The sequence below is a fragment of the Palaemon carinicauda genome, chromosome 37 (assembly GCF_036898095.1).
Source record: "Palaemon carinicauda isolate YSFRI2023 chromosome 37, ASM3689809v2, whole genome shotgun sequence".
Taxonomy (NCBI): Eukaryota; Metazoa; Arthropoda; class Malacostraca; order Decapoda; family Palaemonidae; genus Palaemon; species Palaemon carinicauda.
This window is the reverse complement of record NC_090761.1, coordinates 56,628,178-56,753,809: the sequence shown is the minus strand read 5'-3', so window position 1 is coordinate 56,753,809 and position 125,632 is coordinate 56,628,178. Positions and strand designations below refer to the sequence as shown.

The 125,632-nt window shown below is 41.7% G+C and overlaps 1 long non-coding RNA gene and 2 pseudogenes across 1 annotated transcript; all 3 read left to right on the top strand.

The window, feature by feature from the left end:
• The first annotated feature begins 18,169 nt into the window (after positions 1-18,169).
• LOC137629118 (uncharacterized) lies at positions 18,170-69,408 on the top strand. Its single transcript, XR_011041450.1, has 4 exons — positions 18,170-18,312; positions 39,306-39,526; positions 68,858-69,078; positions 69,360-69,408. It is a non-coding gene; the product is annotated as an uncharacterized lncRNA (long non-coding RNA).
• On the top strand, positions 25,315-25,433 carry LOC137629880 (5S ribosomal RNA; annotated as a pseudogene).
• On the top strand, positions 34,923-35,041 carry LOC137629879 (5S ribosomal RNA; annotated as a pseudogene).
• Positions 69,409-125,632: the final 56,224 nt, after the last annotated feature.

Here is a 125,632-nt window from a genome sequence, read left to right as displayed (position 1 = left end):
GCTAAAATCTATGTCATAGGTTGCAAAAAAACAACAGTCAAGTCATGGTGGATCCAATATACTACGAATCATTTACAGCAGGGAAAATTACTATGATTATGACGGTAGGATGAGATATTTTCTGTATATAATTTTTCCCACTCGTAAATCAGGGGTTATATACTGTGAGACTCCGAAGTTGACTGACTATACTCCATTTCTTTTAATGAGGCGTATTTGCACGGACTCACAGCGGTGCCTTTTTAGCTCGGAAAAGCTTCCTGCTCTCTGATTGGTTACAATTATCTTGTCCAACCAATCAGCGATCAGGAAACTTTTCCGAGCTAAAAGGGCACCGCTGCGAGTCGGTGCAAATCTGCCTCTCTAAAAATAAATGACTATAGTATTCGGAAATATTTCAGATGTTATAGATACTTCTAGTTTAAATATTTTCAGTTGCTAGATAAGAAACATTACGGTAAGTTTTTTTTATCTAAGAAATTAAATAAAAAATGCTTGACAGAAAAAGCAGTGATAGGTATAGTGGATGAAACCAAGCTAAGAGAGAATCGTCTAGTACCTGATGGTGTGACAAACGCACTAACAAATTTGTATTATTATTATTATTATTATTATTATTATTATTATTATTATTATTAGCTAAGCTACAACCCTAGTTGGAAAACTAAGATGCTAGAAGCCCAAGGGCTCCAAAGAAAATAGCCCAGTGAGGAAAGGAAATAAACTACAAGAGAAGTAATAAACAATTAGAATAAAATATTCTAAGAATAGTAACAACATTAAAATAGACCTTTCATATTCAAACTATATAAACATGAAAGAAAGCAAGAGGAAGAGAAATAAGATAGAATAGGGTAGCTGAGTGTGCCCTCAAGCAAGAGAACTCTACTCCTAGACAGAGGAAGACCATAATACAGAGGCTATAGTAATACCCAAGACTAGAGAACAATGGTGTGATTTTGGTGTGTCCTCTTGGAAGAGCTGATTATCATGGTGAAAGAGTCTCTTCTACCCTTACCAAGAGGAAAGTAGCCACTGCACAATTACAGTGCAGTAGTTAACCCCTTGAGCAAAGAAATATTGTAAGCAAATTTCAGTGCTGTTGGGTATATGATGACAGAAGAAAATGTGGAATGAACAGGCCAGACTATTCGGTGTATATATAGACAAAGGAAAAATCAACCGTAACCAGGGATTGGGAACCAATGTAGTACTGTCTGGCCAGTCAAAGGAATGATCTTCTTAATCGGGTACTTGAATCAGTAGAACTTCAAAAGTTCAAACTTGCAGGAAATGTTATTATGTTGAACAGGCTTACATAAGTCCTTTTATAGTTTATATATGAAATGTCTGTTTTAATGTTGTTGATGTTTTTAAAATATTTTATTTTTATTGTTCTTTACGTATATCATTTATTCATTTCCTTATTTCCTTTCCTCACTGGGATATTTTTCCTTGTTGGAACTCTTGGGCTTATAGCATCTTGCTTTTCCAACTAGGGATGTAGATTAGACAATAATAATAATAATAATAATAATAATAATAATAATAATAATAATAATAATAACAGCTCTATAGCGGTAGTATCTCAAAGGGTGGCTGGTGCCCTGGCCAACCTACTATCTGTGTGCGTGCGTGCGCGTGTGAGTATGTGTGTGTGTGTGGTAAAAGTCTTGTCATTTGAGGAACTTCAAAAGCATTTTTGCCCGCATCAATGAGCACAAGGTTTTGAAAAGGGCGTTTGTCTTATCGGTGTGACACTAGACCCATTTCCTCTTCCTAGTATTAAATTGAATGGCGTTTAATTAAAATACCTTTGCTTGTTAACATTTTCCTCTTTCAAGTGCTGTATAATCAAAATTACTTTCCAAAATTATGAGTTATTTTATAGATTACTTCTTTATGAAAAGTGTTTGACAATCGTTCAAGGTATTTCAAAGCCGTTTTCAGGGCACGTAAAGTATATCATATTCTACGAGTGTTGTTTGAGGTAGTTCATATGGAATCAAATTAAATGAGTTGTTGACAAACGAGGTCTAAATATTGGTGACAACATTGCACTGGAAATTACGGGAAAAATTTGTCGATGGCAAAAAAAAAAAAAAAAAAAAAAACTGATGCTGTAGTATTATTTCCGTAATGAAGAAGTGAAAATAGAGTCCATGAACTGATGAGGACTTGTAGTATATATATATATATATATATATATATATATATATATATATATATATATGTATATGTATATATGTATATATATATATATATATGTATATGTATGTATATGTATATATGTATATATATATATATATATATATATGTATATGTATATATATATATATATATATATGTATATATATATATATATATATATATCCTTTTTTTTAATATACAAACTGGAATAAGACAGAACTTCCTCGATGCCGACAAAGGTCAACAAGAGCTTACGACCAGCTGACCTTATTTCCGTTTAATAGTTCGATTGACATTTTTAGAGTGAAAATCTTCATGTTCTCCAGAGGAAACACTTAATTTCATAAATATATAAGATGCATATACTCTATAATTTAGAAAAATACATTATTTTAGTAATACATTTTCGATAAATGTCTCGGAAATCCTCAGAAATGAGTGTTCCATTTAGTGGCGAAGATACGCAAAGAAATTTATACTAAGCGTTATCGAATTTATTATTTAGATTAATTATTTGGTCTGCTGTTATGATGCCAGATAATTATGTCATTAATCCAGTGTTAACTTGTTTAGTATGTGCAAATTATTACATGAAAATAATTGCATACTCAAGTTTCTGAATTTAGTTCTTTACTTGTTCAGGATCTGCAGAATATTACATAGATACTCTTGTATATTCAAATTTCTGGATTAATTACACACTCATAGAGACTTCAAATCATAAAAGTGCACATGTATATAATCAGACCTTTCTCTATTGCACTAATTAACTTTTGCATTGCGTATGTAAATCCCACAAAGAGTGAGCGATGAATTATCTTACGATAATAAAAGCGTAGATGGATGTGAAAGTTATGTTATGAAATCAAATCATTGGATTTTTAAGACTATGAAGTATCTTGACATGAAACCGGAAAACGCTCATAGAATATTTTAGAAGACCATGATTTTGATTTATGAGTGACTATGGTTCCAATAATGTTGCGGTCAGGATGTTGTAAAGAATGCAAAGTGAATGGAAACTAAGGATTTTGTAAATTTCTAGACCATATATCATTATTTAAATAAAAGAGAGTTGGTTGAAATAATGGATAACTTTTGGATCATGAATCATTATTTAAACAGAAAAGTGTTCACTGAAATATGTTATCATATGGCTTCATAAAACAGCCTGTTCCAAAATGGAGGGATTAATTCTATACTGGTCAGTTTTTTGTGTAGACCATAATAGGATAATTATAGGAGCTAAAACGAATGTAAGGCTCCAAACATGGCATATCTAACTAAATAGTATGGTTAATGATAGTTCATCTTTCCAGGTAAAGAAACAAGATAAATGTTGCTATATTGAGATAAAGGAAGGATCAGCTTCATTATAATCATAATCATTATTTGCTTAAATTGCATGGCAAACAGTTTCTAAAATAATATAATTTTAATCACAATGTAAGCTGCAAAGTAATTGAAATGGCAAATCAAATAAAAATGAAATAGCACATGAATATACCACTAAAACTAGGGGAAAATAGGTAATTTTGTCGTATTACCAATAATAGGCTTCGAGACTGCTAAAATTCTGTCTTTTCCTAATGGTCTTCCACTGAAGCGCGCTATAATTCCCACTGTGAAACGCATATTGAAACTACACTTTTTCACGCAAGAGAACATTCAGACTACCCAAAGTCATTGACAATTCACGGATGTTTTTTAAAGTTTTGCTATATTCTTTGACACTTCATTTATGAATGATAAAGAGAAACTAACTTGATATAGTATAGCAACTGTTTGACAACCGTTTTATATTCATCCTACTAATTGATAAACCACATTTTAAAAGAATAGTGAGACAATAACGATCGATATAACGATTGACAATTTCATATATTTAACATACAATATAACAAAACTAAAAATATTGAAATTTTACATATGTAGTTATAAGGACTGTACAAAAACATAAATGGTGTCCTAATTGTATCCATAATTACTTAAAATTTAAATAACAATTGCATAAGAAGGACATATAAATTACAATTCTTGAAAAACAAATGAGTTTCATCCCTAGATTTCTTCACCGATAATGCCCCTTCTTAGACAGGTATCGAAATGATGGTAGTTCGTGGAACAAAGATAGACATCAATAAGAGGGATTGATGCTTCAATTATATGTTGAGGAAGTTGTTTTCTGTATGCCCTCAGGGTAACTCCTTGTCTTCGTGCATCATCACAGCGTTAAACTATGTTGTTAAGGTATTGCTTCGAGAACTGAGAAGCAATACTCGATTAGATTCGGAATAGGCGAATGAGGTGGAATCCTTTTGATAATGCGACGGTCCAGAGACAAGTTTTCATTGCACCTGACCTCACTTTCAGGGAAAGGGAAAAAGAAAGGAAGTTGCTAGAGGAATTAAGAGAGAAAAAAGAAAATGGAGAACAGGGGTGGTACATAAAGAGAGGAGAACTAGTAAGAAACGACAATTTTCGTCAAGAAGCAAACGCAAGCAGAGCGAATTAGGAAAGGTATAAATTTAGACAAAAAAGTTAACCAATGTATAAGAATATGCCTGTTAAATATCCAAGCACTAACCAAGCAGAAATTAATAGAAATAGAAAACGAGATGAACACAAATAAAGTTCATATATTTTGTTTGACAGAAACGCACCAAAAAATAGATAAAATACAGCTGAGTAAAGGTCTGTTAAAGTTAGAAAAAAGAAGGGATTTTAAAGACAAAAAGGGTGGAGGGTTAATGTTAATTTTTAAAAACAATAACATCACTGAAGTAGAGGAAATAGAAACCAAACATAGCGATATAATAATGGTACAGTGCAAAATCCACAGCTTAGTATTCCTGATAATACTGGTATATTTCGCAGCAGGAAATACAGAAGAAGATAGAAAAAGAGATCAAGAATTGAAAGTGGAATGTGAAAATTTAATACAAAAAGCAGGAGAAACAACACCTTTGCTAGTCATGGGGGATTTTAACGGCCACGTTGGATTTCTTGGGCACCAACAAGTAGACAGAAATGGGGAAATGGTGCTAGATTGGATGGGTAACCACAACCTAACACTATTAAATGGAGATGAAAGGTGCTCAGGACTATACACGTGGAATAGACAAGATCAGCATAGTGCTATTGATTTTGTACTTGCAAATAATATGTTATATAAAAAATTTAAATGTATGGAAATAGATGAAGATAAAACAATATTAGATATATCAGATCACAACTTAATAACAGTAGAATTGGAAGCAAAAACAAATAGCGAAAATAATTACAATAAAGGGAAGTGGGAAGAAATTACATATTATAGCAGTGACGCAAAAGATATAGACGAATATGTGAAATCTATAGAGAGAAAACTTGTCAGCAAGGATGTAAAAAACATTGAAGAGCTAAACATAATAATGGCAGAAATGAAACAAGAACATTTGGCTAAAACATATAGGAGAAGGGTAACAAATGAAGGGAAGACCAAAGAACAACCTTGGGTAACCGAGGAAATAAGAAGAAAGATTAAGGAAAGAAAGGAACTTAATAGAAAAAAGAGAAATGAAAAAGATATTAGGATAAAAAGAGAATTAGAAGAAAAATACAATCATAAGAAGAAAGAAGTACAAATACTGGTGAAAGAGAGCATAACGTTATATGAGAAAAAGAAGACCAGGGAGATAAGAGATGATAAAAACAATAAACTATGGGAAAACATAAACAAATTAAGAAATAGCAAAGAAATAAAAAGCGAGGCAATACAATTATATGGAGAGAGAGGAAATAAACTATCAGATGAAGAGGCTAAAGAAGAATTAGTAAAATTTTGGAAAACAGTCTACAACACACATGAAAATAGAATAACTGAGATCTGGAATGAGGAGGAGGAGAGTGAATACCTGGATAATTTGAGAAGAGAAAACAACATTATAACTGTAAATGAATATAGTATACCTGAACATCTAAGGGAGCATTACGATGCTGTACTTAATGTCGAAGGAATAATTAAACCCATGCCCGCCGCTGAAATGAGTAAAGGTAAATTAGAAAAATGCTTAAAACGTCTAAAGAAAGGTAAAGCAGCTGGGCCAGATGGACTAAAGCCAGACTACTACAAAGCAATGATGATGAGTGATATATGCAAGAATACACTAGTGAACTGCTACAAAGAGGAACTAGCCAGCAAAGAAAAACCCAAAAGCTGGAAAGAATCCAGAACAAAAATGTTAAAAAAGAAAAACAAGCCAACAGCAAAGGAATTGAGACCTATAGCTCTCACAAATGTATCATATAAAATATACATGGCTTTTATCAAGGATGAAATAGAAAGGCATTTAAAAAGTAATAATGCCATAGAGGATAGTCAAGCAGGATTTACAGAAGGAGGAAGGATTGAGGATAATATATTCATCTTACAATACATGGTCGAAGAAACTTTCAAAAATAAGAAAAAACTCATAGTGGCCTCTTTAGATTTCAAAAAAGCTTTCGATTCCATAAAAAGGGAAGCACTGATAGAAACATTAAAGCAATACAAAGTACATACTAGTATAATTAACTCTATAGCTGAAGTGTATGTGGGAGACTCGACTACGTTAGACATAGGGGAAAGAGTAGAACAAAAATTGAGCGTAAGTAGTGGAATAAAGCAAGGCTGTACTGCCTCTACAACATTATTCAAATTAATTACTTATCAGATTATAAAACAAGTAGAAAAGGAAGGTAATGGTTTTAAAAATGATATTATAAAGCTAGTAGTATTATTTTTTGCTGATGATGTCCTAGTGCTTGCTGAGAATATAGAGGATGCTGAATTAAACATAAGGAAAGTGATAGATATAGGAAAGCAGTGTGGTTTAGACATAAATAGAGACAAAAGTAGCGTACTTATATATAATATGAAGGAGAAACCAGATAATATAGAGGGAATAAGAGTAGTAAGCAATATTAAATACCTAGGTATCAAGGTAGATGATGGTAGGAATATGTTCAAAACACAGAAAAGTGAAATGATAGTTAAGGCGCAAAAGCTAGCCAATCTTACATATTCGATCATAGAAAAAAGTTGTAATAAGATACTGATAGGGAAAACATACTGGAAAAGTGTAGCACTACCTTCTATATTATATGGAACAAATGTGATTAACTTAACAGAAACGGAAATAGAAAAGTTGCAGAGAATAGAGAATGGAGTGTATAGAAGGATGTTAGGGGCTGTAAAGAATACAGCAATTGTAGCCTTGAGAGGGGATGTAGGAGCATCTGCTATGAAAACAAGGGTAATGGATGGTAAGCTGAGGTACCTTAATAGCATTTTTAAGGGAGAAAAGGACCTACTTACAGCGATAGTCAATGATATGGAAGAAAAAGAGAGGAAGTGGTGGATGCATGTGAAGAAGTATGCTGAAGAATGTGGGATGGCGATGAGAGAAGTCAAGAGATGTACGAAAGAGGACATAAAGAAGAGAACAAGAGAATGGGACACAAGCAAATGGAAGAGTGAAATGGAGTGTAAGGAGAGTTTAATTTTGTATAAAAACTGGAAAAGTGAAATCAAGGAGGAGGAAGTGTATGACAATACATTTTCGTCAATTTTATTATTTAGAGCAAGGACAAACTCATTGGGCTTGAATATAAGAAACAGACACCAAGATGGAAATATAAACTGTGTATTTTGTGATGTAGAAGAAAATGCTAACCACTTTATATTATATTGTCCACAGTTTAGTGATATAAGAATAAAAGCAATTGAGCTTCAACAACCATACGAAGAAGATAGTGCACAAACAGTTGGAAAATTCCTTTTTTGTGAAGAGAATATTGAAAATAAGAAAAGTATACTACAACAAATGTGGATGAAAAGAGAAAAACTAGTGAAAATAAGGAACACACAAAACTAAAAGACACAGAGGCGCCGTTGTAAAGGCTATGCCTCACCCCAGAACCTGAACCTGAACCTGAACTTGCTCGAGACCCAATACATCATCAAGAGAGATTATAGAATAACTGTACACCTTTTTTAGTTACGAGTGAGGCGTGGACACCTCTCAAGTCAAAAAGGTTGCATTGAGTTAATAGTAAGAGACTTATGTTTGATATGGCAGTTTTATGTGTATTACAACATCCTGTCACCGTGGAGTTTCATCCATATGCCCTGTTTGTGCATAGACAGACTGTTTTATCCAAATAGATACGATGACAATGAATACCTTCTTCGTACATAAACTGTGCATATGTTTCACAGGTGGCCTTGGAGTAATCAGAGTTGCAGTTAATGGGAAAATTATGCACTTGCTTCAAGGTTAAAAGTTAGTCATCCAAAGACCTTGATATAGCCATATTCGATACTCTGTGCTTGTCTGGAAAGGTTTCGTACAAACATAGCTTCGACCAGCACCACCAAGCAAAGATGGTGGTCCACTTTTGTTCTACCAGACACTCCTTTCGTCTGTCCGATTGAAGCCTCTAAAGGTTTCGAAGGCGGTTGTCCTTGGAATTCTTAGTTCTACAGCAGTTAGGCTACCACAAATCTTCTCCTGCTTCATGTTGGGTAATATTGCGATCCCGGACTTCAGAAACTCGGGGATAAGCTACTGTTTAAGTGGTATGGCTAAAAAAATAAAATAGCTTGGGTAAAGACATCCAAACAGATATTTCTGAAGTGGAATGTGGCTGAAAGAATGTAATGAACTAGGTTACTAGGACATCCATATGCAAAGTCAGCGCGCGCTCTCTCTCTCTCTCTCTCTCTCTCTCTCTCTCTCTCTCTCTCTCTCTCTCTCTCTCTCTCTCTCTCTCTCTCTCTCTCTCGTTGTTACTTGTTTGTTAAAACTTTATGGTCCTTTTCTAATTTACCGATGTGACAATGTTGAATAATTTAAGGTTTGTAAATTACTTATTAAACTTTTGAATGCTACATTAGTTACTGAATTCTGTTGAAGTGTTGAGCCATATGCGTTTTGCATTAATTTCATGTAGAATTTGTCATTTACTTTCGAACAGGGATGTGATATTAGTCCCATGTCAATTATGAAACGATATATATATAGGAAAAATTAATCTGCAAACATTACTCCAATACAGTTAACATTGTTTTCTGATCCTAGAAAATATGATCATATAAAAAATCAGTATGTATCTTTATATCTATTACAGTATATAATTCTGCAATCCATAAATTCCCTTAGCCAAGGATACGAATATGCTACTGTCTAGCCAGTGGTTAATCTCCGTCACCTGTAACATATATCCCTTTTTACGGTGTTTGTTTGCTTCCATGACTTCAGAAAATACGACACATTAATAAATATTATTGAGAAGACGCCATGAATGAACTAGTCTTGGAATTATGAAAGCTTATTCTGTAGGATATTTGAATTGTAATGACCTGAAAGTTTGTATTAGATAGTTTTAATAGTCTCATTAACAAAGTTAGAGTGAACATAATCATGTACCTTAGCCAAGGATATGTGGATTAAGTGTCGTGAATCAGTTTTAGCGTTTAAAATAAGAAAAGTTTCACCTGTTACTTTAAAGGAAAATATTTTTAGAGTATATATAATTAACAAATAATTTTGATGCTGAAAAGGCCTTAAATCCTTTTGTAATTCCATTAACAAAACGTCTGCTATGTCAAAAATTTTGAATCTGCATCTGATATTATTCAGCCTAAATAAAATCCATCTAGTTTGTGATATTCAGTTTCCACTAATTTATTATTTCTGTTTTCTTCTGGAATTAATTATCACTATCATTTTGAATTACCCCCCGTTTCTCACTTCATCTATTTATGAATTGAAACTTGAATCGATAACAACTTTTCTTATGGTATAGTGATTTGACGGTTTTCCACTAAATCAATAATAGTTTATGCTAATATGTTGTCGAGGGAATGTTATCGGTTTTATTTAATCTGACTGGTATGTGCATGCAACAAAATGATTATAGTAAGCAATGGAATAGATCACTTCCTATGAAATAGTATACCATAAAATTTGTTTTCTTTGATGATCTTCTTGTTATAGAAAATGAAATCTATGGTTAACTATATTTTTCCTTCCTAAAAGATTTTATGGTACCGATTTTATTTTTGGAGAAAAATGCATAAATTCAAATGCATGCTAGTTAATTATTACACATTCTTTACTACTTTAGAGTTTATATGATTTCCAATGAATTTTCTATAAATTTGAAAATAATTTTTCTCAACAACTCAATAAACAGTTACACAGTACCATGTGGAAAAGAAATTCTTTAACGAATAGTTCTAAATCCTAGCCTATGTCATTGGGATATTCGTCCGATTTTTTGATATATTATTACCAATTTCGTTTAAAGCTATGGAATAGCAATTTCTAAGCTATTTGATATCCATAGTTTCGGGTCTTCAAATCTCAATCTATTTACAAACAAAGAAAATTCATAAACAATCTTCCCTTTTTCTATAACCATCATAAGTCAAAAACCATTTGCCATTCATATATATAAGGCGTGGACACATATCTAGTCAAAAAGGTTGCCTTGAGTTTATAGTAAGAGACCTATGTTTGTTATGGCAGTTTTTATCTTGGTATTATGTCCACTGTGTATTGCAACATCCCGTTAACCCCTTGTCACCATGGAGTTCATCCATATGCCCTGTTTGTGCATATACAGCCAGTTTTATCCAAATAGATACGATGACAATGAATACGTTCTTCGTACATAAACTGTGCACATGTTTCACAGGTGGCCTTGGAGTAATCAGAGTTGCAGTTAATGGGAAAATTATGCACTTGCTTCAAGGTTAAAAGTTAGTCATCCAAAGACCGTGTTGAAATGTTGAGCCATATGCGTTTTGCATTGATTTCCTGTAGAATTTGTCATTTACTTTCGAATAGGGATGCGATATTAGTCCCATGTAAATTATGAAAAGATGCATATAGGAAAAATGAATCTGCAAACATTACTCCAATAACATTATTTTCTGATCCTAGAACATATGATCATATAAAAAATCAGTATGTATCTTTATATCTATTACAGTATATAATTCTGCAATCCATAAGTTCCCTTAGCCAAGGATACGAATATGCTACTGTCTAGCCAGTGGTTAATCTCCGTCACCTGTAACATATATCCCTTTTTACGGTGTGTGTTTGTTTCCATGACTTCAGAAAATAAGACACATTAATAAATATTATTGAGAGGATGCCATGAATGAACTAGTCTTGGAATTATGAAAGCTTATTCTGTAGGATATTTGAATTGTAATGAGCTGAAGGTTTGTATTAGATAGTTTTAATAGTTTCAATAACAAAATTACAGCGTGAACACAATCATGTATCTTAGCCAAGGATGTGATGATTAAGTGTCGTGAATCAGTTTTAGCATTTAAAACAAGAAAAATGTTACCTGTTTATTCTAAAGGAAAATATTCTGAGAGTACATATAATTGACAAACAATTTTGATGCTGGAAAGGCCTTATATCCTTTTGTAATTCCCTTAACAAAACGTATGCTGTGTCAAAAATTTTGAATCTGCATCTGATATTATTTAGCCAAAATAAAATCCATCTGGTTTGTGATGTTCATTTTTCACTAATTTATTATTCATATTTTCGTCAAGAATTAATTATCACTGTCATTTTGAATTACCTTCCGTTTCTCACTTCATCTGTTTATGAATTGAAACTTGAACCGATAACTTAACTTTTCATATGGCGTAGTGATTTGACGATTTTCCATTAAATCAATAAAAGTTTATGCTAATATGTTGTCAAATGAATGTTATCAACATCATCAATACGCTAAATTCACATATTTTAATAACAGCAAATCTGACTGGTATCCGCATGCAACAAAATTATTATAGTAAGCAATGGAATAGATCAGTTCATATAAAATAGTATACCATAGAAGTCGTTTTCTTTGATGATCTTCTTGTTATAGAAAATGAAATCTATGGTTAAATATAGTTTTCCTCCCTAAAAGATTTGATTTGGGGGGGGGGGGGGGGAAATGGATAAATTCAAATGCATGCTAGTTAATTATTACAAATTCTTTACTATTTTAGAGTTTATATGATTTCTAATGTATCTTCTATAAATTTGAAAGTAATTTTTCTCAACAACTCAATAAACAGTTACACAGTGCCATGTGGAAAAGAAATTCTTAAACGCATAGTTCTAAATCCTAGTCTATTTCATAAAACTAATAAGGTACCCACTAACTGTTTCTATCTAGTCCTGACTTTAACGCGAAATAGTAAAGCATTAGACTTTCTCGTATAAGAAAGTAATTCTTTTACATTTGGATTAAGATGTTGGATTTAGGCTATTTTGTACTCTATCGATGCATACGCTTTAGTTAAATCAGTCTCTGGCAGTGGTAGTTAACAAAAGTCATTGGGATATTCGTCCGATTTCAGGCTAGATTATTACCAATTTCGTTTTCAACTATGGAATAGCAATTTCTAAGCTATTTGTGATCCATGGTTTCGGGTCTTCATATCTCAATCTATTTACAAACAAATGAAATTTATAAACAATCTTCCCGTTTTCTATAACCATCATAAGTCAAGAACCATTCGCCCTTCATATATATCGTTGTCCGTTTCTTAATAAAGATATATTACAAATAAAAAAGGGGAGCATTATGTTATCATTTTTTACTCCCATGTCTCAAGTAAAAGGTTGATAAAACATAAGATATATACAAAAATGTGAATCCTAGAATTATGAAGAATGATTCTTTTTCAATAGTGAAATTGTTAAAAGTTAACGACTTGGAGTTCCCTGATACTCTCAACAATGAGATCTTAGTGCTAACTTGTCTAAAGACTGTGTAAAAAGGACATTGTTCTAGGTAAGACATTTTTATTGCATTTTATATGCATGCAGTATTTGAAAACAGAACTAATACTGCTGTTACTTTTTTTTAATGTTGTATTTCATACCATTACCGGTTGATACTAGTTACTTTCATGGTCTTGTGTTTTATGAAAATAATAAGGCTAGCCTACCATTAAGTATCTTAATAATAAATGAAGTTTTATAGGTATTACCGAATCTGATGAAAGTACTTGTGTTAAACAAGCTCTGCATGATCAATTATAAAGATTAGATTTATCTTTGAATCGTCTAGTTATAAAAATATCTCTTGTACTTTAGTTGGCACTACTTTATATTTACTCACTTTTGTTTACATACATGGTCCATAGAAGTGAAATCTACCATAAATCATCTATATTAAATGTTTTATTTTCAAAATGGAAGTCCAATCTTCTTGTTTCATTTCTTATATCTTGTTATCCAACCTTTTTCACACTAGCTTCATTTATCCAAGTTAACAGTAGTCCACCATCGACCATGTACCCTCGAATGATGCGCTTGGCTTGAGTCCTCAAAAGTGGACTACGCTGAAATCATTTACATAATAGTATATCAAAAATTAACCAAAGCTGCATGTGATTACATTGTTTGTTTAATGGTATGTTTTAGTAAATTTCTTATTTGCATTGGCATTATAAAACTTGTAGAATTGAACAACGATGCACATTGCCTTGTCATTGATCGAACTTGAACGATGTCACTTTTTCCTGATTTGAGCATGATTGTAGAACAATGTCACATTTTTTACTGATTTGAGCATGATTGTAGAACAATGTCACATTTTTTACTGATTTGAGCATGATTGTAGAACAATGTCACATTTTTTACTGATTTGAGCATGATTGTAGAACAATGTCACATTTTTTACTGATTTGAGCATGATTGTAGAATAATGTCACATTTTTTGAGATTTGAGCATGATTGTAGAACAATGTCAAATTTTTTACTTATTTGAGCATGATTGTAGAACAATGTCACATTTTTTTTCAGATTTGAGCATGATTGTAGAACAATGTCACCTTTTCTTGAAATTTGAGCATGATTGCAGAACAATGTCACATATTTTTTTTCAGATTTGAGCATGATTGTAGAACTATGTCACCTTTTTTTCAGATTTGAGCATGATTGTAGAACAATGTCATAATTTTTTTTCTGATTTGAGCATGATTGTAGAACAATGTCACATTTTTTCCTGGTTTGAGTATGATTGTAGAACAATGTCATATTTTTTTCTGATTTGAGGATGATTTTAACTTTGAAAGAAACAGGTGAACAGTCATATGAAAGATGCCAATAAACAGGGTGTCAAATCAAGAAAAACAGGGCACACCGTGAGGTGGGGATCAAATCCCTGTGGCTGGACATGCCCATCACCTGTTCCATTCCTCAGGCTAATTATTATTTTCAATTCATAATTATGTTATCATTTAACTAAAATAGTTTTTAATTCAAGGGTTGTTGCATCTGTGAGAATGGATATTCTAAGATTGGAATAAAGTGATGAATTCTAGTTTTTTTTTTTCTTTTTCTAATGGCTACCATAATGCTATTCATTTAAGTTACCAAGATATTGAAGGGCTACGAGAATAAATATCATAATTTCTTAAATTTCCTAAGATTAATCATACTTTGAATTTTAACTAGTCATTTTCTGAACAGTTAACGTACCATGTACTAATTCTAATCTTATTTACTTAGTCTTTTTTTTCTTTACATCCTTACTCTAAAGACATTAGTTTATCTTGAGATCCCTTGTATACATTTGTGAACTTGGTGGAATCTATATTTCTCTGGTCTGATTTTATAAAGCAGTACCTCTCACGTGTCAGCATACTCTCCATATAATTTTGTTAATATATGTCAGACTATGTAAATAGAGAGTAGAGAGTAGAGGTCCCCTTTTTGTTTTGTTTCATTGTTGATGTCGGCTACCCCCCAAAATTGGGGGAGGTGCCTTTGGTATATGTATGTATGTATGTAAATACCAACCACAGTGGCAGTTAATATCGGATTCTACCTTTGGGAATGTATATCCACTGGAAATTCATTTATGACAAATGCTTCTTTTTACATTGGTTAAAATCACGAGTGTTAGTGATTGGCCTATATATTCATATCAGACTATATTTGAATAAGACAGTTAAACGTTGAAAACTAACTCGTATGAAATTTAAAGATATTTCCCATTTCAGAACTATATAATGATGATAACAAATTAATATTTATCGCTTCGACAATTGATCATTATTCATAAAAGAATGGAGAGGTAACCTTCTTTAGATTCGAACTCCAACCAAAGGTAGGGCAGTTCCTGGGTGGGCACTTTGATATTGGCAGATACTGCATTGTCACAAGATTGCATATGTAAGGTGAAACAAGTATAAAAACTAATATCTATATTTACTAGCCTTATTCATCAATAATTCCGTGGTTAAAGAAGTTTCAATCATTACTAATCATCTTTGGAAATAAGCTGCGTAAGCGCTCATTAGTTCATCAATAGCCAGTCCCGATTCTTAATAATTATTTTTTTTTTACTGGAATTTCATCTTCAACATTTACTTTTATGAAACGTTCCGAATATAGTCCATCTGCCTAAATACAATCAATCATATGAAGGGGAACTTCAAGGGAAATTATGGAAATGAAAATTAAACATTATAATCACATCATGTGAGGAAAGATTGGTGATTTGTGACCAGTCTCATTTCTCGTGAGTCACCCTTGAAAATATATTTGAGAATTTGGTAACCGAAAAACAATTGACTTCTACGTGCCATAGCCTCTGTAACATGGTCTTCCACAGTCTTGGGCTAGAGTTCTCTAGCTTGAGTGTACACTCTGGCACACTATTCTATCTAATTTCTCTTTCTCTTGTTTTGTTAAAATTTCTGGTACAACTCAAGAACATAAATGATGGTCTATCCTTATATTTGCACTCTTTGGTGTTGATGCAACAGTTCCTCCTTTACTTAAACCAGATGGCTCAGTCACTCACTGTCCAAAGGAAAAGGCAACCCTTTTGGCTGATGTTTTTGACAGTAAACGGAGTAATGAAAAACTTGAACTTCCTCATTCCTGTTTTTCTGAGGCTAAACTAACTAGTTTAGCTTTTCGATCTCGTGAAATTAAAGCTCTGTTGATGGACCTTGATGCTTATGGAGGTGTAGACCAAAATGGTATTTTTCCTTTAATTTTTATAAATACAGCATATTTCTTAGCTCCAAAATTATTTGTTATTTTGCGCTAGTTAGCAAGAAGAGGAGCTTTTAGCACTTGTTGGAGAATTGGTAATGTTACTCCTCTATGTAAATGTGTTTGTGGTAGCTCAAGTCCCACGTATTACCGCCCAATTTCCATAACTCCCATATCATCTAAAGTTTTTGAACGTCTTCTGGCAAAACGTCTTAATAGGTTTGCTGAAGGTAATCATCTATTCCCTAGTTTGCAATTTGGTTTTCGTAAAGGCCTTGGAGCATGTGATGCCCTTCTTACAATCTCCAATGCTGTACAGAAATCCCTTGATTGTGGTCAGGAAGTTCGTATGTTTGGCCTTGATTTTAGTGCTGCCTTTGACCGTGTTAATCATGAGGCCCTTCTTTCAAACTGAAACAGTTGGGAGTGGGTGGGTCGTTTCTTAGCATTATTATTGGTTTTTTAAGTAATAGATCTCAAATAGTTGCTGTTGGTGGGCACCATAGTGAGTATAGGATTGTGATATCCGGTGTTCCACAGGGTAGTGTTCTTGGCCCATTACTTTTCATACTATATACACATGATATGTGGTTTGGCCTAGAAAACAAGCTTGCTGCATATGCAGATGATGCTACTCTCTTTGCATCAATTCATCCCCTGAATGTAGATCTAGGGTTGGTGAATCCCTTAATAGAGATTTAGCTAAAATTAGTACATGGTGCAAATTATGGGGTATGAAGTTGAATCCTAACAAAACTCAAAGTATGATTGTAAGTAGGTCAAGGACGGTGGCTCCTCAACATCTGGATCTCAGTATTGATAATGTTTCTTTAAATTTGTATGACTTAACGTTTTAGGTGTGATTCTCGACAGCAAATTTACTTTTGAGAAACACATTAGGTCTGTGTCTTCTTCAATTGCACGAAAAATTGGCTTATTGAGACTTTTAAGATTTTCGGTGATCAATCTTTTCTGAAGAAGTGTTTTAATTCTTTCATTCTACCTTGTTTTGAGTATTGTTCTCCTGTCTGGTCTTCAGCTGCTGATTCTCATCTTAATTTGTTGGACAGATACTTACGGTCTATTAAATTTCTTATTCCTGATCTAGATATTAATCTTTGGCACCGTCGTTCAATTAGTTCATTATGCATGTTGCATAAGATTTTTCATAACTCTGACCATCCTTTACAATCAGATCTCCCTGGACAATTTTGTCCTGTTCGTAATACTAGGCAGGCAGTCAATTCTAATAGCCAGGCCTTCTCCACCATGAGGCTCAATACTACACAGTATTCTAGAAGTTTTATTCCAGCTGTTACCAAGTTGTGGAATGATCTTCCAAATCGGGTAGTTGAATCAGTAGAACTTCAAAAAAATTCAAAGTTGGAGCAAATTTTTTCATGCTGACCAGGCTGACATGAGTCTTTTTATAGTTTATATATGACATATCTGTTTTCGACGTTGTTTATAGTTTATATATGACATATCTATTTTGACGTTATTACTGTTTTTAGAATGATTTATTGTTATTCTGTTACCATCATTTATTTATTTCCTTGTTTCCTTTCCTCACCGGGCTATTTTTCCTTATTGGAGCCCTTGGGCTTATAGCATCTTGCTTTTCCAACTAGGGTTGTAGCTTGGCTAATAATAATAATAATAATAATAATAATAGGAAATATTTATTCTAATGTTACTATTCTTAGAATATTTTATTTTTCCTTGTTTCCTTTCCTCACTGGGCTATTTTCCTTGTTGGAGCCCCTGGGCTTATAGCATCCTGCTTTTCTAACTAGGGTTGTAGCTTAGCAATTAAGAAGAAGAAGAAGAAGAAGAAGAAGAAGAAAAAGAAGAAGAAGAAGAATTGTTGTTGGTAAATCATAAGTGCTCGCTTGGTTACAGTTGTTGTAGCTTGAAGTTGAACTATTGACTCTATTATTAATAATAGAGTCCATGGCGACCTTGAGCCAGCAGCCACACAGCAGATGTTTCCAAATTTAGAGAGTAGTTTACAAGTATCTGTTGTCACAACAATTATGTCAACAATAGCTCATCTATGGTAAGGAATTGAAAATGACGATTATCTTTTTAGGAATTTAGAAAATGTGTCAGGGTACAGGGAAGTAGTTGTTTGATAAAGTCAAATAGGTTTTATTTTAGTTACAGACTGGGAAAATTTTCCTACTAAAAAGTAACTTTTTCCTATAGAGAAACACGTTTCCTTCGCATATCCATAGTGATGTTGAGCCTGGGCTATGCCAAAATCAAGTTAAGCCATTATGGATAAATCATTTCAACCTGGGAATTGATTTGAAAGGTTAAAGGTGACAGGTTCCAGTTATAATTTCAGTAAAATTATAGTTTCAACCAATACCTTATTCCGGTATGAAAATCTATTTTTCGTAGCCTATATAGTGGATTTTGATTAAAAATCACCTTTATTTCTAACGGAATAAGTAGTTGAGAGATACAGGAAACCCTAAAGTTGATAAGGGGGTTCCACAGTTGGAAGTTAGGGTGTTTTGGGTGAGGACTACAAAAAGTAAGGCAAATAAGGTTAGCATTTAACCTAACCACACCCCCCTAACTTAACCTAGGGGTCGGGTCTTCCTTACTTACTGGGGCTCTCCCTTCCCAGACCTCTCATACAATGACGCAAGACTTTTAGTGGAGGGCAAACACAGAACGATTAAATTTAGTGAAAGTGTCTAGCATATCCATACCCACCTAACCTAACTTACGGGCCATGTCGTCCTTACGTATTTACCAAGGCCTACATCTCGCCTTCCTTCCCTAACCTCACTTACGACTCATGAAAACTCTTAAACCAAGGTTACATATTTCAGTCAGGCACTTCACTTAAATCTACCCCTACATATGTATATGTTGAGAAACTTACAGCAAGCAAATATATTGAAAAATTTAGACCAAGCTTTACAATGGTACCTTGTAGAACAAGTAACTTTGAATATGAGCATACAAATTTTAATTGGGTTGCAAGTATTGTATTGGTTTGCGAGCAGAAATTCTGTGCTGTGTCGACATTTTCTTGTGGACAATTATTAACAAGACTTGGCTAGTAATTACTATTATAATAATAATAATGATACTAATGATATAATGTAATATAGTATATAATATGATATATAATATATAATATAATATAAAAATAATAATAATAATAATAATAATAATAACAAGAAATGAATTAATAACAGCTGTTTGGGAAACAGAAACCTTTAAAGTTAGTGTTGAATTGCTTCATGGATCAGCATTAAGCCTGTTTTTATTTCTGCTAGTCTAGGATGTGTTAAATGAAGAGATCGGGAATAAAGAGTTGTGGGAGTTGGTATATACAGATGACTTGGCGATTAATGCTGAAAATGAGGAAGACTTGCAGAGAAGAGTGACAGGAGTCTTTGGAGAGTAGTGGCTTGAGGGTAGATATGGATGAGACTGAGGTTTTGATGAACAGTAAGGAATGTAGGGACAGAGTAGCCATACATGAAAGTAGAGGCTAGAACAACTTGGGGTAGATACTTGGGATCTACTACATGTCAGGAGGGAGGATGTGAGGCTGAAGTTGAGAATAGGAAAAAATTAGACGGGTTGGGGATAGCGGAGGGAGGTAGCCGGAGTTGTATGTGATAGTAAAAGGCCAATCAAGCACAGTAGCAAGGTCATCATTGATAAATGGGAATTGCGGGCTCCAAGACAAAAAGAGCGATCAAAGCTTGAGAGAAAAGTGAGAATGTTGATCGGGATTATGGGAGCATCGGTGCTTGAAAGATTGGAAAATGATGAAATAAGGAAAATAGCAGGCATAGTAAAGATTACAGAGGTTATAAGAATGTCACATCTGAGATGGTATGGCCACTGGTTCTTTGTGTAAATAATGTTATTGTAAAATAAAAGACTACCAAGTGTTAATAAAGGGAGAATTAAGTGATTCAGTTTGTGATAGAGAACTTTGTTCAAAAGAGAAAACTCACCATATTTTGTCAGATCTACTCATGGATGGAGAATCATATTCTAAACAGTAACCCTCACCTCTTCCTCCTCCTTACACGAGCTTTCTCCCATAACTAAAAAACTTGTAAGCCAAGGTACTACTGTACCTAAATGGTCATAGGCCATAAGTTTATTAACCTTAATATATGAAAAAATTTATTTTGTGTAAGTGTTTATCCCAATATTCATGTTTTATAGAATACAGGGATGGACAATAATATAAAATGTATGATTAATGCTAGAAAACTAGTTTCTGAGTCAGTGGGATGACTACCCAGCCTAGTTTAATATGAAATTGCTCCGTAACCGAAATACAAACCACGCTATTTACATTGGGTTTACCTTTTAGCGCAGCTGAAATGGCGAGCCATTAGAATTTAACGAGGGTGTATTAACCCCGCGCTAGTTAGCGGGGGGGGGGGGTAGGGGAGTGGTAGCTAGCTACCCCTCCCCCCCCTCACACAGATGAATGCTCACTTTCAATTTTGGCTCAGACTGTGACAGACGTCTCTGTCTTGGTCCTCTCTTGGCAGCCATTGTTTGTTTTGTCTTTACTTAATCGCTTACTTTTCTTTTACTCAATATATATGTAAACATGTTTTCATTTTTGTATATATATTTGAGTATAGAAATCAGTAAGTTTCCTTTTCAGAGTTGTGTGTGTAGTGCACGATATCTACGTGGAGTCCTCGGCAGTTAGGCCACCACGGCGTAATTTTATGGGTGGCGATCGAGTTTGACTTCGGTCTTTCTCTCTCTCTCTCTCTCTTGAGGTCGTTCACCCTTTTACTACGTGTTACTACGCCCTTGTAGCTTCCTTTCCGTGTGGGGGGGTTGCTACGCCATACGTTTGTCTCAATTAGTTTATGAATCTAATTGTAGTTGTTAATTTTTCAGCTTGTAGAACGATTCCTTTCGGGGTTTTCGTTCTTTCTTTAGTGTTCATTCATTTTTTTTTTTAATTACATAATTACATAGTTTCATAATTATAATTGTTATAATTCTGTTTTGGTTACAGCTCTCCTTCCGTGAGTGTAAGTGGTTGTGAGGGCACGTGCCTGTTGTGTAATTCTTGTTTCCTTTCCCTTGGGATTCCTCTTCGGAGCCTTCCCGGGGGAATGAATGTGTACTAATGATTTTTGTTTTATTTTTTTACAGTTACCGATCTAGTTCGTTTCTGTAATATGGCAACGGTGTGAGCTGTCTTGTTGAGGCCTGGGGATTCGGCTGTTGCTGCCTCCCCCCTTGTATTTTCGTCAGGGGCATGTCTCCTTCTACTGGAAGTACTCCCGTGACGACGGACAGCTCTCCAGTTCATTTTAGAACTCTCAGGAGGCTTGCCTCCTTGGGCGGGTAACTTTCCTTCCGAGGGAAGGTTTTCCTGTCCAGGCTTGAGTTTTTCCCCTCTTTGGGGGTTCTTCTCTTGCCTTTTTTTCGTGCGACTATGCTCTTGGTGCTGAGCGGTCACACCTGCAGATTCGCTCAAGGGGCTGGGCAACTGCAGGAGCCCCTCTTCGGAGTATTGCTCCTTTTAGGTCACTGGCTGACCAGTCTCTTCTACGAAGTGTTTCTCTTTCGTTTGCGAGAGAGTACACTCATAGAGACTCCTCTTCAGAGGATTCTTCTGCTGCTGTTGCTGTTGGCCTCCTTCGCCGTAAGGCCCACCGTCCACTTCGTCGTAAGGGCCTCTCATCTCCCTATAAGGGTGCTAAGAGGCGCCTTTTTGAATCTCCGTTTGCAGCCTTCAACTCCTTCTTCTTGATCTTCCACCTTGGTGCAGATGGACAGCAGTCTGATCTCGTCTTCCGACGGGCAACGGTCTTCCCGACGGACAACGGTCTTCCAACGGACATCAGTCTCCCGGCGGACAGGCAACTGTCTTCTGATGGACATCTGTCTCCCGACGGACAACGTTCCCTTCGGGGCAAAGGGTTGCCTCTCACGGGGGTTCTTCCCTTGCGTCTCAGGGTTCCCCTGCGGGCCTTCTGCTGTGTTCTCTCCTTCTCCTGCTCATCAGCGCTTCCTGATCCCTAGCGCTCTCCTGTTCGCCAGCGCTCTCCTGTTCGTCAGCGCTCTCATGATGATCATCCCTGCTGTTCCTTTTGGTTCCTGTTACGCGCCCACGTTCGCCCTCGCGATCTAGAACTTCGGTTCAGGTCTGGGTCAAGGACTCTTCTTCTATGCGCAGGCTTCCACGCTTTGCCTTCTGCTCGTCAGCGATCATCAGCTCGCCAGCGATCACCTGCTCGCCAGCGCGCACAGGCGATTTTAGTATAGCCTATTCAACAGCGTTCTACACGTCAGCGATCACCTGTCTCTCGGCGATCTCCGGATCGCCCGCATGTGTTACAGCCGGCGCGCCAACGTTCTCCAACGCTTCTGAAGGAACATGGTTCGCCAGCTACTAGCTCACCATTGCGCGATTGCCCACCTGCGCATGCTGCTCGCCATCGCGCGATCGCCCACCTGCGCATGCTGCTCGCCATCGCGCGATCGCCCACCTGCGCATGCTGCTGCTCGCCATCGCGCGATCGCCCACCTGTGCATGCTGCTCGTCATCGCTTGCCATCGCGCGATCGCTCACCTGCGCATGCTGCTCGCCATCGCGCGATCGCTCACCTGCGCATGCTGCTCGCCATTGCGCTATCGCTCACCTGCGCATGCTGCTCGCCATCGCGCGATCGCTCACCTGCGCATGCTGCTCGCCATCGCGCGATCGCTCACCTGCGCATGCTGCTCGCCATCGCTCGCCAACGCGTCGACATGCCACAACGCGCCATCGCCAACCTGTGCGTCAGCGTTCCCCACCGATCGCCTGTTGATCCACTTCGCCAGCGGTCTTCCTCGCCCACGCGTTTCCTCGCCATCGCGCTAACGCTTGCGTTCGCCGCCTCGGACTCGCGCTCATTCACCTGCCCACTCTCGCGACCGCTCGCCTGCGCGCCCGCACGACCATTCGCCCGCGCCACTGTTCGCCTGCGCGCCCGCGCGCCCGCTCGCCTGCGCGCCCACGCGATCATTCGCCTGCGCGCCCACACGCCCACGTGCCTGCACGTCTACGCTCATGCGCGTCCGCGCACATGCTCTCCAATGTTCGCCCGCGCGCAAACCAACGGTATTCCATCGCTCGGACGGACGGTGTTCTGTCGCGTGAACCTACGGTGTTCCGTCGCGCGAACCGACGGTGTTTCGTCGTGCGAACCGACGGTGTTCCGTCGTGCGAACCGACGGTGTTCCGTCGTGCGAACCGACGGTGTTCCGTCGTGCGAACCAACGGTGTTCCATCGCTCGAACCTACAGTGTTTCTTCGCACGAACGTCGGCTTAATTCTTGCAGTATCCATTGCTCGTCTATGGGTTATCGCTCGCCGACCACCAGCTCTCGCCCTTCCTACCACGCTCACCCTCCTTCTGCGCTCCTTCGCTCACCTTCGTTTGCGTTCCTGCGTGACCGCGCATGGGCGCTTCCACGTTCGCCCACGCGCAAATCTTTGAATTACCATTGCGCGAGCTCCAGGGCGATTGCGACCACGATTCCCATTGGGGTTTTCGCAGCATGGCCAGCCTGGCGAGTTCTTCTGGAGCGTATTTCCAGAACACGGCCTCACCCCGTAAACGCAGAGCATGGCACTTGCAAGAATAGGAAGAAACTTCAGGGTGGTTTGAGCAACACTCCTCTTTCCAGAACCTGGGTTAGCCCTTCCCTGTCATTCCCTGGAAGGATTTTTGGCGGGGGGCTTTTCGTTCGAGATTTCTCCATCGGCCAAGGGCTGACTGCTTACCCCTTCCTCTGGGGGCTTACCAGGTCCTTTCCCTCCTCGGTTACGGCCCGAGGTTTGGTTCAAGGAAGCTACAGGAAGATCATGGGTACTTTCCTCCTCTCGGGCTCAGGCACCTTGGCCTTTCGTCGTTAAGTATCTAACTTGCGGACAAGCTCGATGTTGTACCATCTGGACGCGCTGACTGAGGGCTTCCTTCGGGTGTCTCATCTGTGGAGGTCGACAACCTCAGACACCCTTCTATCCTTGAGAAGAGTTTGTTTGTGCCCAAGGACAGAGACTTAGACAGCGGCTGTGCGGAGGAAATCGACTTCCGTTCTCACTCCTCCAAGGCGCTTTCTTCCAGTCTCTGCAGGGCTCCAGCGCCTTTTTCTTTCAACCACGTCGGCCTAAGTTATCGGCTACGACAACCGAGACAAGGTGTCCAATTGCAGTTTCCTCCTGTCAGGAACAGATGGCACGGGAGGCTCCCCCGGGGGGGCATAGTCCTAAAAGGAGCGGCGGAGTTCTCGAACTCTAGGATTGCAGGTTTTTCGCTGGAAGGATGCTTAAGGTTACTCATCCGGATGACAGCTTCCCGATGCCCATTCCCGCACGATCTCTGTGATCATCCAAGGATATCGCGCCTGCCGTCTCTGTCAGCGAATTCAGTGTCTCTGAACCTCTATGCCATAGCCTCGGCAAGAGTTGCCCGGTAGGGCAGAATGATCCATACCTTAGGCGAAGGTCCTCCATAGGATCATCGACGGCTTCACCCCCGGCCTCTTCAGTCGATCCTTTCTTGTAAGGAAGGATCTGAGAGGGGAGTTCCGTAGTCGACCTCTCAGCTCTGATCAAGTTTGTCGAACAAACTTCGGCCAGCGTAGAACAGCAGAATCGATCAGACTGGTAACGAGGCGACAGGACTCCTTAAACCCTGGATCGGAAGGACGGGTACTTTCAGTTTCCATTCCATCCATCTTCCAGGGAGCTCGTGGAATTCAGCCTAGACTGCAAGTATTCCTGCTATGATGCAGTATGGCTATCCCACCGTGGCATAGCAGGTTTTTTTCCCCAGAGAACTCTCCCTGCTTTCCTCATGGCCGCTCAGGTGCAGGCTTCCGCCTCCTTTGCTTTTTGGAGGGCTAGTCAACTCCGGTAGGCTCGGGTTCGACCTTCTTCAGCGCCGGGACTAGCTTCCGGATGCTTACCATGAGTGTGGGTTCATGGTATTTTGCTTGGAGCCTTCTCTTCTTCTGCCTCAACATCCGGAGTATCTGGCCATGATATTGAGTCAATGGCCTTACCACGTTGGAAATCCCGCTTCTCGTCCGTCCAGCGAGGTTAAGCAACGTCGGTTCTGGTCGGTACTTGGATGGGTGACCACCTGGGGACGCCAGATTCTGTTGCCACATCCTCCGAGCCTTCCGTTCAGTTGACTATGGCAAGACTGAGGAGAGTTGCAGTACCTGTTCTCAGCCAAGCAGAGCTTTCAGCCCTACCTTGGAACGTTTCCTAGTTCTTCTTTCCTCATTGACCCGTCTATAGTCCGAACGGTCGCCTCAGGATAAGTTCCATGTGGGGCGGTCCAAGTTCTTGTGGTTTCAGGCAACGTTTAACTGGACTTCTTGGCCCCTATGGGACCAGTTGAACGATTAGACCTGCAATGGGTGTTGACCTATGGAACCTCTTGATGGTAGTGGATATTCTCGTCCTTTCCCCATATTTTTTATGCTGTTCTCGGACTCATCAAAGGAAAGGGGGGGGGGGGGGGGATGTTCCGGTCCAGACCTATGGTCAAGACCTGAAGGATACCTCTCCATCACTCAGGCAGGCTTAGGGGCCGTAATCTGGCCCCTCTACAGATCCTACAGCTCCTGCCAAGTTGCTCCGTGCGCGTCGACTTCATGATTCTGGCGTGTTCTAACCAGCAGGGGACGCATTTTCACACCTTCACATATTGCAGTAGAGATACCGGGATGATTGAGATACTCTCAATACCACCATCGGCTCTCTCATTCCAGGCAGAGGAATGTTCTCTCCGACTATCCGAGCAGAGCCTCGTAGAGAGAGTGTACCTGGGGGTCTTTGACCTTGAGTAACCAGCAAGTCCTGGTCTGGGGGACCTGATCGCGACAGCTTGGAACCTCAAGCTTCCGCTGTTCTTCCCCCCAGTCTCAGACCCCGAGACTCTGGCAAGATGCATTCCGGTGATGGTGGGACAACTTCGACGCCTGCGTCTTCCCTCCTTTTTGTCTGTGGACAATGGGTCTCAACAAGACCAGGTTGTCTGTCAACCTTTCAATGGGAGAGCTCCACTGGGACTATGCGCAGAACGGTTTCTGGACCCTCTGCTTCCCCTGACTGAATTCCCGGGAGAGCTTCTCCCACGTCGCAGACTACTCAAACAACAACACTGCAACATCACTTCCGAACCGGGGCGTCGCTTCAGCTTCATGCCTGGAGACACTACGCCTCCTCCTCAAGAAGAGACAACCCGCTACAGTCGCGGTATAGAGGTCGCGTCATCTGCGATAGTCATCCGCAGGGGTCTTCCAGGCAAAGTAAAGAGTCTTCGGTGGTTGGTGCCGTGGGAGATATACCTCTTCCCTTGAGGCCTCTTCTCCAGCAATAACGGTCTTATTGCCTTTCGGCGGGAGGAAACTCCTTTCCGCTCTCGGCAATGAAGCCTATCGCTCAGCCTTTCCCTGACCTTCAGGCTTAAAGGAATAACTTTTTCCTGCCCGCTGGATCTTTCCTCCCTCATGCGAAGCTACGATTGTCTCTGCCCTAGTCGGAGGAAGACCTCCAACTTGGAGCATGGCTCAGACTTTTTAGTCCCTTAAGAGATCTTCTCAAGACCCTTTACGACAGGCCACGGATTGTATTCCGCCTTGGGTCTTCTGCTCACTCTGGCCACGGCCAGTGTGTAAGCAATCTTCTTGGTCTCGTACGACTCTGCCCTTTCTAAGGAAGAGGGGAAGGCAACATCCAGGTTCGCTCCTGAGTTGTTGGCTAGACTCAGAATCTGGGGGTCCCGGCCCTTCGGTCCAATTCCTTCAAGATTTCGAGTCTCCATTCTGTATCTGATGTCCCAAGACCTTCTCTTTCTTGCCAGTAAAGGAATCGAGAGGTTAGCTTTGGGAACAGCTGCAGTTTTTCCTCAGTTGCAGCCGATTTGGGAGCACAAGGAGGACACGGGGAAGAGTCACCAGTATACCTCTTCAGCCCGGACTCAAGGACATTCATATCGACCTGTGTCCAGACCCTCCCCCGTCACGTCGCCCTACAGCACGATGTTGGATACATCGCAACGTCCCTCGCCTTCGAGTAATACTACTCTGTGACGCAGGTGCTACAAGCTGGAGTCTGGAAGCGTCTAATGACCTTCGCAGCCCGCTTCCTGCAGGGCGTGACCCACAGGAGTCTCGATACGTTTTCTATCGCTCTGTGGTGGCTACACAACAGCTGGTCTAACCTCAGGCTCCTTTTTGGACAGGTAGCAGAAGGTTGAGGGCATTGTTATCAGGTTTTAGTCTGCATGAACGAAAGAAGTATGTCTGGCCCTTATTTCTTTCTTCATCGTCCCCTCTACGGGGAAGCAGCATCCTGGTCTCTGCATAGCTGACCTCGAACCTCTGCAGGTAAACCATGCTTCCTTGTGTTCCGAGTATTGAGTCAATACTGTCGCGTCCCCCATACCCTGACGAGGTGGTATTGGGAACGTCCTAACCCAGAGTTCCTTCTGGAACTCCAGGTCAACTGCCTAGGATGGGTCACACCTCTTCCTTCACACACAAGCTTATATAGGCCACACGGCTCCTTGCGGAGCAAGGAACTTGTTAGGTGCAGGGACTCCTTTTCTCGAGTGCGACTCACTCGGATTCTGAGTCCCCGGGTAAAGCCAAAGCCAGTATGGCTGGGGACTTTCCACCCTACCTAATGGGTAAGTCACCCAATGTAAATAGCGTGGTTTGTATTTCGGTTACGGAACAAATGACAAATTCGAAGATAATTTGTATTTTTCCTAACCATACAAACTTTAGCTATTTACACATATTTGCCCGCCAGCCCTGTCCCCCAAGACAAGTCCTACCTCTAAGTGAAAGTGAGCATTTATCTGTGTGTGAGGGGGGGAGGGGTAGCTAGCTACCACTCCCCTACCCCCCCCCCCCCCCGCTAACTAGCGCGGGGGTAATACACCCTCGTTAAATTCTAATGGCTCGCCATTTCAGCTGCGCTAAAAGGTAAACCCAATGTAAATAGCTAAGGTTTGTATGGTTAGGAAAAATACAAATTATCTTCGAATTTGTCATTTTATACAAATATAAATACAAACCACCTAAAAAAGCAAAAATACCTCCATAAAAACTCCAAATTATCCCTTCCTACAGTTACTTTAAGGACTCTCTGTCTGGTGCTGTACAGCAGGAAACCCTTCTCTCTATAAGACCTTTATAGACATTTTATCATGTTTGTTCCAAAGCATCACTATGGTAAAGTAATAGAAAAAATTTTATGATTGCAGGGGATATTGCTAGATATATTGAGAAACTGAATTTAGTGCTATGTTTTCAAAGTTTATTTTTGAATGGTAATAAGGCCTACAGGGTTGTATACTAGCCTAACCTTCCTTTTCATCTAGTTTTGTTAACCTAACCTGACGTAACCGATAGTTCCGTGGTATATACCTGTCTCTGGAGGCCATGAATTATAAGAGCAGTGTCCTCCTAAGCCTCGCACAAAAACCTAAATCACTCAGTGCCAGTCCTCCCTTACCTGTGACAGGTGATTGTGTACATAGCTCATCATAAATGGGTAGGCTACGGAACATAGGTTAAACATGTGAGATAATCGTCAATATTTTCTCAACTTTAGTCCCTTTGACAATTGTATAAGCCACAGTGCTTTATTAAACAATTTTCTCATTATTTCCAAAACATGAACATTGTTTACGTATAAATTTAGTATGAGATGATGCCTTGTAGGAGAAGACAGATGATTGCAGGGATGAAGAAATAACATTGGCATAGGTTGTTTTATTCCATATAGCAACAAGGTTATATACAGGAGTGATTTTGGGCATACACATAGTGCATACAGTGCAACTCATGCGCATGTGTTTGTAGCAGACAATATTCAGGAAATATAAAGGATGCATATACAGTTTATGCAATAATCTATATAGTAAACCACAGCCTTCAGTACCATTGTTGTTTATTTGCTTTATAAAAGAATTCATTAGTGGTATCATTATTACATTCAAATAAATCTTCCCAGAGTAGACCATCAACCATACATTAATACATGTGCTGTAATTCTTAAGAATCTTGCCTTTCCTTTTGTGAATCTCAATACAACAATTTTCTAGAAGTTTTATTCCAGCTCAGACCAAATTATAGAATAAGCTATATGGTAATATTTCAGAATCTTGAGCTAAAACAGTTAAGTGGGTGCACAATAGTTTTGGATGTTTTTTTATTTTTTCAGTTTTGAGATACTGTTTATTTTTAATATTCTTCCTCTCATATATTGTAACAAAGTTCTTTATTGATATTGCCATCTTGTTTTGTAGAATGTCTATCATCGCCATCTACATTTGGGGGAACCCCTGTGGCTTACATTTGAATAGAATATGAAGCTTTGGTAGACCACTGAATTGCATTGCCTTATCCCTTGATTTTTTGAATGATTCTGGTTTGATGGCCTCTTGAACACATTCAACTGTTGTGGTTATGCAATTATAATTTTTTGGTGGTCTCTTAAAACCATCGAAGCTTTTAAGTTTATGCAATTACACTCTTGTTTTGTTTTCCCATATTGTCATTATCCTTTGATGCTGCAGCAAGACCAAATTCACCCTCCATCAGGAATGTTTCTGCTAAATGTTTCCATACTTGGGTGGCAGGCATCATATGTTACTAGACTATCTTCTATCTTACATGTTTTATCTGAATTCCTTAAAATTTTGGTTTGTTCCGTAACCGAAATACAAACCACGCTATTTACAGAGGGGGGGGGGGGGGGGTTTACCTTTTAGCGCAGCTGAAATGGCGAGCCATTAGAATTTAACGAGGGTGTATTACCCCCGCGCTAGTTAGCGGGGGGGTTAGGGGAGTGGTAGCTAGCTATCCCTCCCCCCACTCACACACAGATGAATGCTCACTTTCACTTTTGGCTCGGACTGTGACAGACGTCTCTGTCTTGGTCCTCTCTTGGCAGCCATTGTTTGTTTTGTCTTTACTTAATCGCTTACTTTTCATTTACTCAATATATATGTAAACATGTTTTCATGTTTGTATATATATTTGAGTATAGAAATCAGTAAGTTTCCTTTTCAGAGTTGTGTGTGTAGTGTACGATATCTACGTGGAGTCCTCGGCAGTTAGGCCACCACGGCGTAATTTTATGGGTGGCGATCGAATTTGACTTATGTCTTTCTCTCTCTCTCTCTCTCTCGAGGTCGTTCACCCTTTTACTACGTGTTACTACGCCCTTGTAGCTTCCTTTCCGCGTGGGGGGTTGCTACGCCGTACGTTTGTCTCAATTAGTTTATGAATCTAATTGTAGTTTTTTTTTTTTTTTTTAAATTACATAATTACATAGTTACATAATTATAATTGTTATAATTCTGTTTTGGTTACAGCTCTCCTTCCGTGAGTGTAAGTGGTTGTGAGGGCACGTGCCTGTTGTGTAATTCTTGTTTCCTTTCCCTCGGGATTCCTCTTCGGAGCCTTCCCGGGGGAATGAATGTGTACTAATGTTATTTGTTTTATTCTTTTACAGTTACCGATCTAGTTCGTTTCGATGGCAACGGTGTGAGCTGTCTTGTTAAGTCCTGGGGATTCGGCTGTTGCTGTCTCTCCCCTTGTATTTTCGTCAGGGGTGTGTCTCCTTCTACTGGAAGTACTCCCGTGATGACGGACAGCTCTCCAGTTCATTTTAGAACTCTCAGGAGGCTTGCCTCCTTGGGCGGGTAACTTTCCTTCCGAGGGAAGTTTTTCCTGTCCAGGCTTGAGTTTTTCCCCTTTTGGGGGGTTCTTCTCTTTCCTTTTTTTCGTGCGACTATGCTCTTGGTGCTGAGCGATCACACCTGCAGTTTCGCTCAAGGGGCTGGGCAACTGCAGGAGCTCCTCTTCGGAGGATTGCTCCTTTTAGGTCACTGGCTGACCAGTCTCTTCTACGAAGTGTTTCTCTTTCATTCGCGAGAGAGTACACTCATAGAGACTCCTCTTCGGAGGATTCTTCTGTTGCTGTTGGCCTCCCTCGCCGTAAGGCCCACCGTCCGACAACGGTCTTCCGACGGACATCAGTCTCCCGGCGGACAACGATCCCCTCGGGGCAAAGGGTTGCCTGCCACGGGGGTTCTTCCCTTGCGTGTCAGGGTTCCCCTGCGCGCCCTTCTGCTGTGTTCTCTCCTGCTCCTGCTCAGTGTTAGCGCACAGGCGCTCTCCTGCTCATCAGCGCTCTCATGATGATCATCCCTGCTGTTCCTGTTGGTTCCTGTTACGCGCCCTGTGCGCCCACGTTCGCCCTCGCGATCTAGAACTTCGGTTCAGGTCGGGGTCAAGAACTCTTTTTCTATGAGCAGGCTTCCACGCGTTGCCTTCTGCTCATCAGCGATCATCAGCTCGCCAGCGATTACCTGTCTCTCGGCGATCTCCGGATCGCCCGCGTGTGTTATAGCCGGCACGCCAACGTTCTCCAACACTTCTGAAGGAACATGGTTCGCCAGCTACTAGCTCACCTGCGCATGCTGCTCACCATCGCGCGATCGCCTACCTGCGGATGCTGCTCGCCATCGCGCGACCCTCAACTGCGGATGCTGCTCGCCATCGCGCGACCCTCAACTGCGGATGCTGCTCGCCATCGCGCGATCGCCTACCTGCGGATGCTGCTCGCCATCGCGCGACCGCCTACCTGTGGATGCTGATCGCCATCGCGCGACCGCACACCTGCGAATGCTGATCGCCATCGCGCGACCGCACACCTGCGAATGCTGATCGCCATCGCGCGACCGCACACCTGCGAATGCTGATCGCCATCGCGCGACCGCACACCTGCGAATGCTGATCGCCATCGCGTGACCGCCCACCTGCGCATGCTGATCGCCATTGCGCGACCCTGCGCATGCTGATCGCCATTGCGCGATCGCCTACCTGCGGATGCTGCTCGCCATCGCGCGACCCTCAACTGCGGATGCTGCTCGCCATCGCGCAACCCTCAACTGCGGATGCTGCTCGCCATCGCGCGATCGGCCACCTGCGGATGCTGCTCGCCATCGCGTGACCGCCCACCTGCGCATGCTGATCGCCATCGCGCGACCCTGGCATGCTGATCACTATCGCGCGACCCTGCGCATGCTGATCACCATCGCGCGATCGCCCACCTGCGCGCGATCGCCCACCTGCGCATGCTGCTCGCGATCGCTCACCTTCGTATGCTGCTCGCCATCGCACGGTCGCTCACCTGCGCATGCTGCTCGCCATCGCGTCGGCATGCCACAACGCGCCATCGCCAACCTGCGCATTAGCGCTCACCAGCTCACCACCTCACCACCGATCGCCTGTTGATCCATATCGCCAGCGGTCTTCCTCGCCCACACGGCAGCGCGTTTCCTCGCCATCGCGCTAACGCTTGCGTTCGCCGCCTCGGACTCGCGCTCATTCACCTGCCCACCCTCGCGACCGCTCGCCCACGCGACCGTTCGCCTGCGCGACCGCGACCGTTCGCCCGCGCGACCGTTCGCCTGCGCGCCCCGCGCGACCGTTCGCCTGCGCGACCGTTCGCCTGCGCGCCCGCGCGACCGTTCGCCTGCGCGCCCGCGCGACCGTTCGCCTGCGCGCCCGCGCGACCGCTCACCTGCGCGACCGCTTGCCTGTGCGCCCCGCGCGATCATTCGCCTGCGCGCCCACACGCCCACGTGCCTGCACGTCTACGCTCATGCGCGTCCGCGCCCATGCTCTCCAATGTTCGCCCGCGCGCGAACCGACGGTTTTCCATCGCGCGGACGGACGGTTTTCCATCGCGCGGACGGACGGTTTTCCGCCGCGTGGACGGACGGTGTTCTGTCGCGCGAACCGACGGTATTCCGTCGCGCGAACCGACGGTGTTCCGTCGCTCGAACCTACAGTGTTTCTTCGCACAAACGTCGGCTTATTTCTTGCAGTATCCATTGCTCGTCTATGGGTTATCGCTCGCCGACCACCAGCTTTCGCCCTTCCTACCACGCTCGCCCTTCCTACCACGCTCGCCCTCCTTCTGCGCTCCTTCGCTCACCTTCGTTTGCGTTCCTGCGTTACCGCGCATGGGCGCTTCCACGTTCGCCCACGCGCAAATCTTTGAATTACCGTCGCGCGAGCTCCAGGGCGATTGCGACCACGATTCCCAATGGGGTTTTCGCAGCATGGCCAGCCTGGCGAGTTCTTCTGGAGCTTATTTCCAGAACACGGCCTCACCCCGTAAACGCAGAGCATGGCACTTGCAAGAATAGGAGAAACTTCAGGGAGATCTGAGCAACACTCCTCTTTCCTGAACCTGGGTTAGCCCTTCCCCGTCATTCCCTGGAAGGATTTTTGGCGGGGGGGCTTTCCGTTCGAGATTTCTCCATCGGACAAGGGGTGACTGCTTACCCCTTCCTCTGGGAGTTTACCAGGTCCTTTCCCTCCTCGGTTACGGCCCGAGGTTTGGTTCAAGGAAGCTACAGGAAGATCATGGGTACTTTCCTCCTCTCGAGCTCAGGCACCTTGGCCTTTCGTCGTTAAGTATCTAACTTGCGGACAAGCTCGATGTTGTACCATCTGGACGCGCTGACTGAGGGCTTCCTTCGGGTGTCTCATCTGTGGAGGTCGACGACCTCAGACACCCTTCCATCCTTGAGAAGAGTTTGTTTGTGCCCAAGGACAGAGACTTAGACAGCGGCTGTGCGGAGGAAATCGACTTCCGTTTTCACTCCTCCAAGGCGCTTTCTTCCAGACTCTGCAGGGCTCCAGCGCCCTTTTCTTTCAACCACGTCGGCCTAAGTTATCGGCTACGACAACTGGGACAAGGTGTCCAATTGCAGTTTCCTCCTGTCAGGAACAGATGGCACGGGAGGCTCCCCCGGGGGGGCATAGTCCTAAAAGGAGCGGCAGAGTTCACGAACTCTAGGATTGCAGGTTTTTCGCTGGGAGGATGCTTAAGGTTACTCATCCGAATGACAGCTTCCCGATGCCCATTCCTGCACAATCTCTGTGATCAGCCAAGGATATCGCGCCTGCCGTCTCTGTCAGCGAATTCAGTGTCTCTGAACCTCTATGCCATAGCGTCAGCAAGAGTTGCCCGGTTGGGCAGAATGATCCATACCTTAGGCGAAGGTCTTCCTTAGGATCATCGACGGCTTCACCCCCGGCCTCTTCAGTCGTTCCTTTCTTGTAAGGAAGGATCTGAGAGGGGATGTCCGTAGTCGACCTCTCAGCCCTGATCAAGTTTGTCAAACAAACTTCGGCCAGCGTAGACCAGCAGAATCGATCAGACTGGTAACGAGGCGACAGGACTCCTTAAACCCTGGATCGGAAGGACGGGTACTTTCAGTTTCCATTCCATCCATCTTCCAGGGAGCTCGTGGAATTCAGCCTAGACTGCAAGTATTCCTGCTATGATGCAGTATGGCTATCCCGCCGTGGCATAGCAGGTTTGTTTCCCCAGAGAATTCTCCCTGCCTTCCTCTTGGCCGCTCAGGTGCAGGCTAACACCTCCTCTGCTGTTTGGAGGGCTGGTCAACTCCGGTAGGCTCGGGTTCGACCTTCTTCAGCGCCGGGACAAGCTTCCGGATGCTTACCATGAGTGTGGGCTCATGGTATTTTTCTTGGAGCCTTCTCTTCCTCTGCCTCAACATCTGGAGTATCTGGCCATGATATTGAGTCAACGGCCTTACCACGTTGGAAACCCCGCTTCTCGTCCGTCCAGCGAGGTTAAGCAACGTCGGTTCTGGTCGGTACTTGGATGGGTGACCACCTGGGGACGCCAGATTCTGTTACCACATCCTCCGAGCCTTCCTTTCAGTTGACTGTGGCAAGACTGAGGAGAGTCGCAGTACCTGTTCTCAGTCAAGCAGAGCTTTCAGCACTACCTTGGAACGTTTCCTAGTTCTCCTTTCCTCATTGACCCGTCTATAGTCCGAACGGTCGCCTCAGGATAAGTTCCATGTGGGGCGGTCCAAGTTCCGGTGGCTTCAGGCAATGTTTAACCGGACTTCCTGGCCCCTATGGGACCAGCGGAACTATTAGACCTGCAATGGGTGTTGACCTATGGAACCTCTTGATGGTAGTGGATATTCTCGTCCTTTCCCCACATTCTTGATGCTGTTCTCGGACTCGTCAAAGGAAAGGGGGGGCATGTTCCGGTCCAGGCCTATGGTCAAGACCTGAAGGATACCTCTCCATCAGTCAGGCAGGCTTAGGGGCCTTAGTCTGGCCCCTCTACAGATCCTACAGCTCCTGCCGAGTCGCTCCGTGCGCGTCGACTTCATGATTCTGGCATATTCTAACCAGCAGGGGACGCATTTTCACACCTTCACATCTTGCAGTAGAGATACTGGGATGATTGAGATTCTCTCAATACCACCATCGGCTCTCTCATTCCAGGCAGGGGAATGTTCTCTCCGACTATCCGAGCAGAGCCTCGTAGAGAGAGTGTACCTGGGGGTCTTTGACCTTGGGTAACCAGCAAGTACTGGTCTGGGGGACCTGATCGCGACAGCTTGGAACCTCAAGCTTCCGCTGTTCTTCCTCCCAGTCTCAGACCCCGAGACTCTGGCAAGATGCATTCCGGTGATGGTGGGACAACTTCGACGCCTGCGTCTTCCCTCCTTTTTGTCTGTGGACAATGGGTCTCAACAAGACCAGGTTGTCTGTCAACCTTTCAATGGGAGAGCTCCACTGGGACTATGCGCAGAACGGTTTCTGGACCCTCTGCTTCCCCTGACGGAACTCCCGGGAGAGCTTCTCCCACAGCGCAGACTACTCAAGCAACCACACTGCGACATCTCTCCCGAACCGGGGCGTCGCTTCGGCTTCATGCCTGGAGACACTACGCCTCCTCTTCAAGAAGAGACAACCCGCTACAGTCGCGTCATCTGCGATAGTCATCCGCAGGGGTCTTCCAGGCAAAGTGAAGAGTCTAAGGTGGTTGGTGCCGTGGGAGATATACCTCTTCCTTTGAGGCCTCTTCTCCAGCAATAACGGTCTTATTGCCTTTCGGCGGGAGGAAACTCCTTTCCGCTCTCGGCAATGAAGCCTGTCGCTCAGCCTTTCCCTGACCTTCAGGCTTAAAGGAATAACTTTTTCCTGCCCGTTGGATCTATCCTCGCTCATGCGAAGCTACGATTGTCCCTGCCCTAGTCGGAGGAAGACCTCCAACTTGGAGCATGGCTCGGACTTTTAGTCCTTTAAGAGATCTTCGCAAGACCCTTTACGACAGGCCTCGGATTGTATTCCGCCTTGGGTCTCCTGCTCACTCTGGCCACGGCCAGTGTGTAAGCAATCTTCTTGGTCTCTTACGACTCCCCCCTTTCTAAGGAAGAGGGGAAGGCAACATTCAGGTTCGCTCCTGAGTTGTTGGCTAGACTCAGAATCTGGGGGTCCCGGCCCTTCGGTCCAATTTATTCAAGATTTCGAGTCTCCATTCTGTATCTGATGTCCCAAGACCTTCTCTTTCTTGCCAGTAAAGGAATCGAGAGGTTAGCTTTGGGAACAGCTGCAGTTTGTCCTCAGTTGCAGCCGATTTGGGAGCACAAGGAGGACACGGGGGAGAGTCACCAGTATACCTCTTCAGCCCGGACTCAAGGACATTCATCTCGACCTGTCTCCAGACCCTCCCCCGTTACGTCGCCCTACAGCACGATGTTGGATACATCGCAACGTCCCTCGCCTTCGAGTAATACTACTCTGTGACGCAGGTGCTACAAGCTGGAGTCTGGAAGCGTCTAATGACCTTCGCAGCCCGCTTCCTGCAGGGCGTGACCCACAGGAGTCTCGATACGTTTTCTATCGCTCTGTGGTGGCTACACAACAGCTGGTCTAACCTCAGGCTCCTTTTTGGACAGGTAGCAGAAGGTTGAGGGCATTGTTATCAGGTTTTAGTCTGCATGAACGAAAGAAGTATGTCTGGCTCTTACTTCTTTCTTCATTATCCCCTCTACGGGGAAGCAGCATCCTGGTCTTTGCATAGCTGACCTCGAACCTCTGCAGGTAAACCATGCTTCCTTGTGTTCCGAGTATTGAGTCAATACTGTCGCGTCCCCCATACCCTGACGAGGGGGTATTGGGAACGTCCTAACCCAGAGTTCCTTCTGGAACTCCAGGTCAACTGCCTAGGACGGGTCACACTTCTTCCTTCACACACAAGCTTACGTAGGCCACATGGTTCCTTGCGGAGCAAGGAACTTGTGAGGTGCAGGGACTCCTTTTCTCGAGTGCAACTCACTCGGATTCTGAGTCCCCGGGTAAAGCCAAAGCCAGTATGGGTGGGGACTTTGCACCCTACCTAAGGGGTAAGTCACCCTCTGTAAATAGCGTGGTTTGTATTTCGGTTACGGAACAAATGACAAATTCGAAGATAATTTGTATTTTTCCTAACCATACAAACCTTAGCTGTTTACACATATTTGCCCGCCAGCCCTGTCCCCCAAGACAAGTCCTACATCTAAGTGAAAGTGAGCATTCATCTGTGTGTGAGGGGGGGGGAGGGGTACCTAGCTACCACTCCCTTACCCTCCCGCTAACTAGCGCGGGGGTAATACACCCTCGTTAAATTCTAATGGCTCGCCATTTCAGCTGCGCTAAAAGGTAAACCCCCCCCCCCCCTCTGTAAATAGCTAAGGTTTGTATGGTTAGGAAAAATACAAATTATCTTCGAATTTGTCATTTTTAATACTGTAAAAACACTAATTTTTCATATCTTGAAGTACTTTAACTAGACAGAATTCATATAGCAACTAGAAGGGCTGGCCCAATAAATTTCCTCATATAAATGAGGCTAAAATTGCAAAGGGTGTTGTTAGGGAAGCTAGAAACACGTCAAAGGGAACTGATGGCAATTTAAAAACTCTTAACTGGAGTGCAGCTATAAGGTAATGGGATTCTACTAAGATCCTCTAGTACCATCCCCTGTGTACACACACTAGGTAACAGTCATCCCCTTGCTGGGTTCTTTCCTTTAAGAAACTTTAGTTAGACACTGTTGTATGAGAGTTTTGCATTGATCTTTGGCAGTTTTATGTCACCCAGTGTTTATTGAGGGAAACCTATCCTTATGTTTTTAATATATTTTCTTATGTTTATGATGCAAATATTAATACAGTCAGGGTACAGACTTCTTCAAGGTTTCCTTTCTAATTTCCCTTTGTGCCGTTTTGGACTTATCCATGATTATTGTTTTTAATTGTGTCTTATAATAGAGGTACAGTATAATCACAATGAAATACTGTATAGCCAAATACATTTGAACCATTCAATATACCTAAGCTAACCGTTAACACCTCTAAATTAAGTTGTTATTACAACTTAATGTAACAATAAATGGAAAATAATACAATACATACAGTACAATACTGTACATATACAAAATGTACAGTACCATATGTACTGTACCATTATAGTTACCCGATATAGACTACAGCTACATGTTCTATTGTCTAAACTCATTTTCTTCAACTTCAACTCTTTTTGTTGGCCTACAATTTTATTCTCGTCCTGGCTGGCAAATCTCTTTTCTCAAAATGAAACAGTTTTCGCAGAGTGAGTCATAAAAATATTCGCAAGCAGATTCTTTCGTGAAGAGAGGTATGATTAATATATGAAAGTGAGTTAAATATTTGTATAGGTAAGCTCAGTTTTACCCCAATCTTAGCTTATTACAGCCTATTTGCTGCTTCAGAATAAATATTGATTTCATGCTAGAAATAGATCCTCAGCAATTGTAAAGTAGAAATTAAACATCATTCAGGTAATATTTATGATTTACGTAATAAAGAATAGTCCCATATATTTAACATCAATTTTCTAATAATGCTGTGTACTCCAACAATATTGAAGTAACCTCTGCTTGTAAGGGGGATGTCAGAAAGAAAGATATTCTGTTATAATTTGTTCCTATTTTAGAGTACTTGACACCATGTTAGGTAGTATTGATTTTAAAGTGCTTACTAAAACACTACCTGTTTCTTTTTTAAGTTTCAAATGCTTACAATAAAAGTAGTTCCTATGTTTGTATATTAATTTAAGCCCGGATGTTTGTTTTTACAGATGTGAGTATGCCCTTGGTAATGAGCCTAAGAACGGAACAATTGAAAGAGGGTAGTTAACAAGAACTGGACCAGCGACAGGCCATATGGCTCAAATCCCATAAATCCAATCCATAATGGACTAACTTGGAGGAATATCTTGTGGAAGTAGACACTAGGATATACAAGAGTGAGCTCAAGGACTAATCAGAAGAGCAAGAGAATGGCATTTTATGGCAGCAGGTGAGAAAGCTGAAAAGGTTCATTTATGCTTCATGTTTTTATGGTTACTGTACCTTCATTTATGCTCTTTATTTTTGGAGTTTTGATTTTATCTACATATTTCTGAAGTTTGTTTTATTTAAGCTCCCAATTTTTGTTGTTTTCTTTGTTTAAGCTTCCTGTTTTTGGAGTTTCATTCATTTATGATCCCTATTTGTGTGGTTTCCTCCATTCTTGTCTCTGTTTTGTAGCTTTCTTCCTTTATGCTCTATGTTATTGTAGTTTCCTTTATTTCTACTCCTAATTTTTGTAGTTTCCTTTATTTCTACTCCTAATTTTTGTAGTTTCCTTTATTTCTACTCCTAATTTTTGTAGTTTACTCCCTTTTTATCCCCATTGGTGTAATTTCCATCATTTGCGCTCCATATTTTTTAGTTTTTCATTCATGTTCCATTTGTTATAGTTTTCTTCATACTCCTATTTAGAGGATTGTCTATTCATATCTGTTGTACATGTTATAATTATTGTATGATCCTATTTCATTTATGTACATTATAGGATCCTATTTCATTTATGTGCACTATAGGATCTTATTTCATTTATGTGCATTGCGGCGTCTATACATTGGCGCTCATTTGTGAGAATGTAAACAAATGGTGTTTCAGTTTGGTAGCTCATTTACTCGCTGCGTTGGGAAGATGCGATGCAGTTACAGTGATAACAGTTCATACGTGTGTCTTGGAGATTTTTAGAAATGCCGGGCCAAAATACAGACGAATCTGCTCGTGCTGTCATCAAGGTGATTCCCTGGTGAGTCGCATGAAGGGCTTGGAGTACTTGTTTACGAAGGGCGGGGAGATCACAATTCTGTCCTTGTAGATGACTACACTGTCTACAGTATACAATTTGTGGTGGAACTTATGGTATTCGTGGAGATGCGGTGGTACGTCATTCTTAGCCTCGGAGATGCCATTTTCGATCAGTGAGATCAGATGTTGAAAGTCCGGGCAGCTGTTAGTTGCAGTTTGAACATTGTCCCACGTCACTGAGCCAAGGGTTTGCAGGGATGTAGCATGTGCACACTGCAGGGCAGAGTCGATATCATCCTTTATCTCATCACTGCAGGAATGCATGGATGCTATGTCGTCCTGCAAACGTATTTTCATTGGGGGACCATTGCCCGTGGGATGCCGTGAGAGCGTGTAGGCTGCTTTGTGTTTCGCGCCAGGAACATGGACCATTTCGAAGCGGTATCGAAGTGTCTTTTCTTTCAAGTTTCGAAGGCGAGCGTTGGAGATGTCTTCAAAAGATCGATCATCAAAAATTTTAAGTAGGGGCTTGTGGTCCACCGCGATGAACAAGCTAGGGCATCCAAGGACGAAGAATCTGGTTTTGTTGAGGGCTTCCACTACAGCCAAGGCCTCTCCTTCAATGGGTGCATAGCGGGACTCTGCTGGGTGCGTGAATCTACTCCCAATTAAGGTGGTTTTCCTGCCAGATTTGCAGCAAAATGGCCGGGTTGGTGTGCACAGGCAGTGTTTTTAGGTGAGCCAGAACCCAATGCCTGATTTGGACCAGTCGGTAGCAAGGCATGTTGGTTTTTCTTTATCGTGGATCTGGACGCCCCTCTTGATTTCGTCGATTATGTGATCTTTAGATTCCTCAAAAAGGGTGTCCATGTGTCTGTCCCAACAGAAAGGGTTGCCAGGGCGCAAAAAGTTACGAAACGGGGTCATGCGTTTGGTCATAGAGAAGGCATAAGAGACTTGATTGATGAGGCCAAACCAGGAGCGCACGTCGGTTATGTTTTTTGGTGTGGGGAAATCGCGTATTGCAGACAAATATTTCTCACATGGCCGGACGCAATCCGGTGTGATTTCAAACCCCGCAAACTGGACAGTGTTAGCTGAAAAAAAAAAACTTGTCAGGATTTAGAATGATACCATTATGACCACAAATATCTAACCATTGTACTGTCTGGAAGAAACTCTCCTCTATGTTGTCTGCCCAGAGCAACGTGTCATCGATGCACTTGGTTTTGTTCGGGATATGACCAATCAGTTCGTCGTATCGTCTAGAATAGCTGTCACCAGAAGCTATGTATCCTTGTGGGGCCGTGCAATACCTCTAGCGGCCCCATGGTGTGATGAATGTTGTTAGGTGACGGTCTTCAGGCCGTAGGGGTACGCTGTGGTATCCATTTCAGGCATCTATGACAGTTTTACGTTTACCTGCTGGCACTGCACGAGCTTGATGGAAAGGGGATGGTGTGTGGTGTGTTTCTCAAGTGGCATGGAGGTTGAGGGCTTGCAGATCTACTGTGCGACGTGGTTTACCATTCTTCTTGGCGCAAACTACCATACAGCTCATCCATGTGACAAGCTCGCCTATGGGCACCTGTTCGAGGACTCCTAGGTTCACATCTTGGTCCAGTCCTTGTTTTACCTCATCCTGCCAGTGAAGGGGAACTGGTATAGGGGTATGTACTGCTACTGGTTCAGCATGTGGATCAATCATTAATTTTAACGTGGGACCTGACATCATGGGTAGCTTTTGGTGTTCACATGTATTAAAAGTGCTGGATGCGTAGTGCTCTAGGAGGAACTTCTGCAAATTCTCTCTATTAGCCTCCGTTGCAGCGAATGGTAGCTTTTGGGGTGGTGGTGGGGGGAGTTGTCTCTTGGGGCACGAGCATTCCTCTGTCTGAATATTAGTCGATGATGTTTCCTGTGTCGCTTCGCCAATGCAGGGGAAGGTGGAAGAGATTATACCTAAGGCGATGCATCCCTCTTTGCTCAAGTAAATCTTGTCAGAGTTGTCGGTGACATAGGTGATTTGTCTGGTTTCAACCAATTTACCCCTGTTGTTGGTACCTGTAAAGCGAAGGATAACGGCTCCTAGAATATTTATGCCTTTACTGTTGGCAGCTTTCATGGAGATATTAACTGGAATCAGATCAGAATGCTTGATGTGAAGTTTATTCAGAGCATGGATACCTGCCAGACAACTCTGACAGCCTGTGTCTGCCATTACTCGAGCCTCTGCTGCTTTCGGTGGAGCGTGAAGTTTGAAGCCGAAGTGGGAAGAGTCTTCTGTGGAAGTGGATATTTTGAGGTTAATGAATGGTTGGGGCCCAGAGTGCCTTTTAATCCATGATTTTGACATAGCGTCATACTGATGGCGATCAAGTGTAATGGACGAGTTGTTATGATATGTGGTGACAGAACAAAGTTCATTAAACACAGCATTATCTTCAGGTTGGATTGCAGCATATGATTGTATTCCACTTGCTTGAGGTGATTTCTTCCTGCAAACTGAACCAAAATGGTGTAATTTATTGCAAGAAAGGCATGTTTTATCAAATGCAGGGCATTCTGATTTTCTGAAACTTGCAGGGGCCCTTTTGCCATGCCTATTTTTACAACAATAAGAGCATCTCACATCAGAAGCAGGTTTATTTAAGTCATGTTTCACAATCCTGGTTCGGTTAAATTTTTTGTACGAACTTAAGGCATCGGTGCTCGCGGATTCCGTGAATAAAGACGCTGAGCGTTTACCGGCTTCTTTTCTTTCTACAAATCTAAAAACTTCTTCTAGTGTCATGTTTTGATTTGTGTTACCTAACAGGTCGAGTTGTATCTCCTGGTCATTTCTTTCAAGCTCCCCCAAGTTCCCTTCCAGATCGTCCTCAGAGGCTGAGCAAGAAGCCTGCCTACTTGGCTGACTACGATTGTAATACGTATTGATTCGTTTTTGCAGACCAATACTTTTCTACCTCTTATTTATCTTAATGATATTATATTTTTCATTCAGCTATGCTCCATAGCCACATAGTTAATATGCTTTTATAAAGTAGTTTTCATATATTGCTTTAACATGTTCAGTTTTGTTTATGAGTTTCCTTATTAGTACTCCCCCCAAAAGAACTTGGGAGGAGGTAGAGGATTGTCTATTCATATCTGTTGTACATGTTATAATTATCATATGATCCTATTTCATTTATGTACATTATAGGATCCTATTTCATTTATGTGCACTATAGGATCCTATTTCATTTATGTGCACTATAGGATCTTATTTCATTTATGTGCATTGCGTCGTCTATACATTGGCGCTCATTTGTGAGAATGTAAACAAATGGTGTTTCAGTTTGGTAGCTCATTTGCTTGCCGCGTATATGGTACAGTATTATTCTCTATAGACTTTAGCTAAACTTTATTATCTAGTACATGCTAGCAGCAAATGGTTCATTAGCTAGCTGTGTATATTGTGAATTTATTAACTGACTCATATATGCTATTAGGAGTCAGTGTAATTTCATATTGAATTTATTTTGACTGCCCATGCAAAGGCCATTTTATTTCTCATCGTGCTATCTTTCATTGCAGATATTATCATTGTCATGTGATACCTTCCAAGTGATAATAAACATTGCATAGACAAAAAGTGATTCTTATTTATGATAATATCATATACGCAGATATGAATAGACAATCCTCTACTATTTATATAGCTTTCTCCATTTATACTTAAATTTGATAGTTTCCCTCATTTATGGTTCCTATTTTTATAGTATCCGTGACTTGTGCCCCAAGTTTTTGTAGTTTTCTAAAAATGTGCTCTCATATTTTGTATTTGTTCCGTAACTGAAATACAAACCACGCTATTTGATAGGGGGTATTACTTTTGGGCGTAGCTGAAATGACAAGCCATTAAAATTTAACGAGGGTTTACTACCCACACCGCTAGTTAGCAGGGGGTAGGGGAGGGTAGCTTGCTACCCCCCCCCCCCACACACCTGTACTTGAACTCACTTTGCTCTCGGCTCGGATGGTAGTCGGGCATGTCCGCTGTCATCCTCGCTGCTCTTGGCAGCCATTAATGCTTTTTTTGCTTTCTCTTTTTGACAGTTTTGTGTGTGAAGTTGGCCTATGCTATTATGCGCACCTACCCTGGATTACCCGACCGCCCCTGTGGAACATTCATGTCGGTGGTCGGACAGACCCTCACGCCCTTTGCCCTGCCTGTAGAGGTCAACGGTGTGATAGTGATAGTAAGTGTAGTGAGTGCAGGGAGAGGTCTACCTCCCAGTAGGAGAGGTTTTCACGGTGACGGAAGAAGTCCAAACGGGATATTTCTCCTTCGAAGGTTTCTTTGAAAGGAGAAAAACCCAAGGCCTCTTCTTCTGTTGCTCAAACCTCCTCCGAAGCTCCCACTCGGTCGGTCTCTTTCGAGACACTGTCGAGTGGTAGCGTAAACCGTGGTTCTGTTTCCCGAACTCGGGTTTCGAGAGATGGGGTTGCTTCCCCTAGCGAGGCAGCTCCACCTCTCCCCCTGGGGGAGGATTTGCCTCTAACCCATCTTTTTCAGCTTTGGTCTTCCTTGGGGCTCGAGGGTTTGCCCTCCAAGGAAGCATTACTTGACTACATCCGATTGGGTGCCGCTGTCAAGCAATCGCCGCCGCCCACAGAGGTTGATCCTTTGTCGATTGTCGACTTTGTGGTGTCAGAGATATCCAATGTGGTATCTCCCACTACCTCTACCTCTTCTCACTGCACAGTAGCTAAAGACTTAGTTGTTCCGTAACCGAAATACAAACCACGCTATTTACAAAGGGTATTACTTTTAGCGTAGCTGAAATGGCGAGCCATTAGAATTTAACGAGGGTGTATTACCCCCGCGCTAGTTAGCGGGGGGGGTAGGGGAGTGGTAGCTAGCTACCCCTCCTCCCCCTCACACACAGGTGAATACTCACTTTCACTTTTGGCTCGGACTGTGACAGACGTCTCTGTCTTGGTCCTCGCTTGGCAGCCATTGTCTGTTTTGTCTTTACTTAATCGCTTACTTTTCTTTTACTCAATATATATGTAAACATGTTTTCATGTTTGTATATATATTTGAGTATAGAAATAAGTAAGTTTCCTTTTCAGATGTGTGTGTGTAGTGTACGATATCTACGTGGAGGCCTCGGCAGTTAGGCCACCACGGCCTAATTTTATGGGTTGCGATCGAGTTTGACTTCGGTCTTTCTCTCTCTCTCTCTCTTGAGGTCGTTCACCCTTTTACTATGTTTTACTACGCCCTTGTAGCTTCCTTCCCGTGTGGGTGGGGTTGCTACGCCGTACATTTTGTCTCAATTAGTTTATGAATCTAATTGTAGTTGTTAATTTTTCAGCTTGTAGAACGATTCCTTTCGGGGTTTTCGTTTTTTTCTTTAGTGTTCATTCATTTTTAAATTACATAATTACATAGTTACATAATTATAATTGTTATAATTCTGTTTTGGTTACAGCTCTCCTTCCGCGAGTGTAAGTGGTTGTGAGGGCACGTGCCTATTGTGTAATTCTTGTTCCTTTTCCTCGGGATTCCTCTTCGGAGCCTTCCCGGGGGAATGAATGTGTACTAATATTATTTGTTTTATTTTTTTACAGTTACCGATCTAGTTCGTTTCTGTAATATAGCAACGGTGTGAGCTGTCTGGTTGAGTCCTGGGGATTCGGCTGTTGCTGCCTCCCCCTTGTATTGTCGTCAGGGGCGTGTCTCCTTCTACTGGTAGTACTCCCGTGTCGACGGACAGCTCTCCAGTTCATTTTAGAACAGTCAGGAGGCTTGCCTCCTTGGGCGGATAACTTTCCTTCCGAGGGAAGTTTTTTCCTGTCCAGGCTTGAGCTTTTCCTCTTTTGGGGGGTTCTTCTCTTGCCTTTTTTTCGTGCGACTATGCTCTTGGTGCTGAGCGGTCGCACCTGCAGTTTCGCTCAAGGGGCTGGGCAACTGCAGGATCTCCTCTTCGGAGGATTGCCCCTTTTAGGTCACTGGCTGACCAGTCTCTTCCACGAAGTGTTTCTCTTTCGTTCGCGAGAGAGTACACTCATAGAGACTCCTCTTCGGAGGTTTCTTCTGTTGCTGTTGCTGTTGGCCTCCCTCGCCGTAAGGCCCTCCGTCCGCCTCGTCGTAAGGGCCTCTCATCTCCCTATAAGGGTGTTTGAGGCGCCTTTTTGAATCTCCGTTTGCAGCCTACAACTTCTTTTTCTCGATCTTCCGTCTTGGTGCAGATGGACAGCAGTCTAATCTCGTCTTCCGACGGGCAACGGTCTTCCCGACGGACAACGGTCTTCCCGACGGACAGCGGTCTTCCGACGGACATCAGTCTCCCGGCGGACAACGATCCCTTCGGGGCAAAGGGTTGCCCCCACGGGGGTTCTTCCCTTGCGTGTCAGGGTTTCCCTGCGCGCCCTTCTGTTCGTCAGCGCTCTCCTGTTCGTCAGCGCTTTCAAGATGATCTTCCCTGCAGTTCCTGTTACGTGCCCTGTGCGCCCACGTTCGCCCTCGCGATCTAGAACTTAGGTTCAGGTCGGGGTCAAGGACTCTTCTTCTTTGCGCGGGCTTCCACGCGTAGCCTTCTGCTCGTCAGCGATCATCAGCTCGTCAGCGATCATCAGCTCGTCAGCGATCATCAGCTCGTCAGCGATCGTCAGCTCGTCAGCGATCATCAGCTCGCCAGCGATCTCCGGATCGCCCACGTGTGTTACAGCTGGCACGCCAACGTTCTCCAACACTTCTGAAGGAACATGGTTCGCCAGCTACTAGCTCAACTGCGGATGCTGATCGCCATCGCGCGACCCTCAACTGCAGATGCTGATCGCCATCGCGCGACCCTCAACTGCGGATGCTGATCGCCATCGCGCGACCCTCAACTGCGGATGCTGATCGCCATCGCGCGACCCTCAACTGCGGATGCTGATCGCCATCGCGCGACCCTCAACTGCGGATGCTGATCGCCATCGCGCGACCCTCAACTGCGGATGCTGATCGCCATCGCGCGACCCTCAACTGCGGATGCTGATCGCCATCGCACAACCCTGAACGATTGCCCGCTTCGCATGCTGCTCCTCATCGCACAACCCTGAACGATCGCCCTCTTGCGGATGCTGATCACCATCGCACCCTTTCACGCGATCATTCACCTGCGCATGCTGCTCGCCATCGCACAACCCTGAACGATTGCCCGCTTCGCATGCTGCTCCTCATCGCACAACCCTGAACGATCGCCCTCTTGCGGATGCTGATCACCATCGCACCCTTTCACGCGATCATTCACCTGCGCATGCTGCTCGCCATCGCACAACCCTGAACGATTGCCCGCTTCGCATGCTGCTCCTCATCGCACAACCCTGAACGATCGCCCTCTTGCGGATGCTGATCACCATCGCACCCTTTCACGCGATCATTCACCTGCGCATGCTGCTCGCCATCGCACAACCCTGAACGATTGCCCGCTTCGCATGCTGCTCCTCATCGCACAACCCTGAACGATCGCCCTCTTGCGGATGCTGATCACCATCGCACCCTTTCACGCGATCATTCACCTGCGCATGCTGCTCGCCATCGCACAACCCTGAACGATTGCCCGCTTCGCATGCTGCTCCTCATCGCACAACCCTGAACGATCGCCCTCTTGCGGATGCTGATCACCATCGCACCCTATCACGCGATCATTCACCTACACATGCTGCTCGCCATCGCTTACCGCCAGCGATCTTCTTCACCTACGCGGCAGCACGATCCCTCGCCGTCACGCCCATTCGCCTGCGCGCCCGCGCGATCGCTCGCCTGCGCGCCCGCGCGATCGCTCGCCCGCGCGATCGCTCGCCTGCGCGCCCGCGCGATCGCTCGCCTGCGCGCCCTCGCGACCGCTCGCCTGCGCGCCCTCACGACCGCTCGCCTGCGCGCCTGCGCGCCCGCGCGACCACTCGCCTGTGCGCCCGCGCGACCATTCGCCTTTGCGCGACCGTTCGCCCTCGCGCGACCATAGTTCGCGGCGAATTCCACAGCCGGTGGTAGCAGCAGGGACGCGTGCTCCTAGGCGGCACTCGGGATCACCTCCATCCAAGCACAGGTTGGTAGTGCAGGACGAAGACAGGTCAGTACAGCATTCTTCCCACCTTCTTTTCAGGCAGGAACCGTCGTGTCCTCTCCAAAGGATCGCCCGATCCCTTTCACCTTAGCGAGGATTTCGGACTCTGTGTCCTTGGAGCAGCAGACATGGTTTGATCCGCTGGCACGGGCGTTAATGAGGTTTATGAAACCAGCACTCACCGGCCAGGGTAACAAACCAGCGGCTGTCTCTCCTACGCTGAAGAGAAAGAGAGGAGTGGACTTCGTGGTGACTTCCCCCAGGGCGAAGTTGGTTCCCAAGAGGTCGGTCTCGAGGGTCCCCTCTCCTGCACGAGTACTCTCTCCTTCTCCCGCCCTGGAAGGATTTTTGGCGGGGGGGCTTTCCGTTGAAGATTTCTCCATCGGACAAGGGGTGACTGCTTACCTCTTCCTCTGGGAGCTTACCAGGTTCTTTCCCTCCTCGGTTACGGCCCGAGGTTTGGTTCAAGGAAGCTACAGGAAGATCAAGGGTACTTTCCTCCTCTCGAGCTCAGGCACCTTGGCCTTTCGTCGTTAAGTATCTACTTGCGGACAAGCTCGATGTTGTACCATCTGGACGCACTGACTGAAGGCTTCCTTCGGGTGTCTCATCTGTGGAGGTCAACGACCTCAGACACCCTTCCATCCTTGAGAAGAGTTTTGTCTTTGCCCAAGGACAGAGACTTAAACATCTGCTGTGCGGAGTAAATCGACTTCCGGTTTCACTCCTCCAAGGCGCTTTCTTCCAGACTCTGCAGGGCTCCAGCTCCCTTTTCTTTCAACCACGTCGGCCTAAGTTATCGGCTACGACAACTGGGACAAGGTGTCCAATTGCAGTTTCCTCCTGTCAGGAACAGATGGCACGGGAGACTCCCCCGGGGGGGCATAGTCCTAAAAGGAGTTCACGAACTCTAGGATTGCAGGTTTTTTCGCTGGGAGGATGCTTAAGGTTACTCATCCGAATGACAGCTTCCCGATGCCCATTCCCGCACAATCTCTGTGAGTAGCCAAGGATATCGCGCCTGCCGTCTCTGTCAGCGAATTCAGTGTCTCTGAACCTCTATGCCATAGCATCAGCAGAGTTGCCCGGTTGGGCAGAATGATCCATACCTTAGGCGAAGGTCTTCCTTAGGATCATCGACGGCTTCACCCCCGGCCCCCTCAGTCGATCCTTTCTTGTAAGGAAGGATCTGAGAGGGGACGTCCATAGTCGACCTCTCAGCCCTGATCAAGTTTGTCGAACAAACTTCGGCCAGCGTAGACCAGCAGAATCGATCAGACTGGTAACGAGGCGACAGGACTCCTTTAACCCTGGATCGGAAGGACGGGTACTTTCAGTTTCCATTCCATCCATCTTCCAGGGTGCTCGTCGAATTCAGCCTAAACTGCAAGTATTCCTGCTTATGATGCAGTGTGGCTATCCCGCCGTGGCATAGCAGGTTTGTTTCCCCAGAGAACTCTCCCTGCCTTCCTCTTGGCCGCTCAGGTGCAGACTTCCGCCTCCTCTGCTGTTTGGAGGGCTGGTCAACTCCGGTAGGCTCGGGTTTCGACCTGATTCAGCGCCGGGAAAAGCTTCCGAATGCTGACCATGAGTGTGGGCTCATGGTATTTTGCTTGGAGCCTTCTCTTCCTCTGCCTCAACATCTGGAGTATCTGGCCATGATATTGAGTCAACCGCCTTACCACGTTGGAAACCCCGCTTCTCGTCCGTCCAGCGAGGTTAAGCAACGTCGGTACTTGGATGGGTGACCACCTGGGGACGCCAGATTCTGTTACCACATCCTCCGAGCCTTCCTTTCGGTTCACCGTGGCAAGACTGAGGAGAGTCGCAGTACCTGTTCTCAGTCAAGCAGAGTTTTCAGCCCTACCTTGGAACGTTTCCTAGTTCTTCTTTCCTCATTGACCCGTTTATAGTCCGAACGGTCGCCTCAGGATAAGTTCCATGTGGGGCGATCCAAGTTCCGGTGGCTTCAGGCAATGTTTAACCGGACTCCCTGGCCCTATGGGACCAGCGGAACTATTAAACCTGCAATGGGTGTTGACCTATGGAGCCTCTTGATGGTAGTGGATATTCTCGTCCTTTCCCCACATTCTTGATGCGGTTCTCGGACTCGTCAAAGGAAAGGGGGGGGGCATGTTCCGGTCCAGGCCTATGGTCAAGACCTGAAGGATACCTCTCCATCATTCAGGCAGGCTTAAGGGCCTTAGTCTGGCCCCTCTTCAGATCCTACCGCTCCTGCCAAGTCGCCCCGTTGCGTGTCGACTTCATGCTAACCAGCAGGGGACGCATTTTCACACCTTCACATCTTGCAGTAGAGATATCGGGATGATTGAGATTCTCTCAATTCCACCATCGGCTCTCTCATTCCAGGCAGGGGAATGTTTCTCTCAGACTATCCGAGCAGAGCCTCATAGAGAGAGTGTACCTAGGGGTCTTTGACCTTGGGTAACCAGCAAGTGCTGGTCTGGGGGACCTGATCGCGACAGCTTGGAACCTCAAGCTTCCGCTAGTTTTCCCCCCAGTCTCAGACCCCGAGACTCTGGCAAGATGCATTCCGGTGATGGTGGGACAACTTCGACGCCTGCGTCTTCCCTCCTTTTTGTCTGCGGACAATGGGTCTCAACAAAACCAGGTTGTCTGTCAACCTTTCAATGGGAGAGCTCCACTGGGACTATGTGCAGAACGGTTTCTGGACCCTCTGCTTCCCCTGACGGAACTCCCGGGAGAGCTTCTCCCACGGCGCAGACTACTCAAGCAACCACACTGCGACATCTCTCCCGAACCGGGGCGTCGCTTCGGCTTCATGCCTGGAGACACTACGCTTCCTCCTCTAGAAGAGACAACCCGCTACAGTCGCGGTACGGAGGTCGCGTCATCTGCGATAGTCATCCACAGGGGTCTCCCAGGCAAAGTGAAGAGTCTAAGGTGGTTGGTGCCGTGGGAGATATACTTCTTCCCGTGAGGCCTCTTCTCCAGCAATAACGGTCTTATTGCCTTTCGGCGGGAGGAAACTCCTTTCCGCTCTTGGCAATGAAGCCTGTCGCTCAGCCTTTCCCTGACCTTCAGGCTTAAAGGAATAACTTTTTCCTGCCCGCTGGATCTATCCTCGCTCATGCGAAGCTACGATCGTCCCTGCCCTAGTCGGAGGAAGACCTCCAACTTGGAGCATGGCTCGGACTTTTAGTCCTTTAAGAGATCTTCTCAAGACCCTTTTACGACAGGCCTCGGATTGTATTCCGCCCTGGGTCTTCTGCTCACTCTGGCCACGGCCAGTGTGTGAGCAATCTTCTTGGTCTCTTACTACTCCCCCCCTTTCTAAGGAAGAGGGGAAGGCAACATTCAGGCTCGCTCCTGAGTTGTTGGCTAGACTCAGAATCTGAGGGTCCCGACCCTTCGGTCCGATTCATTCAAGATTTTGAGTCTCCATTCTGTGTCTGATGTCCCAAGACCTTCTCTTTCTTGCCAGTACAGGAATCGAGAGGTTAGCGCTGGGAACAGCTGCAGTTTGGCCTCAGTTGCAGCCGATTTGGGAACACAAGGAGGACATGGGGGGAGAGTCACCAGTATACCTCTTCAGCCCGGACTCAAGGACATTCATCTCGACCTGTCTTCAGACCCTCCCCCGTCACGTCGCCCTACAGCACGATGTTGGATACATCGCAACGTCCCTCGCCTTCGAGTAATACTACTCTGTGACGCAGGTGCTACAAGCTGGAGTCTGGAAGCGTCTGATGACCTTCGCAGCCCGCTTCCTGCAGGGCGTGACCCACAGGAGTCTCGATACGTTTTCTATCGCTCTGTGGTGGCTACACAACAGCTGGTCTAACCTCAGGCTCCTTTTTGGACAGGTAGCAGAAGGTTGAGGGCATTGTTATCAGGTTTTAGTCTGCATGAACGAAAGAAGTATGTCTGGCCCTTACTTCTTTCTTCATCATCCCCTCTACGGGGAAGCAGCATCCTGGTCTCTGCATAGCTGACCTCGAACCTCTGCAGGTAAACCATGCTTCCTTGTGTTCCGAGTATTGAGTCAATACTGTCGCGTCCCCCATACCCTGACGAGGTGGTATTGGGAACGTCTTAACCCAGAGTTCCTTCTGGAACTCCAGGTCAACTGCCTAAGACGGGTCACACTTCTTCCTTCACACACAAGCTTACGTAGGCCACATGGTTCCTTGCGGTGCAAGGAACTTGTGAGGTGCAGGGACTCCTTTTCTCGAGTGCGACTCACTCGGATTCTGAGTCCCCGGGTAAAGCCAAAGCCAGTATGGCTGGGGACTTTCCACCCTTCCTAAGGGATAAGTCACCCTTTGTAAATAGCGTGGTTTGTATTTCGGTTACGGAACAAATGACAAATTCGAAGATAATTTGTATTTTTCCTAACCATACAAACCTTAGCTATTTACACATATTTGCCCGCCAGCCCTGTCCCCCAAGACAAGTCCTACCTCTAAGTGAAAGTGAGTATTCACCTGTGTGTGAGGGGGAGGAGGGGTAGCTAGCTACCACTCCCCTACCCCCCCCGCTAACTAGCGCGGGGGTAATACACCCTCGTTAAATTCTAATGGCTCGCCATTTCAGCTACGCTAAAAGTAATACCCTTTGTAAATAGCTAAGGTTTGTATGGTTAGGAAAAATACAAATTATCTTCGAATTTGTCATTTTCTCCAGTTCCTGTTCAACCAACGAGGGAGGAAGTAAGTCCAACAGTCTCTCCTGCTGGTGTTTCTCCCCCTCGGGGGAGTTCACTTACAGAGACTCCTCTTCGGAGGACTGCAGAAGGTCAGCTTGCTGATCCCACGTCCCCTAGAGGGCGTATTCGTCGCAAGGCTCGCCTTTCTCTTCGCCAGAGAGGCCTTCCTTCACCTGCGGTGAGGAGGCGCCTCTTTGGTTCTACATCTTCGTTGCAGTCCCCTGCAGAGGAGCCTCGCCAGCGATCACCGACTGTTCCTGCTTTGGTCCTGGACCTCTCAGCGGATCATTCGCGATCCCCTTCGGTGGAAGGTCGTCCGTTATAATGGACACGTTGACCTTCCACCCGTCAGACCTGCCGACCTGCTCTCACCATTCCTGAGTGCTGATGCGCGCTACGCGCCGACGGAACCTGGTACTGTGCTTCACCAGAGCAGCTGCCAATGTGCCTCATCACAGCACCTGGCACTGTGCCTCATCACAGCACCAGGCACTGTGCTTCATCACAGCACCTGGCACTGTGCTTCATCACAGCACCTGGCACTGTGCCTCATCACAGCACCTGGGATTGTGCTTCATCACAGCACCTGGCACTGTGCCTCAACACAGCACCTGGCACTGTGCTTCATCACAGCACCTGGCACTGTGCTTCATCACAGCACCTGGCACTGTGCCTCATCACAGCACCAGGCACTGTGCTTTATCACAGCACCTGGCACTGTGCTTCATCACAGCACCAGGCACTGTGCCTCATCACAGCACCTGGCACTGTGCCTCATCACAGCACCTGGCACTGTGCTCCATCACAGCACCTGGCACTGTGCTCCATCACAGCACCTGGCACTGTGCTCCATCACAGCACCTGGCACTGTGCTTCATCACAGCACCTGGCACTGTGTCTCATCACAGCACCTGGCACTCTGCTTCATCACAGCAACTGGCACTGTGCCTCATCATAACACCTGGCGATTTGCCTCATCACAGCACCTGGCACTGTGCCTCATCGCAACACCTGGCACTGTGCTTCATCACAGCAACTGGCACTGTGCTTTATCAAACTACTGGTACTGTGCTTCATCAAAGCAACTAGCACTGTGCCTTATCACAGCACCAGGCACTGTGTTTCATCACCGCACCTGGCACTGTGCCTCATCATAGCACCTGGCACTGTGCCTCATCACAACACCTGGCACTGTGCCTCATCATACCACCTGGCACTGTGCCTCATCACAACACCTGGCACTGTGCTTCATCACAGCACCTGGCACTGTGCCTCATCACAGCACCTGGAACTGTGCCTCATCACAGTACCTGGCACTGTGCTTCATCACAGTCACTGGCACTGTGCTTCATCACAGCACCTGGCACTGTGCCTCATCACAGCACCTGGAACTATGCCTCATCACAGCAACTGGCACTGTGCTTCATCACAGCACCTGGCACTGTGCCTCATCACAGCACCTGGCACTGTGCCTCATCACAGCACCTGGCACTATGCTTCATCACAGCACCTGTTACTGTGCTTCATCACAGCACCTGTTACTGTGCTTCATCACAGCACCTGACACTGTGCATCATCACAGCACCTGGCACTGTGCCTCATCACAGCACCTGGCACTGTGCTTCATCACAGCACCTGGCACTGTTCCTCATCACAGCACCAGGCACTGTGCTTCATCACAGCACCTGGCACTGTGCCTCATCACAGCACCTGGCAGTGTGCTTCATCACAGCAACCGGCACTGTGCCTCATCACAGCACCTGGCACTGTGCCTCATAACAACACCTGGCACTGTGCCTCATCACAGCAACTGGCACTGTGCTTCATCACAGCACCTGGCACTGTGCTTCATCACAGCACCAGGCACTCTGCTTCATCACAGCACCTGGCACTGTGCCTCATCACAGCACCAGGCACTGTGCCTCATCACAGCACCTGGCAAGGTGCTTCATCACAGCACCTGGCAAGGTGCTTCATCACAGCACCTGGCACTGTGCTTCATCACAGCACCTGGCACTGTGCCTCATCACAGCACCTGGCACTGTGCTTCATCACAGCACCTGGCACTGTGCTTCATCACAGCACCAGGCACTCTGCTTCATCACAGCACCTAGAACTGTGCCTCATCACAGCACCTGGCACTGTGCCTCATCACAGCACCTGGCACTGTGCTTCATCACAGCACCTGGCACTGTGCTTCATCACAGCACCTGGCATTGTGCCTCATCACAGCACCTGGCACTGTGCCTCATCACAGCACCTGGCACTCTGCTTCATCACAGAACCTAGCACTGTGCCTCATCACAGCACCTAGCACTCTGCTTCATCACAGCACCTGGCACTGTGCCTCATCACAGCACCAGGCACTGTGCCTCATCACAGCACCTGGCACTGTGCCTCATCACAGCAACAGGCACTGTGCCTCATCACAGCACCTGGCACTGTGCTTCATCACAGCACCTGGCAGTGTGCCTCATCACAGCACCTGGCAAGGTGCTTCATCACAGCACCTGGCACTGTGCTTCATCACAGCACCTGGCACTGTGCCTCATCACAGCACATGGCACTGTGCTTCATCACAGCAACTGGCACTGTGCCTCATCACAGCACCTGGCACTGTGCCTCATCACAGCACCTGGCACTGTGCCTCATCACAGCACCTGGCACTGTGCCTCATCACAGCACCTGTCACTGTGGCTCATCACAGCACCTGGTACTGTGCTTCACCAGAGCAGCTGTCACTATGCCTCACCAGAGCAGCTGCCACTGTGCCTCATCACAGCACCTTGCATTGTGCTTCATCACAGCACCTGGCAGTGTGCCTCATCACAGCACCTGGCACTGTGCTTCATCACAGCACCTGGTACTGTGCCTCATCACAGCACTTGGCACTGTGCCTCATCACAGCACCTGGCACTGTGCTTCATCACAGCACCTGGCACTGTGCCTCATCACAGCACCTGGCACTGTGCTTCATCACAGCACCAGGCACTGTGCCTCATCAGCACCTGACACTGTGCCTCATCACAGCACCTGGCACTGTGCCTCATCACAGCAACAGGCACTGTGCCTCATCACAGCACCTGGCACTCTGCCCAGCACCTGGCACTCTGCCTCATCACAGCACCTGGCAGTGTGCCTCATCACAGCACCTGGCAAGGTGCTTCATCACAGCACCTGGCACTGTGCCTCATCACAGTACCTGGCACTGTGCTTCATCACAGCACCTGGCACTGTGCTTCATCACAACACATGGCACTGTGCTTCATCACAACACCTGGCACTGTGCCTATTCACATCACCTGGTACTGTGCCTCATCACAGCACCTGGCACTGTGCTTCATCACAGCACCTGGCACTGTGCCTCATCACAGCACCTGTCACTGTGGCTCATCACAGCACCTGGTACTGTGCTTCACCAGAGCAGCTGCCACTGTGCCTCATCACAGCACCTGTCACTGTGCCTCATCACATCACCTGGCACTGTGCTTCATCACAGCACCTGGCACTGTGATTCATCACAGCACCAGGCACTGTGCTTCATCACAGCACCAGGCACTGTGCTTCATCACAGCACCTGGCACTGTGCTTCATCACAGCACCTGGTACTGTGCTTCACCAGAGCAGCTGCCACTGTGCCTCATCACAGCACCTGGCACTGTGCTTCATCACAGAACCTGGCACTGTGCTTCATCAAAGCACCTGGCACTGTGCCTCATCACAGCACCAGGCACTGTGCTTCATCAAAGCACCTGGCACTGTGCCTCATCACAGCACCAGGCACTGTGCTTCATCACAGTCACTGGCACTGTGCTTCATCACAGCACCTGGCACTGTGCCTCATCACAGCACCTGGCAAGGTGCCTCATCACAGCAACTGGCACTGTGCTTCATCACAGCACCTGGCACGGTGCCTCATCACAGCACCTGGCACTGTGCCTCATCACAGCACCTGGCACTATGCTTCGTCACAGCACCTGTTACTGTGCTTCATCACAGCACCTGTTACTGTGCTTCATCACAGCACCTGACACTGTGCATCATCACAGCACCTGGCACTGTGCCTCATCACAGCACCTGGCACTGTGCTTCATCACAACACCTGGCACTGTGCCTCATCACAGCACCAGGCACTGTGCTTCATCACAGTCACTGGCACTGTGCTTCATCACAGCACCTGGCACTGTGCCTCATCACAGCACCTGGCAAGGTGCCTCATCACAGCAACTGGCACTGTGCTTCATCACAGCACCTGGCACGGTGCCTCATCACAGCACCTGGCACTGTGCCTCATCACAGCACCTGGCACTATGCTTCGTCACAGCACCTGTTACTGTGCTTCATCACAGCACCTGTTACTGTGCTTCATCACAGCACCTGACACTGTGCATCATCACAGCACCTGGCACTGTGCCTCATCACAGCACCTGGCACTGTGCTTCATCACAGCACCTGGCACTGTGCCTCATCACAGCACCAGGCACTGTGCTTCATCACAGCACCTGGCACTGTGCCTCATCACAGCACCTGGCACTGTGTTTCATCACAGCAACCGGCACTGTGCCTCATCACAGCAACTGGCACTGTGCTTCATCACAGCACCTGGCACTGTGCTTCATCACAGCACCAGGCACTCTGCTTCATCACAGCACCTGGCACTGTGCCTCATCACAGCACCAGGCACTGTGCCTCATCACAGCACCTGGCAAGGTGCTTCATCACAGCACCTGGCACTGTGCTTCATCACAGCACCTGGCACTGTGCCTCATCACAGCACCTGGCACTGTGCTTCATCACAGCACCTGGCACTGTGCTTCATCACAGCACCAGGCACTCTGCTTCATCACAGCACCTAGAACTGTGCCTCATCACAGCACCTGGCACTGTGCCTCATCACAGCACCTGGCACTGTGCTTCATCACAGCACCTGGCACTGTGCCTCATCACAGCACCTGGCACTGTGCCTCATCACAGCACCTGGCACTCTGCTTCATCACAGAACCTAGCACTGTGCCTCATCACAGCACCTGGCACTCTGCTTCATCACAGCACCTGGCACTGTGCCTCATCACAGCACCAGGCACTGTGCCTCATCACAGCACCTGGCACTCTGCTTCATCACAGCAACAGGCACTGTGCCTCATCACAGCACCTGGCACTCTGCCTCATCACAGCACCTGGCACTGTGCCTCATCACAGCACCTGGCACTGTGCTTCATTACAGCACCTGGCAGTGTGCCTCATCACAGCACCTGGCAAGGTGCTTCATCACAGCACCTGGCACTGTGCTTCATCACAGCACCTGGCACTGTGCTTCATCACAGCACCTGGCACTGTGCCTCATCACAGCACATGGCACTGTGCTTCATCACAGCAACTGGCATTGTGCCTCATCACAGCACCTGGCACTTTGCCTCATCACAGCACCTGGCACTGTGCCTCATCACAGCACCTGGCACTGTGCCTCATCACAGCACCTGTCACTGTGGCTCATCACAGCACCTGGTACTGTGCTTCACCAGAGCAGCTGCCACTATGCCTCACCAGAGCAGCTGCCACTGTGCCTCATCACAGCACCTTGCATTGTGCTTCATCACAGCACCTGGCAGTGTGCCTCATCACAGCACCTGGCACTGTGCTTCATCACAGCACATGGTACTGTGCCTCATCACAGCACTTGGCACTGTGCCTCATCACAGCACCTGGCACTGTGCTTCATCACAGCACCAGGCACTGTGCCTCATCACAGCACCTGGCACTGTGCCTCATCACAGCACCTGACACTGTGCCTCATCACAGGACCTGGCACTGTGCCTCATCACAGCAACAGGCACTGTGCCTCATCACAGCACCTGGCACTGTGCCTCATCACAGCACCTGGCACTGTGCCTCATCACAGCACCTGGCACTGTGCCTCATCACAGCACCTGGCACTGTGCCTCATCACAGTACCTGGCACTGTGCTTCATCACAGCACCTGGCACTGTGCTTCATCACAACACATGGCACTGTGCCTATTCACATCACCTGGTACTGTGCCTCATCACAGCACCTGGCACTGTGCTTCCTCACAGCACCTGGCACTGTGCCTCATCACAGCACCTGTCACTGTGGCTCATCACAGCACCTGGTACTGTGCTTCACCAGAGCAGCTGCCACTGTGCCTCATCACAGCACCTGGCACTGTGCCTTATCACATCACCTGGCACTGCGCTTCATCACAGCACCAGGCACTGTGATTCATCACAGCACCAGGCACTGTGCTTCATCACAGCACCAGGCCCTGTGCTTCATCACAGCACCTGGCACTGTGCTTCATCACAGCACCTGGTACTGTGCTTCACCAGAGCAGCTGCCACTGTGCCTCATCACAGCACCTGGCACTGTGCTTCATCACAGAACCTGGCACTGTGCTTCATCAAAGCACCTGGCACTGTGCCTCATCACAGCACCAGGCACTGTGCTTCATCTCAGCACCTGGCACTGTGATTCATTACAGCACCTGGCAGTGTGCCTCATCACAGCACCTGGCAAGGTGCTTCATCACAGAACCTGGCACTGTGCTTCATTACAGCACCTGGCACTGTGCTTCATCACAGCACCGGCACTGTGCCTCATCACAGCACCTGGCACTGTGCCTCATCACAGCACCTGGCACTGTGCTTCATTACAGCACCTGGCACTGTGCCTCATCACAATACTTGACACTGCTTCATCACAACACCTTGCACTGTGCTTCATTACAGCACCTGGCACTGTGCCTCATCACAGCACCTGGCACTGTGCCTCATCACAGCACCTGACACTGTGCTTCATCACAGCACCTGGCACTGTGCTTCATCACAGCACCTGGCACTGTGCCTCATCACAGCACCAGGCACTGTGCTTCATCACAGCACCTGGCACTGTGCCTCATCACAGCACCTGGCACTGTGCTTCATCACAGCACTAGGCACTGTGCCTCATCAGAACACTTGGCACTGTGCTTCATCACAACACCTGGCACTGTGCTTCATCACAGCAACTGGCACTGTGCCTCATCACAGCACCTGTCACTGTGCTTCATCACAGCACCTGGCACTGTGCCTCATTACAGCACCTGGCACTGTGCCTCATCACAGCACCTGGCACTGTGCTTCATAACAGCACCTGGCACTGTGCCTCATCACAGCACCTGGCACTGTGCCTCATCACAGCACCTGGTACTGTGCCTCATCACAACACCTAGTACTGTGCTTCACCAGAGCAGCTGCCACTGTGCCTCATCACAGCACCTGGAACTGTGCCTCATCACAGCACCTGGCACTGTACCTCATCACAGCACCTGGCACTGTGCTTCATCACAGCACCTGGCAGTGTGCCTCATCACAGCACCTGGCACTGTGCTTCATCACAGCACCTGGCACTGTGCCTCATCACAGCACCAGGCACCGGGCTTCATCACAGCACCTGGCATTGTGCCTCATCACAGCACCTGGCACTGTGCCTCATCACAGCACCTGGTACTGTGCCTCATCACAACACCTAGTACTGTGCTTCACCAGAGCAGCTGCCACTGTGCCTCATCACAGCACCTGGAACTGTGCCTCATCACAGCACCTGGCACTGTACCTCATCACAGCACCTGGCACTGTGCTTCATCACAGCACCTGGCAGTGGGCCTCATCACAGCACCTGGCACTGTGCTTCATCACAGCACATGGCACTGTGCTTCATCACAGCACCTGGCACTGTGCCTCATCACAGCACCAGGCACCGTGCTTCATCACAGCACCTGGCACTGTGCCTCATCACAGCACCTGGCACTGTGCCTCATCACAGCACCTGACACTGTGCTTCATCACAGCACCTGGCACTCTGCTTCATCACAGCACCTGGCACTGCCTCATCACAGCACCAGGCACTGTGCTTCATCACAGCACCTGGCACTGCCTCATCACAGCACCAGGCACTGTGCTTCATCACAGCACCTGGCACTGTTTTTTATCACAGCACCTGGACTGTGCCTCATCACAGCACCTGGCAAGGTGCTTCATCACAGCACTTGGCAAGGTGCTTCATCACAGCACTTGGCACTGTGCTTCATCACAGCACGTGGCACTGTGCCTCATCACAGCACCTGGCACTGTGCCTTATCACAGCACCTGTCACTGTGCCTAATCACAGCACCAGGCACTGTGCTCCATCACAGCACCTGACACTGTGCTTCATCACAGCATCTGGCACTGTGCCTCATCACAGCACCTGGCACTGTGCCTCATCACAGCACCTGGCACTCTGCTCCATCACAGCACCTGGCACTGTGCTTCATCACAACACCTGGCACTGTGTATCATCACAACACCTGGCACTGTGCTTCATCACAGCAACTGGCACTGTGCTTCATCACAGCAACTGGCACTGTGCCTCATCATAACACCTGGCGATTTGCCTCATCACCACTTGGCACTGTGCCTCATCACAGCACCTGTCACTGTGCCTCATCACAGCACCTGGCACTCTGCTTCATCACAGCACCTGGCACTGTGCTTCATCACAGCAACTGGCACTGTGCCTCATCACAGCACCTGGCACTGTGCCTCATCACAGCACCTGGCACTTACTTCATCACTGCACCTGGCACTGTGCATCATCACAGCACCTGGCATTGTGCTTCATCACAGCACCTGGCACTGTGCTTCATCACAGCACTTGGCACTGTGCCTCATCACAGCACCTGGCACTGTCATCACAGCACCAGGCACTGTGCTTCATCACAGCACCAGGCACTGTGCTTCATCACAGCACCTGGCACTGTGCCTCATCACAGCACCTGGCACTGTGCTTCATCACAGCAACTGGCAGTGTGCTTCATCACAACACCTGGCAGTGTGCCTCATCACAGCACCTGGCACTGTGCCTCATCACAGCACCTGGCACTGTGGCTCATCACGGCACAGTGCCACAGCACCTGGCACTGTGCCTCATCACAGCACCTGGCACTGTGCCTCATCACAGCACCTGGCACTGTGCCTCATCACAGCACCTGACACTGTGCTTCATCACAGCACCTGGCACTGTGCCTCATCACAGCACCTGGCACTGTGGCTCATCACAGCACCAGGCACTGTGCTTCATCACAGCACCTGGCACTGTGCTTCATCACAGCACCTGGCAGTGTGCCTCATCACAGCACCTGGCACTGTGCCTCATCACAGCACCTGGCACTGTGCTTCATCACAGCACCTGGCACTGTGCCTCATCACAACACTTGGGACTCTGCCTCATCACAACACTTGGCACTCTGCTTCATCACAGCAACTGGCACTGTGCCTCATCACAGCACCTGGCACTGTGCTTCATCACAGCACATGGCACTGTGTTTCATCACAGCACCTGGCACTGTGCCTCATCACAGCGCCTGGCACTTTGCCTCATCACAGCGCCTGGCACTGTGCCTCATCACAGCACCTGGCACTGTGCCTCATCACAGCACCTGGTACTGTGCCTCATCACAGCACCTAGTACTGTGCTTCACCAGAGCAGCTGCCACTGTGCCTCATCACAGCACCTGGCACTGTGCCTCATCACAGCACCAGGCACTGTGCTTCATCACAGCACCTTGCACTTTGCTTCATCACAGCACCTGGCAGTGTGCCTCATATCAGCACCTGGCACTGTGCTTCATCACAGCACCTGGCACTGTGCCTCATCACAGCACCAGGCACTGTGCTTCATCACAGCACCTGGCACTGTGCCTCATCACAGCACCTGGCAGTGTGCCTCATCACAGCACCTGGCACTGTGCTTCATCACAGCACCTGGCACTCTGCCTCATCACAGCACTTGGCACTGTGCTTCAACACAGCACCTGGCACTGTGCTTCATCACAGCACCTAACACATGCTTTACTACCTTTGTAGAAACTTTTCACTGCTTGCTTACCACCAACTCCATATAACCTCCTCACATTCCACATTGCTTCCCTATCAACTCTATCATACGCTTTCTCCAGATCCATAAACTCAACATACACCTCCTTACCTTTTGCTAAATATTTCTCGCATATCTGCCTTACTGTAAAAATCTGATTCATACAACCCCTACCTCTTCTAAAACCACCCTGTATTTCTAAGATTGCATTCTCTGTTTTATCTTTGATCCTATTAATCATTACTCTACCATACACTTTTCCAACTACGCTTAACAAACTAATACCTCTTGAATTACAACACTCATGCACATCTCCCTTACCCTTATATAGTGGTACAATACATGCACAAACCCAATCTACTGGTACCATTGACAACACAAAACACATATTAAACAATCTCACCAACCTTTCAAGTACAGTCACACCCCCTTCCTTCAACATCTCAGCTCTCACACCATCCATACCAGACGCTTTTCCTACTCTCGTTTCATCTAGTGCTCTCCTCTCTTCATCTATTGTAATCTCTCTCATTCTCATCTCCCATCACTGGCACCTCAACACCTGCAACAGCAATTATATCTGCCTCCCTATTATCCTCAACATTCAGTAAACTTTCAAAATATTCCGCCCATCTTTTCCTTGCCTCCTCTCCTTTTAACAACCTCCCATTTCCATCTTTCACTGTCCCTTCAATTCTTGAGCCAGCCTTCCTTACTCTCTTCACTTCTTTCCCCCACTCTTTTGCTACAACTAATTTTCCTTCCACCAAAAAATTATCAGACATACCATTAGCCATACCCCTAAACACGTGCACGTCTTTCAATCTTCCAAACATTCTTTTAGTTATCAACACATAATCCATTAATGCCCTTTCTACTACTCTTCCATTTGCCACTCTTACCCATGTATACTTATTTTTATCTTTCTTTTTGAAAAAGCTATTACTTAGCACCATCTTTTGCTCAACACACATATCCACCAGTCTCTCACCACTCATTTTCACCTGGTACGCCATACTTCCCAATGACACCTTCTACCTCTCCAGCGCCCACTTTAGCATTTAAATCACCCATGACAACTACATAATTCCTTCTACTCAGTCCTTCTACACACCTAGTTAATTCATTCCAGAACTCATTCCGCTCTTCTTCACTTTTCTCACTACCTGGCCCATACGCACTGACAAACGCCCAACATTCCCTTGCCAACCTAACCCTTACCCATATTAACCTAGATGATATCTCCTTCCATTCCACTACTTTACCTGTCATCCATTCACTCAGCAACAAAGCCACACTCTCTCTCGCTCTTCCCCTTTCAATCCCAGACACTCTACCAGATATTTCACCAAACATCACTTCACCCTTTCCTTTTATCTTCGTCTCACACAAGTCCAATACATCCATCCTTCTATTCCTAAACATACTTCCAATTTCACATCTTTTACTCTCTATCGTACTACATCCACGCACATTCAAACACCCCAAGTCTACCAGGCAAAGTGGAAAGTCTTCTGTGGTTGGTGTCGTGGAAGGGGTATCTCCCCACTCGATGCCACTATTCCAGCAATAGCGGAGTTTCTTGTGTATTTGCGGGAAGAAATGCGCCTTTCAGTCTCGGCAGTGAAAGGCTATCGCTCAGCCTTAATTCTAGCTTTCAGGCTGAAAGGAATGGACATTTCTTCATCGCTAGAACTTTCTCTACTCATACGTAGTTATGAACTTACCTGCCCTCAGTCGGAAGGAGACCTCCTCCATGGAATGTGGTTCGAGTCCTCAGGTCTCTTAAGAGACCTCCCTATGAACCATTACGCCAGGGATCAGATCGCCACCTTACCTGGAAGACGGTATTCCTGTTAGCTTTGGCTTCCGCCAAGCGTGTTAGCGAACTTCATGGTCTCTCATATGACATCGCCCATTCAAGGGGATGGGGGAGGTAACGTTCAACTTCGTCCCTGAGTTTATTGCTAAGACTTAGAATCCTGGAGTAGCGGACCCTTGGTTCAATTCCTTCCGGATTTCTAGTCTCCGCTCTGTAACAGATGACCCAGACCATCTATTACTATGCCCAGTAGGGAGCTTGGGGCTATAACTCAAAAGAACAGCTACAGTCCGTCCTCATGTGCCAGCATTATTCGTCAGCACAGGGAGGACTAAGAGGAGGGTCGCCAAGAATACCATCTCTGCATGGATTCGTAGGGTGATTCATCTGGCCTTGAATCCAGATCCTCCTCCGCCACGTCGCCCTAGAGCACATGATGTCGGGCATAGCTACGTCCCTGGCCTTCAAAAGAAATTTCTCTGTGAAGCAGGTCCTTCAAGCGGGGGTGTGGACGCGTCGGACAACGTTCACAGCCCACTACCTGCAAGACGTGACCCACAGGAGGCTCGATACGTTGTGGTGGCTGCACAACAGCTGGTTTAAAACCTCAAGCTCCTTATTGGACAAGTAGCAGAAGGTTAAGGGCATTGTTACCCGGTTTTTAGTCTGCATGAATGAAAATGTTTGACTGGTCCTTATTCTTTTCTTCATCATCCCCTCTCTTGGGGAAAGCAGCATCCTGGGTTCTCTGCATAGCTGACCTCAAACCACTGCAGGTAAACCTAGTCTACAAATTTCCATCTAAAGAACTTCAGAGCAACTTCCTAGGATGAATCACACTTCTTCATACCTTCACACACAGCTTGAGTAGGCCGCGATCCTTGCGTAGCAAGGTTCTAGCGAGTGTTATTTCTTGGGTGCTTACACACTCAAATATTGAGCCCCCGGGCAAAGCCAAAAGCCAGTACTGGCTGGGACGTCCACCCTTCCTAATGGGTGAGTCACCCCTATTAAATAGTGTGGTTTGTATTTTAATTACGGAACAAATGACAAATTCGTTGATAATTTGTATTTTTCCTAACTATACAAACCTTAGCTATTTAACCAAACTTGCCCGCCAGCCCTTTCCCCCTTGAAGTCCTACCTCCAAGCAAAGTGAGTTCAAGCACAGGTGTGTTTGAGGGCGGGGGGTTAGCAAGCTACCCTCCCCTACCCCCGCTAACTAGCGGTGTGGGTAGTAAACCCTCGTTAAATTTTAATGGCTCGTCATTTCAGCTACGCTGAAAGTAATACCCCCTATTAAATAGCTAAGGTTTGTATAGTTAGGAAAAATACAAATTATCTACAAATTTGTCATTTTTCTTAATTTCTACTTCCTATTTTGGTATTTTTTTTCTTTTATGCTTCCTGTCTATGTATATTTCTTCATCTATGTTTTCATAGTTTCCTTCAATTATGGTCTCTAGTATTGTAATTCCCTTCAATTGTGTTCCCATTTTATTTTTATTTTATTCCATTATGCTCTCATTCTTTTAGTTACTTTTACTTGAGCATCGTTCATTTGTAAAGCTTCGTCTATTGATGAACTCTATTTTAGAATAATATTACTAATCTATATACCATATTCTGGTGTATTGTAAAGTAATGAGCTTTGGAACTGCTTCAACCTAGGGGATCAAGCTTGCCTAGGTGCCGTATGATGAGCATATTTAATAAACTACTCTTTTGTAGCGAACCACAAAGATATAGCTATTTTAATGGCTTCTACATACAATTGAAAGACTTTCTCATTTATTTGTATTTCAAAATTTTAGATAATCCCCTCAAAATTGTATTAATTGAGTTTCTCAAGTTTAGCATAAAGCTCCCATATCCCTTTACTGCTTATGGTTTACTTTTCAAATATTTTGGGACATTGTTTCTGGCAATTACATTTTCTGAGCCAGATTCAAGTGAATTAGTCCTACATAGGAAGCTGAAATGAAAGGATTCAGATAATAGTCATCATATCTCATCGCGCCAATGTTGAACCCACAGGAGGGCATTGTCATTTACCTCTCTCAGCTCTTGATCTTAGCAGTGGGCATCCTCGTAGGTTGTGTTCCATTGTTTGAAATGTTGCCCCACATAAGCATTCTATTTTGGTGGCTAATCCCCATTGGCAGTTATCTCCAGTTATGCCCACTTTTATCTTTGCTCTATTTAGGGTTACTCAGTCTATTATGGTGAGAGTTATTCCTCTGGGTAGGCCTTCGTTTGGGCTAGGCAGCACCTGATTGGATGGACATTGGTTACTTTCCCACCAGTTATTTAGCCTGTGAGCAGCTGCCTGGATTGGTTCTAGTTCTGCCCCTATTACGAAGGTTTTGCGGAATTTCAGTCTTTGCCTTGCTTCGTGGTGATTGCGGAGTGGATGCCTACGGTCATTAATTTGTTTATTCTTTTCAAGTTTTGCTATCGTTTCTCGTCGCATATCGGGTAGTGGCATACTGGCTACTTTGTATAAAGATGGTAGAGGTGTTGAATTTAGGTTGCCAGTGATAACCCGATAGGACTTATTTAGCTCTGGGTCTACCTTATGTGCATGGCATGAAGGGCCTATCCAAGTTCTGGAGTACTTTCAGCAAAGGGATCTTTATCGTATGCCTGGATGTTCTTTGTGTTCGGCTCTTTTGATTGTTCATTAAGACTTAGGATATAGGTCTTCCTATAGTCTTTAGGGATGATTTTCTTTAAGCTTCCAAAACCAATGATTGGAAGTCATTGTAGTGCTTTAGGACTGTGCTGATATTGGATATCTCAGTCTTCAGGTCTGACTCAAAGCTTTTCCAATTTGTCTTGCACAAGTTGAATCTGGGTTTGGGTTTAGTTTCTCATGGTCTAATAAGTTTTGTGTCAATTATTAATGGTCAGTGTTGCAATTTTGTTATAGGGTCACTAATCGATTTTCAACGTTTTGGGGTAATGTCTAGATGGAGTAAATACCAAGTTGAGTTATATCCCTTTCTCCAGTGTGCTCTCTGAAAGGATGCTTTATCCTTTGCCTCATACAGGAGTGTTAGGTTATGGGTTGCTGTCCAGTTCTCGATGCCTTCACCATCACTGTTTGTATGGCTGTAGACACAGGTGGTGCTGCGGCTAAAAAAGTTACCAATAACAAAACATGCATTGTTTCCTGGTTGGTGAGTTTGTAGCCATGTGAAGTTTGCTGTTGATGGTTTATACATATTTGTGATGGTAATGTATTCAGTGTTCATCTGGAGGATTTCCAGCCCGCCAACCGGGATTCCTTTGCTGTTCAGCATGATGGATTTATCTTGGACAAAGATTTCACTTTCATAAACAGGAATTGAGTGGGATATAAACAAGGTGCTTTCCAGGTATTCTTGGCAGAACCAGAGCCTTATGTACCTCCTGTAGACAGAGTATTTTGGCTCCTAAGTTAGTAAGAAATTTTGATTTGATCGTAGATATTCCTTCAGCATTGAAGCTTATGAGTATAAATTTGGTTGTTATCTTGTTCAGGAGTTGACTGGTTATCCTTTTACCACCCTTTTAGAGGCTGGGCATTATGCGTGTTGTAGTAGTTGTTCTCCTTGCAGATTAACAGGGGCACTAGATGAAGGTTTTCTTCTTCCCCTCAGAATACTAATAATTTAGTACTGTATCTTGGCACGAAATTTCATCTTAAAAGACTGAGAATTCAGTGTTTTCATTAGATTTTGATTTGCTAAAGTTCCCTAAGGTCCACTCTTTCCTTTTACAACATCACTAATGAATTTTTCATAGCCTATTTGCATTACCATTTTTTTAACCTTAGCCTTTGACCATTAAAAGCTTGTCATCCTTTCTTGGTTTCCTCCTTATATCTATCCCTAGACTTTTTTTCTTTCTGTTGGGTTAGAGATATTGTCTGGATATGTTTTCTTGTAAATGCCCCAGTTGAGAGATTTGATTTGTTTATCATTTTTTTCAGAGTATTTTAATTGTTAATCATAAAATTTTCTCTTCCAGATGTACAGAGCAAATTATGTGATAACATCTATACATTATACATCATCTAACCAATAGAGGACAGCATAAATATTTCTGGAAGGATAAAATACTGTTGTAAAATCAGACAGAATGAAGGCACACGAGCTATGCTACTGGCTGATGAAGGGACACTATCATATAATCTAATACAATTGGGACGGATTTTGAGGAATGTATATGGCACCGGATTAAAACCTAAGGTGATATTTTTTTTGCCTGTCATTTTTCTTGGAAACTATAGTGCCTGGTAGTTAAAAATACATATGATATATTTTTATGTGAATAGCTTGTTTGAGCTTGGCTTGCAATGTTATATATGTATCTCTTTCATATGGTGTGCATTGTTTACATTTTAGCAGGTAGCAACTTGATATATATCAATCCAGTAATGCTATAAAAAGGATTATATATTTGATATCTCTATTTTGGCAGATTGTTGGTTATAGAGCCTGGTTTAATTGTGAACTAATTTCTCTTGCAGATGTCATAGTTACTTCTGCATACAAGATCTTGTGGAGTGAGGACGTGCTGAAGAAGTGCTCTGTTGAAATTTAACAACAATAGTGGCAAGTTAAAAGTGAAAATCGTTAAGTTAATAATTTCCAACATCATTAAGTTATGTTAATTGGAATACTAAATAGTGCAAAATTGCAAATTAATAATTGATTACAACTGGGTCACAGGTAAGAGTTACCAATTATGGTTTTCCTGACTCATTTGGACTTAAATACAGTGTAAACTACAAAAATGTTAGGAGCCATTAAGAAAATTAGAAGGAAACCTCATGAAAAGACTGAAACAGGAAAATCAGTTGAAGAAGAAACAAATGAATTTCTACAGGTAATGAAGAATACATCAGTATATGATAGTGACAACATGGAGGAAGGTGCCTGTGGAAGAAATGATGAATCAGCGAATGGATCGTTGGTCACCGTGGAATCTGATGACACTGAATTATGTGACTACTGCAAGACTGTCATTGCCAATGATGCAATTTGTTGTGATAGATGTCAAAAATGGTATAATTTTGAAAACGCATGTTCTGGATTAATAGAAAATTTATCACCAGCCCACAGAAGGCTATTGTGTAATGAACATATTTATTATATGTGTAGGAATTGCACTGATAAGTTCAATGAGGATGCAACAAACATACAAAGAAAATTATTGGATGAAGAAGTCTTAATGTCCCATCATTTGGTTCAGGTCTTGATGAATAAAATAGAAGAAAGGAAGGATAGCATGACAGCAATGAGAAATAAAGTGCAAGAAACAAGAGATGAGATGCAAGAATTAAGAAATGAAATGAAAGAATTAAAAAATGAAAAGAAAAGGAATGAAGATGACATAGATAGGAAGCATCTAACTGGTACATATGCTGAAAAGCTGAAATCAAAGAAAACATTGATTGTAAAATCAGCTGATGAGGTTTCAGCAGTTAATAGTAAGAAAACTATTATGACCAAATTAAAAGCCCATGTTGAAAGCACTGCTGAAACAAAAGATGGCCACCTGATCATAAAATTTGCAGATAAACAGAACCTGGAGCAGGCAAAATCAGAATTGGAACAAGGTAATGTAAACAAGATCACTGTTACTGAAAAAGGAAAACTTAAACTGAAGATAAAACTTTCAAATGTACCAGAAGATGATGATGATATTATTCAAAGTCTGAAGCTTAAGAACCAGTGGCTAAATAGACACATTGTAGAAAATGATGATCTGACTATCATAATGCAAGAGAATTCAAGAATGGATAAACATAAACACTATATTATAAAATGTACACCTAAGATACGTAAAGCAATATATGAAAATGGAGATAAACTTAGTACCACATATAGAATATGTAATGTTTACGACCATTACATGCCCTACCAGTGTTACAAATGCCAGGAATTTGGGCATAGTGCAGCAAATTGGAAGAATAAACAGTCGTGCCCCAAGTGGGCGGGAGAACATAAAGCGGGTCATTGCAGTGTTGTTCTTTCTCACACAATTTATGCATTTAAATGCATAAATTGTGTGAGAAAGAACTATGATGACACAAAACATAAATCCTATGATAGAGTAAACTGTGAAGTTTATAAACAAGAAATAACAAGAGCCAGAAACAATACTGACCATGGCTTCGATTAAGAAAATATCAAGTAATCTAATAAATATACAATCCATTGGCAATAAAACTCATATCATTAAGGAAGTCGTAAGTGATCAAGATGTGGATATTTGCTTATTAACTGAAACTTGGTTGAGTGGTAATGTGAGTGACAGATCGAAAATAAATGAAATGACACCTAAATCTTATAACTTTTATCATGAACCAAGAGAAAACAAAAGAGGTGGTGGCATTGGAATCTTAATTAAGAAATCATACAAAGTTACAGTACGAAATCATCTCATAGTTAATTCATTTGAATATTTGAATATTAAAATTTTATCTCGAAATGTAAATCTACAAATAGTTATACTCTATAGACCACTGAGCAAAGCAAAAGAATGTTTCTAGATGAATTTAATAACTTACTAGATACATTGAATGACAATCGAAATATAGTTATATGTGGGGATTTCAACCTACATCTTGATAGCAGAGTAGACCCATGTGTCAATGAATTTAGAGAATTGATTGACAACCATGACCTTGAAAACATAGTGTCTGAACCAACAGCTCAGTCTAATCATATACTAGATCTAGTTATAGTAAACAAAAACAACAACATCATACTAAATATGGAGATTGAACTTGACTGCTCTATATCCCCAATGCATAAGTTAATGTCTTTTGAAATAGACGTTAGAAAAAATAATGCAATACAGAAGGAAATCACATACAGACTTAAGACTAAACTTTGATCCAAAAGAGTTCATTGAACAAAGCCTAGAGGATATAAAAGGGATAGCACCAGTCTGTAACTGTGAAGAGAATCACACCCTCGTAGAGAGACAATCCTGTATAAACTGCATTACCGATAGAATTAAAACTATACTTGCAACTAATTATAATAATAGGTGCCCGGAAATAACAAAAGCAATCACAATTAAAGAAAAATCGAACTGGTTTGATAATGAATTACATGAAGAGAAAAAAAGAAAAAGAAAAATGGAGGATAAATGGAAAAGAAATAAAAGTAATGAAAACTGGCAACATTACAAAGCAGCTAGAAATCGCTACAATTACCTTATCTTGGTTAAAAAAAAAAAGGCCTATTATAAAAAAGTGTGCAATGAAAATGACCCACAGAAAGTACATAAGAACCTAAAGAAACTATTAGGTCTAAAGACAGAAATAGTATTGCCTGACATAACTAATGATCCTAAATGCCTAGCAAATGATTTTATTGATTATTTTGAAGAAAAAATAAATCAAATCTGCTCCAGTTTTCACAACATCGGCACAACAGAGTGAAGGAATACATCAGCAACAGGTGTAAGTAAGCTAAGGGTATTCAAAGAGTTAAATCAAAGTGATTATATGAGAATAATAAAGAAAGTAAAAAAAAACTACTGCGGAAATGACCCATTTCCAATTAATGATGTCTGTCTGTATAGATTGCCTTACTTTGTGTAAGACCCGGGCTCTGATGTAAAATATGCAGAAAATTTCACCAGACTACAAGAGACCTACTGAAACATGGTAAATATGAGTCTAACACAGGCAGTTTTCCCTGATTGTGAAAAAGTTGCATGTATCAAGCCTATGTATAAAGGAAAAGGTGATGCAGACAATTTAAGTTCATATAGGCCAATATCAAATCTGTCATATTTTTCAAAAATTATTGAAACTGCTGTACACGAACAAACCTGGAAACATCTGAAAAAATCTAATGCCATACCTGATGATCAATCTGCATACAGAAAAAATTACTCCACAGAAACAACAGTGTTAGCAATTAAAAATGACATAACAGAAATTATAACAAATGGCAAGGGCTGCATTCTTGTGATGCTTGATTTAAGTGCAGCATTTGATACTGTAGAACATACATATCTGATGGAAGACCTTAAAGCTGTGGGCATCGTAGAACGAGCATATGACTGGTTTGTGAGTTATCTTGAAAACCGCAAAGTCAAAGTAGTAATATCAAATGTTGAATCTGAGACAAGAAAACTAACCAAAGGGGTGCCTCAAGGCAGTGTACTAGGTCCTCTCCTGTTTGAAATTTACACGATTGAACTGGCAAATATACTTGAAACTCACAGAGTTAAGTTTAAAATATACGCTGATGATACACAATTCTATTTCCCAATAGAATCAGTTGATGAAGCTAAAAGAAAGATACATGAAATAATGAATGACATTAAGGCTTGGATGTTAACATAAAAGCTCAAGCTCAATGAAGATAAAAGTGAATGTATTATTTTTGGAAATGAAAAAGATATAAAAGGAATCAAATGGTTCCAAAGAATTGAAATAGGTCAATCGATCATTGACCTAAAGAAATCTGTCAGAAATCTTGGAGAAATCATGGATGATAGACTGACAATGAATGAACATATAAATAAAATGGAAAGAAATTGTAACTATCACATTAGAAACATAGCATTTATTAGTAAATACTTAGATGAAAAATCTATGGCCATACTCATTAATCACCACATATTTTCAAGAATTGATTACTGCAACTCACTGTTCTATGGATTACCAAATTATCAGCTGAAGAAAATCCAGAGAGTACTAAACAGAGCCGCTAGATTAATAAAAGGACTACACAATAGGGAAAGAGTTACCCCTGCACTAGTTAAATTACAGTACACTGGCTGCCGGTAAAAGCGAGAATTGAATACAAGCTACTCTTACTAACGTTTAAGATACTGAACCAAAATGAACCAAAATATCTAAAAGAATGCCTGAATAAACTAGAGCTAGAAACAAATGTTAACATAAGACACATGAGTGACAAACATAGGCTATCTGAACCAAGAACAAATAGTAAATTTGGTGAAAGGGCTTTTAGCTACTGTGCGCCTAGACATTATAATAAACTGCCAACTGAAATGAAAGACCTAAAGGGAGCAACTGAATTTAAGAAGAAACTAGAGACATTACTTTTCACAAGATCATATGATTTGGAAGATGCTAAAATCAAAGAATTGTATAAGTTATAATGAAAATGTTTCGTTAGATGATTAATATGGACCCGCCCGAGAAGTAGTTCACTCAATTTCAGTGGAGGGTTGGATTTAAACCCAAAACAAGTAACAAGTAACAAAATCTGGCGTTGAAAAGATGGCAGCATAAATATTTTAGGTGGAAGGAAAATTAATTGCATTTAAATTGAAAAAGCAGAGGAAATACTGTACCAAGAACAGGAACTTGGATGGTAAAAGATGAATTGAAGTTAACGTATGTGAACGAGTTCAACCATGAGTGTTTTCGAGGAACTTAGCATCGATATTCAAGTTAAAAATTTGGAAAATTCTTCAATCTAAGCCTTCTCCTGGAAACCCAAGCACCAGCTGGTCTACAAAGCATATAAGAAATTGTATGTGGTTAGTTTTTTTTTTTTTTAATTTATCATTGAATGCAATGGATTGGGAAGTATATATATTTCAATAGTAGTATGTTGATATTTATACATTATAGTTTGAATGGTAAAATTAGATTAACTCAAATTTGATATAGATTTTAACCAAATGAACTTACACTGAAGTATGCTTTAATTAAACCCATATTAATGATTATATTAAACTTTGGTATGTAATAATTTAGGATAGTGGATGCTTTAGTATATTTTTATTAGCATGTACTTCATATTTGCACACTTTGAATTTTATTGGTTTACAAAAGATGTCACTTCATAAAACAGTAATTTTAACTTGTTTAATCACTACATTATAGGTCAATAATTATAGTTTTCACTTGTGGTAGTTTAACTATTTTCATTACGTTAGTTACGTCTCTTCATTTGTGCACCTCCTTTTTGTTAGAGTTCCCTCCATTATTTTAGTAAATTTTTTTTATTTGTGTAACTTAATGAGGTAGAATATTTCAATTGTATATATTATTTTCTTTAGAGTTTGTATCTATTATGCTCACTATTTTGTAGAATTTCTTCAATTTCAACTCGCGTTTTTTCAGTTTCCTTCAAAAGTATCACCTGTTTTTTTCTTTACTTTCTTCACTACTTTTAGGAAAATTTTCCTTTTTTCTTTCCATTTAAACATCATCTGGTATTCCATGTTTACTCTTGCCATTAGTTTTTTCCTCTTCAGAATAAATGGTAATGTCAACGACATACCAATTCTTGTTTATGCATCAATTAAAGATTTGGGGACTCCTTATAATACTGGCTTAAAGTTTTTTCTTTTGAAAATGTGATGTGTAAATTAGGGAATTTTCTTTTTCAGATGAATATAGCTGCTTATAATTGCAACATTTGATTGCAAAGAGACAGCTCACAAAATGCAATCTAACTTTCTATTTACTTAAGTTAAACTTTTGGATCAGTGATTGCTGCTGCTGTGTCTCACCCATTGTTTCCACCTGCTGCACCTGTTGTTATTGAAAGTACAAAGTCAGTGGTCTCGATTATGATGCTTGCCCCCTTGGCTTTTTATCACCTGTGGATGTGCCTATTAGCCTTCTTTAGCAGTACTAACACCAGCCCCTAAAATCTGTTAACTCCATGGTGCACTTGCAGCCTAGGGAGAGCAAAATGAAGAACCATCAGGTGTCTTTAAAACTATTGGGTCTTAGTTGAAGGTCTTCCAAGAGGACATCCATTAAAGACTGTTGACTGTCACTGTGGTGACTGCTCTGTCCACACAAAATGCAGCTCATCTATCTTAGACAAGTTGTCAAGACTACTTAACCTTTGTTAGGAATGACTGTTATTCATCTGCTAGTCCTTGGTAGCAGCCTTGCAGAAGCGATGATTAAGGATTTTTTTTATCAGCATCTATTGCACCTAGTCTTAGTCTAAACAATTCCAGAGATTATTACTGTTGAGTATTTTCTCAGGGATTTCTTATTTATCAACAATTTGCAGAAGTGGTTACAAGATGATGTTTGTTTTTTGTTTGCAGATGGTTTTAAGTTGCCGTAAAAGGCTGCCAAGAAGAGGCAGAGGGGGCTATCACCTGGATGGGTTTTGACCATGCACTTTTACTTGAAAATGGGATCATGAAGTATAATGTAATTAGGAAAGACCTATCTTGCATCCTGCGCTTGGATGTCTGAGACCAGCACGTCCAAGACATTCTTAACCCCTTCTTAATTTTCTTGATATATTAGTAAACATTTTTTAGAGATATTGACATTGATAGCATTAAGAGTACATACATACATATACCAAGGCACTTCCCCCATTTTTTATCTTAGTATGTTATACTCTTCCTCTAAGCAACTTTTTACTTTCAACAGAAGATGATGAGCAATTTTGTTTCATGAGATATAAGTACTTGAGAGCCCTGGCATAGCCTTTAGACATTCTTACGTGACTACTCGCAAACAAAAGTACTGTAGCCAGGAAGTATCAGTTACTTTATTGGCCAAAGAAAATTATAATCTACAGCAAAGTCCTTTAATAGAAAATGTAAGAGGTAAAGGCCTATTCCATTTAAAGGTCAAGATTTCAACCAGCACAAAATTTTTCCTAAAATTTTTGGAAAGCATATGAAAAAAGACCCAATTCATGCATAGAATAAATCCTCTGAGTCAGTGATTGGTTATTCTATATTGGGACGAGCCCCTCTCTTTTCACAGTCAGTGTAAATATGGAAAGATAAGAGTAAGCTCAATAGCTTCTAAAGATGGTTAGGTCAATAATCCAAAAGTAGGCAATAAAGTAGATATAGGTTGAATCACATAAGTTTTTTAGTTAGTCATTCTTTGCGTCAAGGCAAGAGGAGTTGAAGAACAAAGTCATTTACCTAATTTCAGTGTGAAAAATCATTTTGAAGAACCTCTTGAGGGTAAGACACTGAAATCTATGAAGTTGTCCTCCAAGAAGGTGAACTTTCTGGTATCCTTGGACTCAAAGATGCATACTTTCACATCTCATTCCCCTGATCATGGCAATGCCATTGAATTTTATGGACAAGTTTTATGGACAAGACAGGTATGCCAATCAAGAGCAGGATTTTTTACAGCCTGGCCTGTTGACTCTTTTTGCAGAATTTTCCAAAACTCAGACGTATACCTCAACTGGAAGAAGTCACACCTATTTCCTTCAATGAGAGCTTTTACCTGGGAACGGATATCAACACTGAGCAAAGGATTAGAAGAATGCTCTTTGGGATCCAATAGTTCCAGCTCTGCCTGAATCCTCAAGCCAAGGTGATAAGCTATACTACATCCTTGGAGAAGTGGGTCATAAACTTTCACTCCAGAATAAGATGGGATTGTTTGTCATAGGTCAAGATCTACAGGAGACTTGAGAGCTGGCCAAGTCCTCTTTGTCTACCTTGTCTTAAGTTAGCCTTCATTCATTCTATATCCATTTAAAGTTCCAAAGAACTTAATCTTCCTAAGTTATAAACATCTTTATTTCCCAGGAAGAGTCGGTTAATGCTCACAATTGAGAGCATACCAGGACAATATTTTAGTCTACTCAGGGTTTCCCATTACTTAGAAATTACTCTTTGATTAACCTTAATTTACATTTCATGATAGTAGTTCCCAAGTGTTCTAGTAGATCTGTTAGGCACCTGAAGACAATAATACTTTTAACTTCTTGACCACATCTAACATGAAATTTAGACAAATATTTATTGGTTTAGAAACTAATGACAAAATATCCATCACAGACCTATTTATTTTCTCACAGCTGCTTGTTTTAATTTTTTCTAGTGACACATGCATGGGTGACAGAATGTGTCTGGGGTTATATTAGATTGGTAATGTGTAATATGAGAGTAGTTACATCAATATGCTTGTATGAAAAAGTTCTGTTTCATAGTTTGAAATCTTATGAATTTTTTTTATGGATTTAGCTTTCAACATATCCCTTAATAACTTGAAAATTGCTCAAAATGTTCATTAAACTAGCTTGATCAATGACCTGATAGGATTAAAGGTTCAAGATCAGTAATTATCAATTACTACAAATGTTTTCTGATTAAATGTGAAAGTAACTTCTCTATTTTCTTCCAGGTTAAAAGCTTGAATATAATGAACATTAGACACTCCTTCATCTTGAAGAAAAATCTCCATTTTACGTCAAAAGTAGAAATCTTGTATGCAAAGATTTCAAGTAACCTCTATGTCAATGGTGCAAATTTTGTACCCAAGGATTTTCGGTGTAGGGATGGTTTTTAATATTTTTTAATGGTTGTGCAAAAAGTGTTTTTAATGAGGCTTTAATTATCTTTCTATTTGCTAATTAATCTTTGAAGGAAATTCTTAAAGTTTACATTAGAGTCATGTCACTAGCTTTTTTCACTTTACTTGAATAAGTATCAAATAGTTTTATTTTCATTTTGAACCATAGTATTGAATCACTTAAGTATGAGAATTCCTTAGTCTTTTGTCTAAATTTTCTAAAGCATTCAAAGCTTAAATATAATTAGATTTTACAATTCACAACCAGTTGTAAAAGCATTCAAAGGTGACATTTAACAATTTTCCTTTTGCAATCCGCTTTCAAATATTTACTAAGAGCCTCGTCTGTGAATCTCACTCTCATCAATATGTTGGTATCATTGTAAACTTTTGTATTTTTGGCAGTGGTTATCATACGAACTTTAAGGTAGTTGCTAATAACCGTCTTATTAGCATTAAAAAATTTAATAATTTTCTGTTTTTAGTCTAGTAAGTTGCTATTTCCTTGCACTATTACTAGTGATGTTGCCTATCAATTATCAATTTAGGTATTTTTTCTCCATAATAGGCCTGTGGTCAACTCATATCGATATGTTTGTGGATTTTAATCCAAGTCTTGTCATCATGAAATGCTGTTTTTCTTTGTTAGTCATTTTATCCGGTTTTTTTATTCAATTATTAAGTTGGTTTTTAGTTTGAATTTTCTCTATAATTAGTAAGAGCTGTGTATTTGGCACCACAAGCCATTTTGTTTGATAGTAAGACTGTATTTTATACAGGATTATTTTGTCAGTAGAGTTTGTCTTCTTTGTAAGAATAGCGCACACAATGAACATTTTTTCTTGTTCATGAATTGTCCTATTCTCCCTTCTAGGAATCTTCATTTGATTACTGAGTGTTCTTAGTAATTGCATTGGTGAATTCTTTAAATTGCATATTGTAGAGTTTGAGATTATTGAATAATTAGTCTTTGTATAACCATGGCTTAGTTGGCTTTTATTTTCTTACCCTCTGTTGTAGGACAGGCTAGGATCTTCAATTTTTTAAGATGTCTTAAAAGTTTGTTTGCAGGACAATCAAGTCAAGATGGTGAAAACAAAACGTATACTAAAGAAATTATTTCGAGTTATCCATTCAGTAGTTTTGGTGACTACCTATGGAGGAAGGTTTTATCCCTATAAATGTTATTCCATAAACCATTGCTTTCTAAGTTTTGTGGAATGTCGAGTTATGGTTTTATGGAAGTGTTCATACAAGTTTTCAGGATGTGTTATAATGAATTTTTTTCATTGTCTTTATGGATCTAAGTAATGGATAAGATATATATCGTATGGAACAAAACCTTAGCAGTGGTGATAGTCAAAGGATTAATTTAGGTTTAAAGTTGTAATCTAACAAAGTCAATTGGTACAAATGTCTGGTCGTCATCTCGGAATCTTTAGAGCTTCATCCTTTAATCCGCGTCAATTTCTTCCTCGTCAAAGTGGTCAGTTTTTTCTCACATTGTGATGAGATTTGATGTATCATTTGCTTCTAAATTTGCCATTTAGAGTCTTAGACAGGAGTGATTCAATTTGTAACTAGAAAAGCACTAAGAGTGCTAATTTCGGTTGACATTTTGCTCGCCTTTGACCTTGACCTTTGACCTAGGATTTTCAAAATTGAATCCCATCATGTCTCAACAATTAATCCCTGAATGTTTCACTACTCTATGAGTAAATTGTGGCTAAGAAGTTGTTTACAAACAAACAAATAGACGGTCAAATAGGGGCAAGAACATAACCTCCTCCCAACTTCGTAGGGGGAGGTAATTAGATTCTACCATTTGATTCCGTGTTCTCATCTCAGTTATATAGATGCCTTCAAGCTGGGTTCCAGTGTGTAGAAAATAACATTAAAGGGAATATGAAAGTAGGAACGTCTACCTATCCTATACTGATGTGAGGTAGTTATTTGATTTTGCTTGAGAATTTGATAGTTGGAAGACTATAGTTAATGTAGTCGAGTTTTAGCAGTAATAACTGATTTCTGACGATTCTTCTACTGTCCCAGCAGGTTCCTACTTCCTTAAACCTAGCTGTTGGAAGTGAATTGAATTACTTCAACGGTAGTTGTACTTGAAATTAGTTTTGGAAGTGTTTAGAGGTTTCCCCTTTGTAACATATATTTTTGTCAAATATATTAAGCATTGGCCAACTTCATCCATTTTAGTATCAGTTCCAGCACTGATTTATAAAGAAATTTATATGGATATAAAGTGCTTATATAACTTTCGACTGTCTAAGTGTTCAGATTGTAGAATATGGCCTATAGGTGTTATTGTCTTGGTTAAAAAACTTTCTTGAACTGTGGTAATGTATACATAGGATTTTAAAACTGGTCTCAAGGAATTTCATTATAGATTAATCATCCACTGCCAAATGATTTGTAATTGATGAGAGTGAGATTGTTATTAGTTTTAAGTACCCTTATTTTTTTACGTAATGTTTAAAAGAACTTCTGCAATTTTGTATTTCAAGTAATGAAAGTTTCATGTAGCCCTTCAATTTTTATCTCATAATTAGTACTATAATTATCAAATTAATTGAAGTTGTGCTCATCATAAAACAATTTTCCAGTCATATACTTCTAAGTATTAGAGTAATTTCAAATGGATTTTTCCTCCTTATGCACCTTGAAATGAATCAGATATATCTTTGCATCTGAATTTAACAAATGAGAGTAATGGGCTATAATTCCTTATTTTTAGTATTCAACGAAATGGTAATGTAAGCTCCTTGTGCATTTAAAATTTTATGAGAGGGGATAGTACCTAATGAAGTTGAGGAACATATTTATAGATTAAAGAAAAAATATCCTTTAATGTAAAGATTTCTATTGGTACTTAGGCGTGCTCTCTCTCTCTCTCTCTCTCTCTCTCTCTCTCTCTCTCTCTCTCTCTCTCTCTCTCTCTCTCTCTCTCTCTCTCAAATATATACTGTATTGCCTGGGTTTAAAATTTCCTTACCAATCTCCTTACAACTTCTTTCACTTAGGGCCAAGATATCCAAACTATATTTCATAAATTCATTCTCCACTCGCTGTAATTTCCAAATCTCATTCATTGTTCGAATATAACCTTCCAATTACCAACAGGTGTAATGAACAGTATCATTGTATTTTCAATATTAATCTTACCCGATATTCATGTAGCTGTCAACTCCGTTGCCCGACAGAATTCTACGGACGGGATACGCCAGCGATCGCTATACAAGAGGGGGGTGTACTCACCAGCGCCACCTGTGGCCAGGTACTGCAGTACTTCTTGTTGACACCACCTCAATTTTTCCTCTGTCGTGCTTCCGGCAAGACCTACATGGATACGCTTATAATTTTGGAGTCTTTGTTCACGGTTTTGGTGAAGTATTGCTCTGAGATTTCAGCTTTCGCTATACAGGAAGCTTTTCCCTTAGCTTAGATAGCTTTTGGATTAATTTTGATTTATGGTTTAACGATCTTTAGCTTTAATTTGGAATCCCCCTTGACTGTTCTCTGATTCAAGATGTCCGACCATTCTCAAGCTCCTCCCCAAAGACGATGTAGGACTTGTATTAGGCGGCTTCCGAAGGCCTCGGTTGATCCTCACACCGTTTGTTCCGACTGTAGGGGAAAATCCTGTCAGTTGGAAGATCGATGTGAGGAATGTGCCGGACTTTCGGAACTTGATTTTATTCGATTCCTCAAGTATACCACTAAGTTAGAGAGAGAGAGAGAGTTAGGAGGAGTTCGGCTCGCTCTTTACTTTATTCCTCCCCCCATGATCCTCAACCTTTTCCTCCCCCTGTAGTGGCTACCCCCGAACCTACTATTAGTGCTCAGCCTGATATGTCAGATGTTTTACGTGCCATTCAGGCTTTAGGTGATAAAGTGGAGTCGGTAGTGAGTGACCACAAGTTCCTTTTGGCAGACGTCAAGGAACTTAAAGTGAAAAGTGCAGTGGGAAGTGGTATTGCCAGTGCTGTGCCTAGTGCTAGTGTCAGTGTCAGTGTTGCGCGTGAGGATACTTCTGTGCGTGCCAGTCGTCCTCCCAGTCCGGGACCTCTTCCAAGCTCCCAAGCCCAGGGGAGAAGCAATGTCGAAGGGCAAAAGGGTTCGGCAGGCCTTGATCGGCGCACAGTAGTATCCTCAGTGGTTGCGGGCGTATCTTATAGAGATCGTCACTTCCACTCTCAGACGATTGAGCCCTTAATATCCTCGTCTGCAGAAGATTTTTCGGGGAGAAAACGCTGGACTCAGGCCTCAAGACCTCTTAAGCGTAAAGTCCAGACCGCGCGAGTCCAACAGCCAGGGTGTAGCCATTGGGCTAGCTCGGACTCGCCGCAGTCATCAGGTGACTGCACACCTCCTAAGAGAGGCAAGGCGCTGCCTCAACAGACCTCAACTTCTGTTAAAGCTATGCCTCAACAGACCTCAACTTCTGTTGATCCTAAGATGGCTTTGCTGCAGACTATGCAGTCGCAGCTTGCGGTGTTGATGCGGGAGTTTCAGGCAGAGAAGGTTAATACACCTCCTCCTGCGAGCGCTCCTCCTCCTCAGCGCAGTACTATCTGCCAGACGTATGAGGTTGAGGTTCTCAAGCTACCTCCATGCGTGAGCTGCCGCGTTGGGAGTTGCCAGATACCAGCGCTGTGCAGCAACCTCCACTTTCTTTGAGGCAGGAGCCTCTTACCACGCAGCAACCTCCTCAACAATGGGGACAGGAGCCTTATGCTTTACAACCTCCTCTACCCTTGAGGCAGGAGTATCTTGCATTACAACCATCCTCGAGGCAGCAACCTCTTGAGGTACGACAACCTCTACCATCCTTGAGGCAGCCACCTCAACTCTCGCAGCAGCCACCTCCACTTTCCTCGAGGCGAGAACCTCAACTCTCGAGGCAAGCACCTCAAGAACCTCAACTCGTGAGACAAGAGCCTCTCTCTGCGCAGCCACCTCAACCCTTAAGGCAAGCGCAACTCTTGAGGCAGGAACCTCATGCTATGAGTCAGCCACCTCAACGCATGCATCTGCCACTTTCTCCTCAGCTTGAGCCTCTTCCCATTCAACTCGAACTGCAGTCTATGCAGCATGAGCCTCATGCTTTACTACAGTCGCCTCTCACCACGCTTGCTCCTCAGACCTCCGCAGAACCTCCTTCATCCCAGCCTCAGGACTTTGTCATTACCAGCCCTCATCCTCTTCAACAGAAACTTGAAGATGAATCCGCAAGTGCGCATGCACCCGCTCTTCAGGATTCAACCATTCAGCAGACCGCTTTAACTTTACCTCTCGCTTCTCAACCCTCAGGTGATGAGGTTTCTGAGGATGAAGCTGCTCACCTGGATGATCCTTCATCTGACGTGGAGGAACCCAAGTCATTGCCACCCTCCATCGACTTTCGCAAGGTTCTGGCTCTGTTCAGAGAACTTTACCCGGATCACTTTGTTTCTGCTACCCCTCGCTCTCCTCCATCCGAGTTCTCTGTAGGCATGCAACCTGTTAAGTCTGCCTACACTAAGCTCGTCTTCGCTAGATCTTCAAAGAGAGCTTTGAGAATGTTAGGGGATTGGTTGCAGTCCAAGCAGCAACTGGGAAAGACGTCTTTTATGTTTCCACCTCCTAAGCTGACGTCTAAGGCGGGCGTCTGGTATGCCACAGGAGAGGAACCAGGCTTGGGGGTCCCTGCCTCTGCCCAGGCTGACTTCTCAAGTTTGGTTGACTCTCCACGAAGGTCAGCTATGAGACGCTCTAAGGTCTGCTGGACCTTTTCTGACCTGGACCACTTCTTGAAGGGAGTCTTTCGCGCCTTTGAAATTTTTAATTTTCTCGATTGGTGCCTGGGGGCCTTGAGCAAGAAGACTGCCCCATCTGACAAAGACTCGGCCATGCTGATCATGTCCTGTATGGACAAAGCAATTCGCGATGGTTCCGGCTAACTTGCCTCTATGTTTGTATCGGGAGTCCTCAAGAAAAGGGAACAGCTTTGCTCCTTCCTTTCCACTGGTATCACCTCTTGCCAAAGGTCGCAGTTACTTTTTGCTCCTCTTTCTAAGTTCCTGTTTCTTGAGGATCTTATCAAGGAATTGTCTGCGGCTCTCATTCAGAAGGACACGCATGATCTTGTGGCTTCTTCAGCACGGAAGGCTAAGATTGCTCCTTCAGTTCCTAGAACTTACCGCACCCCAGTGGCTGATACTCCTGCTACTAGATTTATTCCGCCCTTTCGTGGCAGAGCCCCCAGCCGAGGAGGTACCCGCCCAGACGGTCACAGGGGCAGGTCCAAGAAAGGTATCAAGTCTTCGAAAGGCAAACACTGACTCTCCTCCTCTCCAGACAGCTGTAGGAGCCAGACTCAAGATCTTCTGGCAAGCTTGGGAAAGAAGAGGTGCAGACGCCCAGTCTGTCAAGTGGCTAAGGGAGGGTTACAAGATACCATTCTGCCGCAATCCCCCTCTGACCACTTCTCCCATCAACCTCTCTCCCAACTACAAGGAAAAGGACAAGAGGCTAGCGTTACATCAAGAGGTGTCGCTTCTGTTACAGAAGGAGGCAGTGGTGATAGTCCGGGATCATCAATCCCCGGGCTTCTACAACCGTCTCTTTCTGGTGGCCAAGAAGACAGGAGGTTGGAGACCGGTGCTGGACGTCAGTGCGCTCAATGCTTATGTCACCAAGCAGACGTTCACTATGGAGACGACAAAGTCGGTCCTAGCAGCGGTCAGGCAGGAGGACTGGATGGTCTCGTTGGATCTGAAAGACGCTTACTTTCACGTCCCCATTCATCCAGACTCCCAACCTTTTCTGAGATTCGTTTTTGGAAAGGTTGTGTACCAATTCCAAGCCCTGTGTTTTGGCCTAAGCATGGCACCTATGGTGTTTACGCGACTGATGAGGAATCTTGCGAAATTCCTCCACTTGGCGGACATCAGAGCCTCCCTTTATTTAGACGACTGGCTGTTAAGAGCCCCCACAAGTCGTCGCTGTCTGGAGAGTCTCAATTGGACTTTGGACTTGACCAAGGAACTGGGTCTTTTGGTCAACTTAGAAAAGTCCCAGCTTATTCCTTCCCAAACCATCGTTTACCTGGGAATGGAGATTCGGAGTCAAGCTTTTCGGGCTTTTCCGTCGGCCCCAAGAATCAACCAAGCCCTAGAGTGCATTCTGAGCATGCTGAAGAGGAACAGATGCTCGGTGAGACAGTGGATGAGTCTAACAGGGACCCTGTCATCGTTAGCCCTGTTCACCGAGTTAGGGAGACTCCACCTCCGCCCCCTTCAATTCCATCTAGCACCTCACTGGGACAAGAATTTGACGCTCGAAGCGGTCTCTATTCCTGTTACCAAAGAGATGAAGACTACTCTCATGTGGTGGAAGAGCAACATCCTTCTCAAGGAGGGTCTCTCGTTAGCTGTTCAGACCCCCAATCTTCATCTCTATTCGGACGCATCAGACTCGGGCTGGGGCGCGACCTTGGACGGACAGGAATGCTCGGGGACATGGAACAAGGAACAGGAAACGCTTCACATCAATTGCAAGGAGTTGTTGGCAGTACATCTGGCCTTAATGAACTTCAAGTCCCTCCTGCTAAACAAGGTGGTGGAGGTGAACTCCGACAACACCACAGCCTTGGCATACATCTCCAAGCAGGGAGGGACTCATTCGAAGAAGCTATACGAGATCGCAAGGGACCTCCTCATTTGGTCAAGAAGTCTAAACCTCAAGCTGGTAACGAGATTCATTCAGGGCAATATGAATGTCTCGGCAGATCGCCTCAGCAGGAAGGGTCAGGTCATCCCCACAGAATGGACCCTTCACAAGGACGTGTGCAACAGACTTTGGACCTTGTGGGGTCAGCCAACGATAGATCTGTTCGCCACCTCCATGACCAAGAGGCTCCCATTGTACTGTTCCCCAATTCCAGACCCGGCAGCAGTTCACGTGGATGCTTTTCTGCTGGATTGGTCCCATCTCGATCTTTATGCATTCCCGCCGTTCAAGATCATCAACAGAGTTATCCAGAAGTTCGTCTCCCACGAAGGGACACGGCTGACGTTGGTTGCTCCCCTTTGGCCTGCAAGAGAATGGTTCACAGAGGTACTGCAATGGCTGGTCGACGTTCCCAGGACTCTCCCTCTAAGAGTGGACCTTCTACGTCAACCTCACGTAAAGAAGGTACACCCAAGCCTCCACGCTCTTCGTCTGACTGCCTTCAGGCTATCGAAAGACTCTCTAGAGCTAGAGGCTTTTCGAAGGAGGCAGCCAGAGCGATTGCCAGAGCAAGGAGGATTTCCACTCGTAGAGTCTATCAATCCAAGTAGGAAGTCTTCCGAAGCTGGTGCAGAGCCAATGCAGTTTCCTCTACCAATACCTCTGTAACCCAAGTTGCTGACTTCCTGTTACTTCTTAGGAATGTTAGATCTCTTTCGGCTCCTACGATCAAAGGGTACAGAAGTATGTTGGCATCAGTTTTCCGCCACAGAGGCTTGGATCTTTCTTCCAACAAGGATCTACAGGACATCCTTAAGTCTTTTGAGACCTCTAAAGAACGTCGCTTGTCCACTCCAGGCTGGAATCTAGACGTAGTCTTAAGGTTCCTGATGTCTCCTAGATTTGAACCTCTCCAGTCAGCCTCTTTCAAAGACCTTACTCTCAAAACTCTTTTCCTCGTCTGCCTTGCAACAGCCAAAAGAGTTAGTGAGGTTCACGCCTTCAGCAGGAACATAGGATTCACATCCGAAACAGCAACATGTTCCTTACAGCTCGGGTTTTTGGCAAAAAATGAACTTCCTTCACGTCCTTGGCCTAGATCGTTCGAAATTCCTAGCCTCTCCAACATGGTGGGTAACGAGCTAGAGAGAGTTCTTTGCCCTGTCAGAGCTCTAAAGTATTATCTTAAAAGGTCAAAACCTATACGAGGACAATCAGAAGCCTTATGGTGTGCCATCAAGAAACCTTCGATGCCTATGTCCAAAAACGCAGTTTCGTATTACATAAGGCTTCTGATTAGAGAAGCTCATTCTCACATGAAGGATGAAGACCTTGCTTTGCTGAAGGTAAGGACCCACGAAGTGAGAGCTGTAGCTACTTCGATGGCCTTCAAACAGAACCGTTCTCTGCAGAGTATTATGGATGCAACCTATTGGAGGAGCAAGTCAGTGTTTGCATCATTTTATCTCAAAGATGTCCAGTCTCTTTACGAGAACTGCTACACCCTGGGACCATTCGTAGCAGCGAGTGCAGTAGTAGGTGAGGGCTCAGCCACTACATTCCCTTAATCCCATAACCTTTTTTAACCTTTCTCTTGAATGCTTTTATTGTTGTTTTTGGGTTGTTACGGTAGGCTAAGAAGCCTTCCGCATCCTAGTTGATTTGGCGGGTGGTCAATTCGTTCTTGAGAAGCGCCTAGGTTAGAGGTTTTGTAGAGGTCCTTTAGTATGGGTTGCAGCCCTTTATACTTCAGCACCTTAGAGTTGTTCAGCCTCCTAAGAGGAACGCTGCGCTCAGTAAGGAAGACGAACTTATTAAAGGCAGAGTAATGGTTCAAGTCGACTTCCTTACCAGGTACTTATAATTTCATTGTTATTTTGAATAACTGATAATATGAAATACGGGATACTTAGCTTCTTGATATACATGTACACTGGTTTTCACCCACCTCCCTGGGTGTGAATCAGCTACATGATTATCGGGTAAGATTAATATTGAAAAATGTTATTTTCATTAGTAAAATAAATTTTTGAATATACTTACCCGATAATCATGATTTAATTGACCCACCCTTCCTCCCCATAGAGAACCAGTGGACCGAGGAAAAATTGAGGTGGTGTCAACAAGAAGTACTGCAGTACCTGGCCACAGGTGGCGCTGGTGAGTACACCCCCCTCTTGTATAGCGATCGCTGGCGTATCCCGTCCGTAGAATTCTGTCGGGCAACGGAGTTGACAGCTACATGATTATCGGGTAAGTATATTCAAAAATTTATTTTACTAATGAAAATAACATAATTAATTTGATAAGTTAGATAAGATCATAAGAACTCCCTAAACTAATTCACTCTACCCAAGAGCAAATGGAGTCTCAACAGATGAGCTAAAAACTCTTTGAGACGTCCCAAAAGTTTTTTTCTCTCTCTCTCTCTCTCTCTCTCTCTCTCTCTCTCTCTCTCTCTCTCTCTCTCTCTCTCTCTCTCTCTGATGGGAGGGAAAGAATAGGCATTGGAGGGCTACTTGAACATACCGTTAACATTAAAATTTTAAATATTGTAAACCATAACCTAAAGGCAATCATAATATTACTTTTGAATATTGTTTTAAGTGGTATTTTGCAGAAGTTCTTTTCCCCCTTGATCCATACCTCTAGTTTCAGACCTCCCATTCCCTCTCCTTGATCCTACCCTCTCTCCAGATGGAGATTTTGGAAAGATTTAAAAAAAAAAACCCACCCAGTCAACGTTCATGTGACTGAGTATCCTCTGCCCCCCTCTTTTTACTAGCAACAGCATTTGCCATTTAATTCCTCGAATTGTAAGGGTCAAGGAGTTTATGAAGTACATTTTGATTTTACTAGAGGTGCCATTGTTCATTTTTGGTCTGTTTATGAATTTCCCATGTGTATAGTTGGTTTATTCCTTTACTGGTGTAATGAGAGCAGTATCCTAATATGGGAATTTTAATATACTGCTTTGTCAAAATGTTGATAGTGTGTCTTGTTAAACGTGTTGGAGAATTCTGTACACTTGTTTTACCAGTAAGTCATGATCAGTAATTGTCTTGTCATTTTTTAAGATGTTCAATAGTTTCAAATATTTTAGTTCAATAGTTTTAAATATTTTTCAAACTGATGTTGATATTCAAGTAATTTCTTTCATTTGTTTTCACTTAGTCATTGTCTAAAATCTAAATCAGTATTTCTAAAAGTTTAACATTTTGAATTGTAGGCGATTGAAATGTCAAATGAACAGGTTTTGGTATAGTTTTGTTTTTAGATTGAATATTTATGCACTGCAGAGTCAATGACAACAAATTAACAAATGTCATGTATTGTATAATGTAAGTAGTGCATATTTTACACAACATAAACAACAATTGTGATCCTTAATACACTCATGAATGTGTGGAAATTTTTGAGAGTTAATGCAGGATTGGCTGAAATTTGTTTTTGAATTATAATGAGACTTTTAATTGAAGTAAGAAGAAAGGTATTGAAATGTAAATGTTAAATGTCAATGAATTTTGTTTGTGTTAATGTCTTAATGGATTTGATAAAAGGGTCATCATTATACCTCGCAATCCATTACTTTTTGTTACACTGAGATACCTGGGCTTTCTCAAAAGAAGTCCAGCTCGAATCATAAATGTCCTTTTTGTCACTGATTTCTACCGTTTGCGTCCGCGACATAAAGAAGGGATAAAGAACTACTATAATCAGCTTTAGAAGAACTGTGTGATAATTTCTTGGATATTCTGTCATGGAGTGGAGCGGTTCAGGTATATTTGTATGTCTGTTATAGGCTTGAGATGTTAATAGTTGTTTTCTCACAGTTGATTGGTGTATGGAAGCTGTACAGGTTAATGTTGGCTTGTTTGAAGACTGCTTTTGTCACTTTTTGGAGCTGTGCTGGAATCGGTATTGTGGTTCACTATTTTTCTGTCCAGTCTTCATTTTTAATCAGTTTCGAAGCTGTTCTGGTTCCTGGTTTGTTGAATTTTCTCATAATTTCACTCCAATTAGAAGGGAGAAATAATTTTTTAAGGTTAACTTCAGTGCATTTGATTCTGTTAAATGTTAATACACTAGACTTTGACAGTCATCAAAATATCTATTGATTCATACTATAGTTATTGGATCCATGAGATTAATTTACCTCATAGCTCGCAGTTATTTCTTGTACATCAGTAAAATAATAATCAAAAGCAAGGTATAAATAGATAATTGTCTTGCTTTTGTGTTGTATTCTGCAGCACATTTTGATTTACAAGAAGGAATCTGGAAGGTTTTCATTTTCCAATTGTGTTGCTCTTTCATCAGGGTCCATCTGACTAGGGTAAATTTTATCTTTCTATTATAAATTTTCTTCCTTCTGTATGTTCGGCATAGAGCCATCAAAATGTTTATTCTTTTTATATAAAAAAATTTGATAATTATTATATAGTTTTCTCGTATCAAAATCATTGGATTTTAAATTGTAGTGCCACAGCTAGACTGGATACTGGTATGAGAACACTTAAACGACACAAAGAAAACTGACAGAAGTTGGTTTTTAGGATGCTATGCCTGAAAACAACATCTAAGAAGTCCAGGAAGGATGTGATAACTGAAGATGATTAGAGAGAATCAATCCTGGAAGTTTTTTTTTATAAGAAACATGGATGGTAGTTTTGCTGATTACATCTGATAGCCACTGGATACTTAAATAATGAAAGGAAGAAGGTAAAAAAAGAGCCTCTAACAAGAATAGAAAAAGAGTATCAAGAAAGTAGTAGCATGAAACCACAAAGAAGGGATACAAAAGAAAGCCAAATAAAGTATACACTTTGATATTACAAGAGATGTTTAAAGATAGTGTTCTGGCGATGGAATCAATGTATTAAGGACATAAGGGTAGCTGAAAAGTAGAATATAACCCATAAGCTTTGCCAGAGGTCAAGCAAGGAAGAGGTTAGAAATACATATAAAAATATTTTAAAGTAATGAGGACTAAAAAACTGTCAAAGAAGAGATTTTGGAAGGAATGAAATTTATCATGACACAGCAGAAAGAAAAAGAAAGGAAAATTGGCAGTATAATAATGTGCCTAAAGAAATATGGAAATGGGGCAAAGTAAATGAATGATATAGTGCAGAAATTAAAGTTACTGAAATGATGAAGGCCGTTTTCTAAAGTTTTCTTAATGAAGAAAATACAAATAAACCGGAGGATCTTAGTATAGCATATGGACTAATAGGGACTGACAGCTTAAGAGGTCAGAAGGGCCATACAGATCAAATTTTAGAAAACCTAAGACCAGTCGGAATGACTAGTGACTGCAAAAAAGCATAGGGTCCCCATGTCATCCCTCAGCTTGCTCCGAGTATATAAAAACCTTATAAAGAAGTGGTATAATATTACAGCAATTGCATACCTAAATAATGGAAGACAGTGTTATGTGAAAGTTACAAACAAATAAGACATATGGAATATACTAATAAAATGTCAGTTCTGTAAAGGCACACTGGAAAACTATCAAAAGCTATTATTACCTCTGCCTAAGAGGTTATGTTTTCACTTCTGTCTCTGTTTGGCACTAGCCTAACTTAAAAGATTACAAATGAATTTTGATGAAATTTCAGGATATGATAGAAATGTGCTAATTTACTGTAGAAGTGATTAGATTTTGGCGGAGGTCTGCGCTCTGAAAGTTTTTTTTTATTCAGTCTGTCTTTGTGCCAGATATATCATTATTGGAAGGGACCTTTAAGATAAAAGAGCCACAGGAAAAGAACTCTGTAAAGAGGAAAAGATTATACCACATAATTGTTGATTTCTATATGACATTTAGCAGAATATCAAAGCCACTGTCGAGCTTTACGAATGCAGGGAACCAAAAAGACCCCCTGATGTATTTATGTTATTCTACCATGGTGTGAAGACATTGGAAAGTTGATTAGAGGAATTTGAAATGAATATTGGGGTCAAATGCTGAGCACCTTAGCTGTTTATTGTAGCACTGTAACACAAGAAGCTAGAAAGTAGTGCAGGAAAATGCTTCCCTGCTGACTACTTTATGCTGGTGACCAAGTTTTAACCTTTATCTGAAGGAGGTTGGTAGAAATTTTCTTAAATTGGAACAATCAAACCCATAGCTAATAGTGACTGTGAAGAGGAAAGCAAAGGAAACAACACAGCCAGAAGAACCTTCTGACTATTTCAGGAAAGTTATTATGGCAAACCCTGTACAGTGCACAAGCAGCAACAAATGTCAGAAGAGGTACTCTTTATTGCAAAATGTCTATTAAGTAAGAAATTTACAATAGATGATGTATTAACTAGCAAATTAGCCCAAGAAGGGAGTTGAGAAGCCTGTTGTTGTAAAAGGTCAGATCACAAGTGAAGTACTGTAGAGAATTTGTTACCTTTGACAAGCTCTGAAGTGAGAAGCGTGAGTCGAGATAGCAGTAAATAAGATTGTGACTGCAACAAGGATGAAGTGGAGAGAGAGCTAAGAATACTGAAAAATGAAATACTTTCAGTATATAGAACAAAGATTTAAGATTGAGTATTTGGCATTGTAAGCCATTTTGTTTGGTTAGTAAAATCTGTGTATTTAGCACCATAAGCCCTTTTTGGGGATTAGTAAGAGCTGTGCATTTGGCCCGAGGAGCCATTTTTGTTTGATTAATAGCAGCTGTGTATTTAGCACCATTAGCAATTTTGTTAGGTTAGTAAGAGCTGTGCATTTGGCACTGTGAGTCATTTTGTCTGGTTAGTAAAGGCTGCATATTTGGCACTGTAAGCCATTTTCTTTGGTTAGTAAAGGCTGCATATTTGGCACTGTAAGCCATTTTCTTTGGTTAGTAAAGGCTGCATATTTGGCACTGTAAGCCATTTTCTTTGGTTAGTAAAGACTGCATATTTGGCACTGTAAGCCGTTTTCTTTGGTTAGTAAAATCTGTGCATTTGGCACTGTAAGCAATTTTTTTGGTTAGTAAGAGATGTGAATTTGGCACCGTAAGCCTCTCTGTTTGGTTAGCAAGAGTTGTGCATTTGGCACCGTAAGCCCTTTTGTATGGTTAGCAAAAGCTGTGCATTTGGCACTGTGAGTCATTTTGTCTGGTTAGTAAAGGCTGCATATTTGGCACTGTAAGCCATTTTCTTTGGTTAGTAAGAGATGTGAATTTGGCACCGTAAGCAATTTTTTTGGTTAGTAAGAGATGTGAATTTGGCACCGTAAGCCTCTCTGTTTGGTTAGCAGGAGTTGTGCATTTGGCACCGTAAGCACTTTTGTATGGTTAGCAAAAGCTGTGCATTTGGCACCGAGTCATTTTGTTTGGTTAGTAAAAGCTGTGTATTTGGCACTGTAATCCATTTTGTCTGGGCAGTAAAAGCTATGCATTTGGCTCTGTAAGCCATTTTGTTTGGTTAGTAAGAGGTATGTATTTTGCACTGTAATGCATTTTGTTTGGTTATTAAAAGCTGTAGGTAGTAAGTTGGCTAGGGCACCAGCTGCCCGTTGAGATACTACCACTAGAGAGGTATTGGATCCTTTGACTGGCCAGACAGTAATGCATTGGATCCCTCTCTCTGGTCACGGCTTTTTTTTTTTCCTACACTTACACAGAATAGTCTGGCCTATTCTTTACATATTCTCGTCTTTCCTCATACACCTGACAACAATGAGATACTTAACACTTCTTCACCCAAAGGGTTAATTACTGTACTGCAATTTGTTCAGTGTACTCTCCTCTTGGTAAGGGTAGAAGAGACTCTTTAGCTATGGTAAGCAGCTCTTCTAGGAGAAGGACACTCCAAAAATAAACCTTTGTTCTCTAGTCTTGGGTAGTGCCATAGCCTCTGTACCATGGTCTTCCACTGTCTTGGGTAAGAGTTCTCTTGCTTGAGGGTACACTCAGGCACACTATTCTATCTTATTAATATTTGTTTTTTCTTCTTGTTTTTTTGAAATGGTGTGTTGGGCAGGCTTAATAGAAGGGCCATGGATGCCTGGTGGTTTATCAAGAGGTTGTCTTTTCCTTTTTCTGACTCTTTTTCTTCTCAAAACCATCCTTACTGTCCTCCCTTCAGTTGAAGTGGCTATCCTGGAAGGTATTTAGCCTTGCATGGTGTATTGGCTCCTCCATGTTGACCAGTTTTTCCGACTTTTTACTATAGTCTATGGGTATCATCAATCACTTTATCTATAATTCTGTACATACTGTTTTTGTTATAATTCTTGTTAATCTAGTTTTTAAGTATGATGTCTCTTTTTTATTTCTATTAATTCTTATGTTGTCTGGAGACATTGAGCGAAATCCGGGACCAGTACGTCCTAGATTTCGTCAATGTCGTCTTCTGTATTGCAATATTTGTGGTCTTCATGCAAATATCCAAGACCTTACAGTTGCGTCCTGACAGTATGATATTCTTTTGTGCTCAGAAACTTTGGTTTCTAATATGAGGCACTCATCTGAGCTCCTTATAGCTGGTTTTAAGAAGCCAATAATGTTGAAACGTGATGCCCTCCCTAGGGCCAGGGAAATGGCGGTGTATATTAGGACCAAGTACCCTGCTTCTCATAAGTCCTGCTATCAATGTGGAGATTCAGATAATAAAAGTTTGTGGCAGGCATAACAACTTTTATTTGTGTTCGATCTACCGGAATCCAGATATGGATGATTATATCTTCGATTGTCTTCTTACTATTATGGCTAAGATATAAGAAGATGATAGAAAGGCTTCTTTTGTCTTTGTTGGTGATTTTAATGCTCACCATAGGGAGTGGTTAAGTTCTATCTCTCCTACCGATCGCCATGGCTTAATAGCTTTAGACTTTGCCTCTGAATCAGGCTGTGAGCAAATCATAAATGAAGCTACTCACAGGTCTGTTAATTGCTTGGACCTTGCATACATCTGATCATGCCTTGATTTCATTATTAGTGAAGACTGTGCAACCTGTCCCTGATATATCATATTCTTGTAAAATTTATATGAAATCCCAAGCAGACTGGAATGGGATTTTGCATGATCTTTTGTGCTTGAAATGGTCACAATTATATAATAGTGTAGATCCTGTTGTCCCTTTAAATGAGAATCTAGTCAACATAATTGATAGGCGTATCCCTTCTCGTGTACTAAGGTACCGAGTGAAGGACAAACCGTGGTTCAATGATGATTGTAGACGTGCTTATTTGGAGAAGTAGGAGGCCTATCACCCTTGGAAGGGTAACAGATCAGATTTGACCTGGAACAACTATACTCAGCTTCGAGCTTTTGCTCAGAGAGTTTATGCCTCAACTGAAAAGGAGTACAATTTAACCATAAAAGAAACACTTTCTGGTACACCTCAGGAACATAAATGGTGATCTACCCTTAAATCTGCACTCTTTGGTGTAGATGCAACAGTTCCTCCTTTACTTAAACCAGATGGCTCAGTCACTCACTGTCCAAAAGAAAAGGCAACCCTTTTGGCTGATGTTTTTGACAGTAAACAGAGTAATGAAAAACTCAAACTTCCTCATTCCTGTTTTCCTGTGGCTAAACTAACTAGTTTAGCTTTTTGATCTCGTGAGATTAAAGCTCTGTTGGTGGACCTTGATGCTTATGGAGGTGTAGACCCAAATGGTATTTTTCCTTTGTTTTTTTATAAAGACAGCAGATTTCTTAGCTCCAAAGTTATCTGTTATTTTGGGCAAGTTAGCAAGAAGAGGAGCTTTTAGCACTTGTTGGAGAATTTGTAATGTTACTCCTCTATGTAAATGTGTTTGTGGTAGCTCAAGTCCCACTGATTACCGCCCAATTTCCATAACTCCCATATTATCTAAAGTTTTTGAACATCTAGCAAAACGTGTTAATAGGTTTGCTGAAGGTATTCATCTACTCCCTAGTTTGCAATTTGGTTTTCGTAAAAGCCTTAAAGCATGTGATGCCCTTCATACAATCTCCAATGCTGTACTGAAATCCCTTGATTGTGGTCAGGAAGTTCGTATGGTTGGCCTTGATTTTAGTGCTGCCTTTGACCGTGTTAATCATGAGGCCCTTGTTTTCAAACTCAAACAGTTGGGAGTGGGTGGGTCGTTTCTTAGCATTATTATTGATTTTTTAAGTAATAGATCTCAAAGAGTTGCTGTTGATGGGCACCATAGTGATTATAGGAATATGATATCCGGTGTTCCACAGGGTAGTGTTCTTGGGCCATTACTTTTCATACTATATACACATGATTTGTGGTTTGGCCTAGAAAACAAGCTTGTTGCATATGCAGATGATGCTACTCTCTTTGCATCAATTCCATCCCCTGAATGTAGATCTGGGGTTGGTGAATCCCTTAATAGAGATTTAGCTAGAATTAGTGCATGGAGCAAATTATGGGGTATGAAGTTGAATCCTAACAAAACTTAAAGTATGATTGTAAGTAGGTCAAGGACGGTGGCCCCTCAACATCCGGATCTCAGTATTGATAATGTTTCTTTAAATTTGTATGACTTTCAAAATTTTAGGTGTGATTCTCGACAGCAAATTTACTTTTGAGAAACATATAAGGTCTGTGTCTTCTTCAATTGCACAGAAAGTAGGCTTATTGAGAAAGTCTTTCAAGATTTTCGGTGATCAATCTTTTCTGAAGAAGTGTTTCAATTCTTTCATTCTACCTTGTTTTGAGTATTGTTCTCCTGTCTGGTGTTCAGCTGCTGATTCTCATCTTAATTTGTTGGACAGAAACTTACGGTCTATTAAATTTCTTATTCCTGATCTAGACATTAATCTCTGATACCGTCGTTCAATTAGTTCATTATGCATGTTGCATAAGATTTTTCATAACTCTGACCATCCTTTACATTCAGATTTCCCTGGACAATTCTATCCTGTTCGTAATACTAGGCAGGCAGTTAATTCTAATAGCCAGGCCTTCTCCATCATGAGGATTAATACTACGCAGTACTCTAGAAGTTTTATTCCAGCTGTTACCAAGTTGTGGAATGATCTTCCTAATCGGGTAGTTGAATCAGTAGATCCTCAAAAGTTCAAAGTTGGAGCAAATGCTTTTTTGTTGACCAGGCAGACATGAGTCTTTTTATAGTTTATTTATGACATTTTTTTTTTTTTTGATGTTGTTAATAGTTTATATATGGCATGTCTGTTTTGACGTTGTTACTTTTTTTAGAATGATTTATTGTTAACTTGTTCTCTTCATTTATTTATTTCCTTATTTCCTTTCCTCACTGGGCTATTTTTCCCTGTTGGAACCCCTGGGCTTATAGCATCTTGCTTTTCCAACTAGGGTTGTAGCTTGGATAGTAATAATAGTAATAATAATAATGATTTGTTACAGTAAGCCATTTTGTATGGTTAGTAAGAGGTGCGTATATTGCACTATAATTCATTTTGTTTGGTTAATAAAAGCTGTGCTTTTGGCACCTTAAGCCCTTTTGTCTGGTTAGCAAGAGCTGTGCATTTGGCACTGTCATTTTGTTTGATTAGTAAAAGCTGCATATTTGGCACCACAAGCAATTTTGTTTGGTTAGTAATAGGTGTATATTTGGCACTGTAATGCATTTTGTTTGGTTAATAAAAGCTGTGCTTTTGGCACCTTAACCCCTTTTGTTTGGTTAGCAAGAGCTGTACATTTGGCACTGTCATTTTGTTTGATTAGTAAAAGCTGCATATTTGGCACCACAAGCAATTTTGTTTGGTTAGTAATTGGTGTGTATTTGGCATTGTAATCCATTTTGTTTGGTTAGAAATAGCTAGGCATTTGGCACCGTAAGCCATATTGTTTGGTTAGTAAGATGTGTGTATTTGGCACTGTAAGCCATTTTGTTTGGTTATTAAGAGGTGTGTATGTGGCACCGTAGACCATTTTGTTTGGTTAGTGAGAGAGGTGTATTTATCACCGTAAGCCTCCTTGTTTGGTTAGCAAGAACTGTGCGTTTGGCACTGTAAGCCCTTTTGTTTGGTTAGCAAGAGCTGTGCATTTGGCACCCTTAGCCTCTTTTTGGTTAGTAAGAGCTGTGTATTTGGGACTGTAAGCCATTTTGTTTATTTAGTGAAAGATTTGCATTTGGCACTATGAACCATGTCTTTTGGTTATTAAGACATGTGAATTTGGCACTTGAAGACATTTTGTTTGGTTTTAAGAGCTGTGTATTTGGTACCATGAACAATGTTGTATGGTTCGTAAGAGCTATGAATTAGCACTTGAAGCCATTTTGTTAGTTTAGTAAGAGCTTTGTTTTTAGCACCACACACCATTTTGTTTAGTTAGTAAGAGCTGTGCATTTGACACTACAAATCTGTTTGATTTGTAGTAGCTGTGTAATTGGCGCATTAAGGAATTTAGTTTGATTAGTAAGTTCTGCATATTTAGCAATTTAAAGTATTGTGTTTGGTTAGTAAGAGCTGTGTATTTGGCACAGTAATCTACTGTGTTTGTTCAGTAAGAGCTGTGTATTTGGCACAATAAGTCATTGTGTTAGATTAATGACAGCTGTTCAATTGGCACATTAAGAAATTTTGTTTGGTTAGTAAGCACTGCATATTTGGCAGAGTAATTCATTGTGCTTGGTTAGTAAGAGCTATGTATTTGGCACTGTAAGTCATTTTGTTTGATTAGTAAGGGATGTGTATTGGCACTGTAAGTCATTGTGTTTGGCAGCATAAGCCCTTTTGTTTTACTACTAAGAGTTGTGTATTTGGTCCCCTAAGCAATTTTCTTTGATTCTGAAGAAGTGTGTCTGGCATCATCAGTCATTTTGTTTGGTTAGTAAGAGCTGTGCATTTGGCTGGGGATGTTAATTTATTTCTAACAGGAAATCCAGCTACACGAATTAATTAGTATTCCTGAGGCTTTCATCTTTAGTCTTCGGTGCATTCTTGGTCCTCAGAAGAATTTATTTGAACCATTAACAAAAATAACTATTGGAGAATATTGTCTTTCCTTAGTCAATCAATGTTCTTCCTAGGTTTGCCTCTATACTGCTTTCCCATGACTTTGTATTTGAGAACTTTTTGCACGGTTGAAGCTAAAGCGATCTGGTAGTCCACGTGTATGGTGAATGCGTACTTCGGTCCGATCTGACCATCTAGCTGGGAGGTGAAGCTCCGGGTGGTCAGGGCAGTAATCATGCACGTCTCTTCTCTTTTACCCGACTCAATCACGTACGTTAAGTGGGACGAGATCGAGAGGCTTCTTGGCCATTTATGATTCTTGTCTGCTTTTGAGAGAGCCTTTGGTGTCATGAGTAATGGATTGTACTGGAATTGCATTATGGGGTTGATGATGACTCGCCCCTTTTGGTAGTTTAAAGTAATTATTAATGAGTTTCTAATTTAAAGATTTAACTTTTTCCTCCACTTAAATCATGTAACTTTATAAATATTTTTTTTTTATTAATCTCCACATCTCATTCAATGTTAGAATTACTTTTCGGTCTCATTAACTAATGTAAAGTAAAATAAAAATAATCTTAATGTTATAGCATTGACTTTCTAAATATTTTCATTATATTCTTGGTATATTTAATTCACAATCATTGTATTATTATTATGTAAAATTATAATAAAGAGCAAAAAAAAAAGAAGGAAAAGGAAAGCATTCAAGGACCTGGTAACTTAACTCGTTCAATACACAATTGCCATAGTCTTGTGTTACCAGGTGGGAAAGGGGTTGGCCTTGGTGGGCTTTCCTTTTCCTTTTAAAAAAAAAAAAAGCACTACTACTTTATGCAATCATGAAAATTCTGTGTTCCAGTTATGAACTTTAAATAGTTTTCAGACGGTCAGAAAAACTAAGAAAATGGGCATTTGGTCATTCAGCAATCCATGTTTTAGGCGAGTTTCTCCTTGAATGTTAGTTACTGTATGATAAAATGGCCCGTTTTCTATGACTATCTGCTGCTGGTTAAACTCAGAAAATGGGATCTCAAGAATTAGATAATATTGTCATTGATATGTTTGTGTGTTCATATTCACCTATTTTACAAAACTGTTTGTACTTAAACTTGCCTCATGTATGACATTCGTCTTCTACAATAAAAGATTTTTACGAATTTTCACTGTTTTGCTTCAACCAGATTCTATATTTTACTACGTAGCCTACATAACGTAATACTTCGTAATTTTGAATTAGAATATTTGAAATTTTACGTTAACTACTTAAATAAATGACAAGACGGTTATTTACCAAGACTTTACTGGATCTGTAAAGTGGACAGAATTGTTCAACTTGATTTAACAAGGCCTACTTCAGCCATTTTGACTCAGCATGTATATATGTTCCCATCACACTCAAGTGGTAGGCATACTGCTCTCTCATTTCATCAGTGGGGGAATAAACGAACTATGCACGAGGGAAAGGAATAACAGTAAGTGAACAATGGGCATTGCCTATGTAAAGTCAGGTGTACTTCATGGACTCTTTGGCCCTTATAAGGAGAGGAAACAGGTATTTGCTAGAGCTAGTAGAAGGAGGGGGGCGCTTAAGTAGAATACTCTGTCACATGAACGTAGAATAAGGAGAACACTCCATGCCATTGATTTTTTTCATTTTTTTTTATTTTTAGTTTGATTTTTTTTCTAATTTTTGTTTCTTTTTCTTAAGGTATGTATATTCAATAATAAAAATCATGTTTCTGAATTTTCTTGTTTTATTTTCATTTCTCTTTGATTACAGGTTTGTTACATTTTCTCTGAAAGAATACCTTACAGCAAAGGTTACTTACAAATATGAATCAATGATACATCAGCATTATACATGAAAAATTGCTATTATAACAGCATCTCAAGCAGTAATAATTAATCAGAAACTTGAAAAGGGTTTATATATAATATTGAGTGCAATATATTAATAGATTAGAATAAAAATTTTCATCCATTTGGGAAAAGCGACTTCTTAAGTTGTGCAATCCTGGGTTTAGTTAGGGAGTCATTTCTTGATATTGCATATGAAATGTTAAAAACTAAGTTTTTTTTTTTTTTATTTTCAAATTTGATATAGATAGGCAAGACTGTCATTAGAAAAAGTTTTACTGAAAAACTTTAAGTAAAATATTCCCTCAAAATGCCTCATTTGACCTTCACAGGCACAAGGTCTCTCATTGCCATTATCAATGAAAATGTAAGCCTGCACAAATCAAATTGTGCTTTTAATGGAATACTATACAGAACAAAATTTGTTCAGTCAAATTCTCTCAAGAATAGTCTTACCTTTTTATTTCTATTTTGAAAATGGGTAAAATCTTAGCCTTTAAACATATCTTATGAGATATCAAATAACATTCCCTGGCTAAACTTAGGATTGCAAATCTTCAAGATCTCATTTCCATTATGGATGAAAAATGTCTATTCTAATCGGGTATTCAAATATCTTGTACTCAATATTATGAATAAACCCTTTTTAGCTCTCTAAATATAAACATAGGAAAGACTTGGTCATACAAATTCAATGCTGAATAGAAGAATATAACAATGGAAGTACAGCTGCTATACAGTTATAAACACCTAGCTTATTACATCTACTGAAATCGTGAAGTTGAACAACTTTTTGAACACTATCATCTTTGAAAAACTAGATTTGAAAATTCACAACAGTAAATTAAGCATCTATCTCAAATGAAAGAATCTAAACTATTGCATTAAACGAAACTCGAGCAATGTCATAAGAACTGTTATTAATCTTAAATTAAACTACCTATAAAAATCTAGCTCATTAAAATAACCTCATCAAACTCTCATTAAAATAAGCTATTACATCGAACTATAGCATTAAACTATTAGTTAAACTTATAAAACTAGCTCATTAAGATAAGCAATCTCATCAAATTCACTAAACTAAGCTATCCCATAAAACTGTGTTGAACTTATAAAACTAGCTCATCAAAATATAAAACTTGTCCCTTAAATTAAGTAATCAACAAAATATTCAATTAAATCAAGCTATTTCATAAAATTAATTCATCAAACAGCTATCTCATCAATGTATATAATTAATTAAACAGCTATCTCATCAACGTACTTAATTAAATTACTATCTCAAATGTATTTCATTAAACTAACCTATCTCCTCAAAATAATTAAATAGCTATCTCATCAATGCATTTAATTAAACCAAGCTATCTCATTGAAATACTATCACCAAACTATCTCTACCCATGCCCACCTCATCTGGGCCCAAACTCTAATGAAAGCTCATGCGATTAAAGTGAAAAATTACTTAGATTTTACACTAGCATCTTCATCTCGAAACCAAATATTAAATATTCTCTGTATGGCAGATTTATATACATGCTAACATTGACACTCCAAAATCTGATAATGTATGACATATTGCAATTACTAAAATTTATCAAGACAAATTGGTTATGAAAACTAAACAGTGAAGACCTATTCACACCTTTACCATAGTTAAGCTTAGAATGCTTTTATTCCAACAAAACACCAGAAAAAGGTTACATCACCCATTAACTTCGAATATCTCTTTTGAACCAACTTCGAACTTAAAACTTTGGAGTTTATGACCCAAAACATAAGATATTACTGTGGTTAGCTATCTCACAATTCTGTATTTTTCTTTAATTTCGATAAATTTTAGTCAATACTTTATAATGACCGTGATCTCAAAGTTTAAAAAAAACTTCCTAGAGCATTATTACTATGAATGGTATATTTATTGGAATTTCTAATATATTGAATCCTCAAAGTCATGTGATCTTTTGGTCTTCACAGTACTACATATTCAAATAAAACAGCAAAGTGACCTTAGAACGACCAACATGAAAATGTTTTCCAAATCTTTATATTGCTGTTGATTTAAACTTGTTAATTTCATTACTTTAGCCAAAAAAAAAAAAAAAAAAAATTCCTATATTCAAAGTTCTATAGATACTGAGATAACAGTTTGACAATAATATAGCCCTATGTACTTCATTCAATCTTCAGTTTCTAGCATCCCCATTAATTTCACGCCTCACCTAAATCTTGCAGTATCCCTTACTGAAGGTTTCAACCATGCTTCAACTCAAAATTGCTCCTTTAAAACACTGCATTTGGACTATGGTCCCCTTACAAAATCAGCACTCAAGAAAAATTCCTAACATGGGTATTTTCATCAAACATGGTACTAATCTGTATAAAGATCACCACCCATTAGAAAAAAGAAATTAACCACACTAAAATAATTCTCCCTTGCAAACTTGAAATATAATCTTACGTTATTATCTAACATGAAATTTGCCCCAAATGCTATTCTTAATTCCTAAATGTTGTTCAAGAACTATTCCTCGCTTCTTAATCTTACCTTTATATTAATTCTCTACTTATAACCTGTTCAAGTTTAATTTAGTGTCTTCCCTTACACTTAGGTCGATTAAGAACTTTCAAACATGAATCCTAACCACTAATACGAAAAAATTCCCGAATAGGCTACATCTTTTAAAATAATCTTACAACTACAATCCTACAATAAGTTTATTACTTTGACTTTCCTGTAAGAGCTGTCAATCTTTTTCTATTCGAGAATCATTTTTGCTCGTATGATCCTTACTTTGACAAATCCTCCTAAAAACTAAGTTATCCATTCAGTATCTGCAAGACCTTAATTATAAAGCATAACACCAGAGGCCTACTGCGTCCGAGTAATATAACTAGGAAAATCATTATAAGTAAAGCTTAAAAGCAATTGATAAATCTGAATAGGTCATTTTTACAACAGTATAGCCATTCTAAAGATCAATAAAATTTGCGTTCTATCACGAACTGTTAAGATTTTCACAACGAACATTTTCTGGTTACTTTTAAACAAGTTATTTTGCGTGCTCTGCGCATGTCCGCATTGCTGTGCGACTTGGAAGCCTTGAAAGCTAACACGACTGTCACTATACCAAGGTAAATGCTTAGTATTTCACCCAATACATGGAAAATAATGAACAAGATACATATTATAATTTATTTAGAATTTATCAAATAAAGTGGATATCAATACTCAAATGATGTCAACAGCAAACACTTATAACAAGTCTCAATGGTATAGAAAAACTGGGACCACATGTTTTATATCAATTACTTATATTTACTGTAAGCTGTGAGCAAAACTCAAATCTCTCTAGTAAAGCTATAAGTTAGACAGCCATCCACAACATAACTTGTTTAAGAGTAGTGTATATAATTATACATTGTAGTATGCTATTTAAAAAATATCAGAAATCTGATAAGTCTTTTCAATGGGTGGAAGTTAGATAAGATTATGGAAGATCCAGAGATTTAATAAGAAAATTATCCTTCCTTGAACCCACGAGCTTGTTGCTTCAGTTTTCTCACTTTTTCAAAAGCATATATGATATATAGAGAAGTTTCAAGTCTCATTTGAATAATATAATTCGCATATTAACATCTAAAATTAAGTTATTTTTCACAAATCATCTTGCGGGTGTTTTTAATGGCAGGAAGTTTAACAGTAATAATCTATCAATAGTTATTCAATGCAAAAAGCTATGGTTTATCTGATTTACACAAAACAAGATAATGCAAACTATCGATAAGATATACTTGTCAGGACTAAAGTTAAAAAGACATTTTCATTTATAATTACTAAAACATTTACTTTCAAACAGACTGTAACAATGTATTTATAAATCATACCAGCTTAAATATTTGAGCCTAGAAACTTAAAACTTATAAATTTCTAATGTGAAAAATAAGACAGATGAGACTTCTCATACTCGTGTAAATAATGTGGAATACTCTGACCAATTTAATCCTTTTTTTAATCTCAGAATTTTAATTTAGTTAAAAATCTAGGGAGGCACCTATGTGTCATAAGTTTCGATATTCCCTTCAAAGCCTTCAATTCTATACTATAACGGAAGAATATTGAGAGTTAAATGGCGAGACAGGATTAGTAATGAAACTAATTGATTACTCAAGTGCCTCATGTGGATGAGATCATGGTGAGGGGTAGATGGAGATGCTAGAGATTAGTTCAAACTTTCAACTGTGCTCTACAATGCACTTTAAGAGTTGGAAGAACCAGGCCTACATGGCTGAGGACTATGAAGCGTTTAGTACGTGATGATGAATGGAGAAGTACTGATTTGAATATAGAGATGACTGGCGAAATCTAACCGATGCCCTTTACGTCAACAGGCGTGGGAGATGATAATGAACCATGAAACAAAACCAACACCCCCTTTTTTCACCTTACAGAAGCCCAACCGTTAATTTTTTTTTCTTTAAAATCACTAAAACAAGAACAAATTTTATAAATTTGACCAGTAATTATTGGTTTGAATAGGCCTTAGTTGAATTTATGATTGCATTTAGAAATAGTTTTCGTACATGCTATTTTATCAAATACCAAAATTATGTTTAACAGCCCAAGTATAGTTTCATCAATATTTTATCACAAAAGAAGAGATTCTCATGATTTTTTTTAGTTATGAAATCTTGGATATTATAAGTTATCAACTATAATTATCAATCACGATGACAAAAAGACCTGCAAGTAACGTTCAATACTAGTTGTTCAATAGTTTCCTTTTATATGTTTATTCTGGTCCCATTTGTCTGTTACCCACAATTCTGACTTCTGCAGGTGGAGCTATACTGATAATAGTATACGTAGCCCGTCAAAGGTTTGAGACAGCAACAGTTTATTGATATGGACCGTGTGGTGTGATTGCTTGTATTTGAGAAGCCACAGATGCTCTTGAAATGAAGTTTATAATAAAGCTAGAGCATTGTTTGATAATACAAAGGAATGTAACAGGTTGGGCTAGTGAGACTTTGAAATGCTAGAAAAAGCTAAGGGATTTCACATGCTTGTGTTAGTCAGGATGCAAGAAACTTGGTTCAATAAATGGTATATTGTTGAATGTTTGCCACTTAGAATAGTTTCCATATGAATATGGTGTAGTGGAAAGTTACAGCTATATATGTAAAGGAAACACATGATTGATTCAATAGCTGCACCGATGTTATGGTTTTGATTAGTTAATTTGAAGTATTTGAACTTTGTTATGTCTTGATATGATTAGGTTACATTTAGGAGTTATTTACCAGTGTAATAAAGATTCTAAGTTATGTAAAATCTCACGGTGTTATATTTATTATCAGGTGCATGGTGCCGTAGTAGAGGGACCAATAGCAAACATCAATGTCTGACTTCAAGAATATTATGAAAAGTAAATAATACTATAGGAAAGTCAGTGGTAACAAAAGAAGTGATCAAGGCATTGAGAGATTAGGCAGAGTGGGGGTGTACACTTCAGAAAAGACATGTGATGTAGAAGAAATACCAAGGGACTGAGAAGATAGTTGGATGGTTGAATTGTATAACAGTGGACACTGGTTAAACTGTGGGAATTACAGAGGAATAGTTTTTGGAGTTTGTATTCAATATACTAGGAAGAATAGTAGAGAAGATTGAAAGTTTATAGATATACATGAACAGCAGTTTAGGTTTATGAATGGAAAGAGCACAGTGGATGCTATTTTTATAGTATGACAAGTCCAAGAGAAATACCTAAAAGGAAACTTAAGTTTGCATGAGTTTTGTGGAGCTTTAAAAGGCGCATGACAGGGCACCACCACGAAGGTTAGTCTGATGGTGTTTGAGAAAGAAAGGTTAAGGTTAGTGAAGATGATATGTTGGGGTCAAGAACCATCATACGGATAAGATATGGGGGGAGAGGCATTCTCTGTGGAGGTTGGTCTATTATACTGCTCAGAGTCCATTCCTATTTCTCATAGTTATAAACAAACTCATCAGAAATAAGGAACAGCGAAGAATTGAGGGAACTGCGGTTTGGTATGATTTAGTTATAGACATCAACTGCAAGAAAGGTTTTTAGCATGGAATGGAGCCTTAGAAAAGAAAAGGTTGAAGGTGAACGTTGAAAAGAGCTAATTACCAGTAATAGAGAAGGATATGAAGTAAACATTCAAGTGAAAGATGGCAGTGCCTAATCAGAACTTATTTGAACCACTTGGCATCAATAACTACAGGACTGAAGTACTGCGAAAACAGAAAGGTGGAAATAGAATTTAGTAACTGGGGTGGTTTTACACGAACATGTTACCAAAACTGAAAATTAACACTAATAAGAGTTATTAGGGCCTCAATGTTATATGGGGAAAAAACTTTTGAGAGAGAGAGAGAGAGAGAGAGAGAGAGAGAGAGAGAGAGAGAGAGAGAGAGAGAGAGAGAGAGAGAGAGAGATTACTGGAATATCAGTATATACCTATTAGAACGGAGGGAGTGTCAAGCTATGAAAACGTGTGATAGAACGGAGGGAGTGTCAAGCTATGAAAACGTGTGATACATTTAATGTAAATGAAAAGGCTAGGGAAGTTCATCTGAGATACTATAACAATGTTATTAGAATGGAGTGGAAATAAAGCGCTAAAAACACCTCTGTCACTTATGGGGAGGAGAAATTTGAGGCGAGTTGAGAGTCCGACTGTGTTAATGGTGAAGCTAATAATGTCGAAAGAAGTGGTAGTAGCATGGTGTCCCAATCTATTTATAAATTGTGTATTAAGTTTAGTTGTAAGCTCATTAATATGAATGATTGTAGTGTTAGGTAATTATTTGATTGACAAAATATTACTTGGGTATTATTTGAATGGAAAAAGGGGATTAATGTTAAAGAGTATGCAAGACGGGAGATTCAAGAGTGTGGGAATTGGCAAGGGATCACATTGTCACCAATGGGTATGAAAGATTTTTCAAAGCTAATTCTGAATAGAACATGTAATCGATAGAATACGTCGAAAATAGCAAGCAGGTTTCAGAAAGGGTAGAGGATGTGACGATTAATCTTTTATTTTGTCATATAGCTAAACTGTAGCGAAATAAAATCTTCCTCTTTAAGGGGATTTGAGAACATTTCACTTTTACATGTTCAAAAGATTGAGGTCCCCTGGGATACCAGAAAGGACTATAATCATCATAATGGATATGCATAGTGGAACTTCTTGTAAGGTAAAGGTTGATGGTAGTCTTACTGGGACATTTGAAGTAAAGACTGGAGTGCTAACATGGTAAAATACTGTCTCTTCTACTATTTATTATAGTGATTGATTATTTTATGAACAAGGTAATGCAAAGAATGATTATGGATATTCAATGGAAAGAGGACTAGTGGTCGTGATCATGAACAGATGATATAGTTCTAATGGCCTCTGTAATGATTGAAATGCAGGAAATGATTGATAGGTTAGTACTAAAAAGGATAAAGGTTGTATTGGTGATCAACCAGAGAAAGACAGATACAGAGTGGTGATCAGACGAACTGCCTTGTTGGAAGAGTAATATTATTAAACAAACTTTTTCAAATATTTAGAAACCATCATTACCAGCAATAGATCACTATAGAATTCAAGAAAAGAACTGGGAAGGCAGAACAAGTAATGGGCGGGCTAAAACCAGTTTGATGGTGAAATCAAATATCAGTTCACGGGAAAATCAAATAATGTAATTCACTTGTAAGATCGATATAAATATGGGCACCCGTTGTGGTACAACACTCACAACTTATGCAAAATTTCTGCCTTTGAGAATAAAACATTGTGAGAAGGATTTCGGGAATCAAATGGCAGCTGCATATAACAAATGCGGCAATTCGTTGGATGGCAGGGGTTCTCAAAGTGAACGATATAGTTAAATCATCAAGATTGTTATATGGGGAAGAAACTGATGCAGAGAGAGAGAGAGAGAGAGAGAGAGAGAGAGAGAGAGAGAGAGAGAGAGAGAGAGAGAGAGAGAGAGAGAGAGAGAGAGATTGATTACTGGAATATCAGTACCTATTAGAAAGGTGGGAGTGTCAAGATATAAAAACGTGCGATACATGTAATGTAAATGAAAAGGCGAGGGAAGTTAATCTGAGAAACTATAGCAATGTTATTAGAATGGTGTGGAAATAAAGCGCTAAAAACAAATATGTCACTTATGGGGAGGAGAAATGTGAGGCGAATCGCGAATCCGACAGTGTTAAAGGTGAAGCTAAACGTGGGGCTAATACTGTCGAAAGAAGTGGTAGTAGCATGGTGTCCCAATCTATTTATAAATTGTGTATTAAGTTTAGTTGTAAGCTCATTAATATGAAGGATTGTAGTGTTAGGTAATTATTGGATTGACAAAATATTACTTGTGTAGTATTTGAATGGAAAAAGGGGATTAATGTTAAAGAGTATGCAAGAAGGGAGATTCAAGAGTGGGAATTGGCAAGGGATCACTTTGTCACCAATGGGTATGAAAGATTTCTCAAAGCTAATACTGCATAGAACATATAATCGATAGAATACGTCGAAAATAGCAAGCAGGTTACATAAAGGGTAGAGGATGTGACGATTAACCTTTTATTTTGTCATATAGCTAAACTATAGCGAACTAAAATCTCTTTAGGGGGATTTAAGAACATTTCACTTTACATGTTCAAAAGATTCTGAGGCCCCATGGGATACCAGAAAAGACTATAATCATCATAATGGATATGCATAGTGGAACTTCTTGTAAGGTAAAGGTTGATGGTAGTCTTACTAAGACATTTGAAGTAAAGACTGGAGTGCTAACATGGTAAAATACTGTCCTCTCTACTGTTTATTATAGTGATTGATTATTTTATGAACAAGGTAATGCTAAGAATGATTATGGATATTCAATGGAAAGAGGACTAGTGGGCGTGATCATGAACACAGATGATTGAGTTCTAATAACCTCTACAATGATTGAATTGCAGGAAATGATTGATAGGTTAGTACTAGAAAGGAGAAAGGTTGTATTGGTGATCAACCAGATAAAGACAGATACAGAGTGGTGATCAGACGAACTGCCTTGTCGGAAGAGTAATATTATTAAAATCAAACTTTTTCAAATATTTAGGAACCATCATTACCAGCAATAAATAACTAGTTATAGAATTCAAGAAAAGAACTGGGAAGGCAGAACAAGTAATGGGCGGGCTAAAACCAGTTTAATGGTGAAATCAAATATCAGTTCACGGGAAAATCAAATAATGCAATTCACTTGTAAGATCGATATAAACTTATGGGCACCTGTCGTGGTACAACACAAAAAACTTATGCAAAATTTCTGCCTTTGAGAATAAAGCATTGTAAGAAGGATTTCCGGAATCAAATGGTAGCTGCATATAACAAATGCGGCAATTCGTATGGTGGCAGGGGTGCTCAAAGTGAACAATTAGTTAGATCATCAAGATTGAGATGGATGGGGCATAGTTTAAGGGAAGACGAGTTAGTCCAGGATCTACCTGAATTAAAAGTCTCTGGACAGGAGAGGACTTGGTAGACCAAGAAAAACGTGGCTAATGACAATGTGCAAGGAGGTTGGATAGGAGAAGTGGGTTGAGCTCAGAGATGGCACAGGTAAGACATATGGCGTGTATTCATTGAGGGCCTATGTATCACGTGGGTGTCAGAGGATTAAGTTGATATTAAGTATAATTGTTAGTTTGACCAGTATTTCATTTTAAGTGAAATCTCTATAGTGTATGTGTTGCAATAAACTAGGGAATGTTTGAATTTGAATTAATATCTAGAGTGAAATAGTGAACATGTATAAAAGTGAATGCATGCGATTTTGTTTGCGTAGAATAGGTAGTTGAATATAGTAGAAACACGTAAAACTATGTGATACTGGCACTGTTCTAAAATACCCCCCACAGAGGTAGTACATTATCAAGACCAGAAAATTCAATTAGAAATTATCAAATAATTCGACTACAAGAACATCAAATTTAGCCTTGAAAAATGTTTACGATGAAAATCACATTCTAAATAGTTACCTAAAATGTTTTAGGTGCCTCCTCTAACGACTTATGCTTGATTAAATAAAGGACTACCTTGGACGACATACAAAATAGACTTTGCCTTGTATTGACACAAAGGCTCAAATCTATGTGCGATATTAGAGCACTACAGAAATCTTTTACCTCGAAAATTTAATTAACAAAAATCTTTATGAAATGAATAAAAGTTTAAAACAAAATAAGCTAATCAGATTGATAATCATTCAAGTACCATTGAAAAAGAATAATTTATATCAATGAGAATTAAATTAAGCTATTGCCCTACGAGAATATTAGGTCATGTAGGTTAACATTCCTAAAAACTTTTAAAATCATGTTAACTTACTGATTATCCATCAAATTCATTTAGATGTATTGACAGGACTTAACTACAAATTTACAATGCCTAACAACAGATTACCAGGTATAGGAAAGTATTATTCAGGAATTATAAATACGATGAGGCCAAGTAAAGAGGCAAAGCAAAATGATAAATAACCAATACTTTTCTTCTTAGGGATTCTTCGTGGCGTGGTTCTCTACAGTCCGAGGGTTACCTGTAGCAAATTATCATTTGTTCTTTAATTGGAACTTCTTGTACTTCAGCTTTCTTTAAGCATTGGAGCTTCTTTCAAAATCAGAGGGGAGCTGCTTTTCTTGAAGGTTATGACAATCCTGCAAAATAAAAGAAACCTATTATTCTACAGAATATTACACAAAATACTTATACACAGTTAACATGCCATAAAAATATATAAAGATTTCGAACAATAAAAAAATTGATAGATCAGATATGTCTTATTTCATGTACCAGAGATTAATAACTTTAAGCATCTTAGATTACTAATGTAACATCAAACTTGAAGTGAGATCAGGCTATTTACATTAAGTTTTCAACTAAATATTTAAATACTCGAGTAACAATTTTACAAAAAAAAAAAAAAACAGGTTAGATGCCATCCAGAACACATTTTTCAAAAGCTGAACATGTCTTGTCGTGTTACAACGAATTAATTGGCCACTGTTCATCAAATGACAAATCCACCTAACTGTAAACATCTATCTACTCTCATATACTGGTCAGTGGGAAAGCTCTTGGACAAACCCCTCCCGCCTCCACCCACAAACAAAACCCCTCCCGCCTCCACCCACAAACAAAACCCCTCCCGCCTCCACCCACAAACAAAACCCTCCCGCCTCCACCCACAAACAAAACCCTCCCGCCTCCACCCACAAACAAAACCCTCCCGCCTCCACCCACAAACAAAACCCTCCCGCCTCCACCCACAAACAAAACCCTCCCGCCTCCACCCACAAACAAAACCCTCCCGCCTCCACCCACAAACAAAACCCTCCCGCCTCCACCCACAAACAAAACCCTCCCATTTCGATCCTGAGACAATCTCCTTCAATTTTGATCCTTCGACAAACCTCTCGCTCAAATCTAGCGATAAACCTTTCCCGTCAGATCCAGCATCAAACCCATCCCGCCTACATCCAGGGACAAAATCATCCTGCCTCGTTCCAGTGACAAAAGCCTCCCACCTTCATCTACGGACAAAATCTAACCACTTAATCCAGAGACAAAACCCTCCAGCCTCGATCCAGCAACAAACCCCTCCACCCTACATCTAGTGACATCCAGCCTCGATTCAGCATCGAAACCCTCCAGGCTCGATCCACCGAAAAATCCCTCCTACCTCATTTGTGACAAGATCCTTTACCCACGATCCAACGATAAATCCCTACTCCTAAATACACCAACAAAACCTTCCCTCTAAATACACCAACAAAACCCTCTCCCTAAATCCACCAAGAAACCCCCCCCCCTTAAATCCAACAAAATCCTCCCCCTAAATACACTGACAAATCCCTCATCCTCTATCCACTGACAAATCCCTCATCCTCTATCCACTAACAAAGCCCTCCGGCCTTGATCCACCGACAAACTCCTACCACTTCAATCCACCGACAAGCCCCTTCCTCCTCAATCCAACAGCAAAACCCCTCCTGCTTCAATTCAACAGCAAACCCCTCCTGCTTCAATCCACCGACAAGCCCCTCCCGCCTCAATCCACCGACAAGCCCCTCCCGCCTCAATCCACCGACAAAGCCCCTCCCGCCTCAATCCACCGACAAAGCCCCTCCCGCCTCAATCCACCGACAAAGCCCCTCCCGCCTCAATCCACCGACAAAGCCCCTCCCGCCTCAATCCACCGACAAAGCCCCTCCCGCCTCAATCCACCGACAAAGCCCCTCCCGCCTCAATCCACCGACAAAGCCCCTCCCGCCTCAATCCACCGACAAAGCCCCTCCCGCCTCAATCCACCGACAAAGCCCCTCCCGCCTCAATCCACCGACAAAGCCCCTCCCGCCTCAATCCACCGACAAAGCCCCTCCCGCCTCAATCCACCGACAAAGCCCCTCCCGCCTCAATCCACCGACAGAACCCTCCCGCCTCAATCCACCGACAGAACCCTCCCGCCTCAATCCACCGACAGAGCCTTACCACTTAAATCCAGCAACAAAGCCTCCCGCGTCCATCCACCGACAAACCCCTCCTGCCTCGATCCACCGACAAACCCCTCCTCCCTCGATCCACCGACAAACCCCTCCCGCCTCGATCCACCGACAAACCCCTCCCGCCTCGATCCACCGACAAACACCTCCCGCCTCGATCCACCGACAAACACCTCCCGCCTCGATCCACCGACAAACACCTCCCGCCTCGATCCACTGACACCACCTCCACTCTCCATGACAAAACCATCCAGCCTCGATTCATTGACAATCCTCCCACCTCAATTTGACAAAATCCTTTACCCTAAATCCACTGAAAAAAACCCAATCCTCAAACCACTTTTAAAAGAAACCTATTATTTTACAGTATATTACACAAAATATTTATACACAGTTAACATGCAATGAAAATATTATATAAAGATTATTTGGAAACAATAAAAAAAAATTGAAAGATAAATTATGTCTTATCTCATGTAACAGATTAATAACTTTTTTTTAAAGCATCTTACATTACTAATGTAACCTCAAACTTGAAGTGAGATCAGGCTATTTACATTAAGTTTTCAACTAAATATTTAAATACTCAACAATTTTACAAAAAAACACGTTAGAAGCCATCCAGTACACATTTTTCAAAAGCTGAACATGTCCTGCCGTGTTACAACGAATTAATTGGCCACTGTCCATCAAATGACTAATCCATTTGACTAAACATTTCTCTACTCTCATACTAGTCATTGTGAAAGCTCTGGGACATGAATGGTCATAAATGCTTTAATAAATGTAAAATAACCATCTGGAATAAATAATCCATGTAGGTCGCTTGCAAATAAACCGATGTATGTTACAATGCATTAGGCCCCATTAGTCAAAAGATAAATGCCCAACTAGCAAGCCCTCGTCTTTTTTTATAGCGAATTCCATTTTTTGAAATTAAAGTATCGCATATCAACCCAACGAAATTTTCATGTTTTAATCGATCGTTATGCATATTTTATGCCCCAACCCCCTTAGCCAAGAGAAAGGTGTCAAACTTGCCAGCGAATTCTAGTCTCGATAGGAATTAATACACCATTACCCAAAATATCTAACATACATCTGTAAATACTTTACTGATAATTTCCGATAAGTTAAAATGTTTTCGAAACATTTATGTCGAAAAGATACATTAACACAAAGACGTTACAAAAATAATATTACCCAAATTACGAGAGCATTTAAAGACCTACAATAAGAATGTCGTAATATACACAACTCTAAACATTTTAAGTGTCGATTGAATTTTTCGTCTTAAACCAACACCTTCATAGGCGAATTGAATTTTCTAATTACCCATCCATAATCTTCTGCAGTATCGGCATCCTTAAAATCTTATATATCAAATAAGGAAGACTAAATATTCTCTTTGAAATGTCAAAACCTAGATGCACTTTTCAGTCTTCCTTAAACTGAAATAAATCCTACGGCATACCTCTGTTCAGAACTTCAGACTCGAATCCTATTTTTAAAATTTTAGACGAGTTACATGACGTTCAACCATTACCGAAAACGAGTAAACTGTAAAATCAAAAACTTACCTTCATATCATACTGCAATATCACTAAACTGTCTTGAACACTCTGACAACATAAACGAAACTGAGGTAAAACGGACTGCTTCCCAAAGTCAGCTTGGACTAGTAAATTTTTCTTTTACAGAGAGGCCTCTCAAATGGTTTTCAACCAATCAGAAGAGTCCGAGTCATTCTGTTTTAACAAAGACAGGAACTATGACTCCTGATTGGCTGGAGACAGACAAGGGTACTTTTAAGACTATAATTACATTGTCATTACTTCATGACAATTACCATATAATTATATCTTAATTCATTCAGTCCCGTTATATCTAAATAAATCATAGACGATTATACTAAAATTAAAATCCTTTTAATATATAGAGAAACAGAATTAATTTACAAAGATTGCCTCTTCGATACTTGAAAAAATCATTTGATATACATTTTTTTATTTCAATTAAAAAACCGTGTAATAACGCAAACGTGAATAACATTCAAAACCCTCGCTAATTTTTGATCGGTAAAAGTGTAATTCAATTGGAAAGACTTAGAAATGCAACTTCAAGCAGTATTGCAGCTTTTGATAAAAGCAGAGACGCTAATGCATAATTTTCTTGTTATCGATGTTTTGGATAGTTATACAAAATCCAGTCTAAGAGAGAGAGAGAGAGAGAGAGAGAGAGAGAGAGAGGGGTGGTGCATGATTTTCTGATTATCGATTCTTTCGATAATTACACAAAATCCAGTCTGAGAGAGAGAGAGAGAGAGAGAGAGAGAGAGAGGTGGTGCATGATTTTCTGATTATCGATTCTTTCGATAATTACACAAAATCCAGTCTGAGAGAGAGAGAGAGAGAGAGAGAGAGAGAGAGAGAGGTGGTGCATGATTTTCTGGTTATCGATTCTTTGGATAATTACACAATATCCAATCTGAGAGAGAGAGAGAGAGAGAGAGAGAGAGAGAGAGAGAGAGGGTGGGTGCATGATTTTCTGGTTATCGATTCTTTGGACAATTACACAAAATCCAGTCTGAGAGAGAGAGAGAGAGAGAGAGAGAGAGAGAGAGAGATTTTAAAACTTGCTCAGCACCTATTGCATATAACCGTCATCCTCTTCAGAGTCTAATTATTTTCTAACACTATAAGCAACAATAAGAAAAGCTGGTAAATTAGTACTTAAATAGCCAGCAATAAGAAGTTAGTTCACCAGTGCTTCATTCTGAATAAAAGAACAAATAAAAAAAAAATAGATTAATGCCTCTTATACAAAATTATAGCTACGTTATTTCAACAACCAAATCCAATCGAAATTCTGATTCAACAGAAACAAAATAAGGAGATAGTCATTTACATGCATTCAATGGCACAATTTTATAGTGATAGATGTATTTCCATATTTTAGTTATACACGTTAGAAAGGAAACGGGACAAATAGAATGTTAAGTATAATTTTCTGGAAAATATAAACTAAGCTATTTATTTTCCTGAGTAAGAGATAGAATGATAAGGGATATATTTTCCTCCTCATCTCTAGAATATTTGTAATAGCTGATTTTGTCAAGCTCGTGAACTTAACAACAAAATTAAAACATATGGTCATCTGTTGGCTACATAAAAATGAATAAGTGAAAAATTCATCTATTTAATTGCTAGTATTAAGGGACTTTTCAAAAGAAAAACTTTCCCTGATCAGTAAAATTTGATTTTCAGATCTAGTTAAAAATGGTCCTTAGCCAAATTATAGATAAAACATAATTTTTCAAGTTATATCGTACTTTATTTTCTTCAGTGGCGTATGGCGCAAGAAACTACCTAACTATTTATAGTTATAGTTCCTTGTGCAATCCCGACAAAAAAAAAAAAAAAAAAAAAAAAAAAAAAAAAAAATAAATAAATAAATAAATAAATTAAGATAATCATCACACTGTATTATAATTCCTAAAATATATTATTTTCTTAAGAAAATCCTTATTTGGGGTAAGTTTTCGCCAATAAAGGCTTCCTTGATCTGTGAGAGCTTCGATAGTGACAAATTAACAATAAGTGAGCAATATGCAGTGGGGAAATGTTGAATGCTTTCGAACGAACATGATACTAAAAAGGGGCCCATACACGTTCAAAAAAAGCGTCAAAATTTTGCATCAAAATTTTGATGCAAAATTTGAGTGTGTGTAGAACGTTTTGATGTCAAAAAATGATTTGAAGCAAAATTTTGATTGATCAAATCCGTTTGATATATTTTGACGAGTCGTTAAATTTTTCATGCGTGAAAAAATCTGGAACTTTTTCAAAACTTCATATCAGGTATACATCTGACCATTTCCGACGTTTACCAGGAGGTTTATCAGAGTCCAATGCCAACACTAGTGCTATGGTCACTGATGCATCCATGTCGAAGATTTTGACGATACTGAATTTTGATGGGAAAAACGTCTAAACGTGTGTGGGCAATTATACATCAAAACTTTGTATCAAAGTCACACGTCAAAATTTTGATGCAAAATTTTGACGATTTTTTTTAACGTGTATTTATTCCTTAATGGAGGTCCTGTAAAGAGTAGGGTTCCTCTGCTGTATAGGACCAGAAAATATCCCCTAAAACAAAGTAAATGATACACTGTCGCTTAATGCAACTTCTATGATAAACAAACAGTTTAACACAAGGCAAAAATATTTAACTAAAACAATTTCTAGTCAGATTATTTGAGGTTTGAATGGAAATTAGAAAACAATTGATTTCACCCCCTACCCGGTGTTCAAAATACCCCAGTAAAACACGGAGATTTAGTATAATATTGTTACTTTTCTGAAAATGTTATATTTTGATTGTTACAAACTTTTCTTGGTTTCCTTATTTCCTTTCCCCACTGGACTATTTTCCCTGTTAGAGCCCTAGGGCTTATAGCATCCTGCTTTCCCAACTAGGGTTGTAGCTTAGTTAGTAATAATAATAATAAAAATAATAATAATGATAATAATAATAATGATAATAATAATAAAAGTAGTAGTAATAATAATAATAATAATAATAATAATAATAATAATAATAATAATAATAATGACGACGATGATGATGATGATGATGATGACGATGATGATAATAATAATAATAATAATAATGATAATAATGATAATGATTATATATATATATATATATATATATATATATATATATATATATATATATATATATATATATATATATATATATATATATATATACTGTATATATATATATATATATATATATATATATATATATATATATATATATAAAATCATATATGTTTTTAACATAATAATTTTCTTAGGTAATTTCCCTTAAATGCTAAAGCACTTGTAGTATATATCAACCTAAGACAACACGTTTCTAGTTTTCTGTATATTTTCTTCCATCTTGCTATTCAACCACTTTTAATTTCTAACTTAATTTTGCAATTGCTAGCTCCGAATGGCCTCCCTAGTCATAACACCTGGGTTTATGACCTAAATTCAAGGCATCTATCTATTCCTTTCATCAGAATAAAATAACAAATTGATATAGTGTATTATTTTCCTTTCAACGAATATAAAATAATTACTAACCCCTGTTTTCATCAAGTTTTCTCCTCAAAGTATTTGTCACCTAGTTACCATTGCTACTCTTTTAGATTAGATTCCAAATTTTCTCATGATGAAACCCTACATATGTTGCATTGAGAAATTACAGTGAATCAGTATTAAGTGAATCAGTGTTAAGAGACTGGCCAAATACAGTATACATATGATCAGTGAGCAAGCCCCTTCCATCAATGTAGGACCAACGAGGGCTAGGCAATGTTTGATGATGACTTAGCAGGTAGACCTATAGGCTCCCCAAAACTCTATATTCCTAGCTTACAAGAATGTGGAGGTTGCAGTCATTACTATAAATTATCGAGCTTGAGTGGGTCTCGAAATCCTGGCCAATGGATTGCCAGGCAGGGTCATTTCCAGTAGGCTACTACAACCTGCTATCAGTGTGTGTGTGTGCATATGTGTATATGTGTGCACGCATGCACGGTGGCATGCGTGAGTACGCACGTTCATGTATGCAGTGCGTGAACCACTTTGATAAACAAATTCACGAAGCCTAACTATCACTAGATAACTATAGTTATCCCTTAAAAACTGCTTTCTATGAAAAGAAAAGCTTTAGAGAAAATGTTATTTGAAGGTAAACTAACTTAAACATGTTGGGTTTCCTACTGCCGGAAAACTGTCTTTTGTATATAGAAATTACTTTGATATTAACAGAATATTTACTTTTAACTTATAACTATGATGATATTTAATAATTTATGACTTTATGTTCTTAATAAAATGACCACATAAAAAATGGCGTAGGCATATTCTGTCAGATTAAATAAGTTACTTATACGCAATTTTTTGTCACATCAAATAGAGTAAAATGAAATCGAAGGATGATTAGGAATGACTAAAACTGGGATACAAAAGTTTATTATCAACATATAATGAATACTGATTGGAATTGGACTTTGGTGAAAGCTTATTTTATTATTTTCGAAGGCAGACTATAGTTAAATGGGCATTTAAGACACTCGATAACCAAAATTACTGCAGTTGATACTTCGTTGAAGCAAGACAGTATAAATAACAAGAGTATTAATTGAAAACACCAGATTAATACAGTGGCAAAATGGTGACCATACATTTGCATGGTCAGTATATCGAGACCTGCCAGGGTATGTAAGTTTAAGTGGTTGACTAGGGAGATCAGTGCTTTTTAATATTTTACTTCAGAAAAGATTAAATGATGATAAAAATGCATAAATTTAGTAACTCAGGAGAGATTCAAAGATATTAGGTTACATAAATTTAGTAACTAATTCTTCATAAAAATTATCATTCAAAAGTAATCTCGAATAAAATGTTTTTGTTAACGTGCACTTCTATGTTAGCGTAAGGAATTATTCTAACTATATGTATATATTTGCATCATATATATAACTGATTTTGAGCGAAGCGAAAAATCTATTTTTGGGTGAGGTAGCCATGTCGTCCTGATGGAAGTTCCTAAAGGGTAGCTTCCTAGGGTATATTTGACTACAGTGATATTCCCAGAGAATTTTACCTTAAGGTATCCAGAATTCTAACTCCTGGAGCAAATGTCCCTAAATAATCTCACAGGGATATCGCATAATATCAGAGGACGTATTCTTGACACGTCACATAGCTATCTTCACCCCGAACAGTATTAATGCTTCGAGGGGTTTAAGTGACAAGAATCTGAAACGAGAATGAAAAGAGAGCCGCTCATAAGGCATCTCTCCTATTCCGTTTCCAGTGTGTATCTGATGAAGGCGGTAGCGCCCTCTTTATTCCTTGTAGCGATATACGAGGTGCTACAGATACTGTATTATAGGGAGGGGTCAATAAGCCCTTTTACAATAAAAGGAAGGGCGGGTCCATCAGGACGACATGGCTACCTCACCCAAAAATAGATTTTTCGCTTCGCTCAAAATCCGTTTTTTGGGCTCAGGCCATGTCGTCCTGATGGAAGTTTACCAGAGCATTACTGTATCTGTGGATTCTCAATCGGTGCCGTACTCTCAAGAAAGTATTTTCCCGGTCCGTCTAGACCTAGAGACCTATGATGTTACCGTCATACATCATTTCATCTAAGCATGAACTATGTTAGTGCTTCCTGCCCCCTACAGGGAAGAGTCATACTAGACTCTGGAAAAAGTCTTGAGGAGTACATAATAACTATGGATGACAAAATGACAAGCTTGTATAGTGGTCTCGCCCTATACATTATAAAGCAAAGTTTGTATTATAAGAGTCACCAATGTCAGTATGAATTTGTGACACCTTCCCCAATGTGACTACTCATATTAACTATTGGATAATGGTTGTATCCGCATAGGAACAAATTTTGCCTCTTTGCCACTATCCCATTAGGGTACCACATCAACCCTTCCAAGGAAGGGTTAGAGTGAGTGGACTTTTGCTTGAATCAGGGAACAGTCTTAAAAGACATGCCATGATAAAAATATCCATATTTTAACCTTAATGCTCAGTACATTTCTAATAAAATGAGTGTGGGCGAATAACTATGAACTAGTTTATTAAAATTTAATAAACGTACATATCAGATCAACATTTATAAAATTTATAAAATGTGGATGATATGCGTTAAAGCCTAAAGAAAAACAGTCAACAGAAAATATTGTTTCGTCTACTAGGAAACAGATTTGCCACTTCAATTGAATTATTAATAATAATGATATAGTCTGTATACTGTTTATTTACACTAGCGTAAAAAACGCTTGGCACAAGTGTCCGTATTATGCTATAGTTCACCGACGTCAATGGAACAGTTTGTAAGGACACTTACGTGGCCTATCGCACAGTGTGTAGTAACATACAGTGACTACACACGCACCCTTTTAATTAATCGTCCCAAATTAAGTATACTGTTCCTCGCAGATTTAAAACAGAAGGTTAAAGAATTCTACCTGCTGCTACCACAGACCTCTTAAATAAGTTGCTCCACTTGCTTCACATAGTGCATAAAGAACACCTTGGATGACTACCAGCCGGTGTACAAACAAGGATGTTCAAAGTACATATAATCAAAGAAATTTTATGGAGGAGGCAACTTTCCTCGGATCATGACTAACGGGTGTACTGTCTGGATCCGTTCTGCGAATAACACGGGTGATTTTCGCCATTAGTTATAGATAACTTTGAACCCAGGGTTTCTCTTCTGAACAGATGTTCTCCCATAAAGTCTGAAGTTCTATGAAGATAGACCTTTAGGCTCTCCACTGGACATAAAGATGCATCTTCCTTCAGAGGGCAGATTCTCCAGGGACCCCACCTGTTGGTGGGTAGCTTGTTCCTGGTATGAAACGTTGGGTCTGGAAATAGATTTAGTTCTCCCTCCAAGAACTGGAAGTGGCCTTCCTCTCTAGAGAGAGCCACTATTTCACTAATTCTAGCCCCCAAAGCGAATACAAACAGAAATATGACTTAAATTCAAAACCTTCTAAGCGCATTCCTCATTGTTCATTATTTATACACAATGAAGAATCATATCTAATGACCATGCAAAGGGTCTTTGGAGGCGCTGAAGGGCTAAGCCCATCATGGGCCTTTGTAGTTCATTAAGAACGTCGTTAGAAAGGTCGACCTGTAAGGCATATGGTATCTGACTTGTCAGGGCAGGCTTGAACAATAGAATTGTGTTGGCTGCTAAGCCTTGCTCATGAAGGTGAATGAAGAATGATAAATAGGAATCTGTCGGGATTTCTTTTGGTTTCTTCGCCTTGACACAGGATAGCTATTTCTTCCCTGAAGCCTCATAATGTCTTCTGGTTTCCTCCAAAAGTCTAAACTGACTTTTAACACCGAATCTTTTTCTCATCGCTAAGGAGAGAAATCATGAGATGTAGGTTCTGTGTTTTCTGTGATGGAGCGAAGACAGTCGACTTCTGTACTCGCTGAGACACAGGGATGGATCCGGTAGCGGTACGAATTTTAGTCGTAGTTCCAATGCCAGAGGGAACCACACGCTATTTGGCCACTTGTGGGCCACTATTGCTGCTTTCCCTTTGAAGGATCTCAGCTTATCGAGAACCTTCAAAAGGAGGTTGTGCGGAGGAACAGATAAATATTGGACCATCTGTTCCAGTCTAGGGACATAGCGTCCACTGCCTCCGCTAACGGATCCTCTATGGGGACACGTAACAATCTATTTTCTTGTTGTCTTTCGTCGCAAAGAGGTCTATCTGCAGCTCCGGGACTTGGCTCGAGATGAAGGGGAACGATTCTGCGTCAAGGGACCATTCTGACTCTAAAGGTGTAAACCTGGATAGAGCGTCCGCTGTCACATTGCGGAACCCTTGAATGTGAACTGCTGACAGGTGCCATTCTCCATTCCGCCAAACGGAATATGGCCAACATCACTTGGTTGATTTGAGGTGACCTCGACCCTTGTCGATTCAGGCATCTCACTACCACCTCGCTGTCCAGAACCAGTCTCAGGTGGGTCGAGTGGCGAGGAGATACTTTCTTTAGTGTCAGAAGAACTGCCATGGCTTCTAGAAAGTTGATGTGAAATGACTTGAAAAGATTGGACCAAGCTCCTTGGTCTCTCTTCTGATGAGAGTGACCTCCCCAGCCTTCCTTTGAGGCATCTGTGTGGATAGTTACTGACGGGGGAGGAGGTTGAAGAAGTATTGATCTTTTCAACTGCTTAGCATTGGACCACGGCTTGAGAAGCGTTCGCAGTCGAGTCGGTAGAGGTCTTATTAGATCTCTTCGCGCGTTTGATGCATATTTTCTCCAGACTCCTGTTGCATCCTTTAGCTGTGCTCTTAGCACTGGGTCTGTTATCGAAGCAAACTGTAGAGAGCCCAGCACTCTCTCCTGTTTGCGTCTTGATATCCGTTTGGATTTCAATAGTCTCTTGACAGATCCTGCTATTTCTTTCCTCTTCTTCCCAGGAAAGGAAAATCGATGTGACTCCAAATTCCAGTGGATTCCCAACCACTGAAATTTTTGAGCTGGAGAAGGTCGAGACTTTTTGATGTTGATCTTGAGTCCCAGATGTTCCAGGAACTGGATCACTATCTTAGAAGCTTGCATGCATTCTGTCCCGGATGCTGCCCACACCAGCCAGTCGTCCAAGTAGGCTACTACTTGGACCCCCTTTAGGCGTAATTGATGGATGGCTGCGTTCGCGAGCTTCGTGAAAATCCTTGGGGTTATGTTTAGCCCGAAAGGCATGGTTCTGAAGGCGTAAAGTTATCAATGTAACTTGAAGCCTAGGTAGGAGGAGAGGTGACGATTAATTGGAACGTGCCAATAAGCATCAGACAAGTCTATAGAAACAGCATATGCCCTTTTGGGCAGTAGGGTCCTTATGTGTTGAAGTGTGAGCATTCTGAACTTGTAGTTCACTATGAACTTTTTGAGTGGCGACAAGTATAGAATGACTCTGAGTTTTTCTGAGTCCTTCTTTGGAACACAAAACAGCCTTCCTTGGAATTTGATGGACTTAACTTTCCGGATTACTCTTTTGTCTAAGAGCTCTTGGACATATTCTTCCAGAACGGGGGTTGATTGTTGGAAGAATTGAGGAAATTGAGGTGGAGGACTGCTCCAGCTCCAACCTAGTCCATTCTTTATTAGGCTGTGGGCCCAGGGATCGAAGGTCCAGCGATCCCTAAATAGCTGTAGTCTCTCTCCTACTGGAAGTATCTCACTTCTGCTGTTGTGGACCTGAGGCCTTGCCTCCTTGACTGCGTCCTCCCCTGGATCCCCTTCCTCTTGAAGGACGTCTAGAAGAACCTCTGGCTGTTCCTCTAGCTTTTGCATAAAAGGAAGAAGTCTGCCTTTCGAAGGCTGGGTTAAAAACTGGCGACTGTGTCGCCATTTGTTGAGGTACCAGCTGGTACGTGGTTGGAGATTGTGCCACTATCTGAGGCACCGCGGTCACAGGAAGTTGTTTTTGTTGCTGTCGGTAGGGTTTAGCCGGCTGAGAGGATGGTCTAGGCCTTTTTGTCTTCTTCTTGGGTTGGGGACCCTCATCTGGAGAAGACTTTCTTTTAAAATCTAAGCCCCACTTTTTGAGAAGGTTCCTATTCTCTGTGGCGGCCTTGTCTACTACCTCTTTAACCACTTCATTGGGAAAGAGGTCTTTACCCCAGATACGAGAGGATATCAGTCTCCTCGGTTCGTGCCTCACCGCAGCCGAGGCAAACACGAACTCTCTACAGGTGTTCCTAGCTTTAATAAAGCTATAGAGAGCCTTCGTAACTGTAGCCAGATGGGTTTTGGCCACTACCATGAACATGTCCTGGTTCTTGGGGTCACTTGCCCTCGTTTCTAATGTCATTTGCAACGACATCGATGCCACAAGTCTTTCCTTCGTCTCTTGCTCTCTGCGCAAGAGAACGTCCGACAGTTTTGGAAGTTCCTCACCAAACTGACCTTCAGCAATATCAGCTTCCAGCTTCCCAACTGAGAAGGTAAGGTGGACGTCCTTCCAGTCTTCTTGGTCCAAGGGCAAGGTCAGAGATAACGGCTTGCACTCCTCCAAGGAGGGGCATGGTTTCCCTGCCTCCACCGCCTTTAAGGCGGCCTTATATCCCTTTTCCATGAAGGGACAAGGCTCTGGTTGGAGAGGCCACAAAGGAGGGAACCTTCTTACTCAAGGCTGGCACCTTTGAGTTCGTGAAGCCCCTCTCTTTCATTGAGCCCGCTAGTAACGCCTGTGCTTTACTATGGTCAAGAACTATGACCTCCTTCGGCTTCGTCTCCTCCTTTGAGGCTGGCTCCTTCCTAAGATGGACACAGCAGTCCGGATAAGAATCTTTGTTGGGCCAAAATTCCATGTTTTCCAGGGGAATTGCTCCCAACTTTTCTGATATCACGATCTTCCCCGTTGTCATTGGCATGTGTTCGGCATACCTCCAAGGATTGGTGTCCGAGCACAAAGGAAGATCCTTCACGTTGAGTCACTTCTGTGGCCCACGTGATGCTGCAAGTCTACGTATCTCCAGTTTCATTGCAGCTTCCTTCTCATCATTCTATCTTTGAATTTGTTGGATCATCTCAACAATAGAAGAAAGAGTCCTTCCCAGTTCATCTGGGATAGCAGACGATGTAGAGGGAACAGGTTCTGGGTCCAGAACCGATGTAACCGACACCTCGTCGATTTCTTCTTCTTCTATTTGAGGAGCCTGAGACAGCTCCTCCTCCTGACCTTCTCCTAGAAGGTCTCTCTCTGTAGAATCCGACACCTCCGACATCCTATCGTCCAATTGGATGTCTTGAAGGGCGGCCGAGACTTCAGAATCTACCGGATTCTGGACAGTTGGTATCTCCACCTAAGGCTGAGGAATGACTGCATCAG